The sequence below is a fragment of the Cyclopterus lumpus genome, chromosome 17, assembly GCF_009769545.1.
Source record: "Cyclopterus lumpus isolate fCycLum1 chromosome 17, fCycLum1.pri, whole genome shotgun sequence".
NCBI lineage: Eukaryota > Metazoa > Chordata > Actinopteri > Perciformes > Cyclopteridae > Cyclopterus > Cyclopterus lumpus.
The window spans coordinates 5225073-5367380 of record NC_046982.1 but is presented as its reverse complement, the minus strand read 5'-3'; the positions used below and the strand labels follow the sequence as shown (position 1 = coordinate 5367380).

Genomic DNA, 142308 nt, shown 5'->3' with positions numbered 1-142308 from the left:
AAAGTTACACGAACAAGTAATCTGTGCATCCGTAGAAACGAACAAAACTCCTGTAGTATAATTAATACAGGTGCAATGCATGCAGAATAAAAGTAAACCCTGAAGCTGCTTTAATGGATTTCTCTTAAAACACACTTGATAAAGTTGAAACGGTGAATGCACATAAGTAAACATGGAAGCAGACATGGATCAAGTCATCTGGGATTGATATGGACTTCAAAATGTCAGTTCAAAATGCACTCATCTCCTTTTAACTTTGTTTTGGTCTCAACCAACTCCTCATGGAAATAGCAGGCTCTTTAGCCGCTAAGTGCTCTGTCTACTACCATCAGGTGTACAGGAAGGCTTCAGAGCCTATTTGCTCAAAACAGCTGCGTCCAGCTCCTGGAAACAAGGGACTGAACTAAAACAGTAAAGTTAGAGGCTATAAAACAAATGAAAGCAGAGGTGGATAAAGATCAAAGTACTGGTGAGAAACTGTACTTAATGTGGCTTCAAGCTTTCAATCATGCTTCATTTGACATTTCTATTTGAGTTAAAACAATGGAATTGAGCCTAGAGTTTGGTGGTCTGGAAAAACTGTGATACAGTGAGCCAGTTCGTAATACTGCAAATATATGAATATGGCTCAATCAACCATTGTGATAACCTCTTTGGTAACAGACATCTTATTTGAATAAAATAAAAACAATTCAAGATTGCCCCTACAAAATGCTGAATGATACCACTCAAAAGCAGACTCAAGGCTCAGGTTAAAAAACAAGGTCTTTACTTGGAGCAGGGTTCGGTACACCGGGTAACCAGACGAGGCAGGCAGAGAGTCACGGGTGCACAAAAACGGGTCAAAAAACAAGAAGGCACACCGGGGTACATCGTTGGTATGCTCATGGGAGATTAAGAGATAAACTGGCACAGAACATGGAGTAGGCAGACTAAACACACAGGGGAACGAGACACAGGTGTAAACAATGAGGGCGGGGCTTGTAATCACAAAGGAGGACGGCCCACAGGGAGGGAGGAGTCTGAAACGAGAGAAAAGGTGAGTGACAGAAAACACAACAGAAACAGAAAGTGGCCGTTTATCAATAGCGAGTACGCTGAGTACAGACTTGTGTACTTTTGGAGTTTTGGACTTGGGAGTCCAGACTCCAAAAGGACGGGAGGACGCAGGACGGTCTTTCTGCAATTGGAACAGCAGCAGACTTGATGACGTCACCACCTCAGCTGATTATTCCGTTACTTGTGAACAAATAAGAAAGAGAGTGCTCGTTAGATCCTCCAAAACCGAATTATATCTCATGTGTAACCGCTACGGAGACATCAGAGCGAGCGGATCATTTCACAAAGGCCCCTGGTCTCGGCGGCCACACTGAGCGCTGACCGCCCAGGACTGCGAGTCTCACCGGTACCGCAAGCAGGACCTCAAATCTCCGAAATCGGCAGCGCATATTCTTAAATCGGCTGAATCTTGTCAAAAAGACCACAGATTTGATGCTTAAACTAATAACTTCTCACCTGAAAACATCCTAAAATGACATTCCGGGACCCAGCAACAGTAGTTTTTAGTCAACTTTCAGTCGTGTATTTCCTCCTCCGCCATTGCTCCCCGTCGCTGGTGCGAAATGCATTCTGGGATATTGGCTGTCCCAAGAACGCACCTCCGAAGTCACCTCCGATGCATCCCCGGTGAAATGGGCGGATCAAGTCACACACGGGCATTTGGACCGTGCTTGGCGAGAAGCGGACTTTGGATTGGAACATGTACTGATGACGTTTCACGAGTCCACGAGGACACGAGTACAGACAAGAACGCTTATTGAGAAACGGCCAGTGACAACAAAAACTACCCAGAAGGTCTGGGCGTGTCCTCTAAGGAGCTCCGCCCTCCTCCATTGTAAAGACAACAAATATTGACATAGTGCAGCTTTAAAAAAATACGGTGTCTCCCTACATTTAAAGCAGTCTGGCAATCCAACAATACAATAAAGCCTTGAATCCAAATCCAATAATAGCCCCATTTTTGTATTATTAAATAACTCTACTGTTATTTAAATGCCAATGGTTCATGACTGAACGCACCCATCTTCCAGTGACAGAGCAGCTGACTCTTGTTCACCTCTTGATATATATTGACAGTGTTCATGCCCCATTGCTGCCGGTGGTCAGCATTAAACTGAGCACTGTTCAGTGGCTCCATATTTAGCAGCCATCCGAAGTGCTTTCAAGGTTTGCAATCCGGCACGGACGTTCACATTTCACCGCGTGACATTCGCCTTGCCGAGGGGCGATGGGAAGGATGCAGCCACCGTGACGGTGAGGGATGAAGGACACACCTCGCTGACGGTACATCAGTGTCACCGAGACGACCACAGGTTTCACCCACCTTTTTATTTACTGTCAGAAGTTCAATTGCAGCCGTTTATTTTTTACCCTTTTGCCGGCACATGCAACACACCGCATACACTGTACTACGCTGATTCCCGAGTCTGATGCATGTGAGGCCGGACCACGCGCTCGGACTCCATTATTTTGACCTTTAACTTCCTGTCCACACTGCACCGCTGCAGGAGTGTGTTGTGTGGTGTAGATTGGCTACAGCTGAACAGATTGTGACTAGATTTCAGAAAAAAGCTTCTTTAAAAAGAAATATATATATATATACGGTATATATATATATATATATATAAAACATACAGCTGAATGTCAATGCCAATTTGTAATTAGATTAGTTCTTAGTTCTTTGTGATATTGTATTACGTAACAACCTAATAGTGTGGTTTAATCAATGTTGATAAATCAGATTCCAGGCCTACGAAGTAAACATCAACTGGTTGAGTGATGGTCGAGTGATGGTGAAGAATGCAGATAATGTAATGTATAGTACTACTCAAGTACACCTCTGTACTAAAATCACATCTATTTACTTGTAAAAATGTAATTAGTAAAAAAGACAATCACAATATGCCTAATATCCAAAAGCACGAAAGTCTGTTGGGATTATAAATACACTATTATGATTGCATGGACATTGCGTTGTAATAACTTATTAACAAGTGTTTTGGCACTTTTTGCCAAACACTCTCTTCCCCAGGTGACCAATTACTGTGATGATGATGGTGCACAGGTTCATTCGGAGGAGAGAATGCACGACTGAAGAGGAAATTGCTTTGCAGATATCGAGAAAAACACTCAAGTGCAGCGTGATTCATTGACGTTTTTATGTTTGTTTTTCCTCCCTCTCTCTCTTTCTCTCTCTCTCTCTCTCTACAGGACTCTGCACGCCTTGTAGGCTTTGTCTGTGTGTGTGGAGGGAGGGGGGGGGGGGGGTTCTTAGATTTTCTTATGTGTTGTCTGTTTGACAGGACAATTGTTGGTTTGAAAAAGAGAACATTAAATCATGTTATCCTAAGAGAGAAATCACACGCTGTTCAGCTGTGACCTGCAAGCGAGACGACACTTGTAATCACAGTGGCTCTTATTATGGCAGGATGACACACAAGAGGGCTGATTGCTGTTTCTGCTCGGAGTCTAATTGAGCCACACTTTCTCTGTGGGTGCACACAGGTGCTGAATCCTCTGATATATATTTTATATGAATGAAGCTGTGCAATATGAATACATTCGCCTCACATTCAACACAGCGTCAAGGCTGCACGAATCCCCCCCCCGCATCCCCCTCTCCAAATAAAATGCGGGGCCGACATCTTACATTAGACAGAAATGTATACAAAATTAATATTAAAAAAAGCTATTGTAGAGGCCGGGGTAGAATGGCATCAATAATTCAGTCCCACATATCTCATATTTGACCCTCATATGGAAAAACTCATTCCCTTATGCTGAACCGAGTTGAAGGGAGAGATGGGAACAGACACATGAAAGGAGGTGGATGGGGAAACAACCAAAAGAAAGTACAGCATCAGTATGAGAACCATGAGGTATCGCCTCTTCCCCGGCGGCGTCCTCTCTTGATTGACGGGATCACAGGCAACCTTCGCTATGAAAAGGGAAAGCAGAAAAAATCTGATTGTTGCAGAATCCCAGCAGTAACGACTGGCACGCGGTATCCACTCTCTCTGTCGTGTGACTGTGTATTACAGGTGTTGCGGTACTTTTTGTCCTCCTTTGTTCCTTTTTATGAGAAAGGAATTGAACAATTGAGCCGTTGACAGCTGTCCTTGAATAACTGTGAACGACGCTAATACCCCAAACCCCAATAGGCACATAAAAAAAAATATTCAGATTTTGAAAGCAGCTCCAAAAAAAAAAAAAAAAAGGCTCTCAGATCGGTCTGCGTCACAAATGGTTGGACGAGCCACATACAATGACCTACGTGGCATTACACAGTGATCGTGGGTGTTGGAAAAAAAGAAAAAGACGGTAAGGCTTCTTCGTGGGTTGCTCTCGGCGGCTGCGGCGCATTAAAAAAAAACTTAATTTTCACACCCCAACCTCCATCATTAATATTATTTTCTGCATCATTTTCAATTATGGAGGCCTGTAATCAACAGCAGGTACACTGGTGGGGATCTTAATGCGGTGAGTGATTGGAGGAGGAGCAAACGAAACAACAGCTTATAGCATGCTCGGCGTCACATTGAACATTTTGAGACTATTCGCCATTGTGTCCATGACAACCATTGTAAGCGGGGGCTTTGTTGGACATGTAATGACACAGCCTGCGAGTTGTATCACAGCAGGCACAAAAGAAAATCCTCTTTTTTTTTTTCTCCTTTATTTTTTTTACAGAACAATTGCAATAAGAGCATTTCACAAGCCGCAGAATATCTCCAGCTTTGTTGCTCCGGTCAGGTCTGGTTTTTTGTGTGTTTTTTTTTTCTCCATGTTTGGGAAATGTTCTACTTTTGTGTCTGATGTTAGCTCAGCTGCCTGCCGTGAGGCTGCTGTTGTAGCTGTAAACACACTGCCATCGGAAAACCTTTGTTTTCTTTCTTTTTTTTATAGAAATGTCAGTTAAAGACACCTTTTTTTTTGGTGTGTGATCTGTCCATCAAGCTAAACTCTGGCAGGTGCTACAGAACGCCTCTGGCTACAGAGAAACACAAGTTGGAAGTCATTTATTCCCTTCGGAGTATTTGTACTGACAGTGTTGTTATGGTTTGTGTGTGTGTGTGTGTGTGTGTGTGTGTGTGTGTGTGTGTGTCTTTCAAGGATTGACCAAGACGAATTTTCCACCTTTGCTGACAAGTATTGTGTTGTTTTCTATTCTGGTGTGCCACTACTATTTATATCTTATCATATTCATAGCAATGGATCAACATTTCGGGAAAAATGAGCTCCTTCTCCACCTTTTCGAGTGAAATAAAAATCAACGTTACTTTCATGTCTTTCAAACAAACACAGGACTTTTACTCAGGGGGCCGCTGTTCGTGTCCCATGTGACTTCCTTGTTGTTGTGATGGTTTATATGCAGATTGTAATCTGATCGTAAGAATATGAATACAATAGTGTATGAAACACCGATCAAGTGTTGACGTGATCGGGTTTTAAAATTGTAATGTTACAAGAAATTGATTCAAAAGATGATAATCCGAAACATGACTGAGACAAAAGGAACCAGCATTGCTGCTCAATGACACATTCCTCTTCCCTCTGAAGAGCTCGCCTAGTTCAACCCAAGCTTTTATCAAAGCATCTGTAACTCAGTCACAGTAATCAGTGATCAGTTTATAGCATTATGATCAGTTTACCGCTGTTTGATCAGTTTATGGCAGTTAACATTTGTAGCTTGCAATTGGACTATCGGGAAGGACTATTGGACCGCAGCCCAGGTGTTTGCAGACGTATGTTTGACCTCTGAAGGCTCGCTGTTTACCCTGGTTCAATTCTTAATCCTAAGCTAGGCTAATCAATCTTCTAATTTAAATCTTTGAAATAATAAGAAAATATGCAAATTTTTCAACTGCTAACATTTAATTAGTGTTTTTTTTTAACGTGTTATTAATGAGTTAATGTAGCAATGCGTTAACGCAGCAATCCATTAACGCCGACAATAATTTCATCATGCGTTAACAGCATTATTTTTTTTGCATTGGGAGGGGCTTAACACTGCTGCACACATTGACCGAGAACATTGAGAAAGATACTTTTAAATGGATATTTTCATTTAAAATCTCTACCAGACGGCGTAGTTGATAAAAGCAAAGTTATTTGTTACCACTCAAACTGGAGTTTTCTTATCACTGGAGGACTACGAGCATGAAGTACTACGAGCATGAAGTACTACGAGCATGAAGGACTACGAGCATGAAGGACTACGAGCATGAAGGACTACGAGCATGAAGGACTACGAGCATGAAGGACTACGAGCATGAAGTACTACGAGCATGAAGGCGTCTTAAATGCGTCACATAGCATTGAAACAACGAGTGGAGCGAAACTTCGTCAGACTACTTTGGATGCGGCGTGCGGGAGAACTGTGGATAAACCAACGCAGGAACAATGAACACATGAACACATGAACAAGGAACAAGGAACAAGGAACAAGGAACAATGAACACATGAACACATGAACAATGAACACAGGAACAATGAACACATGAACAATGAACACAGGAACAATGAACACATGAACACATGAACAATGAACACAGGAACAATGAACACATGAACAATGAACACATGAACACATGAACAAGGAACAATGAACACATGAACACGTGAACAATGAACACAGGAACAATAAACACATGAACAATGAACACATGAACAATGAACACAGGAACAATGAACACATGAACAATGAAGACAGGAACAATGAACACATGAACACATGAACAATGAACACATGAACAATGAACACAGGAACAATGAACACAGGAACAATGAACACATGAACAATGAACACAGGAACAATGAACACATGAACAATGAACACAGGAACAATGAACACAGGAACAATGAACACATGAACAATGAACACAGGAACAATGAACACAGGAACAATGAACACATGAACACATGAACACATGAACAATGAACACAGGAACAATGAACACAGGAACAATGAACACATGAACACATGAACAAGGAACAATGAACAATGAACACAGGAACAATGAACACATGAACACAGGAACAATGAACACATGAACACATGAACACATGAACAATGAACACAGGAACAATGAACACATGAACAATGAACACAGGAACAATGAACACATGAACACATGAACAATGAACACATGAACAATGAACACAGGAACAATGAACACAGGAACAATGAACACAGGAACAATGAACACATGAACAATGAACACAGGAACAATGAACACAGGAACAATGAACACATGAACAATGAACACAGGAACAATGAACACAGGAACAATGAACACATGAACACATGAACAATGAACACAGGAACAATGAACACATGAACAATGAACACATGAACAAGGAACAATGAACAATGAACACATGAACAATGAACACATGAACAATGAACACAGGAACAATGAACACAGGAACACATGAACAAGGAACAATGAACAATGAACACATGAACACGTGAACAATGAACACAGGAACAATAAACACATGAACAATGAACACATGAACAATGAACACAGGAACAATGAACACATGAACAATGAACACAGGAACAATGAACACATGAACACATGAACAATGAACACATGAAAAATGAACACAGGAACAATGAACACATGAACACATGAACAATGAACACAGGAACATTGAACACATGAACACATGAACAATGAACACATGAACAATGAACACATGAACACATGAACAATGAACACATGAACAATGAACACAGGAACAATGAACACATGAACACATGAACAATGAACACATGAACAATGAACACAGGAACAATGAACACATGAACAATGAACACAGGAACAATGAACACATGAACAATGAACACATGAACACAGGAACATAGGAACAATGAACACATGAACACAGAGACTGCCCTCCTTGCTGTCTCTGAGAAGCTTCACACTGCTAGAGCAGCCTCTCTCTCCTCTGTCCTTATCCTTCTAGACCTTTCCGCTGCCTTTGACACAGTGAACCATCAGATCCTCATGTCCTCCCTCCAGGACCTGGTATCTCAGGCACCGCGCTCTCACTCTTCTCATCCTACCTAACCGACCGCTCTTACCGGGTAACCTGGAGAGGATCTGTGTCTGAGCCTTGTCCTCTGACTACTGGGGTCCCTCAGGGTTCAGTCCTTGGTCCTCCTCTCTTCTCTCTGTACACCAACTCTCTTGGCTCTGTCATTCGCTCGCATGGCTTCACCTACCACAGCTACGCTGACGACACCCAACTGATCCTCTCGTTTCCCCAATCCGAAACACAGGTAGCAGCACGAATCTCTGCCTGTCTGACTGACATCTCTCAGTGGATGTCCGCACACCACCTGAAAAATAACCCGGACAAGACTGAACTTCTCCTCCTTCCAGGAAAAGGCTCTCCCACCCACGACCTAACTATTAACTTCAACAACTCAGTGCTGGCTCCGACTCCGACTGCCAGGAACCTCGGAGTGACGCTTGACAGTCAACTCTCCCTGACTGCCAACATTACCTTCACTGGTTACCGGTGGCCGCCCGCATCCGCTTCAAAACATTGGTACTTGCGTACCGTGCTGTGAACAGATCGGGTCCGGTCTACATCCAGGACATGGTCAAACCGTACACCCAGGACATGGTCAAACCTTACATCCAGGACATGGTCAAACCGTACACCCCAGCCCGTTCACTTCGCTCGGCTTCTGCCAATCGGCTTGTAGCTCCTTCACTTCAAACTAAACACTCAACAAAATCACGACTGTTTGCTGTGCTGGCTCCTCATTGGTGGAACGAGCTCCCCATTGATATCAGGACAGCAGAAAGTCTCTACATCTTCCGTCGCAAACTAAAAGCACATATTTTTCGACTATACCTTGAATAGGGAGGGTAGAGCCGTAGTAGCACTCTAGTAGCACTTAAATGTCCCTTACCGATAGCACTTTGTTGTTTAGCACTTTAGTAGCACCTAAATGGCACTTACGGATAGTACTCTGTAGTTTAACGTTATTGAAGAAATTGTACTTGCTTGATTCTTGTTGTTCTGAGTTTGGACTCATGGTTTAATGCACTTATTGTAAGTCGCTTTGGATAAAAGCGTCAGCTAAATGACATGTAATGTAATGTAATGTAATGTAACACATGAACAATGAACACATGAACAATGAACACATGAACAATGATGAACACATGAACAATGAACACATGCCTCGGCCAAGTGGAGAGCAGCGGACGTCAGAGCAAGATGTCGGTCTGAGGAGCGTCCTGAGAAACACAACGAGGGTCGGCGCGTATGAGCCTCAAGATGCACCGTTGATTTTTATGAAACGAAGCGGACTACAAAGATGGCGGCGGGGTCAGTGTAACTGCTTTATTTTTTCAGAGGCTTTACAGACTAAAAAGTCCCCTGCACAGTAAATTTTAAACAGATTTATATTCTGTATGTTAACTTGCTGTTGCTCCCAGAGTGCCTGTTATATTGTTCTGATAATATTACTTTAAAATAAAAGCGTGCAATACACTAGTTTTTAATTCATTCTTGAATTTTGCTTATAATGCGATTAATCGCAGTTAATCACAGAAAAATCATGAGATTAATCGATTCAATTTGTTCATCTTTGCCCAGCACTAGTTTTTTTGTTTGTTTGTAAGCCTGCTTAATGTGCAGGTTTGAACTATTTCTTTTAATTACATTCCTCTATGCTTACCTGAATTATATAGCAAATTATTGCAATATATTACCACTGTATTAATATTCATGAACTATGTCTGTCAAATTGACAGAAATTGCAAATGGAAAGTGGAGCATTTTACTCCACTTAATATACTGGCAATGCGGTGACGCTGTACAGTGCCTGTGACAGTATTATTAATGAAGTACTTTCTTTTAATGTGGAACATGCCCTTCAGTCTTGTTTTTTTTTGATTGAGTTCTTATGAAATAACCATGGCATTTAACACAGTTGTTAAGATGTGTTACAAGCAAAATACATATCCTTTTCAACGAATACTGACATGTTTGAATGCGAATCAATATGGCTCTAGGTCTTGGCATACAGCACAAATCTTGGCAGCAGAGGAAATGAATTTCAGCAAGAGTTTATGAACCATGGACCCTGCACGGTGACCGAAAGCCACAGTCTAAAACGCATCTTTCACTTTCATCTGCTTCATGTCATGGGTTGAGTGCAAGAATAAGAAGAGGGAGAAAAGCAATAGGCTTTTTGTAAGTACAGTTTGGCTACAGAATCAGGAGAACAGCTGTGTGAGAGAGACCGGCCGACGTGTAAGAAACGGAGCACCAATTCTTTTAAAATACATTTTATTAAGTTAGAAACTGAAGACAAAATGTACAGTATTCACACTGGAACGGTTGTTACAGACTGATCACTTTCACCAACGATTCCATTTCAAACAATAGAAATATTGATTCCTTTGTTTGTGTGTTGCAACAAATAGGTAGAAAAAAAAGAAGACACGTTAAACACCAATGAATACAATGCTGTGGTAAAAAAAAATGCAATCAAAATGAACCTCTTTAAACAAATCCTCCCACCCACGCCCACTCACACATATAGGTAATGACGATGTAGTTCCAGTAAGAGGATTGGTTTTTCGCTCTAATTCTAATGGGATCTGCAACAGGGTCCACGAAACAGCTGTACTTCACAGTGAAAATTAGCTTCACTATATTTACACAAAACACCGACAAACACACACAAAACAAGAAAAGTACAAAATATGACTCACTGTTTTAATCCATACGGTTAGTTGCCACTACGTGCTGCACAGTCTCAGCACCTGATTTAGATGAACTGGGATTTAGATGAACTGTCATACAAACAATTTATGATAAAGTTAGCCGATCTTGATTATCTTTAAAGGGTAGACGTGAAGACAGACATGTATGGTGCAGCTGTTAATTATCCCTAGTTATCACTAGATTCTCTGACCCATCTTAATGTCTCACAATCAATCTCTGAGAGACGTATTGTGATCTAGGTTTTCCCCCAGCAACCATCAACTGACGCTTTATTGAAGACAACATAATAATCCGATGCTTCAAATCGTTGCACCAAGGTGATCTCCTCCACTGTCTTTAATTAAGTCCACCAGCACATTCTTTTCAATTAAAACCGTTTAACAGTGGATCTCGTAGGCAACCTGCGATCCGAAGAGGAGACTCTGGCTGAGGAAGAGCTCTTCTGGGTCTGTTGTTAGGGGTCCCTCGCCTCCGTCTGCTGGATTTCTGCGAATCCCCAGTCCCCCTGATCTGGTCAGTGTCTGCACCATTTCGTGGTCCAGGAGGGCCTCCTTCATACCCTTCTGCTGGACAAACCCGCTCATCATGGGACACATGGACGAAGCGGAGCCCAGGACGGGGTTGGTTCGGTTGAGCACGTACATCTCGTGGCCGTGGTCGTCGCGGTACTCCTCCAGCTGCGCAAAGGTGGTGGGTCCGTCAGAGTAGTCGTTCACATAAAGGATGCTCTCTTCCTTGCTGGTGCAGTAGGAGCCGCCTTCTTCCTTGCGGTACTGCTGGTGACGAGTGTAGATCATAATCAAGAGGAGGACGGCAGTGAGCGCCAGCAGGGAGATGCCGACCGCGATGGCGGTCTGCGTGGCGGGACCGAGAGCGTAGAAGTCCATGCTGTCCTGTTCGTAGAGCAGCTCCTGGCTTACATCCAGAACCTCTGGCTGATAGAAGGAGTTGGACGAAGAGGGAGCAAAGGAGTGCATGTTCAAACGAGGCCAGAACTGGGATGAGTACGAAGAAGAAGACATGTTGACGGCCAGGTGAAAGGTAACCCTGGCCACGCCGCCGGGGTTCCAGGCTTCGCACTCGTAGCGGCCAGCATGCGCTACGGTCACATTGCTGAGAAAGAGCATGCCGCTGCCCATGTCCGGATCAAAGCTGTCCCTCTCGCCGCCCTCCTCAGTCCCACGCACAAGCCCCTGGATTCCTCCGGCGCCCCCAACCTTGAGCCCGCCACTGCTGGGCAGGGCTGTCACCACTCCTCCAGCTCCGGGCCTGAAGAGCTCACCGTTGGGTCCCAGCTCTTGAACCAGGCCTCGAGGGGACAACTGGGCCTTGCCATGGGAGGCTTTCTTCCAGGTCACCTGAGGCTGAGGGTATCCCGACGCCTGGCAGGACACCCGGAGGCTCTCCCCTAGTCGCACAGTCAGGTGGCTAGGCTCGAGTTGCACCACGGGGGGGATGCAGACCAGGCTGTTGGGAGCCACCTCCACCAGGCTGAGGTGGGAGAGGCGAGGCGGTTCGGAGCACATCAGCCGGCGCTGTTCGGCAGAGCTCAACAAACGCTGTCCGTCCTCGCTGATCCAAGTTCTCAGCCAGCCCAGGGCACAATCACAGCGCCATGGGTTCTCTGGAGGTGAGGAATGGAAGAAGACAAGGTCAACCAAGTATATGGTTGTCTCAACGGTTGTTTACAATGACAACAACGATTCTTTGACTTAGCCAAATTAGCAGAGAATCCCTTAAAGTGATCAGAAAATAAAGAAACCTACAAGTCCAGGAAAACTGAGCAAACTCCAACTGCTAACGAAGACCATATGATAGGATTGAAAGCTCAAGAACTCCTGCTAAAATGGCCTTGAAGGAACATTGTTTGGTAAACTAAATAGATTTAGCTTACGATAATGTAAACGATAGGTACCCATTGCAGGACTTTTACAAGGCACATAAAGGCACATACAATTAAATTTTGGTGGAATATGTCATTCTACAGCGAGACCTCGCTCTGCCTACCTGTGACACGGAGCACCTGCAGGCTCACGAGTGGTGTGAGGGACGAAGCTGCCAGGGTGCGGAGGTGATTCCTGCTGAGGTCCAGCAGGGCCAGGGAGGACAAGCCCGACAGAGCTTGCTCTGCCAGCAGCTCTATGCTGTTCTCCTGCAGGTGGAGTTCCTGCAGACGCTGCAGATGGCAACAATATTAATAAGACATAGCAGCATAGGAAAGGAAACGTGAAAGGAGGAGGAAAAAGAAAGTCAGAGACAGGATGACTCAATTTCCTCCTGACTCAGTATATACAGTGCTCCTGTATGGAAGGGATTAGTCCCGCATGTTGTTGCGAATTGGATTTACAGTTGCACACGTCATTATAATCCATAAAAATGCATCCCATATTGGAAAAGCTTTAGCTTTGCTGGCAAAAGCTCAAGCTTTTTTCACTTCGCCAAAAAGGTTTAGAGTTAACGTTTTTGGAAAGATTAAAACAAATTGAGCATTAAATATTGCTGTCCAGCCATCCATTTATCCATCCATCCACTGCTTGACAAATGGGAGTATAAGTTGGCAATGGTGTGTAATACAACCACTCTTAATATCCACAAAACAGTGCTCGTTTCCATTTTACAAAGTTGTAAATCTAGTTCAAGTAAATTGTAGCACACCGTAGCCAACTTTAATCAAATAAAATGCAAGCTAGTGAAAATGCTGTGTGGCTTCCAGTAACCTTGGAAGACCACTAGCCACCGTGGTTGGTGAGCAACAAAGTTAACGCCAATGCCTCCATCTCTTCATTCCTTTCACTCAGCTCTCCAACCTGCAGTCCCCTGAAGGTGTGGTCCTGCACTCGGGTGATCTGGTTCCCGGCGAGGTACAGGATCCGGAGGTGCTCCAGACCCCGAAACATGTCCGCGGTGACCAGGTGGATGAGGTTGCCGTTGAGGGCCAGCTCCAGCAGCTGCCGCTGGCTGAGGAACGCCCCGGGCTCCAGCGCTGATATGCTGTTGTTCTGAAGGTAGAGGTAATGGAGGCTGCCAAGGCGAGTCAGGTCCTGAAGACGAATCTGCACGACAGCGTTGTCCTGGAGGAAGATGGTCTGCAGCGGGGAGGCAGGGTCAAATCAAATTAGCAGAGTGATCGCAAACTGATGACATTAGAGACACAGAGGAGGGGATGTGATGTTTGAATTGCCGTCTTTGTTTTGCAGGAGGAAGTGTACTTGTTGATGTGATGTGCTCACTGAGTAGAAACATGTATTAACCATGAGGAGAGATTGTATTAACACCGTTAGAGCTGTCTGCGCTCACCGGGCTGTGCAGAGCTTCGGAGATAAGTTAATGTGGGCAATACACACAATGTGGAATGAGACCAGTTCAGGATGGTGCTAATAAGGATCCCCCCCCCCATGCATGGCTATCGGAAGAAGCAAACGCAGGCCACGGGGTGAAGTATGATCGACGAGACGGACCCGCTGATTGAGGTTAATGGCACAATTTATGCGGGACATGCCTTTCATTAATATTCATGGTCTGCAGTGATGTTTTTTTTGGGGGGGGGCCGAACCCAAGAGGAAAAGACGTTGTAGTGTTAAACATCTCCTGAACAGATGATCAGAGGGTGTGCAAGAGTCACTTTCTGAGCAAGAATGAATAATTACACAGGCAACAGCGCGGCCCCTCCCTTGGGCTTACATCAAAGAGGGTCACGGCGAATTGATTAACCACAATCATTTCAGGGTAATAAGAATGGATGAGAGAGGAAGTCAGCTGAAGAACGGCTGATGCGGGAGGAGGACAGCTAGTGCCCCCGGACGTGTCGCCGATTGTGCCGACTGACCTCTGTGACAGAGGGGACGCCCTGCGGGATGTCTTTGATCCCCAGAGAGCCGCACTCCACTGTGAGGCTGTAGCAGCGGCAGCCGGAGGGGCATCCCGCGGATGGACGAGGGACGAGGGCCACGACCACGAGGACGAGCCTGGAGAGCCGCAGGAGGACCATGGCGGGTTCTTCAACGGTAGACCTTCAGACCACCTCACCCCCACCCCCCACCCCCCAAAAACAATCTGAAAAGAGACGGTGAGAGAGGGGAGAGACGTAAAGCATTAATCGTTCAACTCACAAGTTACATCAACAAAGGCATTCATTTGTCTTTCAAGGTAATTCATCCTCAAAGCAAAGATCGATGCAGATGGCTGTTGAAATGGGAAAGAATAAAAAGAGCATAAGAGTATCTCCTCATCCCGGCCTGTCTCCCATTCAACTGGGTCTATTCAGTGGAATTGCAGCAGCTTCTATTATGGGCTTCAATTAATTAAAGATGTGATTAAAAAAAGAGAGAAGATGCGCAGGTTGCCTCGAGGACCTCTCTGTTGTCTTATTAATGCGTATGCACCGCCCTCCCCCCCTGTCTCTCTTTTTGTTTTACTAATGTGACCCCCGTAATCTCAGAAATCACATTTACTTTCTCAAAAAGTAAAAACCCCAAGTGGCAACCAGCACAATAATCTGATCAAAAAAAACATCAGCGTCGGCTGCTTGCTGCACCTCACAGCAATATCTTCCTTTGATATGAAACCCATCAGTGAGCCCCCTCCCCCCCCCAGCCACCCCACTATTTCTATACAGCCCGGAAGGGATTTCATTGTTCCGCTCCACAGTTCGTGGCGGACAGCCAATATCACGCAGCCCAGCAGCGCTCACAATAGTTCATTGTCAGAAGATTGCGTCAAGAAGATACTGCCGGGTGGGAAGGAGATAATAAAAAATGATGTTTAAAAAAAAAAAAAGACACCTTGAAATGTCACACATACATATATATACCCCGTCATTCTGCTGCGGTGACAGCAGGTGGGTTTATTGTTGCTTTGCTGAGCCGCCCGACTCGTTCTGGAGAAGACCTCCATCCAGTGGGGAAGCAGACGTACTCAGTTGATCCGATCTAAAGTCTCACATTGTTATAAAATCATCCATGTGCACCGCGGCCGTGTTTTCCATATCCCGTTAAGCCCGTCTGTCAAAAAATAATAATAAATATATTCGAGTTTGCTCAAGATTGCAGTCACCCAGACAGATTAATTGATACCGTTTACATCTCGCTTGGTGTGATTCTGGAGCTTGTCTAGTATTAATTATTAGAATGCAGCGCATATCTCATTACAGATGAGTGATGAAAGGGAGGAAATACACTGTGACTGATAAATATTCAGCTTGCGGGGTGTTTGAACTGCTCCGTCAGATTGATATCAAACGCGTCTCATTCGGAGCGTTTTAATCCCCGACCCGTCGGTGCAGAAGAACGAACCGGGGCCATGATGACGTCGTCATTATCGGTGCCGCCACGCTGCATTATTAAACAAAACGAGCAATGAACTGGAATGTCTTTTTACATTTTAATAATGCATGTTTGAGGATATAAGATGAATACAATGTGACCTACATAAATTGTTCAATCGTCTTCTCTCAGCAACATTGTTTTGTTTGTTTTAAAACAGAGACCCTTATTAAGGAAAGGATGCAATGTGCTCCCCGGAGCTCTCCAAACAAGCGTGGAGAGAAATGAAGTACTTCTATTGTAGGCACACAAAAAGTTGAATTTTAAACAAGGCCATGGGTCTGTCATTGAGCTTGAGTTACGTCTCGCGGTGGGGCGACTTTTAAACAGCTTTGCCTCGCTTGGAAAGTGTCAAAGGGGAAGACACTGTGCCCCTCACCCCCGGCTACACGGAACAGGGATGCGCCCCGGGGGTTGTTTATACATCAGGACACACAGGAAGGAGGCGACGACGAAAATACTAAACATTCAGGGGGGGGGGGGGGGTCCTTAAAGTAAATGCAGCTGACTGCAACTTGTACTCACAGGACAGTATCTGCTTGACTATTTCATATATTCACTTTCTCGAATCCACATCATTCGTCAGTGGGAAAAGGTCAATTTGTTCATTCCGGTCTCTCGGTAATCCTCTGCGGAACACGCGTAATCTGCACAATCAGATGCTGGTTAGCTAAACTGCTCTCGGCCTACGCCGATTTCATAAAGAGGGAAGGGAGAGGAGGGGGAGGGGGGGCTTTGTTTGCCAGTAAAAAAAACGAGGTCAGCAAAAATATCTCTATTGACGGTGTAGATATGAACAAGTAGGAATGATTAGAGCGTAATGTTGCGCGCATTGATGGGCTTGCAGGACCGTGCCAGGCCCGATGCCGGTCCACATCTCGTCAAATGCGCATCACACAAACAGCCTGCTCAGCATTCCGTGTCACCGTTTACCTCCAAACATGCGTGCACGCGCCGGCGGCTGTGCAAACAGCATTTTCAACTTTGTTTGTTTTGTTCTGTCTGTTTGTTTGTCTGTTTGTCTCGGGGGCGGGGGGGGGAATCATTTGTCTCCTTCTTCTTGACACGTCGCTTTTGTTTTTTCAGCAGACCAAAACCACCCGATCCTTCCTCTGGCTGAGCCGAGCATGCGCAGCGCGAGGAGGTTCACCGCAGAGCGCGCGCGAGGATGCTCTCCGTTTAAAATGTTTGAACAGAGAGGGCTGGCTGTCGATGTGTCGGAGGTGCAGCAGACAGTCAAGAGTGCTGGAGGGCACGGAGCAAAGTTCACCTTCCCCGCGCGCTGCCGCCCATGTGCAGGTCGGCCTCATCGCGTTGTTATGGCAACCCTCGATCGTGACGAGGGAAGGTATGCTCGCGGGGGCTCCGGTGAGCCGGCGGTAGGCAAACAACTCCTCCGAATCAGAAGCTATGCAATGACCCCGAGCTAAATTGTAAATTATCTTTCTCCATATACCCCCCCCCCCCCCCCCTCCTCTCTCCTCCATCTCCTCATGTCGTCTCTGGAAAAGCCTTCCACCATTCCAAACGTTCCCACCATTTTCACCCCCCACCCCTCCCTCCGCCACAGTCTCTGACCTCATTCCCTTCTTCCTCATCCCTTGTCCTTCCGCGCTGACTGACAGGTGCTACATCATTCCTCTCAGAGCATCCCTTTGTCCACAAATAGACCGAGGCCAAGGCGCGCCGAGAACACCGTGGCACCGAACCAAGAGCAACACGCTGACTTTGAGCGATGGTCTCAAGCGCGCACGCGGAAAAATTCTCATGCACATGCACTCGCAAATCCTGCCCGCACGACCCGCACACACACACACACACACACACACACACACACACACATGCACACGCACAGCGGTGAAGGAAGCTCTGCTCATGTTAATAAGCCTGCATTGATTTCTTTATGTTGCCACAGCTCTGTCCAGCTGGGCTCCGCATCCATTGATATTTTTTTGTGTGAGTTTTTTGTTGGCGAGGTGGCGAAGGGGGGATTTGGGTTTGCATTTGTGATTATGTGTGTTGAAGAAGAAACACATTGAATTAGTACGCGTGCATTGCATGCATGCGTGTGTGTGTGTGTGTGTGTGTGTGTGTCTCACTGTCAGGCTACATCCAGCATAATCTCTGAGCAGCAGCAGCAGCCACTTCTCCCAGCGGAGCCTAAAAGCCCTCACTCACTGTGCGTCTCCGTGAACGGGCATAACTCCATCCATCTTTGCTTGTTAAGAGTTCACGTGATAAACCGCTGTGAGGTCAGCCTTGCGATGCAGAGACTGTTGTTGGCGATGTAAACTGGCACAAAGAACGCAGGGGGGGGGGGGGGGGGGGGGGGGGGGGGGGGGGGGGGGGGGGGGGGGGGGGGGGGGGGGGGGGGGGGGGGGGGGGGGGGGGGGGGGGGGGGGGGGGGGGGGGGTGGGGGGGGGTAGTCTCACAAGGTTATCGATGTTAAACGTGCACGGAGGCTCAAGGCAACCCAGACCAAAGGATGTTAGTCGTGGCCGATGTGTCGCTTCACAGGCAGCGGTCACACCTGTTGCTCCAGTGGGATCATGTAGAACCATTACGTCACGTTGCCCATGAAGGTTCAACACGTCTTCGCGTTGGAGAACTCCGATTGATTTGGCGACCGATAATTGAGAATTAAAAGCACAGTGGCAACTTTACAGCCGCTTATAATCAATATTCATTTTCCACACAATATTCACTTTTATGCTATCACTGTCCAGGGAGGGCTAATTGTAATGCCATGCACGTCACCATTGCTCAGAGCTTTAAGAGAGATTGTAAACCTCTTTTGACCTTGCGATATTCTTCTTTTTTGTTGTTATTCTGGGCTTTCTTTAAAAATCCAGTTCTTTGTCTGCGTGACTAAAACGAGGCAATGTTGCAGATGAACGCAGACATGCAGAAATTATATTTATTTTGAGAGTCATTGGAAAATATACCTATTCTGTCGTTTAGGTATGAGGACGTGTCAGTTTGTATTGTAGTTGTATCGTGTATAAAACCAATTCCTCTCCAAAATGTGTATTTTTTTCTGTGCGTAATAAATATTTTAGTTGTTTTGTTTGGTGGCAGTTTTTAAGCGTGGCCGTTCTACTCAGTGTTGCAAAGTGGTCACAGCCTTTCTCCAAAGCATTTGTTGTGAAGGTGACGATTAAAGCTTTCAATTAAATTGTTCCAATTACTAAAACCATTTAATCAGAAGGCTGGGTCATTATTTTGTTCCAGAGTGGTCTTTTTGATGGTAATGCTTTGACACACTCACAACAAAGTACCTTATTCAATGTAGGGCTGTAATGCAGCCACAGATACTGACTGTACCACTTTGCCTGAAACCGTAACTTCTTGTGCTGAACTTGCTGTGTGGTTCACTCCTCGTGTCCAGGACTCTGAGACACTCACTTCATGACGTCACTGTCACTCAAACTGACTGTTCCCTAGAGAGCAAAGAAAACTTAGCCTAGTCTGCACAGGCATGTTTTAACATACTAATAATTCACTTAAAACAGGTAGACAATGTTTAGCCATGTTAATACACCTCAACACAGAATCAATGTAAGACCTCACCTGAAGCCCTGATGGTCCAGCTGCTGCTTCCTCAACCTGCACTCAATGCATTTCAAAACAATGCAGGTTTGCACTGTGTGGGTAGTTAGCCTACTACTAGCTAACGTTAACTAACTAGCTTCTTGATAGCTACTTACCCTCTGGGTGGTGAACAAACTTCGGATATCTCTTTTCTTTTTTGGTGGCTCTGTTCATGCAAGTCACGATTCACGTAGTGTTTCTGCCACTTCAACCAATTAAATGACAGCATCTTGTCTCGCGGGCTCGAGGGCGCATTGGAAAATGTGGAAATGTATTTTTCACTCTTCTGGGCGACGAACATAATGTAGATAATAATACGAATGAGTTAGCAAATGTATTGTGCACAATTATATTTTATAACAGGCAATTCAAATTAACAATATATTGGTGGGGACAATTGTGTCTTTCCCAAAACTTTGGTCGTGACTAGCCCCTATGGACCATATGCAAACCTACGCCCTTGCTTATCTCCACGGAAACAGTTATCATTTTTGCAATTCACCTTGGAAGAAATAACCACTATTTCTGCTTTATGCTTGTTGCGGAAGTCCCACGAACGTCGGCCCATCAGACGCCCTTGTGTCTGGGTTCATAACATCCTCCGTTGCCGCACACAGCTCGGTGAATTTCATCGTCTTCTCCAGGAACTGCGTGTGGATGACAGCCGCTTCCAGTGCTACTTCAGGCTGACCAATAGCCAGTGTGATGACCTGTTGGCTCGGACTGGTGCCAGGATCTCAACGCTGATAGACTTTTTTTACGACACAGCGTCACACAAATGAGGCAAATTTCACAATTTTCGCAATTTCGCAAAGCGCCATTCGCAAAATGTGCGTTACTTGTGTCGATTCGCATATTTGCATTGACTTTGTATGTTCTCTACTCGTGCGGAACATTTTGCGTTGTGTGAACGCAGCATTAGGCTACATCAACACGAATACGGCGTTTCAGCATCGTTTTTTTCGAAATGACCTCCATCCTCATGGCAACTTTTAACAACGCTTATCACATGACTGTTCTCGTACACATGCAGATTTTCTACACACCGCAATTGGTTTAGTTGCAGAAGAGGAAGAGGAAGAGGAAGAACGGCAATGGCGAACAAAAAAAGAGGGAACACAGATTTCTTTGCTTGGACCGACCGAGGAAAAGATCATGCTTTGGTTTAAAATAAGTACGTATAGGTGACATAGCAGACAGCTCGTTGCTGTGATGGCGTGTCACTCAGAGAGGTCAGGCCTTTTTTTGTGCATCATTTTAAGCCATAATATAATTGAAAAGGTAAATAATGTAGGGGCATAGATATTAGCATAGTCCTGAGCATAGATATTAGCTATGGAGACCAAACCTGTTTTTTGTTTTGTTGTCCCAGGCTGTAAACATGTTCGTTAATGTTGAGTATTTTAACATGGAGGACTATGGGGATTGACTTGCTTTTTGCAGCCAGCCTCATGTTGCCGTTTGGTCAACAGGGGTTTTTGGCTTTCACGTCACCTTCATTTTTCTGCCTCTGAGGTTGCCACTTGGCTAGGAGTGGCCTCTCCGCCTGTTCTCTGAACCTTGTGAGCTACGATAACTATCAAAATTAATTGTTTGACATTTTGATGCTCATTCACTTTCTTGACGAGAGTTAGGGAAGAAGGTCAGTGTCACTCTTATGTCAGCAACAACCAGGTGCCTGTTGGATATGAGGCCAGAAATGGGGACACAGTTGGCCTGACTCCTAATTAACAAATGTTTTCGGTAAAAAAAAGTGTCAAAATGTCAAGTTGTGGTTTTCACAGAGGGTGACATTCCAGATTCCCCATAGTGACTTCCTGCAGCCTTGTTGTCTCCGTGAGGTAGCCATGGCAACCAGTGGAGACTCCAGAGAGTCAACTTTGGAGGCGCCCTGTTTGTCCTCGTTTTCCAGGCCTAATGCTAAGCTACGCGGCTGCCGGCTGTAGCGTCACATTTACTGTACAGATATGAATGCAGCGTCGTTGGCAAGAAACCAAATAACCCCCGTTTCTTAAAATGTCAAACTATCCCTTTAAAAAAGTGATTTGTTTCTTTTTCTGAAAACCCAATAAGGGTGAATGAGACGTGGGCTTGTGCGTCATTGTCACTCGCTGTATTCAGGCATTTAGTAGACAACAAGAACCTGACACTTCCTCCTGTGTCCTCTCCCGTTTTCTTGCCTCTCCCCTTTACAAATGTCAATTGTCTGCAGTCTCTCTCTCTCTCTCTCTCTCTCTCTCTCCGCGTCCCTTTGGCAGTGTCCATTCTATTTGTCCAGGTCCGTTGAAGCAATCGATCAGAGCAATTTCACTCTCAGCAGCTTCATCTGTCACACTTTAATTCACGAGTGAGCGGATCACGCCGGAGCAGAATAATTGGTTTGTTTTTTACATTTCTTAAGCTCCATTCCCATCGACCTGTTTGCCTCCCCACTTCTGATCGCCCACTCTCCTGTGCGAGTGCGCGGCAATGAGAGAGGAAATGGGAAGTGGACACAAACACGCAGCAATCACGTCAGACTGCTGCTCAGTAGTTCCGCATTGTGATGGATGGATGCGATCAGACAGGTTGGAAGACGGATGAAGGGGAGTGACATCATCCTCTACTGAGAAGCAGAACAATTCCCTTTTGATAGTAGACCCAGTTGTGTTTGCATCCATGGGTTTTTTTTGCTTTCTTTTAAGCCCTTGCATTATTGCTTTTCTCCCTCGATGTTCCAGATGGGTGATTTTGATTATAAATATTATTCAGTTTCATGGCAGTTGAGTCACAGGTATTATTACTCAAGCAGCAATAAAACCGGTCGCACAGTAGGTTTGTCTAAAAAATTAAATGGATGCTTTGCAACGCTTCGATAACAATTGCTTATCATCCCGCTTTAATTGCATTTCGGTAATATTGCTTGTTCAGTGGTGTTTGCAGAAGGGAGTCATTGAATCTTCATAAATTGTGTTTCTTTGTCGCCAAGTGACAGCGTCTGCTGACTAGGAGTGATGGACGTCACACGTATGTTGAAGATAGAGGGGAAATAATGAAACTGTAAAAGTAATCAGGTTTTCTTTTTTTCTTTTTTTTCCCCCCATGCATTTTTCATATTTCAGCATGATCTTTGCCATCTGCCCGTATCATTCTCAACTCAGGCCAGAAATTGGGGGTGCAATACAATTACAGCCGAGAGAGAGATTGCAGTTATCATTGTCTGACAGACAGTAGCCAATGAAAAATTAAAGCTCTTTGCAGGCGTAAGAAGTCAACTTGTCTGTACGGATCTGTCCACATGAGACACCCCATCATCGGAGTTGCACAAGCGAGGTCCTATCTGCTGTTTGACTCCACGCCGCTTTGTGTGTGGAATAGCAATTAACCGGGGTGGGTGGGGGGGGGGGGACACGTGCATTAACACTCTGACGTTAGGGAAGAAACCGTGTTACTTGGAAGTCAGAATTAGAAAACACGACGGTCCGTACTGATAGTCTGTATAGGAAGCTGGCGGTGACCTGACGCTACATTCTTCCTGGCATCTCCCATGGTGCCCCTGCAATATTCCTGGCAGATTCCTGGAGGGTGTGTGTGCTGTGCTCAGCACTGATCGTATTATGCTTAATTTTCGTCCCATCACAACAGTGTCACTTTAAAATTCCCATGTGATGTGAATACACAGTGGCTCTGCAGCGAGGTCGCTCATAGTTTGTCTCTACATTGTATTCTAAGATCAAGACGGCTGTTTTAATGCTGTAGTGCTGCGACATGATGGCAGAAACTATAACAACATCACAGATCACTCTGCTGCTGTGAAACATTCGTATCTGTTACCTTTTAAATTGCGTATTTGGAAGAGAAACAGCCAATTGAAAAAGAGACGTCATAGTAAGTTCACATCATAGGATGTAAAGTAGAATCACTTAATTGGCTACACATCGCCATGTGCAGCCTAAAACAACAGCTCTGCAATGAATCAGACAATCAAGATGGCCGCAATGTTCCCGTTGTTTTGTTTGTTGATTCATCAAGGTTTCGATTTGGCTTCATGCCGATATTTGAATTGTTTACTATTACAGACAGACATACACGCAGGTGCAATCCAATACTCCTCTTCTCCCATGAAGTCTACTTTTCGGATGCCTTCAATGCTCAGTTTCTGTTGACGGCTTTTTGGTGTTTCACCGGACTGCTCTGAAGATATTCAAAGGTGTTTCAATTATTCTGCCCCACACATGTATGTAAATAAGTATGATACATAATTAAAAACACTTCAATATAATAAAGTCTAGGACACCATCTTTTACGACAACCTCAATAATAAACATAGGATAATTGGATTTAAGTCTGAAAATCGTGAGCTTCATTTTGATATAAATGTTATGGCAGGGCTGTTACTGAGCATGAGATTGTTCTCGGCTGTTAGCTATAAGCCATGATTTATATCATTAAGGGAGTATGCTGGGGATAGCCTGCAGCAGTGATCCTTAATTAAGGGTCCGTAGTTTCAGCTGTTGTTCTATTGTTTTGTATTATACTCAAGAGGCGTTTCTAATATTTTGTCCACCCAAATCAATGCAACGGTAGACTTGCTTTTTGGACTTATGCTGGCCACTGCTGACCAATATCATCTAATATGTACAATACTTTCAACACATACTCACATGACATAACAAGGGATGGGGCTACTGGGGCAAATATTTGGGGTTTGGACACCTTCAGGGTTAAATAATGACGTTTCATCACACTTCTATAAACATGATATATCATCCATTAAGAAAACACATTCTGATTTCTTGCTCCACTCTCACACTACAATCTCCCAAAGTGCACGGACACAGTTCTATAATTCAAGAGACATACACATAATAAATAAAAAACCCTTCATGGGATTAAAGGGTATATTTAAGTGTATCAAATGATGTCTACAACAAGGAAAACAACTGCATTCAAATAAAGCTCTGTGTTACTGTCCCAACGCGCACACCGTCCCCGTTCCCCCAAACAGACACATGCGACCTACCGTTTCCCTGCGTGCGTGGATCTTGATCTTGAGAGCAGTCTCCCACACGCGACTTGAAAGCCCCCCCCCCCCCCCCCCCACCCCCACCCCCCCCAAAAAAAAAGAAAGAGAGAAAAGGAGAAAGAAAAAGAACGAAAAGAAGAAGAAAAGACGAATCCCACTTCAAATCACTGCAGATGAAGCAGCCGGCGCATTGTTTGCCTCCCTCCACGCGCTCCGGGCAGCGGCTCACAGTCCACGCAGGCTGAGCTCGTCCATTGTAAGTGGATGCTGAGAGCCGGAGGACGCCGCTCGCATATCGCCGGACGCCGGACGTCAGCGCTGATGGGGGTCGATTTAGGCTCTTTATCTCCCTCCTCTGATAATGTTGTGCGGCTTTGAGTCGTTTACTCCCAACACCCCTTCTTTTCTTCTTCCTGCCTTCTCCCTCAACGAGTGTTTCCAACAGTGACCCGCTCCTCTAATTATCCCTGGCTGACTTCGCTCCCTCCCCCTCTCGCTTTCTCTCGGTGCAGGAGTGAGAGAGAATGAGAGAGAGAGAGGGGGAGAGGGAGAGGGAGGGGGAGGGAAAGAGAGAGAGTGTGTGTGTGTGTGTGTGTGTGTGTGTGTGTGTGTGTGTGTGTGTGTGAACCCAACAATCGGGTGGCCGACTGTCACCGATTGTTGGGTTCAACTTTAAGTGCAATCCCCGCCGCTTTTAGAAGCGAGAGGACGGCGACACCTTTAATGTGAAAGCCACCGCGGAGCAGGAGAGCGGAGTGATTTCAGCACCACGGACAGCGGCCGCGTCTTTTATTCTGAAAGGGTTACGGGCGTAAAGAGTTCGATCCCCCGCTCACAGAGTGACGCCCGTCGTTACATTTCCCTGGAGTGTGTGTGTGAGTGTGTGTGCGTGTGTGTGAGTGTGTGTGTGTGTGTGTGTGTGTGTGTGGAGGGGGTGGCCATTTCTGTCTGGCCAAGGGCAAGTGATTTCAAGCCGAACCGCGAGGCCCTTCTATATCCTGCAAACAGCCTTATTGCTCTGTCATAGCAGGCGTGGGGGAGCAGCAGTTACTCTGTTTATTGTGTTTAGCTAACTGTTGGAACTGTTTATTCATTGCTTTTCTCGCTATCTATGCGTTAGTTTGAGCTACGTTTTAGACCTCTACTCTTATTTAGTTCAGGTGTTACAGATGATTTTTTTTCTTCTCCAAATAAGTTGAGCTACTCTTTTGCAATCTCCCCTAGCCTTCCCCACGCGATAGCTCAAGTACCCCCCGCAGTTAGCCTTCAACTTGCAGCCAAATCCTGATCAGGAATCAAATAGAGGAGCACACACACGCGCACACACACGCGCACACTAATCACACTCACAGTGGTTAAAATCGAGCTGACCCACATTTAGTATCACTTGATTAACGCCTGTGTGTGTGTGTGTGTGTGTGTGTGTGTGTGTGTGTGTGTGTGTGTGTGTGTGTGCTGGTGTGCAGCTGTGTGTGTAAAGCTTTCCATGCCTGAGCAGGTACATTAGTTTGTGTCTAATTGCGTGTCTTTGTGATGCTCAGCGCACCACAGTGTGTGTGTGTGTGTTTGAGCTTGGATTTTAATGATCTCCTCCTACCCCCTCTGGGCCAGCATGAGCCTATTTCGACCCACATCAGGATAATTAACATCGCACTCAAATGTCTGCAAGAGCAGAGGGCTCCTTTCACCATCTTTCGTCTCAATCCTGCTGTTCTTAATTCTCCCTCTTTGGCTCCCATAGCACCCACTGTGGAAATACAACCTGTGGGCTATTTGTATGCATGCAAAGTCCCAGTTTATTTGCACATAAATTGGTCCATAAACTTTGCTAACAAGTTGTGTTTTCCAGGCATGAAAAACAAAAACACCCTATTGAACAGCCTTGGAGTTAGACACTTGGGCTTAGCTTATCATGGTTGCCAGTTTGAATCCCTAGATCTGCAGGGAAATCATCCCCAAACCCACGCGCCACACTGGCCAATTGTCTATGTTCTTGACAAGTTCCATTAGCGCTGCTCTATGGCCAGCTTAAGAAGGGCTGTATCCAGGTGTGTGTGTGTGTGTGTGTGTGTGTGTGTGTGTCCATAGGGATCGGCTGTAATTAGGAATGTTCTTTTTCTCGACTTGCCTTGTAAATGAAAATACCTTGATATCAAAGCGGATGCCGCCCCACTTCGGAGGATTTATCCACCTCTAATACTGAAATGCTGAAATATTCCACTCACTGATAAGTAATTTATAAGCCTTTTGTGGATAATTAACAAATCATCAACAAACACGTTGATAAATGTCTATGTAAACTATTAATACACGCTACGTTGCCATATCACAAATGTGTTGTTAGTCATCTATAAACCTGAAAGTAAATCCTTAAATATGAACAGAGAAATCCTGAGTACAAACGCTGAATACGTGTAAAGTTGATATATTATGAATCACCTTGACATGGGGAAAAGCACGTGTCAGAGATGGCACAGTTCACGCTGTAGTACACACTACAAATTGGGCCACATTCGATGACGAGGGGAGTTATAAGTTATAAGTTATATTATGGCAGAAACGTAGCTGGATTGTTGAAGCGGTTAAGTCATTTAATGCGGTCATGTGTTGTCTTTCATATTCTGTGAATGTGAGCCGGGTTGTCCAGTAATTTATGGGCCTACCAAAGGCTTTGCACACTTTGTAAATTACTTTACAAATTACTTTTACATGATTCATTTTTAAACATAATGTATACAAGATGAATAACCCTGATTATGTTAGTCCTAAAATAATCCAAACATGAGGAGACTTTGTTTGTTGACACTTTAGATCAACGGATGCAAAAACCATCAAATGTGTCAGAACACATCAATAGAAAGGACAAATTAATGGTGATAATAATCTTTGTACATGTTTTTGAAGTATACCTCGCCCTTCTCGTGCCTAGTAAGTGGCATAAATCTCATGTAAAATTATCTTCCTTAGTCATTACATATGGTCCACGCATGAATAGATCATCTGCAAATGCTTTGCAGATGATCTATTCATTATTAACGACATGCTTATAAATGACGATGACTGATTGTAAAGTGTTATCCGATGCGTCTTGGTTTCCGTGGTTCCTTTATTTGCCTGGTACGCAATAATCTAGTTTCCTGTATGTGGAGGAAGCTCGACTGTGACATTGAAGTAGCTTTGTGACTGAATCATCCATCTCTCCGTGACAAAAAAATGGACTTGGTTTGAGCTTCTCTTTTTTTTTCTCAAACTGACGGGCGAAGATAAACTTTGACGACTTGATTCACAGGCAGATGGAGATGGAGCGATATAGACTACATCAAAGTACCAACAGGGCACTCCAACATCCATTTACATTCTTTATGGAGCAATATGAACACAATTTCCATGCTAATGTTAAAAGAAATACAATAAAAACCACGGTGAGGAAATCGTCTTTTTGGTTTTGCGATGTGCTCTCCATGGAATTGATAACATGCACAGGCAGATGCCGGGGAGATAACAGTGATTTAAAGTGGACCGACACACACACCGTGAAATAAGATGATCTCCCAATGAAAAGCATGCAGGACATGAAAGCTTTACAAATGGCCCCCAAAACAACAGCTGTAATGCGACAGGCACACATTTGTTCCACTAATCACAGAGGGGATTGTCAAATACAGCCGAATGGAGGCTAAGAGAGTCTTATGTTATTAGGCCCTGCTACTGTAACCCACAGCGCTCACACACACACACACACACGCACACACTGTGGATGAGTCTGTTGTCCATCATCCCTTGCCTCTCACACTTTGACAGCTGTCTGTGATTTTGACGTGCCACATCACAGAATAAAAGGGATTACTCTGATCTGTGGAGAAAAGGCACGTTCCCGACAGATATATCCGAGGGTGTTCGCATCAAGTAAACAACCGCGGGTTATACAACAATACTTGCAGATTAGGTGTATTCAGATGACAAATGTGCATTTTTCTGATAAATGATGGTGATGTGTAACAATGCAGATGGCTTGGGTTTAATAGCAGCATGGGGTTAGCAAAGAGTTGCTTATTGACGCCTCCTGTAACGGGTGGTGGTAAAGACCCAGACGCAGCACGACAGGACCTGTGAATGGTTAAGAAAAGCTTTATTCCAGACAGATCTTACAATATCCAAACATGGATGTGCGAACAGAATAAGTAACATGTAGTATCAAAGCTTCTCAAGTCAAACAACACTTTGCAATCGATCCACTTTAAGCCCAGACCTAGAAGAAAAATGACTAATTGTATGCTTTGGCTCGCACTCAATCACTGGCAGACCCTTTATGGTTAATCAAAGATCACAGTTATACCAAACAAACTAGGTTACTGTATATTTATAACCCTTGCTTAACATACAGTATATGGCATAGTTAGGGCTTGGTGGCTACAAACACCTTGTTCAAGGGGAGACTATGGACTCAATTCTGCAACTAGTGGTGTAACGAACATTGTTAATTATACAGTGTGAAATAAAATGTTACTGAAATTATATAAATATGAGGTCAGGACATCAACATGTTGGCTTTTCTAGTCGCCGATCTCTGATGACAATACATTGTAAACAACCAATCAGTGTTTACATTGACAGGAGGAGGGCCTGGTAACCGTGGCCATCAGTTACATTATGATGCGTTCAGGCTCTGTTCAGTGAAAAATGAGTATTGGGCTAAGGTAACACATGTGATCTCGTAAAATGTAGTGTTGGTGAGAAACGTGAATAAATTGTTTAAAGGAGATGTTTTCACAACAACATCAATAGATATTAGAGATGAAGCCAAGCAGTTAATAACACATTGATTTGTTTTAATACCATAACATACAATTGAATGTTTTTATGATGAAAAAAGAACAACAGTATGAATGACTTTAGAAAAGTAAAAGGATAACATGTTACACTGACGCAGTTAAATAATTGTCTTGAGCCTTGTAGACCAGGTGTGTAATAAAACAACAAAGGGATCTGTATCCGCCAATATGGGTCATCAATGATCGGAAATTAGTATCGGTGGCAAAAAAAAAACATGATCAGGGATCTCTAAAAGTTATATTTGGTCCGAACCGTGAGTTTTATGATGTGCTGCACCACCAGGGGCAACTCAGACATACTGGTAAAGGCCATGAAGGCCAATACAAAACTAAAGGTCTGCAAATGGGACACAACCATGTATGTGACGGTAACAAGGGATGTAACTAATTACTTTTGATACCAAGTAATAAGTAGCTAATTAGATTTACTGAGTAAATTGCCCATCGCCGGATACAATCTCAAGTCTTCTGCAGGAAAGTTGCTACTACATGTTGCTACCAAGCGGCAACCTTGTGGTCTGAAAAGTGAAGTCAAAGCTGCATTCTTTTTAATATTCATCCGTGTGCAAATAGAAGTTCGATGGTAGACGTCTATGAGAAGAGTGAGCCGACCTCCCTGGAGTCCTTACCTCAGTACGCATTGTGTAAACACAAGTCTTCCTCAACAAAGCACGGTGTTCATCCATGGTGTTTACGTCTTAAACTTTAATGAACCCTTTCACGCTGTGTTTCCAGTTAATTGTAACATTATGGTCCCGTAACAACGTCGTATAGACCAAGAAGACCGCGGACAAAATGCTTTTAAAACAGCAGTCCACCAACCGATTGGTGACATCACGGTGACTTAATCTACTTCTTATACACAGTCAATGGTTGCTATATCAAACCTTAGAAATGTATGTGTGTTGGGTGTCATGATTTATTACAACAAAAAAAAAGTGCTCGTGCTTTTATTTCTCTATCTGGACGCGCTAACAGACTAAAAAAACACAAATAAATAGTGGCCCGTTCAAACGGATAACAAGGTGCCAAACAATCTCCCTCTTCCTGGATTTCACCCGGATGCCTTTCCATCAGCGATTCCTCATGAACTCCATTACTATTGCAGTCGGGTATCGTGCTTCTCCACCTCAATCAATACTCTTCCATTAAGGTGATGAACGGTCCGTTTCCCCCAACCCGCTGCAGTCGAGACGAATTCTCTGGACCCACTGATCCAAATCAGTCAGTGTGGCCATGACAGCACCACAGACAGGCAACGTGGAGGGTGAGAGAGAGAGAGAGTTGCTGAGTGGGAGAATCTGGGCCAACGCCTCCATCCTTGCTGGCCGACATCCCCTGTGTAATGCACGCTGGCATTTACCAGCGTTTAACTCACACAGAGACATTCATTTCTCAAATGGAGAGCGAGGGATGGATTTTAAACGCCAACGCTCTGATCTTGTTTTTGTGCCAATTTCAACTCTAAAATTTGAGTTGATAAATCTGGAAAAAGGGAAGATTGTTTGGGTTTAAAAAGACATCAACAAGGTGTCATGATTACCGACGTGGCATCTTTGGGGGCTTAGAAGCAAGTTAAGTGCCAAGCGTACATGTGGCCCCCCCCCACAGAATTCTCAGTTAACATCAGCGTCATTGTTTACCAGCCCACTCAAACGCCCGCCGTGCCTTCATTTATAAAACCAAATGCAGAGCCAGCCTTCGGGAAACAGGAATTATTGTAAGCATTTTTATGGAGATAGACATGGCAGAGGCAGGGCCATGTTAATTTAATAAAAGGCAAGGGTTGTTAGCCCGCTCCAGAAACTAATTTTCCTCCAATTTACCAGCTGACATCTTCGACTATCCTTTGGTAATCTGAAGCGAAATGCAGCGGGACAAAGCAATTACTGGGTGAGTGACAGAACATTTAGCTAAGCCAACAAAGCCAACAGCGTAATGTGGAAACGACTTTCACATTTTCCTGTGGAGGAGAGCGAGAGAGCGTGTGGACGAGTAATGGTATCGGCTGCTGAAAAGAGACACACTGTATTATTGGATGTCCACAGCTGTTTCGTCACATCTACGTGGACAAAATAATACCCTTCAAAAAAAAAAAAAAAAAGATGACTATCTCACGTGTCATTAAAGTTGTTTTCAATCTCAAAGTCAATTGATTAGCCGGCGTCTGAGAAAAGTACTCATTGCTGGTGATCTCCGTTTGGCTTTGGTCTGGGGACGTGGAGTCTGACATGCAGGGGAGGGACGATCTGGCCAAAGGCACCGTCTAGTGGAATTATGGGTAATGTGGCATACGGGGTTTGATACCCTTTAGGGCTCGAAATGTTTTAATTAATTACAGATTAATCATTTAGCGAATGAAATGTCAAAGCACACAGCCAGCTGGCTCTGTGAGGGTGTACTTGGCCTTCGAGCCACATGCTAGCATGCTCACAATAAAATAAAAAATGAAAACATGTTTAGCGTGTACAATAAGACAAGAGAAGATAACAAAAGATGGCATATACTATATTGTCCCCTTGATGGAACATCTCAACACATTGATCTACAGACATGTTGCAGCGTCCTTACAATCTTTCACCTATTAAAATACATTTAAAAAGACAGTAAACAGTAAAGAAAACCCAAAAAACAACCGATAAAACCAGTAAAACGAGAATATTGCACGAGTATTATACATTGTCCCACACTATTATTAACAACCGACTAGATTGCACATGTCAACGTAGACCCTAATCAAATACTTTGCCCCCCCCCCCCCCCCCCCCCCCCTCCCAAACTGCCAGCCCTTTGTCACTTGTCAGTTCATTATCTGTCAATCAACTTATCGTTTCAGTACCAGACATTCCTTTTTGTTTTTTTTACAGTCGAGTTCTAGAAGAACTCTCTGGAAGGACAATGCCACATTGTTGGAGTAATCCATCTTATAATAACACCCAATGATCTGACCAAACCTGCTCTAGAATACCGCATCCCAATCACGTCTTACTACTTAGACCGCATGGAACAAATTGCGTACTCAATTAAATGAATCTCTGGCCAATGCCAGATGATCTGAATAACAATAACGGCCGGCTCCCTCCAACCTTATTAATGAAAGCTTAATGTCGGGGTGTCACAGCGCAGATGTGTCGTACATCACAGCCGACAGAAGCGACTGCCTGCTCGATGTGGCTGTAATTTCAGGTTCTGGTACAAAGAGAGAATTGGGTTCGCAACTGCAGTCACCTTTCAAACAAAATGCAACAAAGGTCCCCCGAGCAGGGAAATTGCTTTCTGTCAGAAAAAGCAAACAAAAAGGAAATGTCCTTCAGCCACCCCCGACACACAGGCTGTGCCGCTCCACCGCGGTCTTGCTCTGAGGACGTCATGGGCCGCATGCAGGCATTATAATCAACGACCTGCCCTCTGTCTGATGGCGTTTGGATCAGTACTCTTGATTCCACTCGGCTCTTCTACTCTAAAGTGGTGGTTGTCTGAGTCTAGTTGTTTCCCCAAACAGCTTAAGGGATTGTGTAACAGAGCTGACTTATGCAAGTGGAACAACAAGCAAGCCTGCAATGACAACAACAATTTGGTGTTGACACTTAACAAGCCATTGACATATAGCTGTGCTCACTATGCAGCTTAATCCTGTAAGCAGGCCGGACCCATGATGGATGCAAGAGCGCAGTGATAAAGTAGCTGTGTGTGTGTGTGTGTTTTTGTGTGTGTGTGTGTGTGTGAGTGTGTGCGCGTGTCTTTGTAACACCCTATTCACACAGTGAATATCAGTTGGCCTAAGAGCGAGGAATAGTTCAATGATCGATGAATACCATATTTAAATATAGCTAAATGCCCTCATGTAGCCCCCATGTGGCCTTCATGTGGCCCTCATGTAGCCCCCATGTGGCCTTCATGTAGCCCCCATGTGGCCTTCATGTGGCCCTCATGTAGCCCCCATGTGGCCCTCATGTAGCCCCCATGTGGCCTTCATGTAGCCCCCATGTGGCCCTCATGTAGCCCCCATGTGGCCTTCATGTAGCCCCCATGTGGCCTTCATGTGGCCCTCATGTGGCCCTCATGTAGCCTTCATGTGACCTTCATGTGGCCCTCATGTAGCCCTCATGTGGTCTTCATGTAGCCCCCATGTGGCCTTCATGTGGCCCTCATGTAGCCCTCTTGTGGTCTTCATGTAGCCCCCATGTGGCCTTCATGTGGCCCTCATGTAGCCCTCATGTGGTCTTCATGTAGCCCCCATGTGGCCTTCATGTGGCCCTCATGTAGCCCTCATGTAGCCCTCATGTGGTCTTCATGTAGCCCCCATGTGGCCTTCATGTAGCCCCCATGTGGCCTTCATGTGGCCCTCATGTGGCCCTCATGTAGCCTTCATGTGACCTTCATGTGGCCCTCATGTAGCCCTCATGTGGTCTTCATGTAGCCCCCATGTGGCCTTCATGTGGCCCTCATGTAGCCCTCTTGTGGTCTTCATGTAGCCCCCATGTGGCCTTCATGTGGCCCTCATGTAGCCCTCATGTGGTCTTCATGTAGCCCCCATGTGGCCGTCATGTGGCCCTCATGTAGCCCTCTTGTGGTCCTCATGTGGTCTTCATGTAGCCCCCATGTGGCCGTCATGTGGCCCTCATGTAGCCCTCTTGTGGTCTTCATGTAGCCCCCATGTGGCCTTCATGTGGCCCTCATGTAGCCCTCTTGTGGTCCTCATGTGGCCCTCAAGTGGACTAGTGGGGGTTTTGTTTTGTTTTGCAGCCAATGCGGCCCTCTTCACGTGGTAATGTGGTAATTTCATCAGTTGCCAGGACGATACAGGAGTCAGCACCGGTTATTTTTAGAATTCTTTGAAAACAAAAACGTTGTCATTATCTTTTGCTAGATATATGTATTTATATTAACTTAATTGCTGGAGTTGTGGGGGGGAAAAACATGACATTTGCTTAGCTGGTTTCTAAATAGTCAAATAAGGTTGACGTTAAAAAAAAAAACATTACATTAAATAATATAAATGACCTATGTAACTGTGGTCTAAATACTGTTTAAGTAACATTTCCACACTAAGTATAATACTGAATATTTATGGTTTATGGATAGCCTCTTGTTATGAATCTAATCCTGGAGAACATAACGTCATATTGCTGCACAAATAAACGGCCCACGGATTTTTCCTTCAAGTTAATTGCCGCCCCAGCACCACCTAGTGGGCAAGCCATAGCATGACGCCTTTGCTGCCTTGAGTGTAGTTCACTACCTGGCACGTGCAGACTACTGCTGATGTGCTTTGTGAAGAAAGGTTCAAGTGCAATGTTTTTTTAGGATTTTTTATTTGTTACATTTTTTAGCTTGCCCGTGATACTTTTACACAATATAAACCGGTCCCAGTTCCTCTGTCTTGACTCGACCGGTCCCAGTTCGTCATATAGGTCCCGGGGCGCTCCTCGTCGCTCTGCGGTCTCAAACAGCCGAACGTCCTCGCGCGAGAGTCTCGCTGAAGCCTTCTAGCATTCAGCCAATAGCATGTTAGCTATAGACACCTTAGTGACGCAATGTATGTGGGTGCGTTTGATATTGGTCACTGAGCGCGCTCGCCGGTACACAGTGCATTGAATCAGTGACTAATTAACATTAAATAAATACAAAATGTAAAAGGTATAATAATGCTATCCATATTCGCAAATCAAACAAACTGCTAGCCCAAGCCCGCGTTTGAGAGTTATGTGATAATTGTTGCTCGTGTAGATTCCATTCTTTATATTTGTAAATGTTGTACGAGATATGTATTCTTCTTCCATACTAACAAACGTTTCCATAGTGTGCAGTATGAATAATTCAAACACAGCTGTAGTGCTCACTCTCTATCTGGCTGATAGTAACATCCACGACGTGAAGGGTAACTGAATCAGAAAGGAAAAGCATGCATTTGAGGTCAATGTGAAATGCCCAATATTGATCACATTTATTGTATATAAATGTTCCTGCATGGATGAAGTGGAACGAAGGCATATAAAACAAAACACTGCAGCGCACTGATCTTTAAAATAGATTTTATTTACCATTTTTGTAATTCAACAGTTTACGATATAGAGCTGACAGGACTAAGACATTTCAATGGATTTTGGCCCTAAAGGTTGAAGAACAAGAAGAACAGACATGGTTAGATATAGATATGATAAGATATGATCGAGGATCTTCTCTTTTCTCGCTTGTGCTTTTTTCCCCCCCTACTCCTTCTCTCTCCACTCCTCCCATGAAACAATTTGACATTGGCATAACAACAACACAGCATTTGTCCACTGACTCTTATTTCACCGTATTCATTTTCTTTCTTTTTTTTTGTGTGAATTATCATTCTAATTATGATTATTTCAATTTTTTTTTACAAAGAAACAACAAATGATTTCCCTAAAGTGCTGAAACACAAGAGTACGCTTATATGAGCAGTAGCACGAAATTCAAGAGGTAATGTTCTTACAGAGAACTACAGACACAAAGGTAAAATCACAGTTTCGTCTTCCAGTTCTTTCCGAGCAGTTTGTGGTCCGAAGCTTCACGTGATCCCCGTTCGTCAACATTAGTGGCTTTCTGCGCAGCCACTTCGGTGTAAGGTTGTATTAGTATCTGAAGACACGGCTCAGTTATTCACTTTTCTCTGCTGTATTTCTTTTAGGTTTTCTCTGGAGGGCTGAAATGGCCTCAGTCTTTTGGTAGCCAGACCATAAAGCCCTCTGAGGCAAATGTATGTAATTTGTGATATTGGGCTATACGAAATAAACTGAATTGAATTGAAAATAATTGAAGGTTTAACTTTACCGACAAGATAAATCAAAATATAAAAGCAACTGGGCCCTTTTCCGATACATATATATGTCATAATTGCCTTAATTGTCCACATGAAACACTGTTGTGATTATGCATTAGAGCTGCACAAGAAGGAACATGTGAGTTAATGGGTCCTGATGCTAATCCGGTCTTGGTGGCAGAGGGATTTTGGCATTTTGATTTTGCAAATGTTATTATTATTATTATTTTTTTTTTACAAACTAGACTACTAGGAAAAAAAAACACCTCTTTTGGGTTAAGGGCCACAGAATATTAAAAGGTAAACGTCGATGTACAACTGTTGGCACTGCACTGTGCAAGAAATAGCTTAAAAAGGGCCAGTGTGTAGGATTTGGCGGCATCTAGAGGTCAGGGTGCAGGCGGCGACCAATTGAAACTTCTCCCGTGTGTGAAGCGCATTAATATGATGTTCCATTTTCTGCTGGTAAATCCTCCTAAATGCTACACACTGGCCCTTTAAGTCCATGTTATACTGTATAAAAAAAAAAAAGAATCATCGTTATGTAGCTGCAGCCGCCATCTACACAGGGAGCTCATTCTTTTTGTAGTTTCAAGTTTCGATCCAAAGCTTGTAGTTTGGAAATGCTTATTTTATTTGTTCACGTGAGCTGGCTTTATCTTAAAAAGAAAAGAAAAAGTAGTGTCATTCAACATTGGGGTGACTGTGGCTCAGTGGGGAGCAGGGTCGTCCTTCAATCTGAGGATCGGCGGTTCGATCCCCGGCTCCGCTAGCCCATGTCGATGTGTCCTTGGGCAAGACACTTCACCCCAGAATTGCTCCTGTAGCTGTGCCTACGGTGTGTGAATGTGTGTGAATGTTAGTTAGTCCTGATGGACAGGTGGAACCTTAGCCCCTCCCATCAGTGTGTGAATGATGTCACGTAGTGTTAAAGCGCTTTGAGTGGTCAGAAGACGAGAAAAAGCGCTGTACAAGTACAGGTCCATTTACCATAAACAAGAATTAAATTCTGAAGATAAAATATGTAGTTTTTCTTTCTCTTCTTTTAGTACAAAATTGTTTTTTTTCTCCTTTCTTAAAAGATAGACTATAGCATTAGCAGAATAGGACTGGGCTAGTTGTGATATGTTAAAGGTACTCTGACATCAATACTGACACTACACCTGCTCGTCATGCAGGCTCAGCAGTAAGAGCTACTCCACTACACACAGAGTACACAATACACACCACGTCGTCTACAATACACTACGAGAAAAATGACAAACCCCCCCCTCCCCCACAAAAAAAAAAGAAACAATACCCGCAAGAAAACCACACACGTTAACCCCGCCCCCCGAAGATAAAACACGCACATACGCACAGTCCGATTATATATTTTTTTACATTACTGTACAAAGGGATGAAGAGTCGTGGGGCCAGCAGATGGCGAAGGTCGGGACGCGTGGAGAGAAAGCGCGGCGGCGGCGGCGGCTAAGCTACAGCATGAATACACGAGACAGGCGACCGCACACAGGAAATGGTCCGAGCTACAAGCTGTCCTCAATATGCACTGAGAATATTAACTTCATATTCACTTTTTTTCTCTCTCTTTTTTCTCTCTCTCGGGCAAATAAAACCTCATTCAGAAGAAGTGTGACGCTCCTCAGATCGTAAAACCTTTTCCCCGCTCAGAAGGAAGCGAGGTGATCATGTATTGTTTCAAAGAGCACCTGTTTTTTTTGCATTAATTTGATTAAAAAAATAAACGCTATTACAAAATACAATGTGTGGTGAGAATATTTCACGAGCGAACCGAAAACCGGAAAGTCAAAACAGATCGAAAACCAAAAGCTACAATTCTCCACTCGTGTGAAGAGCCGGTGTGTTTCCATAACCTTCTGTTACAAAAAGAAACCTGGGGTAGAAATGTGTGCTTGTTTCAGAATGCTCACTGTGTTTATGAATATTCTCCCTGTATTTCAGCTTACTGTGCTTATGATTATTCTCACTGTATTTCAGCTTACTGTGCTTATGATTATTCTCCCTATATTTTAGCTCACTGTGCTTATGATTATTATCACTGCATTTCAGCCCACTGTGCTTATGATTATTCTCCCTATATTTCAGCTCACTGTGCTTATGATTATTCTCACTGCATTTCATCCCACTGTGCTTATGATTATTCTCACTGCATTTCATCCCACTGTGCTTATGATTATTCTCACTATATTTCAGCTCCCTGTGCTTATGTTCCACCTCCGTTGGGCCTTCATGACCCTGGGTGTCAGCATCACCCCATCTAGTGGGGGAATGGAGCAACTGCGACCTTCATGTTGAAACCGCTCTCCTCTTCTGAGGAATCACGGGGGATCGGTCGGATTCAGTTTGAAGCTGTGCTCCAATATATTTGAGAAAGTGGTTGAAAGAAACCTGACGAGCATGAACATAGATAATATCCTTAAAAGGACAGTTCACCACTTTTGGGATGTGCGCTTATTTTTTTCCTGAGCGTTAGATAGTTAGATGGTTTTGCTCGCACGTCTGGATGCTAAATATGAAGCTGGTTAGCTTAGCATCAATACTAAGAGCTAGCCTGGCTCTGTCCACTTGGTTAAAAGCTCATTAATCAACACATAACTTGTTTGTTTGATTCATCCAAAAGCGTCAATACGACAAATGTGTCCAAAGACCAGCAAGATGTTTGTTGTGCGTATTAAACAAACAAGATAAAAGGTGTTAATTAATGAGCATCAGAGGGGCTGGAGGCCGATTTCATTAAAAAAAAACCGTCAAAACGGCTGTTACCCCCCCCCCCCACCCAGTCTCCAGCCTTCATGCTAAGCTAAGCTAACCAAGTAGCGAGGTGCTATCGATAGCGCTCGACCAAAAGAACGCGAAATGAGAGCATTTCACAAAATATCAAACTGCCCCTTTAAGTCTCTCTCTCCATGCAATATTGCAACATATACGATCTTGTATATTTTGAGAACGTGTTGCGCTGCTCACGCTGGTATTTTTAGCCGAACCCCTTCAACATCGTTGGCGATTTCACAAGAAAAACTAGGACGTGAAGAAACACTACAGCCGGACCTGATGCAATCCCAGAACCCAGAACCCCCCCCATGTGAAGCTAAAAGCATCTCCCGACCACCTGAGCAAGCGTCCAACAAAGCAGGCAACGGAGCGCGAGATCTTCACACAGCTCATTCATGTATTGTTCAGTGTTCAGACATAAGCCGGATGCTGTGCTTTCCAGTTGGACCCTTATTATTATTATTATTATTATTATTATTGTTTTAGGAAAAAACAAAAAACCCCTTTGCATGGTAGAAAAACAGGCCCCTCTCCGTCCCGTTACACCCTCCAACAAAACAACGGCGACGATTCCCAGTCACAGATGAGGAATGGTAAACGTGGTTAATCGTGATTCTGTAGTTGGTTGTTTTTTTTTTATACTTTTTTTTTTTACAAAATAAACATATGCTGACTTTGATAATTATGTACTAAGTTACTTTACAATAACGAGAGGTAAAAAGGAGAACTCTACCGAGAGAACGATACTATACAGCTACATTTAAACCTACATCACTCATTCAAGATGCTCTGCACTCTTCTGGAAACAAGCTCTGCGTCTCTGCACCGGTCAACAGCTTGGCTCAGAGCTTTGAATGACTGTAAGAGACTGACACCGTACCAGTCTTGGTATACAGTATACATATACACATATACATGTATATGTATGTTACCAAAAACATGTTCAGGACTCAGGTAACGCAGGTAATGTTTTTGGTAACATGCCTTAATGGGGCAGATTGCTACGACCCACGGGAGACACAGACTGCGACACACCCACCATCAACCGTCACCGGCGCCTCCTTCATAGGCCGCATCCCAAGAAATGCCTGGAAGACTTAAGGAGCGATGGCACTTCTACGTGCGGAGATGCATCCACCTGTTTTTGTGTAAACGTGTGGGGTGTGTTTTTTTGTTTTGTTTTTTTTTCACGAAAAAGGTCACGAATGGAGGACATCTCCACGGGAAAAGAGTGTCAGTCGGCCAATCTCGGGTGTTAAGTGTGCTCTGTCGAAACCTTTTTTTGTTTTTATTTTTAGAAAAAGAAGAAGCAGCATAAAAACAACAACAGGCTTAGTATTAAGCTGAGATCAACTACGGTTGAGGTCACTGTGTGCTGTAAAACGTACAATAGTGTGAGCGTATGGGTGTGACTGAGTGTGACCGCCTCGCTCCCCCCCTGGCCATTGACTTTTCCATCTTCGAGCGCCATCCAACTGTTAAATGGCCGTTATCACAGCACCACTGTATGTATGTATATCTATATCGCGTCGCAAGTCTCCAGCTGTCAAATCCCTGCTGCTAGAAAGTCCCCGATCCCACACAGGCCCAGCTGACAGAATAAAGGAGGACAGTGTGTGTCTCTGTGGTGCTGCACAAAACAAACACACAATCTACTGGACCTCTAACTGCACATGAAGATGACAAGTTTTACAACAAAAAAAAAGAAAAGAGAAAAGAGAAAAAAAAAGAAAGGAAAAACAACCTGCATTATTAAATTATGTGGAACAAATTAGCAACCCACGCCCACGCTTACATACACGCAACACCTTTTGGATGACAACCCAATTTTCTTTTTCTTTCTTCCTTTCACTTTTTTTTTCTTTTCTTCGTTTATCTAGAGACAACACGCAGATAGATAGATAGATAGATAGATAGATAGATAGATAGATAGATAGATAGATAGATAGATAAGATAGATAAGATAGATAGATAGAAGAGGTTAGGATAGATATAATAAGCCCTTACAATATGTAAAGGTCTCCAGCGAATGGGATCTCCCCCACAGAGGACTGTGGGAAAGTGGGTTGAGGATGGAGGAGAAGGGAAGAAGAGAGGGAGGAGATGGTGGGGGCACGGAAGGGGGGTGGGTGTGGGGGTGGGGGATCCGCGTGCCCGGTAGCGCTGGCAGAGCGCGGTGCCGTCTATGCGCGGTGCCGTCTATGCGCTGGGGTTGGGGCTGTTGTGTGTGTTGGTGGAGCCGTTGCTTCCCTGGATGGTGAGGCTGATCTCATCCCTCCTCTCCTTCTCCTCCTCCTCCTTCAGCTCCTCCTTCCGCTCCTCCATCAGCTCCTCCTTCTCCCTGAGGGGATGAGACTCCACCGTGTCTTCGGAGGCCAGGGGGGCGTAGCGGCCTATCCGGTGCTCCTGCAGGGCAGGGCCCCACGTCGGATGCGGCTTGCAGGCGAACTTCAACCGCTGAGCGAGAAGAAAGGGAAAAGAGAGGGAGAGACGTCCGTCAGAGCAGTCGTGAAGTAACCGTGACGACGAATACCAGCGCCACATTATGTTCATTAAAGCTGCTTTCACTGGTTTGACAATGCAACTGCTTTCAGTCTCCACGACGTCAACTGACGCTTCAATTAAGTTTGACTCCTCCTTCAACTCTTCCACTGCACCTGCTCTCATCTGTTATACTTCCAGCGACAGTTAAAGTGCCACCAGCCTGTGCACATTAACCTCACAGTTCAAATACTTGACTGACGTTCAAACCGTTGTCACTGCTCGTGATTATTCATCTGTTACACTTCAACTGCCTTCAGGGCTTACTCACCACTGACGTGTCAGCTGCTCTCATGGCTCAGACGTCAGCTGCTCTGAACCGTGTAACGGCCCCGAGTGGATACGTGATCCATCCAGTACGAACTGGTATTGTGCCGAGGTAAATTAAATGCAACGTTATCGTGATGTGTTCAAATGTGCTCTTGTAAAATGTAGTTGTCGGCGTTATTGAATGAATACAGTTGTTTTCACACACACACACACACACACACACACACGCACACACATCTCCGGGGGTGTGTGTACCTCTCTGAAGGTGGCCCCTGGGGACCTTGAGATCTTGTAGAGGGCATAGATGGGTATGCAGAGCACGGAGGACATAGACATGGCGAAGCCGATAGCCAGAGACCAGCTGGGATACACGTAGTCGTTGTAGGTGATGGGCTTGTACTGGATCACCGTGAAGATCAAGATGAACTACGGAACAGAAGAGAGACGGTGAATGAGGGTGGCCGTCGTCGTTTAGAGCAGGAGTCTGAAAAAGCTGATGGGAAGGAAACTTTATTTACAAACAGGGAGAGGACGGAGAAAACTAAAAACAACCAAAACATTTTTTTTCTTCAATATCTGTAACTAACATCCAACATACCATAGAAAAGTCGTGAAAACCAACACATGATCACGATGTTACAGTATTTTATCAATCCGTCCAAAGAAAAGGCTGCTGTTGCATTCGTCAAAAAGAAAAGAAACAAAAAAAAAAAGACAAAACACTACTTCCTGTTTACAACAACAGCAAAAACGCATTAAGTCAGTACGGGTGCAATCACTGTCGACAGCAGAGCAGCAGTCGGTTGTTTTTATTTCAAAGATGCAGATAATTAGGATTATAAATCGCAACAGTTCCCAACAGCAGTGAGTTTGGTCACAGTTCGAGCAGCGCGAGGCATTAATCCGAGTCGTGAAGTGAAAAGAGAGAACAATAAAATGGCTGAAATCTGACCAGTAATCCACAACAATGAATTTCTTGGTTGGCCCGGCAGCTTAGGGGGCTAATGCGCCTGCTTGGGAAATACCACATCGATATCCATTTGCTTTTTTCGAAGTTTACACTGGAAACAAAGCCAACAGAGGCCAAGCAGATTAGTGTTGACGGCGGCTCAAATGTAGGTCAGGTCCCACACAATGTGACACCCTTCAGATCGCTGCATGGGCCTCGCCGTTTTTGTTTCCCCGCACCAATCAAATGCAGCGATGGTTGCGATTACAGGTTCGATTCCCCCGGTACGCGATGTGTGTGTTCACTTACACTGATGATGACGGGGGAGATGAATCTCCAGCAGACTTTGAAGAAGAGGGGAGGAGGGAAGCCCAGCATCATCTCCACGTCTTTAAAGTATTGTTTGTGGCCTGCCATCAAAACAAAGAGTTATTCGAGATTGATCGCCTTACATTCCAATCACGACATACACATATACATACATAAATATACACGTGCGAGTCAGCGTAGGGTCTCTCTCGTCTCTTTACCTCAAAGTGAACCATAGACCGACTATATCAGTGATGTATTCTATTATTATGTTTGTGATGTATCATTTCAGTCTGCGCATTGCGCGATAGTCACATCACAGGACGAGCGTCTACGTGTTACGTGTTTAGTACGTCTCAGTGCCTTCAAGAAGAACCAGTTCAAAATAGAAATGCGGCCCTAAAAAGTTTGCACAGAGTTTGACTGAAAGTTTCCTTTTTGCTGCTGATTTGAATTCTTCTCTTGATTGGACCAAGAGAAACTGCTGCGGAGCTTGTGTAATAACAATAACATTATCTTGCCTATCAATATATGGACTTAGTAGAGGACCCCTACATCCTTCTAATATGAATTCCGTGTCCGTGCCTGTATAAAAAGGCATGGCTGTGTCTCGGGCTCTAGTTTGTGTGTTTTTGTCATTTTTCTTTTTTGCGATCGTTTAATTTGAGTGTAAAGTGGAGAGTTTTCGATGAAGCTCACGTTCCTTCAATTCAAAGACGCCGGAGACTTTAAATAATAATCAATTACTTCATAATAATGATTGTTTATTTATCTTGTAACTAGTAGATATACCGACTCTTAATCAACGTCCGCCTCCTACGCGCCTGTCCCCATCTTTTTGCTATCACACTCTATTGTAGCTGCCCTGAAACGCTCTCTTTATGGCGTTTCATAGTAAAGTTGATGCGTCGCGGCGTAATTTCTTCTTGTAAAAAAAAAAAAAGTGAGGTGCGACGTCCATCCTTACCATAAACATACATGATGCAGATGCACATGATGCAGGAGACGACGACCAAAGAGAAGCTAGCAGCATAGTTGTCCATCAGTAGCAGCCAATAGATTCCTGCCTGCACACAGAAAAGCAGACAAGAGAGTCACCTCCAACGAGAGAACACCAGAAGACAGAAGACACAATCTGCGTGTGTTTGGGACTCACCCGTGTCGTTAGCGGCACTCCCAGTAAGAATCCAATTATGGCCACGGACAGTGTGACAATCGTCTTGTTCCGGATGATCCAGTCCGTACCGATCTCATCGACAACGGCCGTCACCAGGGTCTCCAGCAGACAGAACTACCGGGACGGGGATGAAGTTGGTTTATGAATTCATTAAATGAGAGCGGAGTTTGGACGGCTGCTCAAACTTCTTCTTACATGATAAAAACGAGGCTACCGGGAGTGTTGACAGTTTGGAGACAGTTTTACGTTAACAATTTACAGTGGCATAACGATTCCAGTTCCAGGCGCTACAGTCGGTGGTGGAGAATAAATGAGTTTTGTATTGACAAGGGTAACACATAACAAGAGCCTACAGCCCAGATAGAGGTCCTGTGAGGCTGTATTTGTGTTGGTGCTTGAAGCTAACCGCTAACGCGAGCATGCTACCGAGTTCAACATGACAACGTAAACACAAAGCACAGCTGAGGCTGATGGGAGAGATGTTGCAGGGGTGACCTCCGAGGCTGAAAAGACTTAAACTCTCATTCTTTCTAACGGACATCAGGGGGCGACCTCCTGTGGTTGCAAAAACATTTAAATGATGGTCCCTTTTAGAGTACAATAAATACGCCGAAGACACAAAATACGTGTCTCTACCACTAAGTACTACTTTAACCCTTTCACAGTTTGTCTTCAGTTCATCAACGTTGATTGTATTAGGCAAAGGCTGTTGTTGCCTAATAATGTCTCTCCCCCCCCCCCCCCCCCCCCCCCCTCATGTCTCTTCTCTTCGTGTCCACAAACCAATGGGTATATAATATATATATGCCATACTCATATATAGAATGGTATATGGGAGAGGGATCCCTCCTCTGCTGCTCTCCCCAAGGTTTCTTCCCCTGTTAAAGGGTTCTTTTGGAGTTTTTCCCTGTTTACGGTGCGACCGTCCTGGGACAGAGGATGTCGTATGCTGTATAGATTGTTAAGCCCTACAAGGCACATTTTAGATTTTGGGCTAAACAAATACATTACATTTAATTTAATTATATAAGTATTGGACACAGTATGATATGGACCTGATGATGGAGCTAGCTGAGAAGTTAGGGGATCAACAAAGTGATGACTAGTCAAAATGAGGTGGAATATTGTCTCAATAGTTGCTGGATGTTGGATCACTAAGGTCAGGACGGTTCATCCTTTAGGACAATGAATATCTGTGTAAAAGCAGTGGGGTCGCCACCAGGCAAAGTGTCAATGGAGTAAATTGAAAAAAATAGAACAATCATATATGCAGTGTGGGGCAATTACTCCTGTTCCATATCAGATACTTCCAATACATTTGATTTATCACACTGTCCAACATAGTTGGCACAAAAGGCACACTGTCAGTGGACTACTAAAAGTAAATTAATCACACAGCATTTGTACAGAATTGATTCAATCCCAAGCTTTGAAAGAGTGTGCAGTGTGTCCAGCCTCACCTGAGTCCCCAGTCCCAGAAGAATGAGCATGAAGAAGAACAGCAGTGACCAGAGTGGTGAGATGGGCAGCAGAGTGAGGGCTTCTGGGTAGGCCACGAAGGCCAGGCCCGGGCCGTGGTCGGCCACCTCCGACACGGGGACGTCCAGGTTGTGTGCCATGAAGCCCAAGATGGAGAAAATGACAAAGCCGGCATACACGCTGGTCGCACAGTTGGTTATGCTGATGATGATGCTGTCTCTGTACGAAGAAAAGGGAAGAAACAGCACGTTGGGCATTAATTCAACCGCTGGGAAACATTTACAAGAACACAATCAGTTCCATTCATTCCTACAAAAAGCAACTAAAATAGGACTCGACAATTGATGAGGTGCGCTTTGGATGGAAACTGGTGAAACAGACGTCATCTTAAAGATGATGACATGCATTGATGTTTTTCACTTTGCTTCAATGATTTTGGATTGCTGATCACTGATTCGACGTATTGATCCAGGTCGTATGTATCGTTACACCCTTAGTGATGAGGTGGTTATGTTTAAGCAGCCTGTAAGCACTGGCTCCCTGTAAAATCAAGAATCACATTTGAAATTCTTCTCCTCGCCTACAAAGCCTTGATTGGTGATGCACCATCATATCTTAAGGAGCTTGTAGTACCATATTGCCCCACTAGAGAGCTGCTCACTAAATGTGGGGCTACTTGTGGTTCATAGATTCCTAAAAGGTAGGATGGGAACAAGAGCCTTCAGTTATAAAGCTCCTCTTTTATGGAACTAGCTTCCACTTTCAGTCACACCTTTAAGAGTAGACTTAAGACTTTCCTGTGTGATAGTGCTTATAGTTAGGGCTGGCTCAGGTTTGCCCTGGTCCAGCCCCTAGATATGCTGCTATAGGCTGCTGGGGGATGTTTTAGGATACACTGAGCATCTATCTCCTCTTCTCTCTCTCGTTATGGATGAATTGACATCTCTTCATTGCACATTACGAACTCTACTTCTTCCCCGGAGTCTTTGTGCCTTCTCGCCTCATAGGGTCCATTGGACCTGGCTATGTCTGAAGGTCCTTGCCCCTGCTTCCTGCATCCAGCCTCTGGCCTAGACCCGGCCTCCTTCCCAATGGCCCTGCCTCCTTCTCTGTGCCTCCTGCCTCAAAGGCCAAACTCATTGGTCCGGCCTCTTTCGCGATGCCTCCTGCCTCTGTGGCCCGGCCTCCTGCCTTGGCCCTGCTGATGCGCCCCGCTCCCCCTCCTCTCTTTCTCCTTCTGTTTCATGGATTGTGGAAATCTGGATCATGGTCCATGCCTACTACTTATTCATACATTTCTGTCATATTCATGTAATGTGTTTATGTAACTCTGTAACGCTGTTCATCTGTACACATGACATCTATTGCTTCTGTCCATCCTTCTGTTGCTCCCCTAAAGGTTTCTTCTCCTTTTTCCCCGTGAAAGGATTTAAAAACATTTTTGGGGGAGTTTTTCCTGATCCGATGTGAGGTCAAAGGTCAGGGATGTTGTATGTGTACAGATTGTAAAGCCCTCTGAGGCAAATCTGTAATTTGTGATTTCGGGCTATACAAAATAAACTGAATTGAATTGAATTGAAGAACTGCCAAACTTTGGGCTATCAGCAAAATGACAAACCGGTCTGCGAGTGGCCAGCCGGACCACCAAACGAGCTGTGAGCTGACTGATTGAACAGGAGCCATTGAACGAGTCAGCTCTTTTAAGTGCAACGTGGTGATGAATATTTTAAGCTCTGTTGATTTTATTATTTGGGATGTTGGATGGTTTTTTGTTTTTCACCCACAAGCATTTCTCCCCTTGAAGATGGCTCCTGGGTCGTTGCTCTGAGAAGCACAAGTTTGACCGGCATGCCGCTGGAGGAACACCTTTTTTATATCTTCAATCTCACCAACTCAGACTCAGATTAGGAGTTACTACAGAGGATGCCTTTGATGCCCGGTGCCCTTTCCTCGGCTCCTCTCTGCACTTCTGCGTGGTCACCGATTGGGGGTGTTACAAGAGTGCGCAGAGTGACTCCACGGGGACGGGGCTGCAGAACACAAGCTGATGAAGGCCGCCGCGCAGCTGTGTACGCAGATAGCACAACCTCCAGCTGCTGGCGGAGGAACACATTATATCTTCAGCCGTTCTCATGGCGCAACCCTCCCCCCAGACAGCAAGTGTGGACAAGCTCGGGAGAATAAATGGCATCTTTTCCTCTCCTTATCGCCTCCCGTGTCCCCTCTACCCCCCCCCCCCCCCCCCACCCACCCCCCACCGTCCGAACCGTCTCCTCAGCCACTCACTCGCTCCCTTGGCGTTCAAGCACGGTGCAAACAGCCTTTTAACACAAGTCTGAAAAAACATTATCTCTGTCCCTCCTCCTGTCTTACCTTATCTCCCCTTCTCTTTGTAGACATAGAGCCCTGGCTCTCTCTCTCTCTCTCTCTCTCTCGCCGGTTGTCTCTTCCCTCTGTACTGAAACCTCCAGAAGATTGTAGTGTATTCTCAAATTTCTATCAGCTCCTCTTCTCTTCCCTTTTCTCCTACGCCTCAAGCTCCTCTGATCAAACATATTGATACACTGTTGGCCGTTAGCAGCCGCACATTCTTTAGGGCTTTGCAAAATCCAGTGGCAGATACTTTGTCTTTGGAAGGCCAATAATATAAAAGGGTATGTAGGATTTTCCTCAAAAGCAGCGTACAGACTCTCATAATCAATTATTAGTAACTGTGTTTTTATCTGCAGAGATCAGGGAGGAGATGCCAACCTTGAGGGATGTGTTTTACATACTTCAACACAACAAATCCCTCTCATTCTGCCTTTTAGTGTGCATTTTTGCTCGATAATAGCACAAGTGTTTGCACAATTTCAAGGGCCATTCTCATTTTAGCCACAATAGAAAACTGTCCCAGGTAAAAGAAAAGTCTTCCACCAACACCAAAGGCTCTTCATTTACTTTACTTAGTTAGTCTTTTGAAAGGCTAAATACTATATATTTTGTTGGATACAAACATTTGAATTTTGGAAATGATTATATCAATCTTTTTAAAATACATTTGGACTTTTTGAAGTTATTAGATCACACAAGTTGGAAACAATCGTATGCAGCCACCACTAAAAAATATGACACTATTTTACTACCGGTACCGACAACCTTAGCTTCCCTTCTCCTGTCTCTCCTCTGATCCGCTCCATGTGTGTGGAGAGCCCGAAAGGCCCACAGGATATTAACGATTGTTAGACATTTTTTTTATTTTAGGGGGCACAATGGTTTGCATCGCCTCATCTTTATCTGCAACTGTGCAGAAATACCAGGTTCAAATGGAATGAATGCAAACAAAAATCAATAAAAAGAAAGCTGGACAGCATTCAAATGTTGATTACGATATTGAATGTTATGAATGAAGCTTCGAACTCGGGTTATGTTCTGCACTATTTCTCCCAGTGAGGCAAGAAATAGTCCAGCACATAACACCCCATAAAACCACAACTTACCGTTCTCATATTTTAGTATTTGTCGATGTCAGATGACTATAAAATTCCGCAAATGTTGTCACTCTCGGACAGAGCCAGGCCAGCTGCCTTTATGCTACGCTAAGCTAACCGTAGTCTGGCTCCGTCGACCTTTTCATCTAACTTTCAACAAGAAGGCAAAATAAAGTGCATTTCCTAAGAATGTTTGCACAATTCTTTCAACGCCGTCTCAAAGCAGCAACGCTTGTTCTTGTTTCCCAGCAGTCTGGAGAACCAACCTGAAACAGTTGTTGTGGAACTTGTTGTAGGAGGCCATGGTGATGAGACCGCCCCAAGCACAGCCCAGGGAGTAGAAGATCTGAGACGCCGCATCTCCCCACACCTACAAAAACCGGGAACCCGCATACGGTCAGAAGTAGAACGAAGAATTTCCTCTTTCCGGGCCGCACGTTCGCGTGTTTGAGCGGAATACCTTTGCATCGAGGACCTTCTGCCACTGTGGAGTCAGGTAGTACTTGATGCCGTTGATGGCTCCGTCCAGGGTGATGCCGCGGATGAACAGGATGGTCAGGACGACATAGGGGAATGTGGCTGTGAAGTACACCACCTGCACATACACGCACACAATCAGACCGTGTGGTGAAATCATTTGGATGGACTAATCTGAATTTGAGGAAAAACCTGCCAACGTGACAAGACAGTCAAGAATGCAAGTGTGTAATAAATGCGTAATGCAATGTAATGAAAATAGACTTACTGCAGGAGTATAAGGTCCGCTTTTGCATGTGGTCAAGCCTTGATGTCTATGTATGAGTATTAGTGTGTGTGTGTGTGTGTGTGTGTGAGACTGACCTTTCCAGAGGATTTAACGCCCCTGATGAGACAGAGGAAGACGACAAACCAGGACACAGCCAGGCAGCCGAGGAGAGGGAGACGGACCTCTCCGAAGTTCCCGATGTCATCGGAGATGTTCAACACATAGTGTCTGAGCGAGAGAGAGAGAGAGAGGGAGATTCACATGTTTAATGGTTTGACATTTACAGGTCTTGGAAGTCAGGACATCTGTGGTTCCTTTTTTTATTTCGTTAGACAAAAATCCACACACGCCATTAATGACTAAGCTAAAGCAAACATGACTTTCTTTAGCAGGCAGATACCACTAACTAGGGGTCCAAGTGCAGCGAAAGCTGCTGCTGGAGCCATATTGATTTTTTTATTTATTTTTACCTCCTCTAAAGAGTGTTTGTGAAGCCAAAAAACGTGGCCAGAATTGGCCGCTGAGTTGTAAATTGCGCTCAGCACATAATGGTGACACTCAAGGACTTCAAGTTTAAGGTTTTTGGATTATCTCGATCGGCTTAGAGTCCAAATTATTGTGGCATTTTCGTCTCTGAGTTCCACTGCTCCAACGGTCGTCTGCTCAAAAGACCGGTGCTACTTTATTAATTTCCAAGGAGTTTGAAGTTTAGATAGACGAGTTCAAGTGCTCATTCTCAATCAGCGAGGACCTCGATCACTGCTGATTGCAGCGCTGTTCTTGACATTCCTAAAGCCATGATTAAAGACATCCACGGGGCAATGTTCTATTGTCATTGGCTTTTTGGTGACCCGTATTGCTCCATTGCTAACTAGGAATTAAAGACAAAAAGCAATGAATATGTGCGATCCAGAGAGGGACACAAATGAGGCTCTAGTTCCCCCCTAAATATAGCTACTTTGAAATACTACTTAAGGGCCTTATTTGAAATTGATTGGAAGTGATACTAAATGACAGTATTAATATGCAGGAAACACAGAATCCTTATATCTTCATGATTATACAACCTACCCACCTTCTCATCTGCCTGATGAATGATTGCATAGACAGAAAGATGAATACATGCCGTGACAATATGGCTAATTATCAAATAGTGAGTGATGCTACACAGGTTTGCTGTCATCAGGATTAGAGTTTGAACCTCTATGGTAAAAATGGTAAAAATGGACTAACCCGTTATATCAGTTCCTAATGTGACCTTTATTCCGCGGGTGCCACAGAAAATACAGTGTTCACCAGGATTAGCCAAACAAACAGCTTGTTTAATCCAAACAAAGAAAAACAAGGTCATTCAAAAGAAGGATTGCTCACTTGCTGCACATCTGTGGTTTGTTAACATCAATACAAACCGACGAGAGCGGTGCAACAACATCGGTTTTGCCCTGACCTTAAAAAGTACTCTGCTTTTCTTCCATGGATCACGCGAGGTGCAAAGGTGGAAGAACAGGTGCATTGAGAAATGACAGCACGAGGCACAGCCGTGGTATTTTGGCAAAGACCGCCTCTTCGGCATTTGCATTACACACGTGCAGACACTAACAAAATAATACTGAACTCTAAAAAGTGGAATGCGACTGAAAACGGCATCAGGATGGATACACGTTTCACATCTGAGATGTAGAGCCATTACACATGATGACACACTGCTTGGGACCTTAATTAAGTCATGTGTGCCCAACACCAGGCTGCTGTAATAATACAAAATACAGTTCAAATCTGAGGCGATTAAAGTCGTCTCATGTCTTTCCCCTCTCATCCAGATGTGTAATGCATTAGAGCATAATCGATCACCGCCTCCCACTGACATATATACGTATATATATGTATATATATATATATACATATATATACATACATATATATATATATATATATGTATATATATATATATATATACATATATATATACACGTATATATATATATATATATACGTATATATATTTCACTTTGCGAAAGCCTTTTCCACACAGCTGCACCGACTCCACTTGGAAACACCCTCGTTGACCTTCCACCTCACGCTGATTTGTTAAGTGCTTTGCGGTCCCCCAAAAACTGGACGCCTCCTCCGTGCCCCTTACGATGACGCTGTCCCAGACTTTTTCGCTGCCAGTAAAATCTAGTCCAAATATTTGAGTTCCATCTGCAACCGAGGGATGTTCGTGGCGAGCTTATCTCCCAGGGGCAAGACACCTTTGACCTCTGCGTCAAGTACGATAGCCCTGCTGAACTGGGTCCAAAGAGGTTACTTGCAAAACAAAATGCGGCCTCGCACGTATCCTTGCTTCAGTTAAAACTGTGACGAGGATACCTGTCTTCACTATACTCCTCCATCTCGGGGTTCGGTGATCAGTTACAAACGAATGTCTTTGTCGTCGATGTACATCAGAGACTTACTTCCAGTACTCCTCACTGGGGCTGGTCCTCTTGGTGCGGTTGACCACCTTGGACAGCCCGGCCACCAGGCTCGTGGTAGCATTGGCCAGGCTGGCGTTGAGCTGGTAGCTGCCGCCGCCCAACACGCCGCTGCAGTCCGGTGTGTTCCAGGGGTTGTTGCAGTAGGTCCACGGCAGCAAGTTGGTCATGGACATGAAGAAGTAGTAGAAGGCGATGCAGATGACCACGTTGTAGTAGATCCCGATGTAGGTGGACACCACCATCATGCCATAGCCCACGCCTGTAGGGAGGAGGGGACAGGATGTGAGGCCAATGGCGGGTCAGACTGCTAAACTCAGCTAAGCTAAGCTCAACTCTGAGCCTTTCACAATAATGTGTAAGTGTGTCGACACACAAGCGTTACGTAGTTGGGAAAATGCTCGCCGTCTAATTTGGTCACGAGTGCATCTAGTTGAACAGTTTTCTGCTGAATGTGGATCTTTTACGTTGAACAAGCCTCACCACAACTCTTATGGTATGGACGGAAAAGATAGAGATTTTCCTGCGCTGCATTACTTACAAACTTCTACCTCTGAACCGAACCCTGACGCAATCTCAAATAAGAGGCTCCGTGATGTAATTCCGTATAAAGAATACATACATTTCATCCCCTAAAACTGACGCATGTGTGGCATTGATGCAGGTCCACAAACACACCAACCAACCTTTGAACACGGGGCTGATCTTCCACACTCCAAGACACCCCAGGCTGGCGAACTGACCGAAGGACAGCTCGAGGAAGAAGAGGGGAATGCCGCAGAACACCAGCATGATGAAGTACGGCAGCATGAAGGCACCTGGATGGGGATGTGGGAGGGGGGGGGGGTAGTTACTGTAGATAGTAGTTACTGTACAGTCGTACAGTTAGAAGAGCGAGAATGCAGAATGTGAAGGAACCGAGTCCACGGACACATTTCATCTAAACAATGTCTCCATCCTAAAGAGTGGTGGCTGGGATTGAAAAGATTGCACCCCTAACAACAAGATACGTGGAGACAAACACATTATCAAAAAAACAACAACAACATTGGTGCAATTAGAAAATATATAGTAATTAAGTCATATATGCACACAACAAATAGATGTAAAAGAATACGCAAATTAGACACGTGTCAGGTGACTTGAAGACAATAAAATGTTAAAAAATACCATTTGCAATCTGCAAAAAAAAAAAAAAAAAAGAACATTTAAAAAAAACAGAGAGAAAGAAAACAAAAACAAAGACCTCATCTGTCACAGCGACCTCCCCTGGGTGAGCAGAGAGGTCACTGCGTGTGCAGCTGAGTCTGTTCAGCGGTGCAGCAACTCTCTGGTGGTTCAGACTGAACCAGAAACCAGACAGACATGGGACGTGTGTGCATGTGTGTGTGTGTGCGTGTGTGTGTGTGTGTGTGTGTGTGTGTGCGTGTGTGTGCTTTCGTTCGAGCGTCCGTATGCGAACTGGGTCGGTGCAACCAGCTGATACTGTACAAAACCAAAAACCTTATCTTTCTGTGAGAGTTGCCGGCTAAAGCTCAGCTCTCCAGTGCGTAGCTCCGCCCCATTTGCAGCTGTGTGCTAACGGGCTAAACCAAATATTTGCAGTGTAAACATATGGATTGAAGTGGGAAAGGCCCGAGTCACTGAGTTACGGGACCTCGACCAATGTCTGACTTCCACTATACTTTGCCACCTTCGCAGTACACGTTCTCTCACTGTCCAGAACGCACGTGTCCCATTTATTCAGTGCAGAGTTTTCTTTAGGATGCATTCTGAGCGCTCGAAACGCCGTCCGCTCTTTCGCCGTGTTCTTCTGCGCTGAAGGCAGACGCTGCAGAGCGAAAGCGGCGCGTCAGCGAGAAGCAGCTGCATCCGATCTGTGCACTCAGACGCATTCCGACAGCGTTCACACCCCGATTAACAATCATGTTGTTACGCAACAGCCGGGCTCGATGCTTGTGAGGACGCTTTGGATTGAAGTCGGCGCGCTAATAGGGAACACGGTTCACACGTCCGATCTGTTTAGCGATGTCAATTGGGAAGGTTTCATGCTGTACTTCACAAAAATACACAATATGCTTTAAATTACAAATGATTAAGCCAATGACATTGTACTAAGGATTGTAATAGGATTTCACTCTTATTCTAAAGCTGTGTGAATGTAAATATATAAACAGTGAAACACACATTTTCTTCTGCGTGCAAAAAACTCATTTCAAACCTAAATGAAATAAAAAATGTTAAGTCTTAATTTATTGTTTTTATTCTCAGAAGGGTAGTCGCAACATGACACAAACTTAACTCACCCTGAACGTCAGCGGCTGACCGGAAACGTCTGTTCTGCAGGGTAAACTTATTGTTTTTGTCAAAATATTAGAAACACATAAACTGATATAGTGTGCCTTTCTTTGGGGTGTCTCAAATACATGTGCTGCGGTGCTGGTTCTCTAAACTGGGGCCATCTACTGTAATTAATACAGTGCCTCATGAAACCCCACTACAAAAAAAACCTTCCGTTACATTTAAAGTTACGTTACAGCTGCTAAGCCGCCGTGACCTCCAGATTACACCGTTTATTACCGCGCAACCGTTTTACCAAGTCTTTATTAGCCCGAGACATTCCTTCATCTTTAATGGAGTGACCTGATTCTACAAGTCACTTGTTTGAAATCAGCTGGTTGTAATGAATCGAGTATATTACACACACACACACTTGGTAATGGATTTTCAGATAGGTAGTTCAATCAATTCTACCAATGCGCTCTCTAGGCTTGTTGTTCTTTACATACTGAGAGCTGTCGGGAGTCAACCAAACTTCTATTAACGTGTTTTGTACCGTGTGGGTGTGTTTTCTAAATTTTCTTTATGTACACTTAAATTGTACTCTCCTGCATTTGTTCGACGTGTTGCTGGCCAGCCGTAATGAACTCATCCACTAATAAGTCAGTAGAGATGAACTGGGCTCTGCGCTGACGTGCATACCTCCTCCGTTCCTGTAGCAGAGGTAGGGGAACCTCCAGACATTGCCCAGGCCCACGGCATAGCCCACGCTGGTGAGGACAAACTCGATCTGGTTGCCCCAGTTCCCTCTCCGGGAGTTTTCATCCTTCTTCCCTGGCTCTCCTGGAACTGCTCCGTTCTGCAACAACAAAGATGGGGAGAGAGAGAGAGAGAGAGAAAGTGACTTTTGGGTGGCATGGGGAAGCGGATTTGGCCAAACGGGTGCATTTCAAAGTTGTATTTTCATCTGTATCTCGCAACAAGGCTGACGAATTAACCTGATTGCATGCGGAGTGGAATTACTCATGTGCCACGCTCACGGTTATTGAATACTTTCCGTAAAAAAATAGCATCAAAAGTCTGGCATAAGGTGGGTGCGCTGGAGCAGACGGGATGCAAAGTGAAATCAGCGCCTTAAGAACAGCCGATGAGCATTTGGTCTCGTGGTCCTGATTCCGAGCGTCTCCTCTCCTCCCCTCCCTCCATCACTCCATCTGCTGGCATCAGATGGTCCCTCTCTGCTGACCTCCTTCCTAACCTCAGCTGCGTCTGTCTGTCTGTCTTTCATTTTTTTTTTTTTGCGAGCGCACGTGAAGACACTCGTGCTCTTGCGGATAAAAAAAAAAACCAGTCTTTTTGAGCGAGTAAAGACGGATCTCGGCTCAGTCATTAACAAACAAAAATGATGTAATGGGCCCGGTTATTTGAACATATTTGTGAAATGATCTGACCGCGTCGTCGCCAAAAACAGGAGAAAACTTAAAAAGAAAAGATATTTACTGTAAGTTGCGTTAAAAAAAATGGTTATGCCGCATTAACAGGAAGAAACGTTTTTAAAATATCCCAAATTATAAATGCACATAAAACAGAAGCTTGGTCCCACGTTACATCTTGTTTACGTGGAAGCCAACAATCTTTAGTTGAGAACTGGTATTCGGCTAAAGTGAAAAGTGAGTCCCGTTTTCTTTTGTCCTGTACAAACTGTGATGGTTTAATAGTCACTTTTCCACAAAGCCACTTTGGTACAAAAGCCTGAAACATTCTGGAGGACAGATGATTGAATAATTGACTCGCAAGCTGCACAAGGAAGGCTAGATCGACTATTTAATTAGTATTTACTCCGTGTTCAGTTAGTACATTTTATTGTGAGTGGTTTATTCATTTGGTTGTAAACAATGAAGAGGCCGAAGATCACGATTTATTTGGGACTTTGGTTCTGTTTGAAAATGCAGCTGCACTAAAACGCAGCACTCTTGCTCTGGTGTCGATGCGTGCGAAGGCACAGCTGTGTGCATACGGCACAATAATGAACAACTCATTCACGCTGCCCGTGTTATCTGCGTACAGCAGAGCCTGAGTTTCAGAGGCTCAATGAATGAAGAGCCAGACAAAACTGGGAATGCTGGTCATGTAATGCGTGAAATGCATGTCTCCTTATTTGCAGCAAACGAGTCATTTCGCTGTAAAGTGGAGGGAGTGGAGGGCTGCAGGTGGGACGGACAGGAAGATCAGCCAGGACGAGGCGCACGCAGGCGTGAGGGCGCAGGTTGAGAGCCGGGCTCGACTCGGCTCAACACCGCCGACGAACAGAAACGGAGAGGGAGAGAGAGAGAGAGAGAGAGAGAGAGAGAGAGAGAGAGAGAGAGAGAGAAAGAGAGAGAGAGAGAGAGAGAGAGAGAGAGAGAGAGAGAGGGAGAGAGAGAGAGAGAGAGAGAGAGAAAGAGAGAGAGAAACACTAGGAATAGCAATTACCCCTGAACCCTCGGCGCACACTCTCTTTGAATTCAGTGGCGAAGTGAGCCAGTTCAAAAGTAGAGGGCATGTGGAGAAATTTTTATTCTGAACAGTGAATAAAAGAACAACGTTGTTGCAGTGTACCTTCTACAGCAGCTAGGATTCATATTAATAAAGTGGACCTATTCAGCCTAGTAATCATAAATATTAACTTCTGCCATTTTGGCTACATTGAACTGGGAGGACTCCACCCTCTTCCCTCATGCTGTCATTGGCATTCATGTAAACGGCTGTGGCCGTAGCTCTGATGACGTGGCGGTTTGCACTCCGATGCATACGTTTCATCGTGGAAATTGATGGCGCACATAGAGCCGCCAGTCAAAGGCACACGACGTATGACATGTTGGATGAGCATATAATCGCAACAATGAGACAGTTCCACCTTAAAACAAAGATGATCCTTTCAACGGGATATTATTGGATATAACGTTGATAATATTGTTATTATGGTGATGATCTTATATCTAAATGTTGCAACAGCCAGTAGCCAGTGGATCTGATACCGAACTACTCAAGCAGATCCGGTAATGGCCTTCAGTAATCTGTCCTTTAATATTCACAGGAAGACAACATTTAAAAACAGCATTTGCTCGATTTGCTACTTTTCTTTGTCATATATGACAAACTGATGAGTTGACAAGTTGTCAGATCAATTCCTATTGAAAATAGTCATTAATTGCAGCCCTAAATGTCCTTATAAAATGTAATAAGACGCTCATTAGACGTTATCCCTGTTCATGTATCGCTGCGTGCCAGCTCCTGGGTTGTTACTGATACCAAGTACCGAGTATCAGACTCTGTATCGTCGGAGATTCAGTCGAGTCCCTACATCAATATTTTCCACCATGAAATATGACCAAAAAAAGAAGCTGTTTCAGAACTATTTCTCCCCCAACAGCGTCCCCGGTGGACAAGAATGCATCTGCTGTTGAATCTCAGGTTGCGTTGTCCCTGTTGCTCCGTCCATCCACAGGTCCGAGGACAGGTTCACACACTCCCCGTACGGGCCGTGTTTGTCATGACATCCCTCTCCTCTCCCTTGACCGACCCCGATGTCTGCCTCTCTCCTCCCAGGTGTTGGAGCCTGTGGTGTTGGAGCCCCCAGGTCAAACAGACAGACACCCCTCTCTCCGTATCCCTCCATTTCTATGTCACATGCCTCTCAGGGACCATCTGGGCTTTATATAAGACCACACATGCCCCCCCCCCTCCCCCCATCTCTCTTTTGATTTCACTTTTTTTCTCGTTCCAGGGTCTCATTCGAGTCACTTCAACAAAAGAAAAGAATCCGCCCCGTTACACAGCAGAGACGTGTTTGTTTTGCGTTTGTCCGTGAAGACGTTGTTTACGGGTACCGCTCCGAGGCAGCATTGGCGCTCTTTTTAATATAGTCTGTATTTCAGGTGCCTTTGGGTGTTTCGGTATTACTGCTTTGTGTCTGACAGTCGACCACAGACACACTCGCCATGCAGATACATGCCTGAGGAGAATGGGTTAATGTCGTACCTAACCCTAACCCTAACCCCCAGAAAGATTTGCATACCAAATATTTTAAATAACTGAATGAATATTGACATTCTAACAACACGTTGTGAGGATACGGTGTGGTCCAAACTATTTATTTTGTGCTGTCCCTCAATGCAATATTTCCACAGTGCAGAATATGTTCATATTTGAAGTACTTAGACTCTCGATAGCACCGCTGATGAAGCTCCGCCAACTGATGACAGTCCCAGTGCATTTCCTACACGTCCTTCATAAAAAAAAGCAGCCACCCGGTCTCGCAATGGAAAGCTTTGAATGTGAAGCAGCAGGAGCAGCAAAAGGTTCATTTTGCATCATTGTGCCCGGCGCAGACACGCACGACTTACCGAGAAGGCTCGAGCCCCTTCAACGTACGGAGCCAGTGGCTCCACGTGTTCTATCAGTCTGTTTGTGGTGTGCTTCAAAGCAGAGGACGCCAACGGACTTTCAAAGAAGACTGTCATTGGACCCAAGTGGATGAATGCTGGCGACGAAAGACAATTCCTCTGCCCGTCTTCATTTTGCTCCATTACTATTCTCCTATTATTCTGTAATGATTGATCGCCTTGCTCTTACCACACAAGCCCTTTGCACTAACCTAACTAACTATCCATTCACTCTTTGAATAATAAGACAATTTGAGGGTGTTAGACTGTACGATTTCACATCTTTTTGGACCATTATTATATAGATAACGCCCAAAAAGCTTGGGGTGAAAACATGCTAAATAGTTAAATTATTATTTTATTATTCAGGCCAACACAGCCTTCGTTTCAATTATAATAATAATCGAATAATTCTAATAATTCTGGACACTGTTTGCCCTGTCAAATCATAAGAACGCGCAAGACAATGTCAACCGTACGCCAAAAAGTAAAACATAGAAGTGTTACTGGTAGTGTGAACGCTGGCCCACTTTGCATGAGTACTAGCCCACTTCAAGAACTGGTCGCCATGGTATATTATATATGTATGCATAATCCTTCAGAAACTACTGTTGAGTGACCTTCAAACTGTTCTATTCAATTCCAACAGAGCATTGACTTCTGGATGTTACTCTTGTAATGTACTTCTGGACATTACTCTTGTAATGTACTTCTGGACGTTACTCTTGTACTTCTGGATGTTACTCTTGTAATGTACTTCTGGACGTTACTCTTGTAATGCACTTCTGGACGTTACTCTTGTAATGTACTTCTGGACATTACTCTTGTAATGCACTTCTGGACGTTACTCTTGTAATGTACTTCTGGATGTTACTCTTGTAATGTACTTCTGGACGTTACTCTTGTAATGCACTTCTGGACGTTACTCTTGTACTTCTGGATGTTACTCTTGTAATGTACTTCTGGACGTTACTCTTGTAATGCACTTCTGGACGTTACTCTTGTACTTCTGGACGTTACTCTTGTAATGCACTTCTGGACGTTACTCTTGTAATGTACTTCTGGACGTTACTCTTGTACTTCTGGACGTTACTCTCGTAATGCACTTCTGGACGTTACTCTTGTAATGTACTTCTGGACGTTACTCTTGTACTTCTGGACGTTACTCTTGTAATGCACTTCTGGACGTTACTCTTGTAATGTACTTCTGGACGTTACTCTTGTAATGCACTTCTGGATGTTACTCTTGTAATGCACTTCTGGACGTTACTCTTGTACTTCTTGACGTTACTCTTGTACTTCTCGACGTTACTCTTGTAATGCACTTCTGGACGTTACGCTTGTACTTCTGGACGTTACTCTTGTAATGTACTTCTGGACGTTACTCTTGTACTTCTGGACGTTACTCTCGTAATGCACTTCTGGACGTTACTCTTGTACTTCTGGACGTTACTCTCGTAATGCACTTCTGGACGTTACTCTTGTAATGTACTTCTGGACGTTACTCTTGTACTTCTGGACGTTACTCTTGTAATGTACTTCTGGACGTTACTCTTGTACTTCTGGACGTTACTCTTGTACTTCTGGACGTTACGCTTGTACTTCTGGACGTTACTCTTGTAATGCACTTCTGGACGTTACTCTTGTAATGTACTTCTGGACGTTACTCTTGTACTTCTGGACGTTACTCTTGTAATGCACTTCTGGACGTTACTCTTGTACTTCTGGACGTTACTCTTGTAATGTACTTCTGGACGTTACTCTTGTACTTCTGGATGTTACTCTTGTAATGTACTTCTGGACGTTACTCTTGTAATGCACTTCTGGATGTTACTCTTGTAATGTACTTCTGGATGTTACTCTTGTAATGTACTTCTGGACGTTACTCTTGTAATGTACTTCTGGACGTTACTCTTGTAATGCACTTCTGGACGTTACTCTTGTAATGCACTTCTGGAAGTTACTCTTGTAATGTACTTCTGGACGTTACTCTTGTACTTCTGGACGTTACTCTTGTAATGCACTTCTGGACGTTACTCTTGTACTTCTGGACGTTACTCTTGTAATGCACTTCTGCACATTACTCTTGTGATGTACTTCTGGACGTTACTCTTGTACTTCTGGACGTTACTCTTGTGATGTACTTCTGGACATTACTCTTGTAATGTACTTCTGCACATTACTCTTGTGATGTACTTCTGGACGTTACTCTTGTAATGTACTTCTGCACATTACTCTTGACACATAGTATAACTGACAGTAACGCTGCGTCATCTGAAACGCAGAGCGCCGTTCGACTGAATCGGAACGGGCCGCCTGTGTCGAGCATCACAACCTCGGTACGTCATTAAATGATTAGTGCGATGACAGATGAGTAAAATGTAAGAAATGGATTCTCCTCTCATGGACGCATTAATTCAGTTTCATCCCAGATGCACTTTTGTCCCGCTGTGCTTCCTCTCGACCCGGCTGCCACTCATCCTCCCTCCTCTCCCCGTCCAAAGAGAGCACTCCAGCTATGTGGAAGGACTGCAGAGAGCTGGCGCTCGCATTCACACCGATGGCGGACGAACACAGTTTCACATGCGTTTTCACAGACACACACACACACACACACACACACACACACACACACGCATGAGAGCAATTTGAATCTTTCAAATCGACGTCTCTTGACAATGTCAAGTTATGTTTGTAAGAGACACTGTGGCGAGAACATTTTGAAATACATTTTGACATACCCGCTCTTACATTATTCATACATGCTTTATTTTGGAGAAGAAGAAAAAAAAACATGCCACATCATGAGCTTCCTGTTATAAGTGTATCACTGTATACGGTGCTTTTATTGAGAAAAGAAATGATCCTGAGTTGCATGTCAAGATACAGTGACTTCTGGGGCTTTTATTTTGGAAAGATAATTCCATCTCTAGTTTTCTGTTAAAATACACTTGGGAGCTTTTATTTTATAAAACAAGCATCCTCCATAGTTTCTTGTAAAGATACCTCCAACTAGAAAAATTACAATGGACCGCCACTCAAAGTCATAATTCTTAATTGGGAGGAAAATCCATCAACCCCGACTTCACGATGAAGCAGTTGTCTGACGTCTCAAAACAAAGAAGCATAGTCAACGTATATATACTGTATATATATATATATATTCGCCTGTATTTAATTTAAATAATACAGACGATCATATAGTAAAACCCATTGTGCATTTAAATGGATGTCAATATAAGGCGCAATGTCCGATAGATAAGCAATAAATAACAAACTGTCATGTGTTGCTGGGACTTTCACCTGCTGCTATATGCCAGTTGCTAATTAAGCCCTAAATGAAATAAATAATTCAGATAGCGTGTTTTTATTTTAGTTTCCTGTTCCCACTCTTTTGAACTTAATCCACGTCTCTATTGCCACTCAGGTAGCTGCTTTGTTTTGTGTGCTGGGATGTGAGAGAAAGAGCACACCTGATCCAAACGGGGTCACAGTCCAACAGAAGGGCACCTGTACCCTCGATGCCGCCTTGTGGCACAGACCACTTTTGGCGATGCGAACAGGGCAAACAGCCATGCGATGAACTGGGATGGAGACGGATGGCGTGTGAAAAAGGGAGGGGGGGGGGAGGCGTTGCGGTGCGGAGATGCAGGGAACGTTTTCCAGGCTTAAACAGAAGGGTCGACTCATTGCACGCGTGGTCTCGCTCCAGATTGTGTCCGGACGGGGGAAACGATCGCATTGGCATAATCGATGTGATCGTCGGGACGTCCGTTAGCTAAACTATCTACACAATTCGACAAGTTGACCTTAAGTGGCGCTCATTTGCATTCGCACCAGCAGCTCCGAACGCGGCTCCCGGCGATCTGATCTCGACTCCCCTCCACATGCATTTTAGGTGCTATTGTAGAGCTCTGCCAGAAAAGGTCAAAAGAAAAGAAAAAAAGGCCATGTATAGCTCTGGATACAGACAAGTGGGCCTCTTGACTATAACCAGCAAAGAGTAAAAGAGCGTGTGCACGGGGAAGAGCTGCCTCAAACCTGTCAGAGTCAGGCGGAAGTCAATGCTCAGAGGAAAAACAACAGCAACAACAAAGAAGTTGCTGCAGTCTGAAAGTGAAATGTGTCCAGTGTGTTTGAGCTTTCTATAACATTGTCTTGTATACTTTTCAAGAGAGTGCAAAGGTGCATTTGACACAGCAGGGGTTTAGAGAATCACCTCTTGACAACAAGAACACAATGGAATGGTTTAGAAGCAACTTCTATCCGTCTCTTCGGTACCAGAATGTGGAAAACAACGTTACCCCGTGCAAATTAGGCCGGACACGCAACTGTCTGCTTCACACAAGAAGCACCTCGTCAAGGCGTGAGCGCCCTGGCGATTCACGCCAGACGGCCATGTCCTCCGTTGCAGTTTTGGCTCAGTCTTCTTTGATATTCAAACCCACGACCACGTGATTTGGAAAAAAAAAAAAAACTCTAGAAATCGAGCCCCCATCACACGTGAGGCCGCTCACGTTCTTTCCAGCCAATAACCGGGCCTAACCAGGTTATTCAAAGTGGCACACGTAATCTCCCTCGCTCCACCCACGGCGAGTTTGGTAAACATGTCTGTCTGCGGTGACTGAATCCACTCGGCTACTATGGGACAAAAAGCCCACCGGATCCCGCCTGAAAAACCGTCCGCTCAAAGCTCTCTTTATGAGCGGGCTGTGAGGTGAGAGTAATGGGCCTAAAGACAGTGTGGACCGTGGCTTCTCAACTTGCTACCACATACCAAAGGATCCCATTGGGCAGGGACTGAATAAATTCCCCTCCACGGCTGATTAATTGAACCCAATGGATGGGTGTCAGGAGGAGGAGGAGAGAGGAGGAGGAGGAGGAGGAGGAGGAGAGAAAGTCAAGCCCTGTCAGATGAAGGGTGGGATAGAAGGCCGCCCAGAAACTCGGGCTCACTGAATAGTTACATCACTCCATACATTGAGAATGTCGCTCAGCGACTCAGGCGTCTCCAGTTCACACTGAAAAACACTTTAAAACTCGATACAGTGCGATATTATCTGCTCATATCACTGTATCAGTGCATACGTATGCATAAATATCCTTAATGCTTGATAACAATAGCGCATTAGGAAGCATTCTATATTGTATTAATATATTTTTTCATCAGTGCACTGATGAAGTATTATAAAATAATACTGACAGTTTTTTTGTTATCATAATGTATTACATTGCAGTAATACATTATAATCATTTTATTTTAAGTTATTCTCAGAGGTCAATGTTTGGTAAACAATATTATTATATAACAACAACAACTTTATTTGAGAAAACATTGTAAAATAAAGTTTCACTTTAGTCCTGTTCTTCCTGTTGTGGTTCACCATGTCGCAATAATGACGCTCTCGTTGTACATTATGCCAATTAATATACGGCCAATTGGTAAAGAGATCAACAATTTGACACAAAATAATGGATTAGTAATGGTTTTATTGATGCAAAAATGACTGGGATGATGATTTTTTTCACACGTTACAAATTGTCCACAGCAACGGTCTGTTATTCATATGAAGAATTAACTGACCGTAGAATGATGTAATTGACCAATCAGAATCCAGTATTCAATGCAGCCGTGTGATAATGCATTAGAGACATGAGCATAAGTGTCGACACTTTGCACAAACTACTTCGTCGGTGGTAAATTAAAAGCCGTCAGCTCATTTCAAACCTCTGGGACAATGTTTTGAAAGTTTGTACCCAAGGCAACAGACCCGATAGCCACCTCTTCTGCAGCTGGGGCCTGCCTTTACACACCTTTACAAGCCTTTACAAGTCTTTACAAGCCTTTACAAGGCATTCTTGCTCATCACAAGTGGACAGCTCTACCAACAGATGCAAATGCCCCCCCCCCCCCCCTTCCCCCCAGGTTGCCCTCATAACGCATTGAGATTTCATTGCCCACGCAACGCTCTGGAGATCAGAGATGCATAAACGCAGGCCATATTCAAAGCAATTCAGCGTCTACTCTCCCTCTGTCACCTTTGCCAACTCTGCTTCCAACTTTTTAGACTTACATTTAAGTCTGAGGTGGCAGTTTTATCCAGTATGCAAATACGTTTCTCTATGTTTTGCAGCATTTGTAAAAAAATAAATAATAAAAAGTCAATCCGATGGACAGTTTGTAATTCAGAAGCACAAACGCAAGAGGAGATCGAGCCCGTCAAGCAAATGAACACACTGCAAATCATTTTTGCAAAGCATCTCGGTATTGCCTTTGTTCGACCTTCACCTGAAGAATTGACACAAGAAAGAAAAAAAAGATTTAAAGATCTCTGCGTGGATGCATCAGATGTAAACGAGGCCGTTTTGGGGATTTCATTTGGTCGATGGTTAAAACAACTGGTGTGCGTGGGACATTGCCATCACCGCACAACCTACACCTGTAAAAAAAAAAAACAGCCGTGTCATCCGGCTCCTTACCGTGACATCCTCCTCCATCTTCCATGGCGAGGGACTTGATATAATAGTCCCAATAGCCTGGCGACTGACCAACCTCTATCTCTGTGATACTTAAATAGCACGACCCGTACCGGCCTGGAATCCTCATATACCTTCACATTGGGGGAGAGTGGACTAGTTGTGTGGATATCTCTGTGAGAAAGAAAAAGAAAAAGGGGGTGGCAAGAAGGGCAAAGGAAGGCTAGGTGTGTCTGGGGCAAAGGGGATCAACAGGGGTCGGAGACTTTCCTGCACGGACAAACACATGTTGATGTGTTAATTTGCGTGCGATAGATTATCCTACGCACATGCACGTGTGTCGGCAGATGATCGGACGTTATTTTGGGAAAGATGATCACAGATTTCCCCGGTTGTCGTTGTTTTTTCCGGTCCCATCTGTGTGTGCCATCTACATGTAATACAACAACGTGGATCCACTCTGATCATTTTTGGCAGTTCTGCGCAGAGGGCCCATTTATCTCTGACAGCCCCTCCCGCTGCCCATTGTCCTGCGAGCGCGGGACGACAGCGCCCCTGTCAAAGCATCGCCGGGACAATCCCCCCATCCGAATTCAGAAATAGGCTGTTCATCTCATAAAGACAATGCGATTACATGGGCGTGAGAGAGAGATGGGGAGAGACGGACTGAAATAGAGACGCATACTGAGAGCAGTGTGAGAGAAAGACAGAGTGACAGAGTGTGTGTGTGTGTGTGGGGGGGGGGGGGTTTAGAGACCAGAGAGTCTGACGAATGCAGGCAGACAGACAGACAGACAGGCGGGTCTAGCTGGAGCCGTGCGCTCTTGGACCCCCCCCCACCCACCCACCCACCACACGGCCCCCACCACCACCCCCCGCCCCCCTTCCTTTGCCTGTTCACTCATTTGCTTAACATGTTCATCTGTGCGTGGGCCTTCATCGGGTATGGCTGTCAAGTGATGCGCGAGACTGGCCTGCGGAACTGTTGGCCCTCGCAAGCTGTTCACCTGCATCCCTCTCACCCACACACACACACAAACATGTGGAGACACACACACACACACACACACACACACACACACACAACACACACACACAGCGCTGGCATCTGATGAGGCCGGGAGTGAGTAAAATGGGGCGTGAATACCGGGTTCAAGTTGCAACGTTTCCACGATATCAGCTGCTCAGCTTCTTTTTTTTAAAGCGTTTTTGCGGCTTGTTTTTGTTTATTGTGGAGTTTAAATGATTGGTCGATTATTGGATTAATCAACAAAAACAAATGAGGCAGCGATAACTCAGATGATCCAATTGATTTTACATCGTTTAAGTCTTTTATCAAATACAATTTCTGCGGAAATATGAGGAAATACTTGTATTTCTTAGACAGTAACCCCAATATATATATATATATATATATATATATATATATATATATATATATATATATATATACACATATATTTTGGATTGTTGGTCAGACATAACAAGTCAAGTGAAATTGTCATATTGGATATACTTAGGAAGCTGCAATGGGCAGTGTTCTGTATTTTTCTCTACACGGACCATGGGTGGGTGGGGAAACTATTCATGTTCTCCATTTAATATCATATTATATCTTCCAACCCTCTTGGAGGAGGAGCAAAACAAATAAAGTACTTTTGTCGCTGCTGTGTGAAGGGTTTTGAAGGTGATAAATGATGCTAAATCGAGACAATAAGCAGTGAAATCGAGAGCACTCATTTTGTTGACATGACACCACGGCGATCATGCTGCCTCAACAAGCTTCTTCATCGGCTCTTTTCTCCCCGTGGTTCTTGCTTCCTACAAATCCATGACGAAGCTGGTGAAAAAAAAAAGCCTCCATCAGCTTTTCCTCCTCACCTCGTTTCAGAGTTTTGCTTCAACTCCCCTTCTTCTTTTCAAAGGGTCGCCCCCCCCCCCCCCCCCCCCCCCCCCCCCTGCACCGCAAACATGTGCTGGATAGAGCGGTGCATCCTATCTATTTCAATCAGGAGAGACTTGTTTATAGAGTTTAACAATCATTTAATACAATTGCATATATTTGTATAGTGCAAAGTATTTGGCGATTGGAGTCCAGACACTGGTGGTGGTGTAGAAGGAGAGAGTTGCTGTAACCCGATAATGAATGATGAGCACGACTGATGCTGACTGGAGGAGCCTGGGGGGGAGGACAACTGACAGCAGCAGAGAGCAGAACCTATTTTAAAAGTTTGCCAACAACGCTGTGATTGGCTTACAGAACTCATCATGCGATTGGTTCATTCATCGTACACCCAATCAGCTGATGGAGTAAACGCTGCAAGACGAAGAGACTGCTTAAGAATGAACCAGAGTGTAAAGAGTGTCTTCCTGACTGAACTTCTGCTTGAGCTTCATTTATCTACCGAGGAGTGCGGACTGTTGCGATGGCGCTATCATCAAGTTCACCATTTAAAACAAAAAGGGACAAACATTATCAACGGATTGTTTAGAGGTCACAGCGTATTGTGTTGCAGAGACATCTGTTGAAATGAGCATGTCTTTGTAATATCACTTGTTTACTGCAGAGGCGATAGGGAGCCGCTGTGGCGTCCAGTCTGCCCTCAGTCCAACATGAGAGGTAGAGCTGTCAATCACTTTGCTGCCCCATATTAGTTTGGAGCATGGGGTCGAGCATTACATATTGCACCTTTTAAAAAACAACGTTTGACGATGAAAAGCTGCAACAGTGGAGATACTACACCGACAGATATTCCAAGACGAATTGTGTCGAGTCAGGACATTTACATTTACATGCACACCGGTGGTTTTTGGGGATGTTGTGTTTGCATGTATAAATCCTGATTCCAGAAAGTGCACAATTCAAAAGCACACACTGAACTGATGCAGACGATCAGAAATCTGGACAACGTTTGACTCGCAGAGAGATGAATAACCAGGTTGACATCACATCCCAAATATGATCAAAGCTGGGATATGAATTGTAACTAGGGTACCGATGTGCATGCAAATGTACTCTTTTGTTGTATTAATTATAATCTCAATTTAACCCCATTTCAAACTTTTTGGAAAAGAAAAGCAAACATGAATGTTTGAGACGTGCAATGCATACTGCAAACCTGAACCTTCATCTCTCACCTGGAATATTTACAATAACTTTGAGCAAAGTTTTGTTTCCACTTAAAGTAATTGGTTTGGACAGTATGTGGTCACAACATACTGTACTTGCAGTCCGCAGTAAAGGTGAGTCTAATGGTGTCATACTGTCTCCGGATAACCAAGACAGGTAAATAGAAATGGTCCCAAGCGAGACCCATTCCAAGTTCAGCACAACTGCAGATAGAACCAGTACGTCACGTCACAGATGCAATGGCAAACATTATGGACTGCACATCCAATTTCAGACAACCAAATAAATACTGGCAACAAACGTGTGAATAATTGTGCATTTTACCAATGAAGAGCCAGTTTGTGAGAAAACTAAAACATTCACTGTTACTTTCGGGGGAATGATTTTAAATTAAAACCCTGGGTCGGACTTTGTGTGTGTGTGTGTGTGTGTTGATTCTTGCCTGTGCAATCTAATCTGCCTCAAAGACGGAGCCACATCGGTCATGAAGTCCCAGCAGCAGCAGCGCAGTCTTTTTTTACAACGGAGGGTGGCACAACAAGAACAGCGTGCACAGCCAGTTCATTTCAGTAGAGTTCAAGTTCATATCAATAACCTTTCATACTATCCCACAGTCCTGCACTACCCTCACTAGCCTGGATTGGCTTCAGGCCATTTTCACCCCAGTTAGTTCTGGTTTGTAAAGAAGAGTTCCAGGAACTTGAATAAATGGGTAACCACATCGGTGTAGCACAGTTGAAGGCCAACTTTGTGCGAATGGCTTGCGTGTAGGCAAATTTTACCGTGACTGCTTTGACGGCGGGAGGGGGGAACCCAAATTGGTTGATTTGCAAGTAAACATCCATCATAGCTGTTGGTTTCTTTCTTTGGCTGACTTATTGGTGTCGTTTTTTCTTTTGGCCTCAAGTCAGGAAATACAGGCCTGCTCCTACTGGAATATAACCTCTATCCATGTCAATGCCAATCCGAATGGCCAAAGGCTTCATGTCGGAAAATGCTGCCCTATGCCACTGAAGGCTTTGGGAAGTTCACCCTTGCGATGACCCCAACATTCTTCAATAGGGTGTTTTTGCCTGAGGAGGGTAACTCTAGCTGGGCTACTAACCGCTGCGTCACCTCCCCATATATGTATGGTACTCACAACCCTTTATTATTCATCACATGTACATAGAGTTTATGTAGTGTGAGACCTACTGTTTGACTCAAGTGTTGGCCACTTTATCACATGAAGCATGTAAACACAATCAAATCAATTCAATTCAGTTTATTGTGTATAGCCCAACATCACAAATTACAAATTATCCTCAGAGGGCTTTACAATCTGTACATATACAACATCCCTGACCTTTGACCTCACATCGGATCAGGAAAAACTCCCCAAAAATAACCTGTCACAGGGAAAAAAGGGAAGAAACCTTCAGGAGAGCAACAGAGGAGGATCCCTCTCCCTGGATGGACAGATGCAATAGATGTCATGTGTTCCATGAAACAGAACAAGGTAGAGAGGAGGGGGGGGGGGGGGGGGGGGGGAGTTAATAAGGTGCAATGGAGAGATGTAAATTCATCCATAAGGAGAGAGAGAAGATGAGATAGGTGCTCAGTGTATCCTAAAACGTCCCCCAGCAGCCTATAAGCCTATAGCAGCATATCAAGGGGCTGGACCAGGGCAAACCTGATTCAGCCCTAACTATAAGCACTATCAAACAGGAAAGTCTTAAGTCTATTCTTGAATGAGGTGACTGTGTCTGCCTCCCGGACTGAAAGTGGAAGCTGGTTTTATAGAAGAGGAGCTTGATAACTGAAGGCTCTGGGTCCCATCCTAATTTTGAAGACTCTAGGAACCACGAGTAGCCCCGCATTTAGTGAGCGCAGCTCTCTAGTGGGGGAATATGGTACTACAAGCTCCTTAAGATATGATGGTGCATCACCAATCAAGGCTTTGTAGGTGAGGAGAAGAATTTTAAATGTGATTCTTGATTTTACAGGGAGCCAGTGTAGAGCAGCTAATACAGGAGTCATGTGATCTCTTTTCTTAGTTTGTGTGATTACACGAGCTGCAGCATTCTGGATCAACTGGAGGGATTTAAGAGACTTATTAGAGCAGCCTGATAATAAAGAGTTGCAGTAATCTAGTCTGTAAGTAACAAACGCGTGAACCAGCTTTTCTGCATCTTTTTGAGAAAAGATGTGCCTGATTTTTTAAATGTTATGTAAATGAAAACATGCAGTCCTTGAGATTTTCTTCACGCGGGAGTTAAAGGACAAGTCCCGGTCAAAGATAACGGCTTACAGACACATGATGATCCTCTGACCTTTAGCCTCGGAGAGATCATGATGAGCAGCTGGGAGCTGCGTCCACCCGGTGCTGTAAAATGGGGGATGGGGGTTCGAGTCATGTACGACTAACCTGTATTTCGTCAAGTTTCACAACCGTTGTTTCGACAGATTATTTTTCAATCCTTTCATCAATTGTATCTTCTCAAGCAAGAAAGGGATGACAACCAACCGGTTCAAAATGGAAAGAACTGACAGCCTTTCGTTGTGACCCACAACAAAATGCAGTGCTGACCCTTTTAACCCCACTCCTCTCATTCTTGGCTCCAGCAGTCGAAACCACGTCGTCTTCTCAGTGCCCCCATGCTGAGAAGCACATTCTGAGGGGAATGCCGCCACAGTTTCTTATTTCACTCGACTCCTTTAGCTTCTTGTTATTTAGAAGGTAGAAGAAGTTCACGAGATGCACAAGAAGCGAGACATTGATCGACTGTTTTTCCGTCTATGCGATTCTACCACGGCGCCGTATTACTGGGGAGGTATTCTGTGCGTCCGAGGTTTTGGAAGTAAAAATCCGGATCATTTTCTGCATAAACAATGTTAGTTAATTGGCAGCACTTGGAGCACTTCAAAGGCTAGCGGTGGCACGAAACACTATTGGTTGAATCGTCGGCATTAAAGATGAGCTGCTAAATTAGAAAATGTTGTGTTCTTTGATGAGAAAAGTCAAAGACATAATCCTATGTACATAAATGCCACACAGAATAGATTGACATTTTCAGGGATACGGAGAAGAACTGGAAGCTGGGAAACCTATTTCAAAATTTTAAAAAATCATTGAATAATTACCAATCATCTACTCCCACCAGAAAGTGGCTTCAGAGCACCACTGGCCAACAGTGTTTTAATAGAAGCAAGTCTGACATGGTTTTATGCTGGTTATGTTGTTTGTGAGCCCCTATACCAAGACAATTATCCATCGTTATGAAATAGATATTTAAATTGTTTTATCTAGTGAGCTTTAGAGGTTGTCTGTTTCTTTTGTTTTTTGCTAAGCTAATCTAACCGACTCTTGGCTGTGGCCTTATACTGAACAGACAGATATGAGAGTGTTACTGATCTTCTCATCTAACTCTCTGTAAGAAAGTCAATTCAGTGTGTCTCACCAAATGTCGAGCTATTCAGTCGAGGAGCTCAAATTGGTTCACGTTCAGATTTTGGTCCAGTTTTCGATTGATCTGTAAACCATGGGAGGGTGTGTTTTGTTCCCAATTGCAGCAGCAAATAGTTCTGAATGTACTACCGTTCAGATTTGCTCCTCTGGAAGGCTTCATCTCCATAGCAACTGCGGTAGGGCCTTGTGGGTATTGTAGTATTTAGAGCCTTCTGCCATATCGTACTGACTGAAAAAACCAGACACAATTGATCAAAAACAAAATGATTCAATCTGATGGATACAACATAAACCTGAGGAATAAGCAGCCTCTCCAACTTCACAACCCTAACCGCTAACGTTACACATGTGCTACAAGTGGCTCTTTCCGCTGTCCATCAAACATATCCACGTCCATATCCGCACACTGCTCTCCTCTCTGCATGCCCGCTCTCCGTCCACCTCTCCAGCCGGCCGTTGTCCCTCAGTAATTCTTCTTACTTATCAGTCATGCCTGCAGCCATCCGTGCGCCCAGCCATGCACGTAGAGTCAGTTGGCTGTGTGTTGTGTGTTGTGCTGTACGACCGTGTGCTAAGCAAGGCAGCTGTGAGCCCGGAAGCTTAACTTAGTGAAGTCAGAGGGAGACCGAAGGTTAGAGCCACCATAGGGAGATGGACAAGGGGCCCGCACACACACACACACGCACACACACACATAGAAACACATCTATTCCTGTCTCTTTTCCACATGTGTCTCTTCCCTAGCTTGCTGAGCCTCGGTGCAGTGAGTAAACACTGCTACTTTGCACTTCCGCTCCATAAACTGCAACACCTGCCCCCAGATGGGCTGTGTGTGTGTGTGTATGTGTGTGTGTGTTTGTGTGGTGTTTGTGTGGTGTGTGTGTGCGTGTGTGGGCCCCTGCTGGCTTCCTACGCTAGATGTAATGTACTGAACTGCATATTAGCTGCTACCATCACATTATGTATGACATCCATGGATGTTTCACAGTCGATTCCATTTCAGTAAGTTTCCCGATTTTGTTTCCCCTGCCAATATAATGAGACGACCACGGGTTATTTTAAGCAAACATCACCCTGCCAAACCTACAGCACGAACCGTGACAGCCTGCAGGGCAGACCGGCTAAATATGTCTCCATGCTTTCTCATAGGAGACGTAAAAAGTAAAAGGTAGGCGCTCTGGATGAATGCCTCTGCTGCGGAAGAATGTGTGCTTTTCAACACAGCAGGCATCATTAGCTTCTTGGGGAGGCACCTTATGATCCACACAATATGCTTCTATGCAAAGCTATAATTTGGGTCAGTCTGTTCAGGTAATTAGTTTTCTTTGAGTTATGACTATTTCAAACAAGTAGTGTTTGACAAGATTCAGAAATGAGAAGAAAATAGTTTGCCATCCAGCCGAATGGTACCACAGTCACTGTGAGTACAACTTACTCAAATGCGGTAATAAAATAATGTAATTATGAAACCACATGAAATCAAAGCCTTGTCTAGATATGGTAATTGCATCTGATCGAATCTTTTCTTTTCAGTTAAAAGGATGTCAAAGGGAATCATCAGCACTCACTTAGCAATTACCAGATCCATCTGAACTCCTTATTACTGCAATTACTAGTGAAGCGTGCCTTGAATGCACACGTACGACCTCAGACACCGTGAGGTCGGTCTACCGCTGACAGGAAGGACGTGACCCATGTAATCACAGAGGAAATGACCAGGACCAGGACTTTGATCAAAACTGGGCTTTTTTTTTTTAATTGTATTTCTTGTTCGCTTTTTTTTATTTTTCAGAAAAAATGAAAAACTTTTGAGCTATTTGGTGATTTAAAAGAAATGGGAGAACTTCAGTAAAATATATATATTTTTATCTTTTAAAAAGGAATACAATCACTTAAAGTGATATTTATAATTATTATAATTATTGCCATTATCATTATTTTGCGAGTTCAATGACGTTCCTGTAAAAATAACCAGACTTTTTTTACAAAAACCTGGCAAAATCACACAGCAAACTTAAAGGGACAGTTTCTTTTCATTTTCAAGGCAGAGAACAAAACATAACTTTTCTTAATTTTACCGGCGTCTAGCTCTGTGTGACAACATTATCCGTTTCAGATGGCTTTCTTTTTCCAACAGTGATTAAGATCATTAAACACAACACATTTTTTATTATTGAATCACACAGGTTTCCATATATCCTGCTGAGATGCGGCGTTTCCTCAGTAGAAAAAGTAGCTTGCGCTGAAGCAAAGCAATTTGTGTCGGGTAATAATGGAGACATTACAACTGTTTGTGGACACGCTGTGTTCTTTTTTGAATAAAATACACTGAAATACCTCAGTTTTATAATAATTTCTCAGTTTTCACACAACATTGTTCAATTAGGATTAACAAGTTGAATGTGTGAGGCTTTCTTTTTTCCCAACTTACACAATGTTTCCATTACAAAACAAAGCTATTCAATAATTGAATGTTCTTTCATTTCTTCTTCTAAAAGGCAAAAATAATGAAGTGTGTGAATGTTAAAGTACTTCCAAAATTATTCTGACGGGCAAGCAGATTAAGATAAACAAATCCCGACCACAAACAAATCGAAATGGCAAAAAGTTCAACTGGGAATAAAAAAACAGCTGTCAGATTCTGAATTCATACTCGATAATTATGCAGATATATGCACAAGCATCCACCGCTTGTAATTATGTAGTGTCCACAGTCCTGTCACTCAAAGCTTTCGGGAGAAATACGGTGTGTGTGTGTGTGTGTGTGTGTGTGTGTGTGTGTGTGTGTGTCTATGCGCGTGTGTTAACAAATCTAAACTGTCCAGAATCAGCGTGTATGCGTCCCTCGAACAAATTTAGTAGAAAAGTACCTGAACCAGAATCAGCAGATTAAGCATGTGAACTGTCAGCTGTGAATGTGCACACAAGCACACACACGCACACACACACACACTCTCTGCAGCTCTAAATATCTTCACCCTTCCACCCACAATCCATCGCCAACTTTTGTGTGAGAGCATTTCGAGTTTTGCTGGCGTTTTGCTCAAACTTTTGTGCATTTGCTTGTGTGTAGTATGTGTGTGTGTGTGTGTGTGTGTGTGTGTAAGTGTGTGTGTGCATTTGCCTACAGAACCAGAGCAAGCTGACTCAGCCTCGACAGTAGCAATCGGAAACAGGAGACAAGGACTTGGCGAACAACGTAAGCCGGCAGCAAGGTCGCATGCGCACGCACTCGCACGCACACACACACACACACACACACACACACACACGCGCGCACTTTTTTTTGTCTTTATCTGCCATAATGGAACTATATATCTTATCTCAAACAGATCAGAGGATTTAATTGTTTCAAAAGTGTTTCAATGTAAGTCAACTGTTAAAACAACTCAACAAAAGCCAAGTGAAGGATGGATGTGCGATTAAAGCGGCTGGTGGGGGAGGAGGGTTGGGGGTGCAGGAGAGGGGAGGCGGGGGGTTTATAAATATCGGCCTTTTTTTTCTGGACCCTTCTGCTTTTCTACTCTGTCACTCTCTTTCACACACACACACACACACACACACACACACACAGGGCGGACCGGCCCACTTCCTTACCAACCCCATCTCTCACGGCGCTGCCCCGGACTTCCCACTGCAATTACTTATAAAAACTTTTCAGGAGCCGCCACACGTGGTCGGGTTTTTAAAGAGCTGCGTCCCCCTCCTCGCGTGGTGCGGGGGGTATTGAGTCGTCACAGACCCCCTGAATGATCACCGAAAAATAAGGCGGCGTAGACAATAGCTCGTCTTGATGAATTCAATTCTTTCAGGACCCTGTACCGTTGTCCAGGCAGCTCCGGGCGAAACAATCGTTGCTTTGATAGTCCAAGAAACACACACTCACTCGGTTGCTCCTAGAAACTCCCTCTAACTACTTCCGAATTAGGATCTAAAGATAATATACGTCTGACCGGAACTTGGGATGCGTTCAGTTTTTCACATCCCTAGAAGCACGCTCGCCTCCCGATGCCAATGAAGAGAGAGAGAGAGAGAGAGAGAGAGAGAAAAAAAAAAGAAATAAACAAAAACAGAAATAAACAACATGACAGCTTGAACTGACCTGGTCGGCGGTGGTAGTGGCAACGGCGTTCGAGTCGGACATGATTTGACGCTGTGACCCAGTGGTGCTTCTCTGCTGGCCACTGTGGGCTCCTTCATTCACACCTTGCCTTTCAGTTCCGTGCCGCGCAAGAGAGAGAGGGAGCGAGCGAGCGAGCGAGCGAGCGAGAGAGAGAGAGAGAGAGAGGGGGGAGAAAACACAGTATACCCTCCTTTTTGCCCTGGCTTGATTAATGCCTAAATTACTTTCACCTCATTTCATCTGATGGAGCTCCGCTTCCTCTCCGCCTCTCTTGCTCATTCGGCATGGTCGCCCGCTCTCACTCCCCTCTCTCTCTCTCTCTCTCTCCCACCCCTCCTTTCCTTCAGTGATTCCAGCTCTGCCTCCCCTCCCTCCCTCCCTCCCTCCCTCCCTCCCTCCCTCCTTTGCGCTCTTACTTTTTTTTTTTTTACTCACCCCTCCCTTTCCCTCCTCTCGCTCTTTTACTTTCTCTTTCTGCCCCGTTTTCTTTCCTTCTTCTTCTTTTTGTCGTATTTCACCATTTCAGGAATATTCCCTTCCTACATCGCCCCCCACTCCCAAAAAAAGACACAGGAGAGATCCCCAGTCTTTTCCCTCTACCTCCACTATGAATGGCTCGTTGTCACTCCAGCACCTAGGCTGAATACAGAGCAAGTAAGTGGGAGAGAGGAGAACCGATGGGGGTGGGGGGGCTGTGGCGGTGTAGGGGTGGGGGGGCAGGTCTGGAGCACCCATGGGCTACGGCCAAGCTCTCTCTCTCTCTTCCCCTTACTCTTTCTCCTAACAGATTAAAGCGAGGAGACAAAAAAAAGTGAGGAGCCCACAAGTGAGGAGCCTGCCCGCCTTCCACCGGACCCCCCCCCCCCCCCACACACACACACACACACACACACCACTCTTTCTCTCTGTCTCTCTTATTTCTTCCATTTGTTTTCAGAGGCAGCTGCTGCAACTCTGCAGACCACCAACAACTTCCCTTTCAGCGGCACTTGACTCTTCCAAATCCTTGTCCGTCTCTACACCCTGACATTGCCAATGCCCCCTCCCCCCCCCCCCACCCCACGACACACAGCACCCACCCCCCCCCCCCCCCCCCCCCTCAGCCTCTGCCGTGTCACACCGAGAGGCCGACCGAGCCAAAGCCGTCTTCCCTCCGCCTCCTCGTCCCGCGACATGTTCACAGAGTTCCGCCCTTTCAAACTCGAGCGCTTCCCTCGCCGAGACTTTGTTGCTCCTGTTTGCCATCATGTTGGCCAATGGCTGACCTCAAACAGAAAGGGCGATGGAGCGAGGTGAGGAAGCGAGAAAGGAAAAGGTAAAAGTGCATCCGATTGAGGCATCAGCAAACGCCTTATGGGTGTTGGATAGCTGGGGACAATGGCCGCTGCCGCTTGAGTGGAGGCCCTCCAGTTATGTTCAACACGAGACAAGCAATGCAGACAGGATGCCATTCATTTGTCTATCAATTCAGAGGATTAGAATCTCACAGGGGATCCTATAAAGGGATCATTACCATATACCCGCCCTATTCAGTGTGCTCGGAGGAAGTACTGAGGGCAATGAAAACAAGTGCCCCCGGCAAACAGTCGACCGTGTTGACACATTTAGAACAGACGAATCACTGTTGACTAGGCACCATTGCACTTTTGTATTTCTCCTATGCAGCGATCGATAACGCTTTAAACATTCACCATAAGTTTGTTTGTATCTAGCTCTAGTATCTACATTTTACCGGAGTTAATCTCGATCTTGTGCATATATTATATCTTGTTGCAAATATTGGAGATATATCGGCCGATAAGTGACAAGAAATTTCAGTACAGAAATATAAAACTCAATTTGAGGCAATTTAGAAAGTGTGTAATCTTTGCATTCACTAGGGAGCAGTGACGAATATATTTTTCAACTGCAAAATATCCTGAGTATATATATATATATATATATATATATATAACATTTATTTTATATACATTTTTTGCGATTTGAGATCACTGAAGCTGGTCCTCACTTCTTTAAGGTGCTATTTCAGGGATATGACAAAGAATTATAATAGTACAGATGTCCGTGTGTGTGTGAGAAGATCCCCAAGGATACAGACACTTTTTGCTGGCTCTACATCGGGAGGGTCTGTTGGACACACAAACACACACACAGCTCTGAGATTGAGATCATTGGGGGGGGGGGGGGAACTTGTTTCGTTAACTAATTATCCCATTATGTTTGGTCATTTAACTCTAATTAGAGAAGCACAGATGCCTCTGCTGCTAATAACACCAACTTGTTAAAAATATCACACTCTTATTCTCTCACACAGCAAAACGGCCTGTGTCGTATAGTTGCCTTCGGTTGGAAGACAACCGTATCGTTGCCGTCGGTTGGAAGACAGTCGTATCGTTGACCTCGGTTGGAAGACTACCGTATCGTTGACCTCGGTTGGAAGACAGTCGTATCGTTGCCGTCGGTTGGAAGACTACCGTATCGTTGCCCTCGGTTGGAAGACAGTCGTATCGTTGACCTCGGTTGGAAGACAACCGTATCGTTGCCCTCGGGTGGAAGACAGTCGTATCGTTGCCCTCGGGTGGAAGACAGTCGTATCGTTGACCTCGGTTGGAAGACAGTCGTATCGTTGCCTTCGGTTGGAAGACAGTCGTATCGTTGCCTTCGGTTGGAAGACAGTCGTATCGTTGCCCTTGGTTGGAAGACAGTCGTATCGTTGCCCTTGGTTGGAAGACAGTCGTATCGTTGCCTTCGGTTGGAAGACAGTCGTATCGTTGCCTTCGGTTGGAAGACAGTCGTATCGTTGCCCTTGGTTGGAAGACAGTCGTATCGTTGCCCTCGGTTGGAAGACAACCGTATCGTTGCCCTCGGTTGGAAGACAGTCGTATCGTTGCCCTCGGTTTTACACGCGAAAACTGAAGAATTGTCTGTTTCAGAAAGTTACAGAAACGGCTCAATGCAGCTTCACTGATTAGTCGTTTGGCTTAAAAAAAAATCTCGGAATCCAAAATGTTGTTGTTACAGCTGTTGTTGTTTCGTCTTGTCAACCTTCCAAAACTAAAATAATATTCACAGAAAAAATATTTGAACAAAAACTCAAGTTCATTTTTGTTTTAAAAAAATGACTTGAACGATTCATTGACCATCAAATCACCTTTGTGATGAACAAATTCAAAATGATGTGACCAGAAACCGTTCGGTGCGAGCAGCTTGTTCACATGTAAACAAGGACGAGCTGACAGAAAGATAAACAATCAGGATGGGGTGGAACACTGATAAGGTCAGAATGGATCTCCTCAAGGATTTCCTAGCACATGTCAACCTCGATTACGGGTTAACCTGAGGCCAAACACAGATATTTATCCTAAACCCCATCATTACACATGCAACACAAACGATGTTCAAAGGGAGAGTGAGAAATGAAAGAAAAACATTTAAAGTTAGCTTTTTAAGCTCCCCCACTCTGACAAACTAATATCCTTTGATGAGCGCAACAAATATGCAGTAATTTGAAGATTAATGTAGCGCAGGTCTCACATTCCCTTACTAGGCTTTTTAAACTTGCTTTATGAAATCAAAGCAGGTAATGAAACGGTTTTGAGCACATGAAGTTGTAATGAGGAGGCAGGTTGGAGGTCACGTGATAATATTATTACTATGCCAAACGCCATCTCGTCATTTGGGGTCTTTATTTTGTTTCTGCATGTTTTTTTGATTGCTTGGGGAACACATTGAGGGTTCCTGGAAAGTCCACAGTTTCAAGTCCAGGGTTTAATTTTCTAGTTGGTAGAGAGTAGGTGAAGGACACAAGGGGGGGGGGGGGGGGGGGGGGATTGATTCTTTGGACTTAGTGGAATATACAGCAGGCTGGGGGGAGGGAAGAGTCGCTGGGATGCACAAAGATACACACACACACACACACACACACACACACACACACACAGCCACAAGACAAAAAGACCAAAGAGGGCCAGATCCTGATTGAATGTGTAGAGATCCAAGTCTCGTCTATCCAGTCATACGCTCACTACTTCCCAAACAAGCACATCTTCCTCTAAATCTGGAACGACGGAGCGTACGACTGGAGAAATGAGTATTGGATCGTACTGCATGAATTGTGTGAGAGTTTTCTATTTCTAATGGATGTTTTGATGTAGTTTTGCTGTCGTTAAAACCGTTACTCCGCTTGTTGATTCTCCGACAAACAAAGTTTTCATTAAGAAAATAAGTAAATTATATTAAAAAATTGTCATTTTGGAGTTGACGTATTCCTTGAAATGAGTTTTAAAAAGATTTATGAGTCCTTTGGACCAACCTGCTTTCAGGCTGAACATCTCGCGCCTGGGCTCATTACATCCTCCTCGATCTATATATCTGTCCCTTACAGCAATTAGGTTAATATCTCTTCGCCTCGCGTTAGCTTCGCACGCCTGTGATGGGACGTCCGACTGTGGACGGACCCTTGAACCGAAGGACACGTCGATGGGCCTGACGATCTCTCCCGTTCCTCAGCGGTTCGCGTGAAGGCACAGCATTGTGACGAGACGGGCGAGGAGAAGGACTTCACGGGGTTGAGGTTTACAATAGGACGGGGAGCCCACGGGGCAGAAGGAAAAGGTAAGATGCACAAAGAAAGCTCAGTTTTGCAACAACAGTTCGGCTTTGTCCGGCGCAACAAAAGGACAAAACGTGCTGAGGCGCTGCTGGAGGAAAAAGAAAATCCACCTTTCTTGTTCAGTCCAAAACATTGGAAGCGTGGGAAAGAAAGTGTGTGTGAATCAGTTGCAGAGTGAATAAAATAAATAATAAATAAGAGAAAAGGAACAGAAGGGAGTAAGAAGAAGGTCGAAAACGAGATGAGGGAACGATACTTCTAAGCCAGTGGTGTTTGGTTGTCTGGCGGTCCAGCTCACCTGAGCTGAACACGAACGACCTGACCTGGCCACACAGGGACACCCAGGGGAGAAAGACAAAACGACAGAGAGGAAGACGAGAGGGTAACGAAGAGGGAACAGAGAGACGTTTCCAACGCTTGGTTTAACATGAAGTTTCTATGATCTTTATTTTTTTTTTTCTTTCTCCCCTACCCATCCCTCTCTGCTTTGGCTGCGAGGGCCCCAGCTGTTCGGTCTGTATAAATAGCGTGAGGCTTCGGCTCCGACTACCACCCCCCCCGACCCACACACACACACACACACACACACCCTCCCACCTCCCCCCCGGGGAGAGCGGGGCTCATTGGCGAGAAGGCATGGGGAAAAATTGGGCCGGGGGAAAAAAGAAAAAGCACACAACATCCACATTTTGACAAACATATGGGACCATTGCTGGGGATGAAAGTGAGGAACATGTGACTGAAGTTGGCCCTCACGTGGCAGAAGTCACTGTCGCGCTTGAAATGGGATGATAGACCCATGGGCATCTCGGGGGGGGGGTCCGAGATGCTAATGCTTCAGTAGATCCTCTTCCAGGTGTATGCAAAGACGACAACATCAGAATAAAAACATCCGTCAAAGCAGCACTGGGAAATAATCCATGCTGCGACTGACTATGAATATGACTAAAACTACTGCAGATAAACTGGAAAACTCCGTCTGCTGACAAACATGGTCTGATATGATCCCAAGTAGCGCCGCAACGAAACCGCTGGGAGAGTGCGCTGCACCTTTATCTGACCGCCCGTTAATCAATCGAGGTGCAAAGTAGATTAGATTGATTGATAATGAAAAGGATTGGTATATATCGATGCAACCGGGACATGATTTCTGGGAAAGCGACACTGCTGTTCGAGATGTTCAAATGTTTATTTTAATTTGATGGCCGCTTTGAGCAGCGCAAGCCGAGTGTCGAGTGTGTAGCTTCATTACGTTGGAGAGAAGGCGGACATCTCTACGGTACTGTCCCTTTAATGCCATGTGCTTACAGTAAGAATGGCCATGAGATCGCTTGACCTAAAGATCCATCGCATGTGAGCTGAACAGGAATCAGGAACTTAAACTAATGGATCGTTGGTCTGTAAACGGGCAAAGACAGCGGAGCATCCCGTGGTGATTAAAAATCAGATAACGTGTCTGGGACGTTACTGAACAGACGATCTGAGATCAAGCTGCGAGGATAAGGAGAAAACAGCAAAAAGTCGAGTATATTTTCGCCGCGGCTCACCGTGTGATTTCTCCTCTTCCTTGGTGACATTATTTCCCAACTAACAGCTGTCCTCCCAGCAGTGCTGCACCTGGTTCTGTGACGACCCGGTCATATTTCAGAGTCGACTTGGAACCGTTCCATAATGTTCCGAATGCCAAAATCTAAAGTTTTTTTCTTCTTCAGATGAACCTCTGAAAGGAGCTGAAGAGGAGGAACGGCGATGAATAACACAGGGGAGGTGTGTTACCAAGCGAGAGAGAGCTGTCCGGCCCCTGAGAACAGCAGAGCCCCCCTGCTCCTCGTCCCAGGCTTACAGCTGCCATTCAACACTCACATACACACACACAGAGCCAGGGAGCAGGTTGGGTTCAAGCGCAACAAATTACCTGAATATGGTTCTGAAAGGGCCTTTGAAAAGAGCTAAATTGGAAAGCCGTTGAAAATGATAATAATACTAAAAGAAACCGGGTGAGGGGCGGGGGGTGGGGGGGGTAGAGATTTAAGAGCCCCGTTGTGTCACAATGTCAGAGCCCTGTCCATAATTTCACTGACTTCAGAGGACGGGAGAGGAAGAGAGGGAAGTACCCCCCCCCCCTTTTGTTCCGCCACTGATTGTATGTTTTCGTGGAGTCGGAGTGAGAGAGGACCATTAAAACCAGAAACACAAGGGGAGAGGAAGAAAATCAGAAAAACGAAATTTTCAGCCCGAGTGGTTTTTCCAAATGAAATCTAAAGGTCCGAAATACAATGGACCCGCCCCGCCCCCCTTTGCTATGTCTGTCTGTGTGTGTGTGTGTGTGTGTGTGTGTGTGTGTGTGTGGACGTACACAGGGGTTGGTTGGTGGTGGGTTGCCTTTTAAAGAGTGCCCAGCAGTGGACGTGTTTGGCATTCGTGGGCCTTGTCCCTCGATTGTGCGTTTGCCACAGTGGCCGCCGTTAAGCTGACGTTGGGCGCTGCCTGTGCCTTGTATGGCTGCTTGTAAAAAAAATGATTTGTTTTAATTCTCACTCAGCTGGTCAGTAAACGAGGAGGGTGGGTGGGGGGGTGGGAGAAATCATGTCTGACTCTTCGACCCCCCGACCTGCCCTCACGGCTCTTTCCCTCTCTCTCTCAGTTCACATCTGTTTGTTGGCCCCTCACCCCTAGAGGCAGTCAACACGGTTGCTGAGCACTGCTGTTAAACTAAACTTGGCTGACTGGCAACCCAATATATATTTCTTACATAAGGACGAGATGAGAGCGGGAGACAAACTTTATCGGTTTCACCTGAGATACACGCTGGAGCCACTTCGTTGACGATACGAACAAACCACGGTAACCGGGGGAAACCAACTTTTTTAAGTTTTTAAGTATCCAATCAACAGAAGGAAGATGCTCAATTGCCAAAACCACTTACAGCTGGTCTACTGTTTCATCATCAATGCATGCAGCCTGTCGGCACACTCAAAGTCCCACCAGTCATATTTTCTTGGTATTTGGGGACATTTATCAACAGCTTAATTAAGAACATATTCCGACTCATTTCGGGATGTTTGGACACGCTGTAATTGAATTGCGGCCAACATTGCCATGAAAACCTGTCCTGCCCAGTTAAGGATCCCGACACGCTCATTTACTTTGCACCTCGTGGTCAATTTGAATTAAACTTTCAGTGCACTGTTGACATTTTTTGACCGAGGTCGAGTTACGCGCGGAACCTTTTGAAAGCTCATCGTTCAGCATCTTGAAAACTTAGCACGATATCAAGGTTGATACATGTTTATAAGCTATGAGGATACACAGGACATTTGGTAGTAATCGGACGTAAGGCTTAAGAGATTTAAAAAGAAGTGAGCACACTGAGCTTGACGTGTGTCAAATTCTGATTTTTTTTAAGGCTCAACCCCCGAGGGAGGCCGAGTTTGGCTGCCGGGGCCCCACAGTCTGGGCTCCACGGTTTTGGCTCAGCTTCGGAGCAAAGGTCACAGCCTAGAGTTGTGATATGTTGTGTATTTATTTATTTATAATTCGTCTGTGTGGACGTAATGTATGAGTGTGTCGTACGTTATGTTTCCATGTGTGTGTGTGGGTAGACGTGTTTGTGTGTGTGCGCGTGTGTGTGTTTGTGGGTAGACGTGTTTGTGTGTGTGCGTGTGTGTGTGCGTGTGTGCGTCTGTGTGCATCCTGACCTCAGGGAGATTGTGGCTCTGTGTTCCACTATTTCTTTCCATTTAGTTTCCACTTCACAGCCTACAGCACACATTAGCCAAACAAACCCCTGGGAAATGGTGCACACGCACACACACACACACACACACACACACACACACCAAGGCTCCCCACCCAGCGGGTACACAGAACTGTTGGGGTAATCTTACAAAACAAAACCTTCCTCGTGTGTATTGACAAAGTGTCCGTGTCTGCATTGTTGCACCGTACGCGTCATACCTCTCGCTAAATGGCCCACGCAAAAAGACTAAGCTTTTAGTTCAAACCGCAGTGGAACGTTTCCACATCTCCCCTACACGTAGCTATATATTCCAACTATGGTCAACCTCATCATCATCATCATCCTCATCATCATCATCAAGACCTCCTCATTTCTGACAAATGACTTTATGGTACATTCGTACCGTAGATTCGACCCGGGCTGAAGTAAAGACCCTGTACTCCACAGCGTTGCTCCTTTAAGGCAGCTGGGCTCGACGGAGTATGTTTTTTTGTTGTATATTCTCTAGTAAAATGTCTTCGCCGATGTCATATCAATAATTCAAGATCATCGGCTCCATAGCTCTGAACCAGGGCCTCGGGTCTTTGTATCAAGTAGCTCAAGGGAAGTTCATCGAGTCCGATACATCAAAATTTGGGCGACTACAAGTATCGGATCGTCATCATCAAAAATAAATGGTGGCTGGAAAGTCACGGGGCTAACATTAAGAGGCCTGCCAGTGTTCGGTGACCATTGGGCCTCCATGGTGATGAAGTGGCAGCCCTGGTCTGCACAGCCAGACGCAGCGCCTCCTCCTCCTCCTACATCTCTATACATACACAGCACAGACATTTTAAAGACGGGTCGAAAAGACGTAACCAAGGAGTAACAAAAAAAAACAACGACAAAGAGACGGCTATCGGTCCAGTAAAGGCCGGTGCCAGGGCACCATCTGCTCATCTGTTCGATGGAAGTGGCTTCCAGGGCAGTCAAAAGACGACGCAGAAAGATTGAGGAGAGGGATGGGGGGGGGGGGCTTCCCTTTTGAACACTGTGAACAAGTTGGGGTGGGGGGGGGGATTCCGTTTTTGGACCGAAAAGGGTCCCGGCAGAGGGCTACCGGCCGAGCCAAGCGGTAGCAGGAAGCGAGCGCCCTTGTGTGTCACGAGAGTTACGGTGACGGGTCCATCCACCGGCCATCTGGGGGGCGGGCATAAATAAATTTGACCAGACCGCAAAAGAAAGGGCAAGGACTTCAATAGAGAGAGAGAAGAAAGAAAGAAAAAAATATACGTTTGCACTATTTGGAGATTGCTACAACAGGAAAAAGGGGCGATTTTGTCATTCTGTAACACACTTTCTTTCATTCTCCGTCGACGTCCCTGAGCCCACGACCGGCGTCCCAGGCGCTGGGGGACGACGGCCCCCCGAGCTGCTGCTTGTTGGAAGTTGTGCAATCGTTCCCGTGTTTGCATTCGTAGATAAGACTTGGGCGCCAGTTGCACTCCCAACTTCTGCACTACTGAAAAGATGACCGGTGAATGTTATGAGTGATCTGAAATCAACATTTAATCTCAGAGAGAGAGAGAGAAAAAAAAAGTACAGCGGCGTTTGGAAAAGTAGACTTGTTCCTTTATCTGAGCCTAATCTTAAAGTTTTCTTTCCCTCCAATATCTTAAATGAGGCTAAGTCATTCGCCTTCTTCTCTGAGTCAACCTTTAAATGGCTTTTTAATTCTCCGTTTCCTGCCAAATCAAGTGAATTGACTTTAAACAACGAGGCACTGAGTGTTGGCCAGGGAACGAGACTCTCAGCAAACAAAGACGTCACCTACCGCAGCGATTCCCTGAAACAAAACCAAATGAGCGATCGTGTATGTCGGCGATAAGACGAGGCTCTGGCCAAGAAAGTGCGGCTGCTTTGATGTCACTTGTATATCAGTCGTTAAGGCTCCAATGAAGTGTCACAGAGAACTTGTTCAGACCTTCTTTTTTCTTTTTTTTCTCCAATACAACTTTTTAGATGAAAAATAAAATCCACTTTCAAACGAATGTTGTTGTTTTTTTTTACTTTCAACTAAAAAGGTTGAACTTTCCATAGCTTTTATTTTGGCGATATTTAATGATAAACTGCCCTCTGTCTCCCTTTAACAATATATCGAGAGCATTTATACTGTGCACTCATTGTTTGACCCGTCCTCAGAGACCTATTTACCGAGCACAGGCACATAGGAAATTTATACAATCCTAATTGGGACATTTACAACTTTTTTAATCTCTGAGATTGCCACATTTCAATGACTGATGGACAATCTGTCTGACTGACGCACACACACACACACCAAATAAAACAAAAAGTTCTGAGAACAAGAATTCAATCTCAATCCTGCACCCGCCTTCAAATGCTGCGCGAGAGGACAGAGCAGGCGAGACTGATAACTCCCTCTTTCTCTCTCTCTCTCTCTCTCTTAAATTCAGACGGCGGCGAGAATTATATAAAGAGGATATGCATCTCGAAAGGACGCAAAAGTAATCGAGGAGGAAAGCGAGGCTTCAAATGAGAGAGAATGTCAGAGAGAGAGAGAGAGAGAGAGAGCTGACCTGACTGCCAATGACGCAACACACTCCGATTACAGTTTTTCTCAATTGCTAAAAACACTAAAGCCCATTGTCTGAACAAAGTTGACTGAACTCATTTAGCTAATTGTGCAGTCCGTTGTTAATACCTTAAACTATTTCACATGGTAAAACACAATTTGCAGATCTCACTTAGACTTTTCAGCAAAACTCTCAACACATTCTCAGTCTCAAAACACATTCTGCACTCTAATGCACATGTCGTCCATACCGGTAAACACAAGTGGCAACAATCAAATACAAATAGAGAAAACATGTCATTGATACAATCACTCAAAACTGATTTCACTTGTATCAAATGATGTGACACGACCAATATAAGTGCTTTGGCCTGACCAGCCCAAAGACAAGAAGAAGCACATTGATGACATGTTGACTCCTTTGATTGTTGTCTCTTTTACTGTAGTATTGTATACTACTGCCGTAGGCCTACAGTGCATTGTAGGCTGTATAATGTACAATCAACAAATGGTATGGCCTTGAACGTCGTGCTTTCTATTTGTTACAGTAACAGTACTGACTGCTCAATAGATTTTGACTGGTTGCAAGTTCATATCAACAAAGAACAAGAATTACAGTATCACAGAGACCAAGGACACGTTTGTGAGCTGCAGGGTACAGTACTGTAACAATAGGGGTACGAGGAGGAGGAGGAACAAAAGAAATTGCAAAGAGCAAAGCGCAGTAGTAATTTATGATCAATGTTGAGCTACTGTAATAAATCATGTTTTCGTTCATATGAAATTCGTTTTGAGATTAAAAATCTTCTTCTCCCTGAGAACTATATGTTTTCTATTTATTGGTGTATTGTTTACTGACTGCTTGATAGTGTACATTATTTTTGATCACTTTGTTGCAGTGTTTGATTTTGAGCACAGGTCAATTTCTGTTTTTCTGCGAAAAAGTTTCATTTTTGCAAGAGGACTCGGAGGTGTTGTGAATAGCGCTCGAAGATCAGGTTTTGTGTTCACGGTTTCTTGAAAACGGGTGACCGCTTTCAAGAAACGTGTCTTAGCAATCGAGAAAACAAGTGTAACGCTTCCCCGGCGGCACACGTTAACCTCGCGGCCCGGCCTCACCTTCTTATCGGCCCGCCGGAGAGCTGCAAAAGACCAGATAAACAAACGAGGAGAGCCGACACTTGGACTCTTGTGGGGGGGGGGGGGGGGAGGGGGGGGCTGCGGGCCGGCTGGCGGACAGCCGGCGACGACAGCTCTGCGCCCCGCACGCGCGCTCAACACAGCGGCCGTGCACGAAACGTTTAAACCCTATTCCTAATATTAATACGAGAGAGAAGACAGACGCGCCGCATGAAGAAGCGCGTGCAGCCAAACCACCTGTCGCCGTGTGCCGAAGCCGAGTGGAGGAGGGTGGAAGGGGGGCGGACCCGTGGTCCCGCAGCTGCATCCCAACGGCGTGCTTTTTTTTGGGGGGGGGGGGGGGGTTCTTTTTATCCATTCGTTCACTTTTCTGTCCATCTTATCTGTGTTACTGCTTGGTCAAAAGTGTGTTCACTGAAACAAAAGCAACACTCACCAGGATCCCGGCGCACTGCTTCTCTTCCATCCTTCAGGGCAAAGATCTCCAGCCTCTCTCTCTTTCTCTCTCTCTCCGGGTTGGACTCGTCTGGCTGCCGCGACCGTCTTTCCGAGGTGGCGTCCGCTGGAGTGTCTCGGTCCCCCTCTCTTTCTTTCTCTCTCTCTTTCTCCCTCTCTCTCTCTCTCTCTTTCTCTCTCTCTCCCTCTCTCTCTCTCTCTCTCTTCGTCGCCTCTTCTGCGCTGCTGCTCGCGAGTGTGTCGCTGGAGTGGCGTCGCTGCTTTGTGTCAATTCTGCCCTAATCCAGAAACTTTTCTATGCTGTGAAAGGAACATGTGACAGGCAGGAGAGGGGTGGAGGAAGGGGGGGGGGGGGGGGGGGGGAGGAGGGGAGAGGGGAGAGGGGGGCAAGGCAACACTTCTTTAGTAACTTGTCCCCACCTCTGGTTCAAAAAACACCCCCTTCGGCTCTCAATTGGTTGACCTGATATGAGGTAAAACACAAAAATCGCATGAAACAAAACAAACAACAACAACAACAACAAATCAACAGCTTGCACCTTGATATGGATTAAGAGGTCCCTGACAGGTGGGAGTTAAACCTCTGAGGAATCCCTCAGGGAGGATGCAGAGAGAGAGAGAGAGATTTTAGAAAAACATGTAGTAAGAGATTTGCATTTTGCAGGAAAGCAGCTGCCATAAAAAAAAGTGCCCTATTGTGTAAAGAGATTAACTGTTAGGGCAGTGGTGGCAGTGGGGCGCTCCCTGTTAAGTGAATACATTTCAGTGACAGCATAGATCAGTGGTTCCCAAAGTGGGGGTCTTGACAGAAAAAGTTTGGGAACCACTGGCATAGATGATTAAAGCTTTACAAGCCAACAATAACAACGGTTACGTGCACACTAAACTGAATAAAAATCCCCTTTCTCTTTAAAGAAAAACATAGTCACAAAAAAACGAACATTAGTTTTTTCCTAAAACCTTAAACAGATAAACATAGGTTTCAACTTGCAACTTTAATGAATAGAGTTTGAAGGTAGGCTTTTTATGATTAGGTCGTTTAGCCTTTGAGTTGCCAGACACCTTCGCTGAGAGCCCTCAGCAGAACGAGTGCAGATTGTCCCCTTCTTAGTCAAGCAGTCAGCGAGCTGTTCCTTGGAGGCTGGTCAATTCGGAGTAGAGTGTAGCCAAAAAGACTGCACTGTGCCAAAGTCTCTCCTGCTAAGGTGCTTCGGACAACTCTCCTGATCCTCTTTGAATGCCAGCATATAGGTGAACACCGTCCATTCTCTCCCATAAGCATGACCAGGTGTCCGCCTTGAGTGCCACCGTCTGGAAGGTTTCCAATCGAAGAATCACTACACATCACTAGTTTCAGCGAGCAGTTTTTTCCCAGGTGCTGAAACCTCAAGGTCACCTCTTCGGATTTCAGTTTCCTGACAAGTTTGTTTGCACAGTGTAGAGTCTGAACAGTAGCATGCTTTGTACTTGATGATAGGATGGATATGTCGCACATTAGGTCGGGTCTACTCTGCCTTGCTACCCACAATATTTGGCCAATCTTCGACTTTACTGTAACATGTCAGCTTCAGTGTCTGTTAGAGGAGCCTTGGGATCCACAGGAATGGGTTGTAGATTCTTGATGTTAATCCTTTGTTGCACTTGTATCTCATCCTCCAAAGAGTGAACCTCCATTCCAATGTAGCTGAAGCTGTTGTGCTCTTCACGTCCAACTTGAAAAGCAACTTTCAAGTGAGGGATGACAGTTTATTGTTGTGGAGAATGTTTCTGAACCACCCCAGATGAAGTCATCCACGTGACAAGCAAGGAGTCCCATCACGTTGCAGGAGTCAACCAAGAGTTGTTCTGTGATGCGTCAGATTGAACATGACTACCTCCTTCTGGCTGTCTTGGTGTGTGAGAGGGTTCGCTGTTATCCTCACCATTTGTAGGGGTCTCCTCCTCACTTTCGTTTTCAGTGTCATAATTATTCTCATAAAAGCCAGGTTTTGGTAATGTGGTAGGATGTTCAGTCGCTTCCACCAGAATGTCCTTTTCTCCCAGCTCTGCTTGTGGGTCATCTACTTTTTGAAGCCTAGAGTGATGTACGCGAACGTAAGTGCCTCCATACCTCACAAATATCACCACACCATCTTGGCCGATGACCACACCTGGACCTTTCCATTCTGTACAATCCACCCGTTTGAAGTAGACTTTGTCTACTGTTTCATATCGGTCATCAATGGGCCGTAGTTGTTTACGAAGGGCTCTCGGGATCCTTTCAGAGCACTCAGCTTCTGTAAGCGCTCTTCTTGCAGTCTGTAATGTTGTGATGTGCTGGGCTAACCAAGTACTCATATTAGTACCTTCCAGAGCTGGCGGCTTATTAGTGAGAACTGAAGGCAGATTTGTGTTCTGTCCAAATACCAGCTGGTAGGGACTGTAGCCATGCACGTTGTGCATAGAGTTCTTTGCCATCAGGGCCCAGTCGAGGGCCATCCTCCAGTCACATCCATTGTCCCTCTTCACTTTCATCAGGATTTCAGTGAGGGTTTGATTATGCCTTTCCAAAAGCCCATTGCTCCATGGGCTGTAAGCTGCAGTTGTTTTTACTTTCAGCCATGCCCCTCATATCTTCGTTGTTGAATTCTCCGCCATTGTCACTGAACAGTCTGCTTGGAGGACCATGAACACTTACAAGTGCTTTACAATCTCCCTGGGTTTCTTGGTGGTGACGATGCTCCCTGCACTGAAATGTGTGAAGTGGTCAATTGCATGCAGATACCACACACCCGGCTCTAGCTCATGCAAATCCACAGGTACAGTTTCATTGTAGGTTGAGGCCATAGGCAAACCCACCGCTGGCTTTGGCTTTGGCTTGCTATATCTAATGCATGTCTCACAGTTTTTTACAATGTCCTTAAGGATTGTGGTGCATTCAGCATCAGCATTACCTGAGCAGGCGAGTAGTTTCTTCAGTCTTTCAACAGAGGCATGTCCAAATGTGGGTGTGTAGTGGGAACAGAACGTTCTGTTTTTCTTTTGTTGTCATGTTTTCTGTCACGGTGAGAATGTCATCCTCATTCTGGAGGTCATTTTCTTCTGGGTTACTCTCATCTCCAATGTTCACACACTAGTGTCCTGAAGATGTTAGTTCAAGTTTCACTGGTAGTTTAAACATTGTGACTTTGTCATTTTCAATGTCTAAAACGCCACCTGCTCTTTTCAGTGAAGTTTTGCTTAAAAGCAATGGGAGATCTACCGGAACTACTTCTGTTTCAGTTTGACATCTAGTCTGTCCTATCATGGCTGGGATTTTTACTTTCTTTGTAGAATGAACAACTCTCCCATCACCAAACTTGAATGCTCTTACACTCTTTGTGTCCCCCATTTTCTTTAACTCACATTGCATTAGTCCACTCATGTAATGATCAAGCCATTTTTCTCCACACACAGTTCTAGTGCAAACTGTGTCAATTACAGCTGATCCTAGAGACTCCACCATGAATATCTCTGTCAGTCAACGATTCTTTTGATAATAAAGTAATGTTGCATTCTTCAACATCTGTCACCTCCTCATCTTCTGTCAATTTTGCATGTTCATTTTTGTGAGGACAATCCTTTGCCAAGTGATATGTGCTCTGGCAGACTGCACATCTTGTCCTTCTTCCATATCTGTAGAGTGGATTTGTCCCTTGAACAGCAGTATGATGTTGTGGGCTTGACCTGACATTACTTTCACGCTTGCCTGTAAACCATGTGTAGTAGGCTAAAGTCGCCAGCACCCACACTCACAAGGAGGTCATTAGCTCCCTCTTGTGGAGAATTATCACCAAAGATTCTCTTCAAGCCTGACTTCATGTTAACAAACGAAAGCTCTGGGCAAGCAGTAAGTGCCAATAGTTTGTCTTTAACATTAAGTCCTGCAGTGTCTAGTAGCTTGAAAGCTAACACAGCATCTGGAAGCTCCATCTTGAACTTACGTAGTCGGTTGTACCGGCGCTCAAACTCGATAATGTAGTCAACCATAGAGACGCCATTTTGTCTTGCGATCCGGTCAAACTTTGTGTACGCATCGTACTGGCGATCTTTTTCCTCTTTCATTACATTACATGTCATTTAGCTGACGCTTTTATCCAAAGCGACTTACAATAAGTGCATTAAACCATGAGTCCAAACTCAGAATAACAAGCATCAAGCAAGTACAATTTCTTCAATAACAATAAACTACAGAGTACTATCCGTACGTGCCATTTAAGTGCTACTAAAGTGCTAAACAACAAAGTGCTATCGGTAAGGGACATTTAAGTGCTACTAGAGTGCTACTACGGCTCTACCTTCCCTATTCAAGGTATAGTCGAAAAAGTTGTGTGTGTTTAAAAAAAACAGAGTCCAATTTTGTGAGAAGTATAAGCATTCCTCCATCGACATTTAAATCCGCTGCGGCGATTTCTAGCGCACTATCCCTCGCACTTCCCGTCAGCGATAAAGCAACCGCCAAAGCCTGCTTCTTCTTCTCCAGGTCCGTCACCAGGTTACTGCAGCACTTGTTTCTTCGCCTCCTAGCGTCTTGTTTCTTCGCCTCCTAGCGTCTCGTTTCTTCGCCTCCTAGCGTCTCGTTTCTTCGCCTCCTAGCGTCTCGTTTCTTTGCCTCCTAGCGTCTCGCTTCTTCTGACAGTAGACAGTAGAGGACAGCAGTAGCTTGTGCCTCATTGATACCAAAATTGTAATTATAGACCTTCTGTGTAGTTTAATTTACAACATGAGACTATATATACACCTTATAGCCTGTAACTTTGACCACTTGTTTCACTTGAGATATGTTTAATAACTCCTTGCCTCGATAAAGTTGAACAGCTAGTTTTTTCCACCATTGCCAGTTTCTGCAAGATATCATCATGCTGCTGAAGGTGAAGTACCACTGGAAAAAGAAGTACATCAGACTACAGCAAGAGTTCACATACTTGGATTTCATCTGTGCAGGTGAGCAACTGGTTTATTTTGACATGCTAAATTGGAAGCATTGATAATAAATATTCGGATGCTACCTCTCACTGTTACCTTGTGGGACCGTTTTCAAATTCCCATATCTGGATTTTGTTTGGTGCTGAAACAGCCGTCAAGATGCTTGAGAAGTAGGATACAGCATTCAAGCCCAAGGTTATCAAAGAGGCCAAACACCTGACTCAGAGAGCTGAACTGTGCCGACTTCTGAAAGCCTTGCAGAGAACGATCACAGCAGTAAGTTACATGAAATGCATGGTTTATATTCCAAATGGATGGTGCTATTATCTGGGTGCATTCCAGTACATACTAGTGACTTTTCTTGTCTTGTTTTTGCTCCTGGTAGACTGGGACAGTGACATGGCTTCTCTGCTGCTCCTTCTCCATCTCTTGCCACCCACAGCTGGACGTAGGAGGATCAAAATAAGTCCCAGTGATGCAGTGGGCAAAATGTAGCACTTTCACAAGGTACGCAGGTCTCATCTGATCCCACAAACTTCACAAAAATTCCTAAACAAGGACTTTGTAGCAACTCAACTCTTCTTTTCTCTTATAGACCCAAGTATGCAGTGATCATTTGAAAACTTGCTAATTCTTCCTTTTTCTATGCTGCTTCGAAGTGATAATTCATTACATTACATGTCATTTAGCTGACGCTTTTATAAATTAAGTATAGTGCTAGCTAGCATTCCAAGAAAAGACAGACTCTAAAAGCTTGGAAGGAAGAAAGAAAGAAACTGATAAAGAATGAAAGAATAAATGAAAAGAAAGAAGCAGATCTAAAGATAAGAGAAAGACATACCGTAATAGAACTGGACAGTAAAACAACAAAACTTTATGCTGGGACCAGATAGGGATCATTGTTCCTGTTCAGTTAAGGTGTGTCTTTCTTTTGTATTTGGATTAAAGAAAGACACACCTTAACTGAACTTTTAATTACTTAATTCATTAACTATTTTTTATTCACACTAAAATATAAAAACTGACAGTAGCAAAACTTAAACTGTTCAAAAACATCGACTTCCAAGCATGACATCATTTTTACTTTTTTTATTGTTTCGTAATTTAGATTTTTGTGTGTTGTATCTTTAGAATGAAGTCTGAACCTCCAAACAGCTGTTTAAGGGTTAAGACTGACTAATCCTCACAAGTATACAACACCTGGGTCCTCAGCATTGTCATCAGCAGCATGACACGCTTGTACCTCTTTTTCCTCTGCTGCATCCTGGTGATCTGGGTCTGGAGATCTTCAAGCTGGGACTTCCAGGAGCTCCCACCCCACACCCAGAGGCAGAGGAAGCTGTCCATGTTCTTTGCGACTTCTATGAGAAAAAATGAGGACCAGCTGACGACAGAAGTAAAGGTGTTCCACTCCAGCTTTCCCTCAAAGAACCTGCAAGAAATCCTTGCCATTGTGGAGGAGAACACTGGCCAGCTCATCTTTCCAACATTTGTGAAGATGGTAAGGATCTATGCAACACTGCCAGTGACAACAGCTTCAGCGGAAAGATCCTTTTCAAAACTGAAGATAATAAAGAACAGGCTCAGGAGTCTCTGAGACTGCCGACTGCTGCGGCGCAGCGTCGGCAGGAACCGGCATGGACTGCGGCGCAGCGTCAGCAGGAACCGGCGTGGACTGCGGCGCAGCGTCAGCAGGAACCGGCGTGGACTGCGGCCGAACCAGTACATTTTGTCTTGCAATCCGGTCAAACTTTGTGTACGCATCGTACTGGCGATCTTTTTCCTCTTTCATTACATTACATGTCATTTAGCTGACGCTTTTATCCAAAGCGACTTACAATAAGTGCATTAAACCATGAGTCCAAACTCAGAATAACAAGCATCAAGCAAGTACAATTTCTTCAATAACAATAAACTACAGAGTACTATCCGTACGTGCCATTTAAGTGCTACTAAAGTGCTAAACAACAAAGTGCTATCGGTAAGGGACATTTAAGTGCTACTAGAGTGCTACTACGGCTCTACCTTCCCTATTCAAGGTATAGTCGAAAAAGTTGTGTGTGTTTAAAAAAAACAGAGTCCAATTTTGTGAGAAGTATAAGCATTCCTCCATCGACATTTAAATCCGCTGCGGCGATTTCTAGCGCACTATCCCTCGCACTTCCCGTCAGCGATAAAGCAACCGCCAAAGCCTGCTTCTTCTTCTCCAGGTCCGTCACCAGGTTACTGCAGCACTTGTTTCTTCGCCTCCTAGCGTCTTGTTTCTTCGCCTCCTAGCGTCTCGTTTCTTCGCCTCTTAGCGTCTCATTTCTTTGCCTCCTAGCGTCTCGTTTCTTCTGACAGTAGAGGACAGCAGTAGCTTGTGCCTCATTGATACCAAAATGGTAATTATAGACCTTCTGTGTAGTTTAATTTACAACATGAGACTATATATACACCTTATAGCCTGTAACTTTGACCACTTGTTTCACTTGAGATATGTTTAATAACTCCTTGCCTCGATAAAGTTGAACAGCTAGTTTTTTCCACCATTGCCAGTTTCTGCAAGATATCATCATGCTGCTGAAGGTGAAGTACCACTGGAAAAAGAAGTACATCAGACTACAGCAAGAGTTCACATACTTGGATTTCATCAGTGCAGGTGAGCAACTGGTTTATTTTGACATGCTAAATTGGAAGCATTGATAATAAATATTCGGATGCTACCTCTCACTGTTACCTTGTGGGACCGTTTTCAAATTCCCATATCTGGATTTTGTTTGGTGCTGAAACAGCCGTCAAGATGCTTGAGAAGTGGGATACAGCATTCAAGCCCAAGGTTATCAAAGAGGCCAAACACCTGACTCAGAGAGCTGAACTGTGCCGACTTCTGACGGCGGCTGAAAGCCTTGCAGAGAACGATCACAGCAGTAAGTTACATGAAATGCATGGTTTATATTCCAAATGGATGGTGCTATTATCTGGGTGCATTCCAGTACATACTAGTGACTTTTTTTGTCTTGTTTTTGTCTTGTTTTTGCTCCTGGTAGACTGGGACAGTGACATGGCTTCTCTGCTGCTCCTTCTCCATCTCTTGCCACCCACAGCTGGACGTAGGAGGATCAAAATAAGTCCCAGTGATGCAGTGGGCAAAATGTAGCACTTTCACAAGGTACGCAGGTCTCATCTGATCCCACAAACTTCACAAAAATTCCTAAACAAGGACTTTGTAGCAACTCAACTCTTCTTTTCTCTTATAGACCCAAGTATGCAGTGATCATTTGAAAACTTGCTAATTCTTCCTTTTTCTATGCTGCTTCGAAGTGATAATTCATTACATTACATGTCATTTAGCTGACGCTTTTATAAATTAAGTATAGTGCTAGCTAGCATTCCAAGAAAAGACAGACTCTAAAAGCTTGGAAGGAAGAAAGAAAGAAACTGATAAAGAGTGAAAGAATTAATGAAAAGAAAGAAGCAGATCTAAAGATAAGAGAAAGACATACCGTAATAGAACTGGACAGTAAAACAACAAAACTTTATGCTGGGACCAGATAGGCATCATTGTTCCTGTTCAGTTAAGGTGTGTCTTTCTTTTGTATTTGGATTAAAGAAAGACACACCTTAACTGAACTTTTAATTACTTAATTCATTAACTATTTTTTATTCACACTAAAATATAAAAACTGACAGTAGCAAAACTTAAACTGTTCAAAAACATCGACTTCCAAGCATGACATCATTTTTACCTTTTTTATTGTTTCGTAATTTAGATTTTTGTGTGTTGTATCTTTAGAATGAAGTCTGAACCTCCAAACAGCTGTTTAAGGGTTAAGACTGACTAATCCTCACAAGTATACAACACCTGGGTCCTCAGCATTGTCATCAGCAGCATGACACGCTTGTACCTCTTTTTCCTCTGCTGCATCCTGGTGATCTGGGTCTGGAGATCTTCAAGCTGGGACTTCCAGGAGCTCCCACCCCACACCCAGAGGCAGAGGAAGCTGTCCATGTTCTTTGCGACTTCTATGAGAAAAAATGAGGACCAGCTGACGACAGAAGTAAAGGTGTTCCACTCCAGCTTTCCCTCAAAGAACCTGCAAGAAATCCTTGCCATTGTGGAGGAGAACACTGGCCAGCTCATCTTTCCAACATTTGTGAAGATGGTAAGGATCTATGCAACACTGCCAGTGACAACAGCTTCAGCGGAAAGATCCTTTTCAAAACTGAAGATAATAAAGAACAGGCTCAGGAGTCTCTGAGACTGCCGACTGCTGCGGCGCAGCGTCGGCAGGAACCGGCATGGACTGCGGCGCAGCGTCAGCAGGAACCGGCGTGGACTGCGGCCGAACCAGTACATTTTGTCTTGCGATCCGGTCAAACTTTGTGTACGCATCGTACTGGCGATCTTTTTCCTCTTTCATTACATTACATGTCATTTAGCTGACGCTTTTATCCAAAGCGACTTACAATAAGTGCATTAAACCATGAGTCCAAACTCAGAATAACAAGCATCAAGCAAGTACAATTTCTTCAATAACAATAAACTACAGAGTACTATCCGTACGTGCCATTTAAGTGCTACTAAAGTGCTAAACAACAAAGTGCTATCGGTAAGGGACATTTAAGTGCTACTAGAGTGCTACTACGGCTCTACCTTCCCTATTCAAGGTATAGTCGAAAAAGTTGTGTGTGTTTCAAAAAAACAGAGTCCAATTTTGTGAGAAGTATAAGCATTCCTCCATCGACATTTAAATCCGCTGCGGCGATTTCTAGCTCACTATCCCTCGCACTTCCCGTCAGCGATAAAGCAACCGCCAAAGCCTGCTTCTTCTTCTCCAGGTCCGTCACCAGGTTACTGCAGCACTTGTTTCTTCGCCTCCTAGCGTCTTGTTTCTTCGCCTCCTAGCGTCTCGTTTCTTCGCCTCTTAGCGTCTCATTTCTTCTGACAGTAGAGGACAGCAGTAGCTTGTGCCTCATTGATACCAAAATGGTAATTATAGACCTTCTGTGTAGTTTAATTTACAACATGAGACTATATATACACCTTATAGCCTGTAACTTTGACCACTTGTTTCACTTGAGATATGTTTAATAACTCCTTGCCTCGATAAAGTTGAACAGCTAGTTTTTTCCACCATTGCCAGTTTCTGCAAGATATCATCATGCTGCTGAAGGTGAAGTACCACTGGAAAAAGAAGTACATCAGACTACAGCAAGAGTTCACATACTTGGATTTCATCAGTGCAGGTGAGCAACTGGTTTATTTTGACATGCTAAATTGGAAGCATTGATAATAAATATTCGGATGCTACCTCTCACTGTTACCTTGTGGGACCGTTTTCAAATTCCCATATCTGGATTTTGTTTGGTGCTGAAACAGCCGTCAAGATGCTTGAGAAGTGGGATACAGCATTCAAGCCCAAGGTTATCAAAGAGGCCAAACACCTGACTCAGAGAGCTGAACTGTGCCGACTTCTGACGGCGGCTGAAAGCCTTGCAGAGAACGATCACAGCAGTAAGTTACATGAAATGCATGGTTTATATTCCAAATGGATGGTGCTATTATCTGGGTGCATTCCAGTACATACTAGTGACTTTTTTTGTCTTGTTTTTGTCTTGTTTTTGCTCCTGGTAGACTGGGACAGTGACATGGCTTCTCTGCTGCTCCTTCTCCATCTCTTGCCACCCACAGCTGGACGTAGGAGGATCAAAATAAGTCCCAGTGATGCAGTGGGCAAAATGTAGCACTTTCACAAGGTACGCAGGTCTCATCTGATCCCACAAACTTCACAAAAATTCCTAAACAAGGACTTTGTAGCAACTCAACTCTTCTTTTCTCTTATAGACCCAAGTATGCAGTGATCATTTGAAAACTTGCTAATTCTTCCTTTTTCTATGCTGCTTCGAAGTGATAATTCATTACATTACATGTCATTTAGCTGACGCTTTTATAAATTAAGTATAGTGCTAGCTAGCATTCCAAGAAAAGACAGACTCTAAAAGCTTGGAAGGAAGAAAGAAAGAAACTGATAAAGAGTGAAAGAATGAATGAAAAGAAAGAAGCAGATCTAAAGATAAGAGAAAGACATACCGTAATAGAACTGGACAGTAAAACAACAAAACTTTATGCTGGGACCAGATAGGCATCATTGTTCCTGTTCAGTTAAGGTGTGTCTTTCTTTTGTATTTGGATTAAAGAAAGACACACCTTAACTGAACTTTTAATTACTTAATTCATTAACTATTTTTTATTCACACTAAAATATAAAAACTGACAGTAGCAAAACTTAAACTGTTCAAAAACATCGACTTCCAAGCATGACATCATTTTTACCTTTTTTATTGTTTCGTAATTTAGATTTTTGTGTGTTGTATCTTTAGAATGAAGTCTGAACCTCCAAACAGCTGTTTAAGGGTTAAGACTGACTAATCCTCACAAGTATACAACACCTGGGTCCTCAGCATTGTCATCAGCAGCATGACACGCTTGTACCTCTTTTTCCTCTGCTGCATCCTGGTGATCTGGGTCTGGAGATCTTCAAGCTGGGACTTCCAGGAGCTCCCACCCCACACCCAGAGGCAGAGGAAGCTGTCCATGTTCTTTGCGACTTCTATGAGAAAAAATGAGGACCAGCTGACGACAGAAGTAAAGGTGTTCCACTCCAGCTTTCCCTCAAAGAACCTGCAAGAAATCCTTGCCATTGTGGAGGAGAACACTGGCCAGCTCATCTTTCCAACATTTGTGAAGATGGTAAGGATCTATGCAACACTGCCAGTGACAACAGCTTCAGCGGAAAGATCCTTTTCAAAACTGAAGATAATAAAGAACAGGCTCAGGAGTCTCTGAGACTGCCGACTGCTGCGGCACAGCGTCGGCAGGAACCGGCATGGACTGCGGCGCAGCGTCAGCAGGAACCGGCGTGGACTGCGGCCGAACCAGTACATTTTGTCTTGCAATCCGGTCAAACTTTGTGTACGCATCGTACTGGCGATCTTTTTCCTCTTTCATTACATTACATGTCATTTAGCTGACGCTTTTATCCAAAGCGACTTACAATAAGTGCATTAAACCATGAGTCCAAACTCAGAATAACAAGCATCAAGCAAGTACAATTTCTTCAATAACAATAAACTACAGAGTACTATCCGTACGTGCCATTTAAGTGCTACTAAAGTGCTAAACAACAAAGTGCTATCGGTAAGGGACATTTAAGTGCTACTAGAGTGCTACTACGGCTCTACCTTCCCTATTCAAGGTATAGTCGAAAAAGTTGTGTGTGTTTAAAAAAAACAGAGTCCAATTTTGTGAGAAGTATAAGCATTCCTCCATCGACATTTAAATCCGCTGCGGCGATTTCTAGCGCACTATCCCTCGCACTTCCCGTCAGCGATAAAGCAACCGCCAAAGCCTGCTTCTTCTTCTCCAGGTCCGTCACCAGGTTACTGCAGCACTTGTTTCTTCGCCTCCTAGCGTCTTGTTTCGTCGCCTCCTAGCGTCTTGTTTCTTCACCTCCTAGCGTCTTGTTTCTTCGCCTCCTAGCGTCTCGTTTCTTCGCCTCCTAGCGTCTCGTTTCTTCGCCTCCTAGCGTCTCGTTTCTTCGCCTCCTAGCGTCTCGTTTCTTCGCCTCCTAGCGTCTCGCTTCTTCTGACAGTAGACAGTAGAGGACAGCAGTAGCTTGTGCCTCATTGATACCAAAATTGTAATTATAGACCTTCTGTGTAGTTTAATTTACAACATGAGACAATATATACACCTTATAGCCTGTAACTTTGACCACTTGTTTCACTTGAGATATGTTTAATAACTCCTTGCCTCGATAAAGTTGAACAGCTAGTTTTTTCCACCATTGCCAGTTTCTGCAAGATATCATCATGCTGCTGAAGGTGAAGTACCACTGGAAAAAGAAGTACATCAGACTACAGCAAGAGTTCACATACTTGGATTTCATCTGTGCAGGTGAGCAACTGGTTTATTTTGACATGCTAAATTGGAAGCATTGATAATAAATATTCGGATGCTACCTCTCACTGTTACCTTGTGGGACCGTTTTCAAATTCCCATATCTGGATTTTGTTTGGTGCTGAAACAGCCGTCAAGATGCTTGAGAAGTGGGATACAGCATTCAAGCCCAAGGTTATCAAAGAGGCCAAACACCTGACTCAGAGAGCTGAACTGTGCCGACTTCTGACGGCGGCTGAAAGCCTTGCAGAGAACGATCACAGCAGTAAGTTACATGAAATGCATGGTTTATATTCCAAATGGATGGTGCTATTATCTGGGTGCATTCCAGTACATACTAGTGACTTTTTTTGTCTTGTTTTTGCTCCTGGTAGACTGGGACAGTGACATGGCTTCTCTGCTGCTCCTTCTCCATCTCTTGCCACCCACAGCTGGACGTAGGAGGATCAAAATAAGTCCCAGTGATGCAGTGGGCAAAATGTAGCACTTTCACAAGGTACGCAGGTCTCATCTGATCCCACAAACTTCACAAAAATTCCTAAACAAGGACTTTGTAGCAACTCAACTCTTCTTTTCTCTTATAGACCCAAGTATGCAGTGATCATTTGAAAACTTGCTAATTCTTCCTTTTTCTATGCTGCTTCGAAGTGATAATTCATTACATTACATGTCATTTAGCTGACGCTTTTATAAATTAAGTATAGTGCTAGCTAGCATTCCAAGAAAAGACAGACTCTAAAAGCTTGGAAGGAAGAAAGAAAGAAACTGATAAAGAATGAAAGAATAAATGAAAAGAAAGAAGCAGATCTAAAGATAAGAGAAAGACATACCGTAATAGAACTGGACAGTAAAACAACAAAACTTTATGCTGGGACCAGATAGGCATCATTGTTCCTGTTCAGTTAAGGTGTGTCTTTCTTTTGTATTTGGATTAAAGAAAGACACACCTTAACTGAACTTTTAATTACTTAATTCATTAACTATTTTTTATTCACACTAAAATATAAAAACTGACAGTAGCAAAACTTAAACTGTTCAAAAACATCGACTTCCAAGCATGACATCATTTTTACCTTTTTTATTGTTTCGTAATTTAGATTTTTGTGTGTTGTATCTTTAGAATGAAGTCTGAACCTCCAAACAGCTGTTTAAGGGTTAAGACTGACTAATCCTCACAAGTATACAACACCTGGGTCCTCAGCATTGTCATCAGCAGCATGACACGCTTGTACCTCTTTTTCCTCTGCTGCATCCTGGTGATCTGGGTCTGGAGATCTTCAAGCTGGGACTTCCAGGAGCTCCCACCCCACACCCAGAGGCAGAGGAAGCTGTCCATGTTCTTTGCGACTTCTATGAGAAAAAATGAGGACCAGCTGACGACAGAAGTAAAGGTGTTCCACTCCAGCTTTCCCTCGAAGAACCTGCAAGAAATCCTTGCCATTGTGGAGGAGAACACTGGCCAGCTCATCTTTCCAACATTTGTGAAGATGGTAAGGATCTATGCAACACTGCCAGTGACAACAGCTTCAGCGGAAAGATCCTTTTCAAAACTGAAGATAATAAAGAACAGGCTCAGGAGTCTCTGAGACTGCCGACTGCTGCGGCGCAGCGTCGGCAGGAACCGGCATGGACTGCGGCGCAGCGTCAGCAGGAACCGGCGTGGACTGCGGCCGAAGCAGGACCATGTCTAACGCTCGGAGGGACTCCATCATGTCCCGGAGAGCGTCCTGGGACAAGGCAAGGGAAGCAAGGGCCGGCCGGAAGTCCGACAGGTCACAGGAAGTTGGGGTTGGCCGGAACACGGAGGCGGCAACAGGAACAGGCGAGGGCTGCAGCACGGAGGCGACTGCGGGAACCGGAGTGGTCTGCGGCACAGAGGCGGCAGCCGGAACCCTCCACCGACGCGGTCCGGAGGTTTGCGCCCCCCACTCCGGGGCTGGGCCTGGGTGACCTCTGCCCCTGGGGCTACGAGGCCCCCCGTAAGCCAAACGGGTCCCGTTGAAGGGGTCTGGTGCCGAGACCCTATGGGGGTTGTAGTTCCCATTCTGGAGGCTACGAGGGCCCCCATAGGCCAAGCGGGTTCCTTCGAAGGGGTTTGGTGCCGAGACCCTATGGGGGTTGTAGTTCCCCTTCTGGAGGCTACGAGGGCCCCCATAGGCCAAGCGGGTCCCTTCGAAGGGGTTGTAGGCTGGGTCCATCCTTGGTCGGTTCGTTCTGTTATGTGCGCAGCTGCAGGACACTGGACCCAAACGCCGTCAACACTGGAAAAGGCAACTTTATTGCGCCACAGGATTCAAAACCCAACAAAACATGCTCACACACATGATCTTCAATGATCTAGACAAGACGAACCGACAAAGGGGAATGACATGAACAGGACTTAAATACAGAGGGCTGGTGCAGGTGATTGGACACAGGAGGAAACAATCAGGGACAGGGCAGACAATCACAGGGACAGGAAGTGCAGAGAAACAGAGGACACGAGAGACAAGGACTTCAAAATAAAACAGGAAACACGACAACACTACAGATCCTGACATGTATGTATTTGCAATCTTTACACAATTTTTCCTGTCACTTTTGTCTTTATGGGAAACACCGTGATTTTCTTTCCAGGAAAGACTGTTCTGACGTGCAAAAAGTTATATAGAGCTGAGGAACTAGTGACTTATATTGTAACTGTTGCAAAAGTTGTATTGACTTTATAATGTGTCCTGCTAAATGAACGGTTTTAGCAACAACAAGATAAATAAAAAGCTTTAGTTCAGGCATTTCCCTACCTTGATTTTGTTTTACAACTATAAAATAGTAGCCTGCTGTTGGTCAAACGAAGTGGGAGGATGCCACACAGTTACACATTAACTATCAAGAGGCCCCCTATTTTCTGGGGACAGCATGACTTTTTGGAGCCAATGAACTGCATGTCACGAGGCGCACGGCTCAAAGATTATTAGTTTAGTTCTTTCTCCATTTTGCTAAACCATCTTTGGAGCGAGCGAAAATAAATCAAATGAACTGAGGTGCAGACACACAAGAGGGACTCATTAATGATTCTCCTTTATCTAAAATAAAGATGCAACACCAGCCTCCAGTCTCACATGGTGCACAACACTAAATAGCATCCGTTATTGACAATGCATCATATTTTGGGGGGGGCTTGCAAAGTAGCTGTGTCTATTATCAATGATGTCAATATGCAGCAGTGCGATTGGGACTCCATCGGCTCTGTTTTGTCATGATAGACAGACGCTTTCTCCCGCTGCACACAGAAAGGTAAATATGATGAAATTGTGACGGCACTCAAAGCAGCAGTAACCATGCAGAGGCCTTTGTACGGCGCCCCAGTAAATAGAACCGGCGTCACTTTAGACAGCTGAAAGAAATTGCAATTCTCACAATAAGCCAATGGCATTGGGAAAGAGAAGATATGGGATTTTAAAATGAATTGCACAAAACAGGATTCTCTTTTTTTTTAATAGTGGCATTCAAATGACGTTGACTGCTGTGGCAGACGCGTTGGAAAGGGAAGAGAAAGCTGTGAAAACATAATATATGGCAGTAAATCTAGTAGTACAAGCAATGTGAACTTTTTCTAAACCCCTGCCGAGAAAACAGAGTTAAAGTATCTGCGCTTATTAGTGCAGCGATAATGTGCATAGAGTAAAGAAAACCTTTGTAGAGGCTTATTCTGCATGCTATGCCGAGGCAGTGGGTCTTCCTCTATTTATTGTTTTGAATGGGACGAAGACCTTGGACGGCAACTACTCCAGAGGCAAAAAGAATCAAACACACAATCAAAAGTACATACCACACAACAAATACGAACCATTGTATTTGGGATAAAACAAGGAAAATCACCATCATTGTTTAAAGAAGACATTTATGCTATCATATAATTATACTTTGATCGTGATGCTTCGGTTTGTTTATGGACCAGAGTTTATGGGAGTGTAAATCCTACCTCAAAAAGGTTCGTCTTTCAGAGTTCTCACATTTGTGATCAATCAGGGTAAGAAATGTCTATATATTAGCATCAGAATTATAATTGTGTTGGTGCATTATACTAATGATATCTAAAAAAACAACAAGAGATTTGTAGCCACTCTATTAACACAGCATCAACCAACAATGGTTAAAAAAAACATAATGTGAAAGGAGGGGCGTTTCATCCTCTTTTAGCTCATTGTTTGAGTCTCAACGATCTCATCAGCACCATTTCCACCAACAGTATGCTGTTAATTCAAGCATAACAAAACCCCACTGTATGCTATCTGATTTGCACCAAAGATAGTGGAGCACTTTAGGAGCTAGATATTTACTCCAGGAGTTGGTGTAGACCAAGGCGGAGCTCAAAGCGGAGTAAATATTGGGATAGGGATTACATCTGCTAGGTTGACTCCAAATAAATCCTGGATGTATAAATAGGCAATTGCTTGCAAACAATTGTATTAGGTGATAACAGGTCAATGCTGTTGCATACAGCTATTTTTCGGTTTGTGTCCAGTGACAAAAGAAGCAATGTGTGCAGGTTTATGGAATCGTTTACATCATAATATGAATCATCCTAGAAATAGAATTTAAGACCCTTGAAATATAACCCATAGGCAGTAACCCAAAGTATAACTAAATGATACATTGAGTTAATAAAAAGGTGTATGGCCTTTCTGACTTTTTCAAAAATAGAGATAACTCGAGGTAGGACATTTGCATCTAACACAGTGCTATTTTTACTGCTCTTCACTTCGCTGGAGTCAACCCGAGCAGATAGCCAACTGGAGGCAGAATGTGTGTTCCCTGGTGTAAAACAGTAATATTGTTATTGCCAGCAAAATACCTCCCCTAATTGAATCCATGCTCTACTTTATAAACGCGGTGGTTGTGTCAAAACCAGAGACTAATACCCCTCTTTGGAAATTACCTCCACCAAGTGCTTTTCACCAATGACCGCAATTAACAGGGATTTGTGTTTTTTAGGGGCCGAGTTGGTGATTTGCTCTACGTTTGACTCATTCTCTATTTGGGAATGTCTGTGTTGGCAGGGCTAGAAGAAGAAAGCTACTCAAAACTGAAGTAAATGCATTCAATATTAATAGTCGGGGTGTCATGATACAACTGTAGGACGAAAGAAACAATAACCATTCATTTATTTAAGCTGGATATTTTCATGAATAATAGTGCATTATATTGGTTGTATTTTGTGAGTCAAATCTATTCTGCAAGGTGACCAGTAACCATTCTGTGTCGGGTAAATGTAGTACCACAATGTTTTCCTCTGCAGTAGACGACAGCATACAATTGAGATGCATATTTCGTACGCACTTTAAGGACCTTATATAAGTTATTTTACGTACAATTGTGGTGGAAAATGTATCATTAGTGTTTTTCCTTAATGTGACTGTGTTACTAAACTCTGGGAACAGAGTTCAGCTCATCTTATTATTGCATAGTCCTCTTGTATCTTGTGTCCCTCCCTATCTATCTACTCTCAGGAATGCGCCACAACACCATCTGGGAAAGCAGACAGAACGTGTTCACATGGACGCCGTGAGAGGGAGAAAGGAGCAAGAGAGGGATGAGGGGCAAACACTTGATCAATAACATGACTGTATAATACTAGGTTGCACTATCTTTTCTGGGTCAGACCGCCTAACCATTTGTGGGACGGAGCTCTGGTCATTCAATTGAATTATTCCAAGTTTCTGTTTAATAAATACTTAAAGACATTTAAGTGTTTGGACAATACACTTGTTTTCTCCAAGGAACATCACAATTGGCGACGAGGATGGGATTGGATGTAGGATTAGGACTTTGTTGGACTACAGACGCGCAAAGAGAATAGTTGATTCCTCCCGGAAGGTGAGAGGCTGTCCTCAGACGGAGTTCGAGATTGCCGCTCCAATCCTGCATTTGGGGAAAAGAATCCCGCCCGGTGAGAAAGCATTTTGTGATGTAAACAGACACTTCGAAGAGCCGTAACTTGCTGGCTCGCACATTAGGCTGTCGGACAGGCATGTCCGGGTATGCTTGCCTATAGTTTTGTAGGTTTGATCTTGTGTATCTGATGCACCTGGCGTAGCCAACAGTTTCTGTCTGGCGCAACCCCATAAGAGACCAAATCCACGTCTCACAATTAGTTTTATTCGCAGTGCATTCACTGAGCTAAGCTCAGGCCTGTCCACTAAGATAAGCCCAGGACAGGTCGGTCATCATTGATGTCCCGAAGTTACATATGTTACTGTCAGAAGGACAAGTTAGGATTTTTCCCCGACAATGGACATTTATTGGACCGAAGATACTGCTACTGTCTCTGTTTCTCTGTCTACCACACAATCTGAGTTGTTCATGGGGGAGTTTCCTCATGTTTCCTTGGCAAGAGGCCAAGGAATGGAGTGGAAGAACATGGCGGAGTGGCTACACAGACAGATGCTGCTCTCTGACTTCAGTCCCAATTGATGGATTTTCCTTAAGAAAAGAGAATTTTTGGTTTGTGTTCATTTAAGAAAGCTGACATTTGGAGTGTCGATTTGAGTATTTTTGTAAAATGTTTGTTGTAAAGTGCACTGCTTATTTAAGACAACTTGATTGTGTACTTTCAAATAATTTAAAATGTCACAAAAGTAATAGTCAATATGAGGGATCACTCGTAGAACAAGTAGCAGAGACAGAGCAGACAGATGAGTCTAGCGTTGTACAAAAAGCGTTACAGTCTGAAGTGCTTCGACGAAGTGATAGAGCCCGTACATTAACAGAAAAAGGAAAACAATTGCAGAAAGAAAAAACAAAAAAGAGCTACTCCTTCACTCTGACAATATTTATGAACGCTGGAAAGCTTTAACTAAGATGGCTAAAAAATCTGTTACAAAACAGGATCCTAGCAACATCCTACAATAACACATCAGCACTATTCTTATATTTTTAAAATTATCTGAACTGAATAATGTTTATGAAGAATCGACAGCCCACCACACTAGATGCGCCACTAGCTGGATAAATGTATATCAGTCACCAAGATTGTTGTACACAACGCGCCACAACGTCTCAAATTCAAGGAACAAGGGAGGAACTGATTTGGCCGGATGCAAGCTCTGTATTCAAATCTACGATTTCCAGTGTTTCATCTCCGGACTCTAAGTGTTCTAAGGCTATTTCCATTTGCTCTAATGTATCCTCGGTTAAAAGACAAGAAGCTGCTGCCGAGTATGCAGCTACCAGAGCTGTATTGAAGATTATGGCTGAGCAAGAGTGCCACCAAGAGAAACTGCAAAGACTTGAAGTTGAGGACAAGCTGATAGTTGCAGACCAAGAAGCAGCTGCATTAACTCGCCGTCTTCAAGGCGAAAGAGAAGAGACTGAACGTAGGATAGAAAAGGAGAGACAAGAAGCTTCTCTCTTAAAGAAAGAGCAAGAAGAGAATGCAGCAAGGCAAAAGTCTGTAGAAGACTTGAAAAGAGAGCTTGGATGTTTAGAGGAGCTAAAAAGACTGGATGCAGCCAGAGCAAGGCTTCAAGTCTATGATGAAAATGAGTTATATCCAGACCAAAGGCTTACTCCACATAAGTCTGAGCTGCCTACATTTGAGCAAGAAATTGATCAGGTGAACCCTGTGTATCAGGACCCACAACCAGAGAGAGAGAGATGCAGCTCCAACAAGTGTGCTTCAAAATGACACTGGAGAGCTTGTGAAAGTCCTGGCTGAGGCTATATCAGCAAATAGGCTTCCCATTCCAGAGCCGACAATCTTTAGTGGGGATCCACTCAAGTTTAATCATTGGAAGTATTCCTTTCAGACCCTAATTGAGAGAAAAAATATTCCAACTGCAGAGAAAATCTTCCTCCTTCAGAAATATGTGGGAGGAGCAGCTAAAGAAGCTGTAGAAGGTTATTTTCTGATTGATTCAGAAGATTCATATCACGCAGCATGGGACGTGCTCAAGGAACGTTATGGCGAGCCTTTTGTGATTGCCAAGGCTTTCAGAGACAAATTACATGCATGGCCAAAATTAGCCCCTAAGGAGAATGTTGACTTAAGAAGATTTGTGGACTTTCTACGTAGTTGTGAATTCGCTCTTGCTCACAACGAAAGTCTAAAGGATCTTAATGATGATATTGAAAATCAAAAACTAACTGCCAACTCCCCGATTGGTTAAGTACCAGATGGAACCGAAGGGCCACACAATACCAACTGGAACACAGAAGGTTCCCAAGCTTTAATTATTTTGTGACATTCCTGTCATTGGAAGATAGCATTGCGTGCAACCCTGTAACATCTTACAACGCATTACGACAAAGTGAATCCGATAAAGATAAGATAAAGATCAAGAACCAAACCCTGGTGGCTTACAAGAACCAAACTTTAGGTGCCAAGATCTTCACAACCAACACCAGTGAAAGAAACATAATCACATGTGTATATTGTAAGATATTAGGACACAGTTTACACAAGTGCCGCAAATTCATTTAAAGGACAGTCGCTGAACGAGTCAAGTTCATTCAGAGTGAGAGACTGTGCTTCGGATGCTTAAATCCTGGACATCAATCCAAGAGCTGCAGTAGCCGGATGGTCTGTGACACATGCTCAAAAAGTCATCCCACATGCCTCCACGAAGATCGCTCAAAATAAGAACAAGGACCAAAGAGAGAACTATCTAAATATACAAGTTATGGCAAGGAAAGAAAGCTACAGTCAACACAACTACAAGACGTTATCAAGGAAACCACATCCAACAGAGTTGTGCAAGATGGCAATACAACACAGACATCAGCGATAGTACCTGTCTGTGTCAACGCAAAGTAATTCAAGTAAGGAAGTTCTTGTCTATGCTCTGCTAGATTCACAAAGTTATTCTTCCTTTCATTCTTGAGAAAGTGGCAAACGTTCTAGATACGAACACAGAACACGTGAAGCTGAAACTATCTACAATGTTGCTAAAAAGGACAATTGTATCCTGCAAAAGACTCAAAGACCTACAAATAAGAGGAATGTTCTCCTCTAAGAAGATCACAGTACCAACAATGTACACACAGGAATTTATCCATGCTAATCGGACACACATTCCAACTTCAGAGACAGCTAAGGCATGGCCTGATTTGGAGCATCTTGCAGAACACATTGCGCCGCCAACAGAATGTGAAATTGGTCTGTTAATAGGGTACAATTGCCCACAAGCGCTAATGCCTAGAAAAGTCGTATGTGGAGAAGAAAACCAACAATTTGCTCTGAAAACAGATCTAGGTTGGAGTATAGTGAGTTATGGTGACCCACAAGACCACTACAGTGATGCAATTGGAGTAAATCACTGCATCATTGTAAGGAAAGTGACACCTGAACCCAAACCAACAATCAAGCTCAAGGGTGAAGTTCACTATGTTTGCAAGACTCAGATCAAGGAAATGATCAGTCCAGATGATGTCATTAAGATGCTAGAATCTGATTTCAGTGAAAGAGTTGAAGAAGATGCAAGCGTCTCTCAGGAAGATCTCCACTTCTTGATTAAACTGAGAGATGAAATCAAACACAAACAAGATGGTCATTATAAATGACCTTACCTTTCAAACAAAACAGATCAAATCTACCCAACAATAAGTCATGTGCTGTTCAGCGTCTAAAAGGCTTGGAACGAAAGCTCAAGAGAGACCAGAAATACTGCTCAGACTACATGAACTTTATGAAAGATATCATTGCTCGTGGTGATGCAGAGAAAGTTCCAGAGGAAGAACTCAACTATCAACCAGCCTGGTATATTCCCCATCACGGAGTATGTGTTGTTTCTCTTGAACAGGTCTGCACACCAAGACCCGATCTCAAAGACACACCCTTTCCAAATGCTGATTTGGAGCTGTATGTGGACGGTTCGGCATCTCGCTCGCCGGACACGGGAGAAGGTTTGGTGGGGTTTGCTGTAGTTTCACCATATGACACTCTGTGCAGCGGTAAGTTGGCATCACACTTGTCTGCTCAAGCTGCAGAACTTGTGGCTCTTACAGAAGCCTGTAAGCCTGCTTGTAGAAATATCCCTCACTCATGATGTGGAGGTACTACAGACGATGGCTACCCCTGCAGAGAGAAAGTGTTGGTCTGCATCTGGGGCGGTCTACAAGCAGAAGACGTGGGTGGGGCCGGACAACAAACCATGTTTGCCACATGCTTTCTTCCATTGTTACGCTAAATTAGCGCATGGAAGTGATCTCGTGGGCAAAGGGGGAATGTGTAGTGCTGTGAATTCAACATGGTACACAAGAGGGTTCACAAGGGTGGCCGAGGACTTTTGTAAGAAATGTATAGTTTGCGCAGTGTACAACGTGAAAGGCAACATACACATGCCAAGAGCAGGTCATCCACCACCTGACAGACAATTTGATCATTTGATGATGGATTTTATTGAGTTAACTCATGGTGAAAACAAGAAATACTGTTTAGTGATAGTAGATATGTTCAGTAAGTGGATTGAAGTGTTTCCATTATCTAAACAGGATGCGAAGGCAGTGGCGAAAGCTTTGCTGACAGAGATTATTCCCAACTGGCATCAGGTCCGGGGTTTGTAAACCAGGCTTTAAAAGAGGCATCAACTTATCTAGATTTTAACATTTGTCACCACTATTATCACCCAGAGAGTTCAGGTGCAGTGGAGCGAGAGAATGGAACCATCAAGGCGAAGTTGGTAAAATGTTCCGAGGAGACTGTCATGGGTGGGTCACTGCCACTAGTGCTGTTCCACATGCGCACGCGAATCAGAAACAAACATGGCCTCAGTCCGTTTGAAATTCTGTTTGGCCGGCCTCCTCAGACATGGGCAAAGTACGCCCAACGGGCCGTATACTTTTTAATCCGGCCCGCCGAACTTGAAAAAATATATCTATTTTAAGAAAAATAGATATATTTTTAATTTTAACTCTTGTTGTTCAGGGTTTGTACCCTCGGGGTTGAATGCACTTTTTGTAAGTCGCTTTGGATAAAAGCGTCAGCTAAATTAAATTTGACCAGGAGTGTGGTGCTCGAAAGGGCACGTGATCAACCTTCACTGTTCTGCCCTTCTGTAAAATGAGCGGATCGAGGAAACGAAAAGTGGATAATGAGCGCCGAGTCTTTAACACGGAGTGGACAACAAAATACTTTTTCACTGAAGTCCAATCGAAGGCTGTATGCCTGATATGCCGAGAAACTGTCACAGTTTTCAAGGAGTACAACATCAGCCGTCACTTTGCTACGAAGCATGCTAACTACGCTAGCAAGCAGTCAACGCAAGAACGGGTTGGCTGCTAATTTACAGACTCAGCAAAAAAAAATTCACCAGCAAACTGCGATTCAAGTGTCGACTACCAAGGCAAGTGTTTTGGTGGCATTCGAAATAGCAAAGGCTAGCAAGCCTTTCTCCGAAGGCGAGTTTGTAAAAGAATGCAGACAGCAGACATCTTGTTTCCGGAGATCAAAAGCAGATTTGAAAAAGTCAGTTTATCACGCAGGAGTGTGACTCGCCGTGTGGAACTGATTGATGAAAATATAGCCAGCTAATTAGACAAAAAGTCTGATTCCTTTGCGTTATATTCACTGGCACTGGATGAAAGTACGGACGTAAAAGAGGAGTTTTTGACCATGGAGTCCATGAAAGGAACAACGCGGGGAGAGGACTTGTATAACCATGTGTCTGCTGTCATCGAAAGAATGAAGCTACCGTGGAGTAAACTTCTCAATGTCACAACAGATGGATCGCCAAATTTTTACTGGAAAAAATGTTAGGCTGCTGAAAAGAATCCAGGATAAAGTGAAAGAGGAAAACCCTGACCAGGATCTTATTTTCCTTCACTGCATCATCCATCAGGAATCCCTATGTAAGTCTGTATTGCAGCTTAATCATGTTGTGAATCCAGTCGTAAAACTTGTGAACTTTATACGAGCGAGAGGACTTCAGCACCGTCAGTTTATTATGTTCCTGGAGGAAAGTGATGCAGATCAGGACTTGCTGTACCACTCTCGTGTCCGCTGGTTAAGTTTGGGGAAAGTGTTACGAGTGTGGGAGCTGAAAGAGGACATCATCGCCTTTTTGAACTTGATGGCGAAATCTGACGAATTCCCTGAGCTAAGAGACAAGAACTGGCTTAGTGACTTTGCGTTTGCTGTGGACATATTTTTACACATAAATGAGCTGAATGTGAAGGGGAAAGATTAGTTTGTTCACGACATGTACAAACATGAGAAAGCCTTCAAATCCAAGCTCACTTTGTTCTCTAGACAAATTTAGAACAAATCTTTCACTATTTCCCCACACGTGCCATGCAGGAAGAGGCACCGCGAAATGCAAAAAAATACAGCAATTCACTTGGGGACCTGCACGGATAATTCTGCTGTAGGTTCTCTGATTTCGGAAAACATTGAACAGTCACTTCAGCTGGTGTCCTGTCCCCTGTGTGTCAAATGAAGAGGTAATTGGTTTGGGCACAGGCCTCAGATGTTTTCATGATGTTTGATCAGTCACGTTACAAAGTATTTTTGTAGTTCATGTTCGTGAAATTTGTTAAATTGCCTTACAAATAAATGCTTTGCTACTTGTTAAAAGCCAAATCCTTTCATGTAATGATTTTTACATATCATTTATATTAGTTCACACAAACACTCCATCCATCTGTTCCTGGCCCGGCCCCTCTGTCAAATTTTAGAACCCATTGTGGCCCGCGAGTCAAAAAGTTTGCCCACCCCTGGCCTAATAAGACCTTTATTCCAACAACAGCATCATGTGATGATGACATGCTAACCTATTGTGCAAAACTGTCTGCTTCTTTGGCAGCACTTCATGTGCAGGTGAAAGACGCCCTGCCAGCTGCTGCAACCGGAGTCCTCCACAGCTTAAAGCCTGGAGACTGGGTGGTCATAAAGAACCACCGGGGACAACACTGGAAGCAGAGGCGGTACGAAGGGCCTCATCAAGTGTTGCTCACGACGGAGACAAAGGTGAGGGTAAGGTAACCTGGATACATGCTACTCATTGCAAACGGATCCCAGAGCCCTGCGATGACAAACATCCAGACGGGCATCTCCCAAATAAATTGGAAACTGCCAAACGCAACTTGGAGCAGGCTTCACAGAACTCGATATTGACATAACAATCACATCACTCATTCTGTGTGACTGGGAAGAGAGGAGGGGCCACCCTAGCTTCTCAAGGACAGTGGACATACAGAAATAAGCGTGTAGGAGGTGAACTCATATGTGCCGAAACATCGCCACGACAACGACAGCAATGGACGGCAGATCTGCAGGCCCATGGCACTCATTCCGGGTGCCATAAGATAATAAATGATACATAATAATAATAATATATAATTATATATTAATAAGATCAAATAAGACATGTAGACCAAAATGTTACAGTGAATTTGTATGAACTTAAAGCACACTTATATTCCTTCAGTGGCGGGCCTTCAAAGCCTTCTCTGAAGGCCTAAACAGAATCACAAAGTTATAGCTATTTTATTAATTTTTTATTTACATATTTTAATTAATTTTTATAATTAAAAGTTATATCTATTTTATAATGTAATTTTATTTCACTAATACACTACATGTATTGTAATTATGTTTCCCTATTAGCTTATTTTCTCATTGCACAGACAGGAGTCTCATGTGCTCCTCTGCTTCAGGCCTCTGGTATTCCTCATGCATAGGTAGCTGCTTAACAGCATCGTTATCCAATCACAGTGGATGTTAATGGTCATGCGGGCCATGTGACCAATCACAACGACCAGGCATCTAGAAGGCTAAAAGTGTCTGTGTGAAGTGTAAAAAAGTGTAAAAAATCATAAATGTACTGAGAAGTCTGGTAGGGTTGGACTGGGGGGCAGAGGTTGTGTCCCTGTTAAACATATACAAATCTCTAATTAAAGCCAGATTAAATTATGGTAGTATAGCATATGGATCAGCATCACAAACCACACTTAAACAGCTGGATGTTGTCCAGGCCAGGGCCCTCAGAATATGTATAGGTGCAGTAAGAACATCACCGGTATGCGCCATCCAGGTAGAATCAGGAGAAATGCCATTGTATCTTCGCAGGAAACAACTGATGGTTAATTATTGGATAAATCTGAGAGGTCATGAAGACAATCATCCAACTAAAAGAGTACTTCAAGCATGTTGGGAAAGGCAAACAGTACCAAAGACAAGTTTTGGCTGGATAGGAGAAGCAGCAGCAAGAAGCTTAGGAGTCTCTGACATAGAGCTCATCCCTACTGTCGTTTGGCCAATAACTCCTGTGTGGGTACTGTTAGGTTGTAGTGGATTTTATATATATTTGCACATGTAGATAAGAGAAGTTTATGTTTTAAATTAATACATAAAGAAAGATATGATAATTAATTTGGGATATTATGAGGAATATTCTGGAGGAATGTATTGTGAAACATGAGAGGATCACTGTTTTATTATTCTGTTTTAATGACAAATGTAATGATTAACTGTATGATGCATGAGAATGAATGAATGTTTTATTGTTTAGACAATAGTTAAAATGGATGCCGATTGAAACCTAATGTGTTGCTTTTATTCGGAAGGCAGGATAATAGGGTTTTATTCTGATGGGGAACTTCCTGTCCTTGACCGGAAGAGTGAGCTTTGACCCCGCTAGTTTTATCAATTGGCTTAGCGAATAGAACTGCGGCATCCTTTGAACTGACCAATGGAACTAACCTTTAGGTGTGAATTCATTTGCATGACCATACTAACGACTTTGTTCTGGGGAGACATGGTTCTACTGGTCTGGAGACTCGAGACAGCCCCGGTCTGTGGCTCCCTGGGAGCTGCACTCCGTCTGTGGAGAGTTCCTGGCCCCACGATCGTGAACGCTACATGAGTATTATCTTTGCCATTAAATATTGTTAACCTTAACTCGAATCCTGAATTTCCTGCGGCCACGGGACCCGGAGCTTTGAACACGAATCTTACAATTTGGTGACCACCGACGTGAGCTGCTGTGGCCTCGTGGCTGAGGAACTGGGCCCGCTAGATCCACGCCATTCCACATCATGGCCAACTCATTATCGGTAAGCTTGGAACCTGTTTTATCGAATCCTGCATAGCTTAATATAGACACTTTAGCGTGTGGATTGGTGCGGAGCTTGTTGGACCAGGCTAAAACATTTAGCGTGAAAACACGACATAGAATAAGGACTAAGCTAGGTCCGTGGTGAAGATGATGCTCATTTAGTGTTTTTATGTTTGTTTTGTTTTGTGTTGTACTGTTAAATGTGTGTATTTCTGTTGTGAGTCGCACGAGCATATTGAACGAGACTGGTTACGCGAAGATAGTGCCGCATTGTTCCTAAAGAGTTGAAGTCCGTGAGAACGGCCTGCCGGAGTTTATTTATTTAAACTCCCCACAGTGAGGAGTTAGTGAGCGTTACGTAGAAGCTATTCGCCATAATCTATTGTCCGCTAAAAACATTTCCCCCTTAGACTCTTTAGGGACGCACATTGAATTTAACGTCCAGTAGTCCACAATAGATAAATCGTTCCGCGACGCGACTGATTAGCAGCGTGGAGGGTTCAAGTCCCCCGGCGAAGACCGGCGCAAGAATTGATATGGATTATTGTAAGAAATAAGATAAATAAAGTTACCGTGATAAACCAGTTGTTACAAACAGGTCTGTAGAGTGAAGAGAGCAAGAGCCCCACCTACCTTGGGACCGCTTGGGACAGTTTTCTATGCAGTACAGCGTGCTATTGTTGTAAATACTGTAAATATATATATATATTCCATAATTAGAAGAGACAAGCACAGGGAAGACAGGATAAGGGTAGAATAGAATCCCACTTATACCATTTTGAGCCCCTGATGAATAAGTAGTTAAACCTTTTTGAGAAAAGAGAGGAAAAAGCAGACAGAGGACACAGACAAAGGGTTACAATAAAGCCATTTTTTTCCCCTGTAAGAACACATGTGGGTCACACGTGTTTAGAATACACGTCTTTGCCAGTCGAGAGCCATTCACCATCAGGTTTGACATCTAGTGGTTGAACCCCACCCCAACCCCCATGGAGTGCCCTAGGGATTAACCTTATTGGCACCATGGTGTTGCAAACGTTGAATAGTGAAAGAGGACAGTGATAAACCACTGATGCATTATTCTTTTTGATTTAAGTATTGCCAATTTATTACAGCAATTGATTTTCTCTTTATTGCCAGTTTTTGGATTAAGAGTAATTGATTTATCGTTTGCTTTACTCATGATTGTCGGATTTTGATTAAGACATATCGTTTGATTTCTCATCATTACCGGTTTTGATTAAAAGTAATTGTTTTATCGTTTGCTTTTCTCATAATTGGCGGTTTTGGTTCTCATGCCATTTGTTTTTCATTATTGACGATTCTTTGATTAAGAGTAATTGTTTTATCGTTTGCTTTTTTCATAATTGGCAGTTTTTGTGATCATATCATTTGCTTGTTTATGCTGGGCGGTTAAAAGTAATTGTTAAAATTTGCTTAAAATAACGTTTTTCCCATTGATTTGGTTGAAACGCAGGAGAAGCCTGTATAAGCGTAGAACAGAGTTCCGTTTATACCAATGGGCCCCTGTTAATTAATTTGCTTATTAAAAGTACACAGGAGAAGCCTGTATAAAGTGTTGGACAGAGTCCCACTTATACTGATTGGGCCCCTAGTGATTCATTAGCATAAAATAACAAGTTTTTCCCATTTTTGACAGCTGAAGGCTGTATCATTTTCTTTGTGCTTGGCTGTGTGGATTGTACGTAATCGTTGTATCAATTTGCATAAAGTAACACATTTTTCCCATTTTTGTCTAACCTATTATTGTCCAATTGCAGTGTATAACTTTTTTCCCTTCCTAACTTGAATATTTTTCCCAATCGCATCACACCTGCACGTTAGACACAGTGTGAAAATATTTTATTTTTTAATTTATTCAAAAAAATTAATTTTTAATTTTTTGGATAAATTTTAATCTGAAATTTTATTTTTCCTTCTACATTTACATTTCCTTATATAAAGCCAGTCAGTACCCATTCTTGGAAAATGTCGAGCCAACTTCAATCAAGACTCCGGTCGCTTGGATTGAAGACATCCTCTTTGCTGCTATGAACCTGATAGTTCAAGCCAAAAGACTGAATAAGAAGCTGAGGAAATATGTTCAGCAATGTCATGCCGAGGGTTTACTTGACGTAACAACCCTGGAGGGGCCCACAGAAGACCAGAAGTTACTCTGATGAGAGTGCTCAAGCTGAAAGAGGAGCAGAAAAGGGAAATTGGTTCACGTCCCGATTAGCAGACGTCACCAGAACCAATGAAGCCATTGTGTAGGCAAGACTGCCACGACATGGCATAGCAGTGAATGAAGACAACACTGCTCGGAGGTGCCAGGAAGAAGCAACACCCCGAAAGACCCCAAAGAAGAAACAAACAGGAATAAAGAGCTGTCAACGGAGACAGCCCCTGTACTTCTGCCATCAGCCCCCGTTCCCACCCCTTCCATCTATCCCATAATATGTTAATACCCTCCCCCCGTACGCCCACAGCCCACTTAAGAGAAGCTCCACACACCATGGCCCCAGTAGAGACTATTAGGAGGCAGTGTAGAGTTTGACTCCACAGAAAGCAGAACAGTCGCAGACCTGATGAACAAGGTCGCACAGCTGCAGAGGGCATTAGCTGGCCGAGAAAAGGGCAGAGAAAGGGATGCTAGACAAAGTCAGCAAAGAGAGGAGGAAGACAGGGACCTAATGAGAAGAGAATTATGGTGGAAGAAAGAGAGGGAAAGAAAGGCAGAGGAAGGTGCACTGTCACAAGCAGAGCTGTCAGAACAGGGTAAAGACAACGTCAGTCCATCACATTACCAGTAAGAATGGCTCAAAGGAAGCCCAGGAGAGGCGCCAAGTCATGACCTCCCCAATTCAGAGCGTCCCAATAGATACAAATAGGAGATAGGTCCCACCCAGATACCACTCCCTCGCTCATTAACGCCATCCCTAACCGAACAACAGGCGATGGACGCATATGGACTGCGTCCTGGTGGCACCCCACCTCCAGCTCAGAGCCCCCACCTCCAGCTCTGAGCCTCCATTCTAATCGCATGGCTAACTGCGACACCTCAGTGAAGAGGAGCCAAATCAAGACCCCAGCCCCCTCCACCCCCATCTCACAAGAAGAGGAGCCCTGCTTGACCTTTCCGGTCAATTAACTGTGCCTTGCAACTGGCGCAGAGGAGGAGACAGCCTCCAAGACAGCAGAGGAGGAGACAGCCTCCAGGGATCACGACAACACCTCCCGAGGAGAGCAAAGGAAGGCATAAGCTACAAGCCTCCACCGCGACACACTCAGATGTCAGTGGCAGCAACAAGCCCAGTGTGCTGTGAAGAAGAAGAGGAAAATGCCAGATTCAGGCACCTATCATGACATTGAGCAATGGCACACCTCAATACAAGCCATATAATCCCAGAGATACTCCCAACATGGCCAACCTAGCCAGCATCAAGCTAAAGTCAGATGAAGAAGCCATGGTGTACCTGAAGAAAGCAGCTGACGCCTGGGAATCAGCTACAGGCACCAGACATGACAGGAACCTGACATACCTGAACATGTGGAAGGCTGCTGTGATAGCAGGTCTCCCGGCCAAGTTGAGTCGTGAGCAACATACGGTGGGCATAAAGATGCCACCTTTGAAGTGTGGAAGAAACACATCACACACCACATCACTCAACACCATGAGGATGAAGAAGAAGAAAAGGCAAACAGGGAAAAAATGTCAATGAGACTCCTGAAGCTACAGATAGCAAAAGAGGACACAGAGGCTGCTAAGCACGGCCCACAAGCGCGAAAGCAGATGGCTGCTGTTAGCAACCTCGTCGTCCAGATCCAGGAAGCAGTGGGCAAAGCCCTGGACCAATATAAAGGAGAGAAGAAAGACAGAGACAAGTCCAGAGGATCCAGAAGAGACAGGTGGCGAGAACCTTGTCGTATCTGTGACAGACTTGGGCACAGGGCTGAGGAATGTTACAGTCGCCCTGATGCAGCTAGAGGCAGAAGAAGCCCACAAAGAGGAGGATTTGGACGACACATTCCAAACCAGAACCAGATGCCTGCAAGAATAGTGCAGGATGAAGATTATGTGGATCTTCTATGAAGAGGCCCAGAGGGCCCGGCGCAGTGAATAATGGTTCCAAATGGGCGAGAACCTATCATCGCCTGTGCCATAGAAGCCATGGATTATGACACAACATCCATATGTCATGCCAGAAGATCCCTACCGTTGCACCTACAACTAAGCCGCCGCCTAAGAAGAAAAGGAGGGTGAAGCTGAAGTCATCAGAACAGAAGCCATAATTGTAGGAAAAGAAGGAGTTGCAGCTGAATGTTTACTGTCTGCAGACCAAAGAGACTGGTATGCACTGCGACCTGACTCTGCCCCTCACATCACACTACTGATCAGAGCAGGTCATGAAGCAAGAAATATTGGCCCCATGATGGAGAGTCTCAAAAGAGAGGTGGATTCCTACCAAATCCCCATATCTGTCCCACACCCCAGATGGTGACTATTGGAAAATACAGCAACACTCGTATTCCAAGGGACAACTCCAACAACAACTTGACAGAAATCATGGAAGGGAACACTCAAATCATCCCTCCACTGATGAAATGTTGGAAGTGCCACCACAAATATGGTCAAGAGGAGACTATGATGTTGGCCACACCACTCAACATAACGTGGTAATGACTTTGAAACCAGATCAAGACACGGTCTGGCGCTATCAATATCCGCTGCAACAAGAACAGAGAAATGGCATTCGAGAGACAATTCAAGGATTGTATGAAGCAGGCATACTCATCGACGCAGAGTCCAACTGGAATACACAGATATTACCAGACAAAAATCCGGTAACAGAGGCTGGAGAATGGTTCATGACCTAAGAACCATCAACAAAGCCACAATTGCACAGAACATTCAAGTGCCAAACCCGTAATGCCACAAGGCTACAGAGATAGCCCGGGTTTGTTTAATGCAGCCCTGAAGCAAGACCTCAAAGACTTCATATTACCGGAAGACACAGTACTTGTACAGTACATGGATGATCTGCTGTTAGCTGCACCAACTGCAGCAATTTGTCTTAGGGTGACGAAAGACCTTCTAACGCTGTTAACCAAAGCAGGTTATGAGGTGAAGCGCTCAAAGACTCAGATTGCAAAAATGCAGTGTCATTCCTGGGACAACTGATCTCAGGAGACTTGTGCGCTCTGTCTGCGGGACAGAGGTCGGCCATTTTGAGTGCAGCTAAACCAAAGACAGTACAAGAGATGCTGTCATTCCTGGGCCTAACAGGCTACAGTCGACACTACGTTCCTGACTTCACGTCTCTCACACAACCACTCAGAGACATAACCGAAGCAGGAAGCCGAAACATGAAAGCCCTGCTCACATGGACAAATGATGCAGAAGAGGCATTCGCAAAGACCAAACAAGAAGTTGGCTAAGCCTCAAAGCTGTCTACACCTGACCACAACAGGCCCTTCCATCTTGATGTTTCTGAATCAAGCGGGATAGTGTCCGCTGTTTTGTTTCAGAAAAAGGAGGGAGGAGAGAGACCTGATGTACGACAGCTCGAAGTTAGACCACATCGAAAAAGGTCAAAACAGGTTGCACAAGACATTTGGCAGTCCTGAAAAGAGCAATTGAGAAAACTGCTCATGTTGTGATGTGTCTCGAGCTCAAGGTCAACACAGAACATGGAGTTCTTGCCTAGTTGACCTCAAGTGCATTCTCGATGACAAGATAAGATTTCAAAAGTCTTACAACAGCTACATATCACAGTCTCATACGAGCCAAACGACATGGCCGATGGACTTAATGTGAAGATGGAAATATTGCTGCATACTCAGTCGTGCAGCAACAAGAGAAAAGACATTCAACCATTTCTGCGGAAATCATCGCACAGCCAGCATCTGCACAGCTAGCATCTGCACAGCTAGCAGAAGTAGTGGCATTGACAAAAGCACAAAAGTCAATTGAAGCAATTACTGAGAGCCATCCTGCTACCACGACACGTAGCAGTGATGAAGTGTAAAGGACACCAGACCACAAAGACAAAAGTGGCAAAAGGCAACGAAGCCGCTGACCTCGCAGCAAAGAAGGCAGCAGGCTATGTGAAACAAAGGACAGACATAGCCGCACCGGAACTCCCAAAACTCGGAATAGAAGACATCAAGCTCATGCAGAAAGAAGCAGAGCAGAGCAGAATCAGTGGGACACAATGGAGCCGTCCAAAAGAAAGGACTCTGGAGATCACATGATGGACGCATAGTGGCACCTGCAAGGATGTGTCAAGGACTCATCAGACAGGCACATGGTCCCTCTCACGTGAATCCCAAAAGAACAGAGGAGGAAGTTTCCATCCTCTGGTGGCATCCTATATGACTCAGATGGTGAAACTCTATCACCATGAATGTCCCACCTGCAATGATTTTAGTATGAAAAGACCATACAGATGTCCCCAAGGAGAGTTCCCAGTGCCAGATGCTCTATTCAAAGAAATATGCATCGACTACACCGATATGGGTGCAGAAAACAGGAAGAGAGGTTTCAGATACCTACTCGTGATGATCGACAGATACACCAGATGGGTGGAAGCGATCCCCTGCAAGAAAGAAGACTCAAAGACAGTCTTAAAATGGCCGAAGAAGGAACTCATCCCGAGATATGAAGTTCCAAGGAGAATAGGGTCTGACCACGGCACACACTTTGCAAACAAACACTTACAAGAGGTGGAAAGACACCTAGGAATTACACACGCACACGGAGCAGTCTATCACCCACAATCACAGGGTATAGTCGAGAGAGCTAATCGGACGATTAAGTCAAAGATAGCTGAAATATGTCATGGCACAAAATACCTAGCTGCAAATATTTTTGAGAAGAAATGAGAGATTTCATTTTCTCTTTCAGTAGGTGTTCGAGCAAGAGAGGAGAGCCAGACGAATACCAGCTCGCAATCAGATCCTAGCAGGATTTTAAATAGTTAAAAGAACATAGAGTTGATCAATTACATTTAATATAATCCGCAGAGATAAATAAATTAAGAGATAAATAATTTTAAATAGATGGGATTGGACGAGTAATTAAGACTCCGTTGGACAACAGAAGCGCATTTAATAGTTGATTCCTCCCACGGGTGAGAAGCTGTTCCTCACACGGAGTTCGAGATTGCTAATCTGATCCTTGATAATTTAGTTTGAGATTGCTAGTCCGAACCTGGATAATTCAGTTCCTTAAGAAATAATTTTTGAGAAGATTAAAAGAAAACATAGAAATAGAATGACTACTTCTCAGACATGTTGGAGAATTGGTTCGGGAAATATGAAATTATTTCCAAATATATTTCAGATATCCAACTTTAGTTAGAGCCGGCGCAGAAAGCCGCTCTGTGTGTTTTAATTCTTTTCCACAGCTACACTCGTCTCTCCATCGTTGACCTTCATTGTGTACCTGGCTGCCTGCTGTGATGGACCTCACCAACAGATGTGCTGCCCACAGAGGAGTATCGTGCACCTTTAACACATTGATTCAAATTATAAAAAATCACAGAAGTATGATGATAATAAAATAAATATAGTGTTTGAACTTGCTGTTTTCCTTTTCCTCGAGGAAATCGAGGATTGGAGGAATGCAGAGGAGGAGACCATGGAGAAGATGAGCATGCAGAGAAAGGAGACCATCAAGAAGATGAGAGTGCAGAGGAAGAAGATGCACATAGACATACGCACAGATAGACACATATCTGATCACAACACTCCTAGACTTTAGTTACTTTGCAGAGCAGGGTCAAAAGGAGGGAGTGATATTGTTTTTTCTTCCACAGGTATTGATAATAAAGATTGTATTACAGTGATGTTTACAGTGCGGTGAAATAAAATCCAATACAAGTTGTTTATACTATGGAATAGTATAAAAGGAGGGACTGTTAGGTTGTAGTGGATTTTATATATATTTGCACATGTAGATAAGGGAAGTTTATGTTTTAAATTAATACATAAAGAAAGATATGATAATTAATTTGGGATATTATGAGGAATATTCTGGAGGAATGTATTGTGAAACATAAGAGAGGATCACTGTTTTATTATTCTGTTTTAATGACAAATGTAATGATTAACTGTATGATGCATGAGAATGAATGAATGTTTTATTGTTTAGACAATAGTTAAAATGGATGCCGATTGAAACCTAATGTGTTGCTTTTATTCGGAAGGCAGGATAATAGGGTTTTATTCTGATGGGGAACTTCCTGTCCTTGACCGGAAGAGTGAGCTTTGACCCCGCTAGTTTTATCAATTGGCTTAGCGAACAGAACTGCGGCATCCTTTGAACTGACCAATGGAACTAACCTTTAGGTGTGAATTCATTTGCATGACCATACTAACGACCGAGCATTTGTTCTGGGGAGACATGGTTCTACTGGTCTGGAGACTCGAGACAGCCCCGGTCTGTGGCTCCCTGGGAGCTGCACTCCGTCTGTGGAGAGTTCCTCCTTTCTGGCCCCACGATCGTGAACGCTACATGAGTATTATCTTTGCCATTAAATATTGTTAACCTTAACTCAAATCCTGAATTTCCTGCGGCCACGGGAACCGGAGCTTTGAACACGAATCTTACAGTACTTAAAGAACTGAAGGTGGACATGGAGTTGCTGCAAGTTAAAATAAAACAAGAATACTGATTTTGTGAGTGAGTTCTATGAATACACGGATGGAAAATATGCAGAGCATGTGCATGTTTTTACAGATGGATAAAAAAAAAACATATACAGACAGTACAGGAGTTGCTGTTGCAGTCCCTAGTAAGCATTTTGAGGTATTTAAACGCACATCGAATTGTCTGGCTGTGTACACAGTTGAATTATATGCAATTGTTTTGGCCTTAGAGTGGGTTGAGCAGTGCGAGCCAGGCAAAGTCCTTATTTGTAGTGACTCCATGTCAGCTCTTGCTAGTCTGAAGGCGGGTAGGTCCATTACTCGGCCAGATCTGGTCTATAAGATAATGTCGTTGCACTCAAGAGCAGTAGAAAGAGGCAGTGCAGTTGTATTTATATGGGTACTGGCTCATGAAGATATCAGAGGAAATGAAATGGTGGACAAACTAGCCAAACAAGCATTAAAGGAAGACCAAGTACATGTAGCTAGTAAGCTATCCAAAGCAGAGGGAAAGAGCATCACCAAGAAAAATATCAGCAGAGTATGGCAAGAGCAATGGGATCAGGAGACGAGGGGGAGGCACCTACACGCAATTCAAAGTAAAGTAAACAGTGTGAGATACAGGGGAGGAAACAGGAGAGAGGAAGTGTCGGTGGCAAGACTAAGAATTGGACACAGCAGTCTGCACAGTACATTGCATATGATGGGGAAACATCCAACAGGTCTCTGTGATCACTACCAGGCTTCAGAAAGTGTGCATCATGTCATCATCACATGTAGTAGATACAGCTCAGAAAGGAGGGGTATGCTGGCGGATATGGAAGGACAAGGGATGGAAGGAAGAGATCTGTGGAATATTCTAGAGTGGTGATCAAGAAAACGGGGAAGAAGGTGCTTGAACAAGTTTTTGAGAGCAACAGGACTGATGGGGAAGGTGTAGGAGGTGGGATCCAAAAGGTGGCAGTAATGCAACAGTAAGGATGCAAGCTGCCGTTAAAAACCATAGAAGAAGAAGAAGAAGAAGTTGTTTCGAGAAGTAATTGAATTTATAGTATTATTTCATCTATGGCTGAAGGAGGAGTACTTAAACCGGACTTGGTGGCAGATTTACTTCCAACGTCATTCTCAAGGAGGACGTTTGAGGAAAAGCAGGAAATCATAGCAGATGGCCGCCCGACCCCACAGCTAACAGCGGACATTCTCAGCCTTAAAACGCATCAAAACTGACTCCAGAAACGCTAGGGAGACTCGGCTGTCCAGAGGGACCTGCTGGTGGAGCTGCGGTGCACCGACACTCTCTACAACCGGCAGCATCCCGTCATACGCGTATTTATGGATCTGCACTCTGCAGTTAGTGTATTTGTGTTGCGCTTCATGTAACATTTTATTTAACTTGTCAAATATTAGGTGTTTACACAAAACAAATAATAACCTGTAACTGTGGCGTCATAATGAGGTGATTAGGGTGTTCAGCTCTAGTAGAGACGGCACAGAAGGCCTGGGTCCGAAATGCACGGCCCGCCACTGTATTCCTTATTATTACAGGTTTGTTTCCTTTTAGATGTGGTGTAATAAAGAATAAATAATCCAATGAATGCTTACTGGGAAAAGAATCAATTAGATCAACAATTGGTTCCTAATCATTCTTATGAAAATGTGATGTATTTGCTTAAGTTGTGATGATCATTGCTTGGTACCACCTCACTGACATGTTATTCTTTTGAATCCAGAACCCTGGAGATGGAGGTTGGCTGACTTATCTCCCAGGATAGTGTCAGGGTTTAATTAATATTATGTCAAGATTCCTCAGCTTGCTACAACATAGAGTTGCTTACTTCTCACAAAAACAGCTGATGCTTTAACCTTACCAATTAATGATGTGCATATGAAAAATGTGCTATGCGCGCACAGTTTCACAAGAATGACACTCCCCTTGGGGCACCAAAGTCATGGCTGGAGACCTTCTGGGCTTATGATTTGCCTTGTAACGCCAGGAACAGAGTTCACACAGTCCCGGCTTCGGAGTCGGGGGTCCTAACCTCCAGACCGCGTCGGTGGAAGGTCCCGGCTGCCGCCTTTGTGCCGCAGAACACTCCGGTTCCCGCTGTCGCCCCGGTGCTCCGGCCGACCCCTGCTTCCGGTGACCTGTCGGATCTCCGGCCGACCCCTGAGTCCAGTAACCTGTCGGCGTTCTGTCCCATCTCTGCTGCCCTTACCTGGTCACCAGACAAATTCCAGGACATAAGGAAGACCCTCAGAGCCATTATTGCGCGTCTTTCCTCCATGGTGGTCGTCCTCCGGCCCGCCCCCCCGGACTTCTTCTGCCATTCTTTTGGTCCCGCCTCCGGCTCCCCTCCACCCACCCTGGGGGACGGTGTTGGGACGTCTGGAATCCGCCCCTTGAAGGTGGGTGGTGGTGGTGGTTGTCAGGATCTGTAGTTTGTTTTGTGTTTCCTGTTTTATTGTGAAATCCTTGTCTCTCGTGTCCTCTTTTTCCCTCCTCTTCCTGTCCTTGTGATTGTCTGCCATGTCCCTGATTGTTTCCTCCTGTGTCCAATCACCTGCACCAGCCCTGTGTATTTAATCCCTGTTTGTGTCTTTCCCCTTTGTCAGTTCGTCCTGTTAGGATCACCATAGATCACGGGGGTGAGGTAGTACTTTTGGATTTTTGCTGAAAGAATTAAAGTTTCCTTTTGTTCACTAGTTGTCGGCGTTTGGGTCCTATTCTTGCCCTTCTCCCGTGACAACAATTTATAATCCCCGGGCACTAGGACCTTGCGGAGGCTGCTGCTCTGACTCTCTCACTCTGCCAAGTAACATCTCTCATCAACCACAGCCAGGAGTATTGCCTTGCCTTGTGTAGTTACAGAATGTGGCTGTTGGTGGTAGTTAACAAGTCTTATCTGATTACATTCAGGTTTAATTGAGGCAAATGAAAGGGAAGTTAGAAACTGTCTCCAGTGAGCGAGAGTGTGAACGAGCGAATTCGAAATACAAGAAATAACTATCGACATCTCTCTATTCTTTGCATTAATATAGATTATTATTATATTTGTTTCCATTGAATGGTATATTTGACACTGAACTTTCATCTTTATCTCAGTGATAGTGTCCAAATGAACATCAAATATCACTATGACCCTGAAATTATGTCTCTTGTGTCACACTTTCTTATTGTACCAATCTATGAACTGTCGGAAACAATGGATATCAGGGGCCCCAAGAAAAATTTGCTATGCGCGCACAGTTTCACAAGAATGACACTCCCCTTGGGCCTTAGCCCCCCCTTTCTTGGAATCCTACAAACGCCCCTGGACATTACACGTGTTTTCTCTAAGGCAGCGATCCGCACATTTTTTTGAGCCACGGACCAGTTTCGTGTCAGACAATATTTTCACGGACCGGCCTTCCCAGTGTGGGCGATAAATATGATGTAAAAAAATGATACGACCGGCATAAAGTGCATAAAAATACAACTCACCATGACGCCGAATTAGTGGGAGCACTGAGCTTGTTTATCTGCAACGAGCCGGTGCATCTCGGGGTGATGGGAGACAACGACACCCAAAGTGTGTTTGTTATGTCCAGTCTGCTCCGTAACTTAGTTTTCGTCGCTGTCATTGGAGAAACCCGTTTCACAAAGAAGCTCTCCATTTTTTACTCATTTTCTCTCGCTTGTGGGTTTGCTATAGCTCGCTAGCTTTTCTCAAGAGGTTACGTATACGTAATACGTGACCTCTTGAGATGTGTGACGTATTTCCTAAATTCGTGAGAGCCACAGATGCACAGACGGATGTATCCGGTCCTTTTTCAAAATAAAGCATTTTTACGACTTTGATAAAAACTTTTTTTTGTCCTTCATTCACTTGTTGTGTGCGACCCGGTACCAACCAGAGGTGTCAAGTAACGAAGTACAAATACTTTGTTACTTTACTTAAGTAGAAATTTGGGGTATCTAGTATTTATTTTTCAGACAACTTTTTACTTCTACTCCTTACATTTTCACGCAAATATCTGTACTTTCTAATCTGTACATTCAACTAATGTTGGCAGTTAGCAACTATGGCTGTACACTTGTACAAACAATTTTTGTTTTAGGGTATTTGGTTCATGTGACACATATAAGTCCAATATTCACTCTTTAATCAGCTTTGTTTTGGTTTGTACCAGCATTTTAGAAAAACACCTGCCTTTTTTGCAGCTAAATGTTCTACTTAATGGGGTGACTGTGGCTCAGTTGTGAGCAGAGTTGTCCTTCAATCAGAGGATCGGCGGTTCGATTCCCGGCCCATGTCGATGGTGCCAAGCAGTCCGAGTTTTCCTTGGGCCAAGACACTTAACCACAAAATTGCCTCTGTAGCTGTACCTACGGTGTCTGAATGTGTATGAATGTTAGTTACTCCTGATGGGCAGGTGGCACCTTGCATGGTAGCCCCTCCCATTAGTGTATGAATGGGTGAATGATGTCATCTAGTGTTAAAGCGCTTTGAGTGGTCGGAAGACTAGAAAGGCGCTACAAGTACAGGTCCACTTTGTCCATTAGACAGTTCCTAACTTTCTGTAGTCATGGTGCCAAGCAGTCCGAGTTTTCTTGTATTTTATTTTTTTATGAAAACAGCTGGCTTGTGCTGCTGGAGAGAAACAATGCAGGTGGTGTTGTAAAATGCTCCATTAACGGTGAGAGCAACCGCAGTCTTCAGTGATAGTTCTTTGTTGGGTTGTCGACTATACTACAAGCTTTATCTTTTACATTTCAAGTACTAATGGGATCAATTATTTGCATACAAATATTGCTTAGCGCAGCTTTCCTCAACCTTTGGCTATATTGTCTTTCCTGTGGGAAGTTGTAGAATCAGTTGGAGAAACCAAACAAACACTGCAGAGGCCAATCATGTAATTGTCTCCTTTAGGCTCAGACTGTCTATACCTCCAACTTTGAACTGATGATGAGTTTAAACCTCCCTGTACACATTCACTTCCCCTCAGCTGTCTCTGGGCCTTCCTCATTGCTGATTACTCAAATTCTGAGAGTAGTAGTAGGTTATCTTTGCTTTGTTTTTCGTCAGAGACCTCCAGTGTTGAGTTCCTTCTATTATCAGTTGGTCTACCTGACCTAAACCTACATACTGAACCAGTATAAGCTTTGCTGACAGGAAGTGCAGGGGGTGGGCGGTAGGGACTGGAGTCAGATCTATTTGTCATACACCTGTTGATGAACAAAACCTCGACAAATCCCGCTGTGGATCTGAGGGGCTTAAAAGGCGGAGCGAAGAGAAACTAGTGATGCGTGAATGAAGCCGTATGAAGCTTTGGAGCTTTAAACGCATCAAGCACAGTGACACCTCGTGGCTTGCCAAACGTACAGCTGCCCAGATAGCCTGGTAACACATGCTGATACTTTCCTACATGTCTTTTGTTACTTACAAAAAATGCATAAGAAACGCAAACATAAAACCAAGGCCAGATTAGGCCAAAAACACCAAACACCAAGGCCAGTGTGTGGATATGTGTGTAGAACTATTTGCGTTACGGATTAGTCTGCCGATTTTTTTTCTCTATGTATCTGACACGGGGTCGGGAAGGGTATGGCTCATGCGAAAAAGGCAGGAGTCCAGGCACGTGAACAAAAGAATCTTTAATGAAAATCTCAAACTCAAAAACACAGGCAGGATAGTGAAGTCACACGGAGGACAAACAACAATCTAGCAGATGACACAGGAAAGAATGGGAGCATATATAGGGGGAACCACAGGTGTAGGGCATAACTAATCAAGGAGACAGAGGCGTGGCAGGTGGAGGGAATGAGTGATTAGCAGAGACACAAAACTAACAGGGTCTTACAGTATAATTTGGTTCCTAATTGTGTAAAGATTCCTATCAATGACCCCCTTGTTTTGTCTGACCAACAGCGTTGACGGATGCTGAAACAATCTGTAGAGCTGAGGTGAACTGCACAGTTGGTAGTTGGCCAGACAACATATTCAATTTGCAATTATGTAAAACTGAGAAAGGCAGCAAACATTTACAGCTGGAACTATATATACATTTATTTTGTAGGAATTTTTAATATTTTGATTATTAATGTTTTGCATTAATTTTAATAATATTGGCCGACGTAAAAAAAAGACGTGCTGTTATTCTGACCTGATGTTCGTGAGAACTCGGCAGCAACATCTCTAACAAAAACAGAAACAGCAGCACCTGCCGAGGCCGGGGATCTGGCCTTGACATCTTGGCACTGATCGAAAAGGGGAGTATGCCTGCAGGGGTGGGGGTGTGTGTGTGTGTGTGTGGGGGGGGAGGGGTACAGATAGTGTGCAGCTGGAAGAGGCAGTTCAGCTTGAGAGAAGCATATACTCTGCCTTGTTGTCAAGACCATTCGGCTGAAATGTTCTAAATGTCTGTTCGATAGACTACCTCAAGACATTTGAGAGGTATTTCTCATCAAATATTTTATACTTTCAAATATCAATTATTGATATAGTCCTCAAAAGTACAATAACATAATTGTTATTATTAGAATGAGTGTCAATACAATTGTGGATATTATAATAATCATATTGTAATATGTATATTCTATAATATTGGCGTGTATAATGAATGCCATGTTAGTATTTCATGTAAACTACAAAGGAGGTGTAGCGGTGAATTGTCCTTTAGCTATCACTACTATTGATACAAGAAGACTTCAAAGCAGAACATGTCAACACGGAACAACTAAATGACCCACGACCCCCCTCTTCATCTTCTTTTACCAGGCACAACCGGTGCCACGTGTTTCCTCCCCACTGAGATAAAAAATAACGGCTTTACAACAGGCCGCATCCCCCTCCATCGCGACTGTCCACTTCACGGACACCTGTTGAATGCTCTTCTTCTTGCTATCAGCTATGTGGTCACATCCGCCACAATTAACAGCACTCGACGGGTCGCATCAAGTCGCACCTTTCGGGAGTGTATGAATACTGTGGGACATAACGACCCCGCCCCCCTCGTTTACTATTCAGTTAGAAAGCAGAACGTAAAACTAACACACAAACACTCTCTCTCTCTCTCTCCCCCCGTGTCATGCGCAGTCGTCTTACCGTGAAGGTGAGCTCGCGCCTGTCGGCTCGCGAGTGATGTTCTCTTTCTGTTTTTTTCTTCTTTTTTGTTGTTGTTGTTTTAAAAACCTGCCGGTGTTAGTTTAATGGCAGTTGGTCTGTGGTCACATCCGGTCCGACAACTTCTCATTAATTCACTCCTTTTTCCACGCCAAAACCGACGGCAGTGGTTCGGCAACGCGCGAGGAGTGCTCCCTGTGTGAGCGACACACGCACACGCACGCACGCACGCACGCACACACCCTGAGCGCGCGTGTAGACACAACCTGTTAGAGAGAGCGAGACACTCGGTGCTGACGGTTCCCAGATCAGTTTGTCTTACAGCGCCCTAGGATGTGCCCAATTAATACCTCATCACGAGTAAAAGCAATTAAGCTTCGATCCTGACCTTTTTTTTTTTTTAAATGTGTATAAACGCCGCAAAAGAGTGGCGCAATCACAGTGACATTATGATATTGTGAAGAATTAAATTGCAAAAATAACATATACAAGAGTGCCCCAGCCCCTTTCCTCCGTGTGTGGCGGAGGAACGAACGCATGCGTTGTTGTCGCTGGTTCTTTTGTCACGAGAGGCATAAGCTGCTTCCTCTCACGCGCGGACCCGTGCGATTTTGGGGGGCATGCGGGTTCTGCAAACGGGTTCTGCAGTCAGACGGGATCGCGTCCGAAATGCCGCGCAGGTTGCTTTCCTAAACACGTCGATGCGCATTGTTTAACGGCCCCCGGTCTGAGTCAACAATGCGTTGCCCCAGACAGGTGTCGAAGCCTCGGCTCCCGGTGTGTGGGCTCCGGGGATGGACGGGAGGCTTCGGGCGGCCAGACAATAGAGAATGTGCGACGGGATGAGGGATGGATGATGGCACTCCGGAAGACTTTTTTTTTCGGCATGCAGATGCGGGCTTTTACCTTTTTAGTTTTAGTTTTTTGTGTGTGTGTGTGGGGGAGGTGGGGGGGTGAAGGGGGGGGGGGGGGGGGGGTGGAGGGAGTGAGGGACCGCTCAGGGTGTAGGGCTGTTGGGAGGAGGAGACACGCATGCAGGCGCGGTGATGGTCAGAGGCATATGGGTGAGAGGAGGGAGGTGAAGGGTTTCAGTTTTTATGGTGCAGCCTAACATTCTTTAGTCACTCACGAAATGCTTCGATAAAACAGTTTTTTTGCACCATCCTTAATTTGTTTTAAATAATTAAAGATACAAATAAGTATTTTAAAGGATACACATGAAAGGACTAAAAAAAGAAAGGTGCAACCAATTTCATGAACATTATGGGAATATGAAAGATTTAAACTTACTACAAAATAAGATTGGAAATGAATACGATGCAAACACTGTTTGAGACGTTTACAGCCTTCTGAAAAATGGTTACAAAAGAAATATATATATATATATATATTCCACAGTCATCCTTCCAATGGTTGAGGTAGTTCACATTTTAACATTTAAACAACTCAATATATTTTTAAAAAAAAGAAAGAAAACAATGTTTAGTTAGATCCCCTTGTCACATTTTGCAATGGTGTCATATTTATACTAATACAGCCCTCCAAGAGCCAGTTTTTCTTAGTACTTTTACTTGAATTATTTATCTGCATATTTCTTCTGACACTTTTTAACCTGTATAGCTGACAAGAAAAATTGGGGTTTAAATGAATTTATTGAAGTGAATAATCTCTAATGGTGCGTTCACACCAAACGCGATGCGAATATTCGCAACGCTTTACTCACATGAGTTTCGTCGCCTGACAAGTTGTGCTGCGTTCACACCAAACGCGCGTTGAGATTCCAAAGTCAATGCGCAGGCACGTTAAGGGGGCGTGGCTTATCTCCTTGTCTTGTCTCCTTAGTAACAGTTGTAATTTCCGCCATTCACCACGGTTGAAATAACCACTAGTTCTGCTTTATACTTGTTGTGGACATCCCATAAACGTCGGAACATCTAACGCCCTCGTGTCTGGGTTCATAACATCACCCGTAGGCTCACACAGCTCGGGGAGTTTCAACGACTCCGATAACTTCGGCTACCAGAGCAGCAGCAGCCCAACGGGCGGAGCATCTCAACGCGTTGGAAGTTGAAATATTTCAACACTGCTGAAATTTCGCAACGCGCAAAACGCGTCTATCGCAACGCCCGGCGAATTTCGCAACCGAACGCGTCTGTGCGTTGACTTTACATGGGATACAGACGCGCGAAAAATTCGCGACGCGTTTGGTGTGAACGCCTCTTAAGTGCTACAAATTAACATCCCAAAAAATGTTAAGAAGAAAAACAAATACATAATGAGTCATGGGAAATTTGAAAACGTATTAATACATTAAAAAAATGCAAGAGCACGTATAGGTCAAAGCAAGGGAAATCTTTAGAAGTGACAATTTGTGCTACAGAATGAGGTCAATTCATAACTTCCTTGAAACTTTGCAGCGTTTTAGAAGTCCAGGGCTTTTCATTCCATTTGCAATCATGCTGGTCCCTCAGCCCGACTAGTTTCACTGTCATTTCATCTGTTTCATGTTTATCATCAGTCTGCAGCCATACTTAGATGGAGTTACTCCTCAGAAACATATACCAGGAGTTATAATTCAATGTCAGAAAACAGAGCAGGTGGTATTTTCACAGATAAGATAAGTGTTTGCAGAAGCGCACGGTGCATCAATGGTTACGAAAATCATCAAACGTGGCCTGAAAAGACCGATGCAGTCGCTCCTCCTGAGACAAACAAACAATCTGTTGACGGATGCTGAAACAATCTGTAGCGCTGAGGTGGACTGCACAGTTGGTAGTCTTTTCGGTGTTATCATATAAGTAACCCCTTTCATAAACCCAATTAAGTAGTGTAGTTGCCTAAAACTAATATCTATATTTTCCGAAACCTATAGCATTTTACATTTTTTTCCTAAAACTACGAATTTCACGATTCTTTTCCTAAACCTAACTAAGTAGTTTTGTTGCCTAAAGCTAACTAACCATTTTACAATATTTTCCTACACCGAACTAAGTATTTAACTATCTTTTCCTCAACCTAACTAAGTAGTTTTGTTGCCAGAAACCTAACCAAGTATAGATTAGATTTTACTTTATTCATCCCCAGGCGGAAATTTCTTGATGCAGAAAAATAAAATAAAACAGCAGGGCATATTACATTTAAGAATTTAAATAATAAAGGAAATGAAAATGTACAAAATAAAAATGAAAGTGTATACAGTGTCTCTAAAGTATAAAGTGACAGCGGTGCAAGGTTTATTAATGATCAGTTTGAGGAGGAGGTGATTTATTATAAAGTCTTATTGCAGTGGGCAGGAATGTTCTCCTGTATCTAGAATGTTCTCCTGTATCAGGAATGTTCTCCTGTATCTGTCCTTGTGAAGCAGAGCTGTAGCAGTCTGTTGGAGAATGTGCTCCGCTGTCCCTGCAGTAGGTGGTGGAGAGGTGGTCCGGGTTGCCCAATAAGGACAATAATTTCTTCAGTGTTCTCCTCTCCATCAGCTGTTTCGGAAAGTCCTGTTTGCAGCCAATGGTGGAGCCGGCCTTGTTCGCCAGTTTAGTGAGCCTGTTGGTGTCTCCGGCTCCAATGCTGCTCCCCCAGCAGACTACGAAGAAGTACATAGCACTGGTCCAACAGAGACCATCTCCAACATCTTGCTGCACACATCAAAGGATCGAAGTTTCCTCAAGAAAAAGAGTCGACTCCTCCCCTTCTTGTACACAGCGTTGATGTTGGCCTTCCAGTTCAGTCTGTTGTTGATGGAGACACCCAGGAACCTGTACTCTCACCATAGCCACATCCTCCTCCACCATGTCCACATCCTCTCCCAGAACTATCAGCGGTTGTGGAACTGTTGTCTTCCCCCTGAAGTCCACCACCATCTCTCTGGTCTTGGCCACGTTCATAAGCAGGTGATTTCTACCGGCCCACTCCACAAAGTCATCCACTACTGCCCTGTACTCGACTTCCTGTCCATCCTTAATAGACCCGACCACTGCAGAGTCATCAGAGAACTTCTGCAGATGGCATGACCCCGAGTTGTACTGGAAGTCAGTGGTGTACAGGGTGAACAGGAAGGGAGACAGAACAGTTCCCTGTGGGGCTCCAACATCACTGACCACAATCCCAGACAGCACACGGCCCAGTCAAACATACTATGGTCTGCCTGTGAGGTAGTCAGTGATCCAGGAGATGGTGGACGCATCTACCCCCACCCCCAGCAGCTTCTCAATCTGCAGCAGTAGTTGGATGGTGTTGAATGCATTGGAGAAGTAAAAAAAAGTGACTCACAGAGCCACCGGTTCCATCCAGGTGAGACTGAGCTCGTTGCAGCAAGTAGATGATGGCGTCGTCCACTCCCACATGAGGCTGGTAAGCAAATTGCAGAGGGTCCAGTGAGGAATTCACCTGCGGTCGAAGGGGAGCCAAGACCAGCCTCTCCAGCACTGTCATCACATGGGATGTGAGGGCAACTGGTCGGAAGTCCCCGATGTCAGATGAAGTTGATTTCTTTGGAACAGAAGTCAACTTCACGACGTCTTGCACAGCACAGCACAGTATTTTATAATCTTTTCTAAATCTAACCAAGTAGTTTTGTGTGCTAAAACCTAACTGAGTCCCTTCCCTGTGAAAACTGACGTTTATTTAGAAAAGATTGATGCATGTAGCAAGTGGAAATCGACGCGGAGTAGTTTGACTGCAGAGTAGTTTGTTTATAACGTTAGCTTTACACGATTGTATTCACGCTTCACATATCCTAAAAGTGGTGTTGATTTGTGAATATTGTCTTGCTGATGAAAATTATGTAAGTATCATAAACATCTCGCATCATCTCCCACAGGGACCTAGTGAGGAGAAGGATGTTTACCCCTTACGTCCAATACTCACACCCCAGCACCACGACACTGCTCAAATCCCAGTTGCACATCATCAATAGGAGACCAAGGTACCAGCAAAGGGACACACAGCAGCTTCCCACAGATGTGCTACAGCCAAGGAATTATGATCATCAGCACAGTGCTCTCCCCAGGCAAAAGTCATCACACTCGGATGCAACACAAATCACAACACGGCAACAGCTGATCTTGCCAGGTTTCTTGCTAAAAACCAGCTGGTGTCCTCAGGATTGACACAGTTTAACGACCTACCGGAACACTACCAAGCTTGGAGAGAGACCTTCATCAACACAATTGAAAACCTTGAGTAGAGAACTTCTCCAAGATCCAAAACAGAGACGGTAAAAAACTTCAAGAGCTGGCAGACTTACTGATAGAATTGGATGTTGCCAAAAGAGACGGATATCTACCAGGGCGAGCTTACCTTGACACAACGAGGGGAATGCAGCTCAATGTCGAGAAGCTGCCGTTATATCTCCAAGATAAGTGGCTGTCCCGAGGATGCAAATACAAAAGAGAACATTGTGTTGCTTTTCCCCATTTCTGCTTTTTTTAAAACTTCATTGCAGGGAAGCTGAAGAAAGAAGTGACGCAAGCTTTAACTTTCCTACTCTCGCTCCAACCTCTTATAAGAGTGAGAAGTTAAGTCACATGAAACCGATCTCTGTACATAAAACAAGCATATCATCATCAGATACAGTAAAGAAGACGTTGACAAATTGTGCCCCATTCATAACAGACCCCACCCACTGAAGAAATGCAGAGGGTTCAGAAAGATGATCTTAGATGACAGAAATAAATTCTTAAAAGAGAACAATATCTGCTTTCGCTGCTGTGCTTCTACTACACACCAGGCTAAATCCTGTGAAACCCCCATCAAATGTACAGAGTGTGACAGCAATAAACACCTCGCTGCTCTTCACCCTGGTCCTGCACCGCCAATCCAGTCAGGTTTCTTGCACTACTCAGAGAACGGCAAGGAGAGGGAGGACACAAGGCAGCCAGATATAACATCGAGGTTTGCCAAAATATGTGGTGAGGCAAATCATGCTCAAAGATCTGTGAATGTGTACCCCAATGGTCATCGCAACCTACAGAGAAAAATGTATGCCATTTTAGATGACCAAAGCAATGTGTCATTAGCGCGATCAGAGTTTTTTTAAATGTTCAACATCAAGGGAGCATCAATTCAATTCAATTCAGTTTATTTTGTATAGCCCAATATCACAAATTACAAATTATCCTCATAGGGCTTTACAATCTCTACACATACGACATCCCTGTCCCAGGACCCCACATCGGATCAGGAACAACTCCCCAAAAATAACCTTTCACAGGAAAAAGAGAGGAGGAAACCTTCAGGAGAGCAACAGAGGAGGATCCCTCTCCCCGGATGGACAGATGAATAGATGTCATGTGTACAGAATGAACAGCATTACAAAGTTACATAAACACATTACATGAATATGACAATGTATGAATGGAACTCCAATCCATCAAACAGAAGGAGGTAGAGAGGAGGGGGGGCAGGGCGCATCAGCAGGGCCAACGCGGGAGGCCGGCTCACCAGGCAAGAGGCATCAGACACTGCCAGGTCCAATGGACCCTATGAGACGTGAAGTCACAAAGACTCCGGGGAGGAAGCAGAGTTAATAAGGTGCAATGGAGGGATGTAAATTCATCCATAAGTAGAGAGAGAAGAGGAGATAGGCGCTCAGTGTATCCTAAAACATCCCCCAGCAGCCTATAAGCCTATAGCAGCATATCAAGGGGCTGGACCAGGGCAAACCTGATTCAGCCCTAATTATAAGCACTATTAAAGAGGAAAGTCTTAAGTCTATTCTTAAATGTGGTGACTGTGTCTGCCTCCCGGACTGAAAGTGGAAGCTGATTCCATAAAAGAGGAGCTTGATAACTAAAGGCTCTGGCTCCCATCCTACTTTTTAGGACTCTAGGAACCACGAGTAGCCCCACATTTTGTGAGCGCAGCTCTCTAGTGGGGCAATATGGTACTACAAGCTGCTTAAGATATGATGGTGCATCACCAATCAAGGCTTTGTAGGTGAGGAGAAGAATTTTAAATGTGATTCTTGATTTTACAGGGAGCCAGTGCAGAGCAGCTAATACAGGAGTCATGTGATCTCTTTTCTTAGTTTGTGTGATTACACGAGCTGCAGCATTCTGGATCAACTGGAGGGACTGAAGAGACTTATTAGAGCAGCCTGATAATAAGGAGTTGCAGTAATCTAGTCTGGAAGTAACAAACGCGTGAACCAGCTTTTCTGCATCTTTTTGGGACAAGATGTGCCTGATTTTTGAAATGTTACGTAGATGAAAAAATGCAATCCTTGAGATTTGCTTAACGTGGGAGTTAAAGGACAAGTCCCGGTCAAAGATAACGCTGTGATTATTTACAGTGGTGTTGGATGCCAGGGCAATGCCATCTACAGAAATAAATAAAATTGGTCCAAGCACAGAACCTTGTGGAACTCCGTGATTAACGTTGGTGGTCATTGAGGCTTCATCGTTTACAAATACAAATGGAGATCGATCTGATAAATAGGATTTAAACCAACTTAGTGCGGTACCTGAAATGCCAATCGACTGATCCAATCTCTGTAATAGGATGTCATGGTCAATGGTGTTGAACGCAGCACTAAGGTCTAATAAGACCAGTACAGAGATGAGTCCTTTATCTGATGCAATTAGGAGGTCATTTGTAATTTTCACCAGTGCTGTCTCTGTGCTGTGGTGTTTTCTAAATCCTGACTGAAACTCCTCAAATAAACTATTCTGATGTAGAAAGTCACACAACTGATTTGCGACTACTTTCTCAAGGATCTTAGAGAGGAAGGGAAGGTTAGAGATCGGTCTGTAGTTAGCCAAGACCTCTGGGTTAAGAGTGGGCTTTTCAGGAGAGGTTTAATTACAGCTACTTTGAAGGAATGTGGTACATGGCCTGTTAGCAAAGACACATTAACAATATCCAACAGAGAGGTGCCAATTAAATGCAAAAGATCTTTAAGCAGCCTCGTTGGGATGGGGTCCAAGAGACAGGTAGACGGTTTAGAAGTAGAAACCGTTGAAGACGGTCAAGGACGTTTCCAAGGCCACTCCTCTTGATGACAGATCAGCACTGGATGAGGGCAAGAGATCATCAATCATTAAAATCTTTTTATTAAAGAAATTCATGAAGTCATTACTACTGAGGTCTATAAGTGTGAAGCAGTGTGACATCCACACTCAAAACCTGTGCAGGGAAGATGGAAACAGCTGGAAGAAAAGCTTACGGATTCACAGTAGAATCTATAGATGGGAAAATAAACACCCGACTATCTACACTAACTGAGTGTAATGAAATCCTAAACAATAGATCAGAGATCCCGACACCAGAAGCTGCGTACCATCACCAACACCAAAGACAGATAGCAACGGAAATCCCACGCTAATCCATACGCTGATATGCTGCTGCTATTGGGAAGGGACATCATATGCTCCATATGCACAAAAGCTAGACCTGGGGTAAGTTATCATAGAATCCTCTCCTGCACAAACCCACACAAAGTGCATTGATTGCATCAAACATGGATAACCTCGGAAAAACGGTTTTCTGTACAACAGAGAATGACAACCTGCTCGTTCACTCTGTTGAGGACCTAGCCTTCCTTCAGATCATGGAACGGGAGGTGAGGCAAGATGAAACAAACAGCTGGGTTGCTCCTCTCCCTTTCCGTCATCCACGGAGACGTCTCCCTAACAATAGGGACTATGCTCACGGCCGTCTGATGTCGCTGCGACGGATGTAAGAGAAGAAGCCTGGAATGAAAGTGCATTTCACTGAGTTCATGCAAAAAATGCTTGACAATCAGCATGCTGGGCTTGCACCGCCACTCAAAAAAGGGACGAATGTTGGTATGTCCCTACCTTTGAAGTCTATCACCCTCAAAAACCAGACCAGATTCGTGTGGTGTTTGATTCCAATGCACAGTTTGATGGAATCTCACTGAATGAGGTTTTGCTTTCTGGGCCAGACCTTAAACCTTAACAACAGTTTCATCAGAGTGTGTGGAAGGAACATGTATTAAGAAGTGTTATAATTATCTGAGCCTTTAAATACTTAAGTATGTGTTATCTAATGGGTTATATCTCACACTAGAGTTGAACACTGTGAACGTATTAGAACATAGCAGTTGAATATCTGTCTCTCATGAACTGTTCCAGTTAAGAACATATTGATTGAAATGGGTCAAGGAGGTCTCTAATGGAGTCTCAGTGATCTGGCACTGGTCCCTAACTGACCGATAGACCAATAGGAATAAAAGTCAACAAGCCACTGCACTCGGTTACATTACATTACATTACATTACATGTCATTTAGCTGACGCTTTTATCCAAAGCGACTTACAAAAAGTGCATTAAACCATGAGTCCAAACTCAGAACAACAAGAATCGAGAAAGTACAATTTCTTCAATAAAGTTAAACTACAAAGTGCTATCAGTAAGAGACATTTAAGTGCTACTAAAGTGCTACTACGGCTCTACCTTCCCTATTCAAGGTATAGTCGAAAAATATGTGCTTTTAGTCTGCGACGGAAGATGTAGAGACTTTCTGCTGTCCTGATGTCAATGGGGAGCTCGTTCCACCAATGAGGAGCCAGCACAGCAAACAGTCGTGACTTTGATGAGTGTTTAGCTCGAAGTGAAGGAGCTACAAGCCGATTGGCAGAAGCCGAGCGAAGTGAACGAGGTGGGGTGTGAGGTTAGACCATGTCCTGGATGTAGACCGGACC

The 142308-nt window shown here is 44.2% G+C and overlaps 2 protein-coding genes across 6 annotated transcripts; both read right to left on the bottom strand.

The window, feature by feature from the left end:
* Positions 1-11198: 11198 nt before the first annotated feature.
* Positions 11199-14809, bottom strand: lrrc24 (leucine rich repeat containing 24). The gene is made up of 4 exons (XM_034556249.1): positions 14648-14809; positions 13629-13907; positions 12829-12997; positions 11199-12445 (listed from the first exon to the last, which is right to left on the bottom strand). The coding sequence occupies exons 1-4, from the start codon at positions 14807-14809 to the stop codon at positions 11199-11201; spliced, it is 1857 nt and encodes a 618-aa protein (XP_034412140.1).
* Positions 14810-37965: 23156 nt separating this feature from the next.
* slc6a9 (solute carrier family 6 member 9) lies at positions 37966-132844 on the bottom strand. 5 transcript variants are annotated; one of them, XM_034556521.1, is made up of 14 exons: positions 132627-132844; positions 88952-89271; positions 55550-55706; positions 53254-53385; positions 52550-52829; positions 50189-50321; positions 49809-49943; positions 49615-49718; positions 45860-46097; positions 44379-44513; positions 44190-44289; positions 43223-43323; positions 42220-42390; positions 37966-41610 (listed from the first exon to the last, which is right to left on the bottom strand). In XM_034556521.1, the coding sequence occupies exons 2-14, from the start codon at positions 88979-88981 to the stop codon at positions 41353-41355; spliced, it is 1974 nt and encodes a 657-aa protein (XP_034412412.1). In that variant the 5' UTR covers positions 88982-89271; positions 132627-132844; the 3' UTR covers positions 37966-41352. The 5 variants fall into 5 exon arrangements, with proteins under 5 accessions (XP_034412412.1, XP_034412413.1, XP_034412411.1 ...); XM_034556524.1 differs by lacking the exons at positions 88952-89271; positions 132627-132844 and adding exons at positions 41966-42057; positions 76429-76797 and having other exon boundaries at positions 41499-41610; XM_034556522.1 differs by lacking the exon at positions 132627-132844 and having other exon boundaries at positions 88952-89287.
* Positions 132845-142308: the final 9464 nt, after the last annotated feature.

What these genes read in the sequence shown, in the direction of transcription:
- lrrc24 (XM_034556249.1), bottom strand. Translation starts at nt 14,809, where the DNA reads ATGGTCCTCCTGCGGCTCTCCAGGCTCGTCCTCGTGGTCGTGGCCCTC. An exon ending in GCGTCCCCTCTGTCACAGAG is followed by an intron (nt 13,908 to 14,647) that starts GTCAGTCGGCAC and finishes TCCCCGCTGCAG; the next exon opens with ACCATCTTCCTCCAGGACAA. An exon ending in ACACCTTCAGGGGACTGCAG is followed by an intron (nt 12,998 to 13,628) that starts GTTGGAGAGCTG and finishes TGCCATCTGCAG; the next exon opens with CGTCTGCAGGAACTCCACCT.
- slc6a9 (XM_034556520.1), bottom strand. Translation starts at nt 76,470, where the DNA reads ATGTCCGACTCGAACGCCGTTGCCACTACCACCGCCGACCAG. An exon ending in GCGTTAAATCCTCTGGAAAG is followed by an intron (nt 49,944 to 50,188) that starts GTCAGTCTCACA and finishes GTGTATGTGCAG; the next exon opens with GTGGTGTACTTCACAGCCAC. An exon ending in TCTCCCCCGTCATCATCAGT is followed by an intron (nt 42,391 to 43,222) that starts GTAAGTGAACAC and finishes TCTGTTCCGTAG; the next exon opens with TTCATCTTGATCTTCACGGT.